The sequence below is a fragment of the Calypte anna genome, chromosome 4B, assembly GCF_003957555.1.
Source record: "Calypte anna isolate BGI_N300 chromosome 4B, bCalAnn1_v1.p, whole genome shotgun sequence".
Classification (NCBI taxonomy): Eukaryota; Metazoa; Chordata; class Aves; order Apodiformes; family Trochilidae; genus Calypte; species Calypte anna.
Window position 1 is genome coordinate 18,407,723 of NC_044249.1, and position 105,894 is coordinate 18,513,616.

At 42.4% G+C, this 105,894-nt stretch overlaps 3 protein-coding genes and 1 long non-coding RNA gene across 9 annotated transcripts; 3 read left to right on the forward strand and 1 right to left on the reverse strand.

Moving 5' to 3' along the window:
- The first annotated feature begins 392 nt into the window (after positions 1–392).
- Positions 393–29,625, forward strand: KDM3A (lysine demethylase 3A). Of its 4 annotated transcripts, none has more exons than XM_030450654.1 (26): positions 393–491; positions 1,037–1,224; positions 3,793–3,948; positions 5,975–6,085; positions 7,982–8,084; positions 8,871–8,995; positions 9,278–9,350; positions 9,432–9,520; positions 11,506–11,657; positions 12,539–13,098; positions 14,326–14,527; positions 16,739–16,953; positions 19,024–19,176; positions 19,278–19,373; positions 19,682–19,809; positions 21,401–21,587; positions 22,060–22,229; positions 22,967–23,203; positions 23,606–23,777; positions 24,621–24,711; positions 25,262–25,392; positions 26,205–26,324; positions 26,410–26,549; positions 27,991–28,167; positions 28,252–28,386; positions 28,887–29,625. In XM_030450654.1, the coding sequence occupies exons 2-26, from the start codon at positions 1,054–1,056 to the stop codon at positions 28,965–28,967; spliced, it is 3,975 nt and encodes a 1,324-aa protein (XP_030306514.1). In that variant the 5' UTR covers positions 393–491; positions 1,037–1,053; the 3' UTR covers positions 28,968–29,625. The 4 variants fall into 4 exon arrangements, with proteins under 4 accessions (XP_030306514.1, XP_030306517.1, XP_030306516.1 ...); XM_030450657.1 differs by having other exon boundaries at positions 410–445; XM_030450656.1 differs by having other exon boundaries at positions 411–467.
- Positions 29,626–32,420: 2,795 nt separating this feature from the next.
- Positions 32,421–69,528, reverse strand: LOC103535761 (charged multivesicular body protein 3). Of its 3 annotated transcripts, XM_030450417.1 has the most exons (7): positions 69,138–69,437; positions 66,767–66,906; positions 41,478–41,538; positions 37,173–37,352; positions 35,636–35,757; positions 34,422–34,536; positions 32,421–33,034 (listed from the first exon to the last, which is right to left on the reverse strand). In XM_030450417.1, exons 1-7 carry the CDS (start codon positions 69,361–69,363, stop codon positions 32,901–32,903), a joined length of 978 nt encoding a protein of 325 aa, XP_030306277.1. In that variant the 5' UTR covers positions 69,364–69,437; the 3' UTR covers positions 32,421–32,900. The 3 variants fall into 3 exon arrangements, with proteins under 3 accessions (XP_030306277.1, XP_030306276.1, XP_030306275.1); XM_030450416.1 differs by lacking the exons at positions 66,767–66,906; positions 69,138–69,437 and adding an exon at positions 46,465–46,568; XM_030450415.1 differs by lacking the exons at positions 32,421–33,034; positions 34,422–34,536; positions 35,636–35,757; positions 37,173–37,352; positions 41,478–41,538 and adding exons at positions 52,094–54,127; positions 56,196–56,311 and having other exon boundaries at positions 69,138–69,528.
- Positions 46,754–48,477, forward strand: LOC115598306. Its single transcript, XR_003987557.1, has 2 exons — positions 46,754–47,150; positions 47,815–48,477. It is a non-coding gene; the product is annotated as an uncharacterized LOC115598306 (long non-coding RNA).
- Positions 69,529–74,699: 5,171 nt separating the features above from the next.
- On the forward strand, positions 74,700–98,882 carry RMND5A (required for meiotic nuclear division 5 homolog A). The gene is made up of 9 exons (XM_030450630.1): positions 74,700–75,061; positions 79,852–79,994; positions 85,478–85,612; positions 85,784–85,884; positions 90,441–90,607; positions 91,377–91,542; positions 93,487–93,589; positions 95,590–95,744; positions 97,126–98,882. The coding sequence occupies exons 1-9, from the start codon at positions 74,920–74,922 to the stop codon at positions 97,187–97,189; spliced, it is 1,176 nt and encodes a 391-aa protein (XP_030306490.1). The 5' UTR covers positions 74,700–74,919; the 3' UTR covers positions 97,190–98,882.
- The last annotated feature ends 7,012 nt before the right edge of the window (positions 98,883–105,894 follow it).

Consider the following 105,894-nt stretch of genomic DNA (forward strand, 5'->3'; position numbering starts at 1 on the left):
CTAAAACACGTTTATTTTTCCACCTGCCCATTTCTTTGGCCCTTTTCGCGACCGCGTGCGGGCTAGCGGACTCTTTCCCTCGAGGCTCGGCGGAAGGATTCTAATTTTTTTTTTTTAACCGCTCCTCTGCTAAGCAACGGTTTCGAGGCGTGGCCGGGGATGCGGGCGCCGCCCCTCGCGGCCAATCGCAGCAGGAGGCTTGCCGCCGGTCCCGCCCCCTTGCCGCGGCTGAGCCAATAGGAGCGAGGGAAAGGCGCGGCGGGGGGCGGTCCGCGGGCAGGGGGGCGGGGTCGGGCGCGCGGGTGAGGGGGGTGTGCGCGCGGGCGCGGGGCTGGGCAGTCTCTGCCTCTCGCCGCAGCCCGGGGTGCGGGGGGGGTGGGGGGGCGGGGGCGAAGCGAGGTGTTCGCCGAGCCCCGAGTGCTTGGGCGCCGAGTTGATCCGCGGGGTACGCCGGCTGGGAACCGGCGGTAGGGTCCGGGGGTGGGAAGCAGGTGAGGGCAAAAGGGGGAAGGCTTGTTGGAGGGGGCTTGCCTAGGCGGGCGGGAGCGGGGTGTTTGTGAGGCGGAGAGGCGTCCGGAAGGAGCTTGGCCCGGTCGCCTCTTTTCTCAGCCTTCCCCTTCGGCTACCGCCACCCGCTTCGTGCTCCTCGGAGGGAGGGAACAAAGAGGCCGCGGGGGCAGGGTGGCGGCCGGCCCGGGTGGAAATCACTGGGAGCTGCACTGCAGCAGCTTCTGGTATTTCCTTCCACCAACCCCCACTGAGGCAATGATTAACAAGACCGTGGGCAAAGAAGCATCCTGTGGGCATGTCTGAGGGCTCGGCTTGAGCAGAAGCGGGGGAGGGAAGGCGGAGGACGGGGAAAGGAAGAAGGAAACAACCCTGGTCCCGCCCGCCTTGGCCCCTGTGAGGAAGGGAGGGCGAGGGGCGAGCCGGGACCGCGGCCTCCAGCTGATCGCCTCTTTCGCTTTATTTTATTTTATTTTGTTTTTCTTCCCCACTACCCCCCCCGCCCCTTCGTCGCTTTCCTCCCTGGAAGCCTCCCGATGAGTTAAAATGGTGCTGAGGTTGGAGGGGAGCTGGTCGCTGCTGGTGGGGAAGAGGTTCCTCAGCCTGTCGGAGGAAGAGGATAGGTCGTGGGACATCAATCGCATCTTGGAATGGCCCTGGAAGTCAGGCAAGATCCGAGCGGTGTCACACACGGACATATCCAAACCCGACCTGAAGGTAACCTGGAACTTTCAAAGAGACTTTCTAAAAATGAGAGTGCTTACCCTGTGACCTGGAGACTCGGTGTGGGTGTGTGTGTATACATAGACATATAAGCTCTTGTTGGGGCAGAGAGGTCTTGGACAACTTGCGTGCATAACATGCTTGGAAACACGTGCACCTCTGGGTAAAGCCCCCAGTGAGCTTGTACTAATGCCGGAAGTTATCTCCAGCTAATTATAAATACACTTTCTTCCTTCCACCGGCATTTTGGAAACTTCAAGTTTTTATTGCACCTGCTATGCCTAGGTTTTATTTCTGCGTGTTTCCTAAACGTAATGTAAGACCTGAACAGCTGTAAACGATTCTTTATTCCCCCAGAGACTGCAGTTGCTTGTGAAATCAAACTTTTATTGTTCATGGGATTCTTTTTGCTTGTTGAAGTAGGTGGTAATGAACAAGTACTTCCACTGGCTTGGAAGATGGACCAAAGACATGTATTTGCCTCTAATTGTGTGGCGGCCACTCACTCGTAATGATTATCAAGAGGATTTTTAAACACGCAATTAATTACTGCAAGCTTAACCGTGTTTTGGGTGGAAGTCAAGGGACTTTCACAGTTTGACTTCGAAGCTCTTAAGGGGCTACTTGGCAACTGTAGTCAGTAAACCTATTCAACCGTGTCTGGGCAATTAATAGAGTGTACAAAGTACTCACTAAGGACAAAACTCCATTCTAGTAGCGGTATCTTGTTACATAGTCCCCTTATTTGTTTCTACAAGGGACTTGGGTGTCAGGCTGTTCTATTACAGCAAACATCGTAGAATCATAGGATGTGTTGGGTTGGAAGGGACCTTTAAAGGTCTCTTTCAATTAAAATTGTTTCCTTGTTTGTTTTTTTCTCAAGGGGAACTATTTGACCTCTGATTAACAGAAGACTCGTTTTCTCCTTGTCAAACAAGAAGAAATTAATGTGTTTCTAACTCTTTACTGAAAGTTTAAACTTTGTTATGAAGAGTCCCGTGTTGGTAGAGGCCGAGCTTCTTGTTGTGGATCTGTGGCAGGGGTGGAGCTTTCTCCATCTTTGGCCAAGGGGGCTGTGCCCATGCCATACTTGGAGTGAGGAGGAGGACTTTGCTGCTGCAAAAGGCTCTTCTTAAGGGCCTTTTCTGGGACTTAATAAGAGAAGGAGCAGGTGCTGTTGGAAGCTTCTCTGTGAGCATTGTAATGGGTGATGGTTCTGTCAGAGGTGATTGGCTTAATGTGTTCTCCAGTGAAGAAGTTAAAGATTCAAAGGAGCCAGTCAAGGTGTAGGAGGTTTTGTACCAAAATACACACCAGCTCCTTTCCGCTCTTGCAGCTCTGTGGAAGAGTAATTTATAGGTAGACCTAAAATAAAAATGGATTGGGAAGGGGGTTGTCTCTAGAGGAGTAGAATTAATCTTTTTGTATAATACCAAGAGAAAGATACAAAATAGAAGGACTGGCAACTACTTTTTTGAAAGTATTTCCTCAGCTGTGTTTTCCTGTTTGTGCAGTGTTGATACTAGAGACAAAACAAGCCGTTCTGGTTCTGGTACTTGTGTTATTTGCTTATCTCTTTCATTGCTTCCATGAACCTCAAAATGGCTAAATTCATTTCTACACCCATTTGTTTGATGACTCCTGTCTGTGGTAATGCTGTTTTCTGTGCATGCTTTTACTTGTCTTTCCCCTTAGAGGGAAGCTAAGCACTAGGGAATGTTCCTAAGAGTCACTCAACTGAGGATTCTCTTCTGTTAGGGTAAATTAGCTAAGTGTATTTAGGCTGGATCACTAGTGGAAGAGGGAGTGATTTTTCAGAGAGCAGTGTTCCCTCCCAAGGCATTCCATTTCCTGTATTCAGGCAAAGTTTTATTTGTGGTCTTTCCCAATCCTTTGATCTTGTGCTGCCTATGAAAGAAGAGTAATAATATCCCAGAGAAGCTAGTCAAACACACCATATGTTTGCCATGGTGTGGTGACTCTTTTCCTCTTGAAAAGTTTGTGTAGATGCTTCAGAGATTCATCAATACAAGTTAAAAGCAAGCAGCAAATGACCTTCACACCATGTACTTTATATAAATTAAGTTATTCTTTGGCACTCTTATTCTTAAACAAGCTGTTTTTCCAGAAATATTCTATAAGTATTCTAGTTGAGAGTTCATGGAGAGTGCATGTGCCACTACTGTATACAATCCTCTAGAGTTCTGGGCATGTTTGTATTTCCCTGATTGTATGCACTGGTGGCAGAATTAACCCATTTAACTGCTTGAGCAGAATAGGATTTCTTGAGATAGGAAGGATGAAATTAAATAGGAATACTGGTGTTTTATACAGCAGTAAAGATGACAAACTGGTTAACCTTGAGTCTCTCTCAAAAATATTAGGTCAGCCTGGGATGCTGAAGGGATTTATTGAGTGTGTGACAGAAAGGCAGTAGTCATGTTTGCATTACAAGTACTTATAATTAATTTTTTTTGGAGGAAATTGGTGTTTATGCCTTTTCATGTTCAATGTGTGAGTTTTGTGGTTAGTCACTCCTGCACTTTTGTTTCCTTTCTGTAGATTTGTGTAGAATTTGATGATGAGCCCTGGGAAAAGAGAAGATGGATAGAAGTCTACAACCCTACAATGAAAGTATTTCTGGTGGAGCAAAAGCTGGTACTGGCAGAAAGAAAATCTCAAGGAGGTTCTGTGTCTCTTGTCCAGTGGCCTGCAATGGCAAGTACATGTGTGGTGTAACTCATTTGGGTTTTGCAATTCCATTTGCTAGGGACAGTGTTGTCGTAAGGGTGAATTTCTCAAGTACAGCTTCACTGGTGTAATCTTGCATATGATCTGAGGGGAGAGTAAAGCTCTTGGTACAGCTAGAGCAAAGCAGAGCTTCTAAGCATTTGGAGTTGGTGTGCTGGGCCTTGAGAGAGAGGAAGGTATTTTTATGACTGTGCTTCCCTCCCAAGCCACTGTTCTGTAAAATGTTAATTCCTTCTCCCTCTAGTCTCGTATTTCTTCCCTTTTTCATGAAATTGCCATTTACAGAGAAAAAAGGTAAATAATAGGTTTCTAAGGATAGCCTTTACTTTTATTTGAAATTCTTGTTTTACTCTGCCTCAAGTACTGTTAACTCTTCAGTGATTCTTGATCCAAGACAAAAATAATTTGATTGACTCTTATCTGTGACAGGCAGCAGTCACATGATTTGAGAGATCTGGATTTTGTGCATATGAAAAAACCTGAGCTATGCAGTACCAGCCAGAGAACTGAGCTTTCTGTAACTGTCAAGCATGGCTGGCTTAGCAAATGAGCAGTAGATGTGAACCTGGAACATTTCTTAATGTATTCAGCCAGTAATACTTGACTACTTTGGATATTGGTACTCATAAAAGTAGTTGTGAAATAAATGATGATGTAAACTTGCAGAACATTAGCTATACTGAAGTTATAGGCCACATTTAATAATCTTGTGTAGATATAAAGTATGCAGTATAGTTCAGCCTGCTGAATTTTAGCTGATATTTTTCTTAAGCAGAGCTCGTGCAAGCAGATGTTTAGTGGAAGATTGTCCAAATAGGATGAGAGAGGAAGTGAATCCTTAATTTTTTTGACCTGTGCATTGGTATCAGCATTTCTAGTGGTAGATTTTGCTGATGCAGTGTTCTGAAAACCTGCTGATTTAAATGTAGCTGTTGTCCTTTCCCAAGTATCTAAACAATTCTTACTGCATACTTGTCTTTGCTACATATAAAGCTTCCTTCTTGATTTGAAGTGTTGGTTCATGCAGTGCAGATACTTGAAAGCCCATTTAGTAAAAGAACAATGTAAATAAAGTGAAACATGGTACTGGAGCTTGTCTTGGCAAAGAAGACTTTTTGCCCCTTCCCACCATATGAGACAGGAAAGAAGGGATCAAAAAAGGGAAGTGTGCAATTACTTATTTACATGGTGATCAAAAATTATTTATTCAAGTATGTGGGACAGTGTCTCTCTGATGAGGAATTGCTTTGCAGAATGCTTGTAATGCCCAAACCTGGAGAGATTTGGGCTCCTTCTACTGCCCTTTGCCAGTGCTGTCCTAACTGAAGTGAAAGCTACAAAGAGAAAGAAGTCTTTGCTTCGTCAGTCCTTTGGAAACCCAAACACATACTCTCAGGATGGTTGACACTTAACTTGGAACACACTGGGAAGAGTTCAGAAGCTTTTAAAGGGAATGTTTGTCTCCTGTCTGGTATACCTGAACACAACTTCAGCATTCTACTGCAGTGCAGTACCAGCTGTGAGGCTATCCAGCTCCTCATCCACACCTAAACTAAGGCCTCAGTATATTACCAATGTTGCATGAGCTACAATTTTGAGAATTTTAATGCAAGCCATGCAGCAGACCTGCATTGACATCCTACTTATTCCCACCATCAGCCATAAGGAGGGCTTTTCATTAACCTATGCACAATTAGAATTGTTAATATTAGTAAATTCTTCATGCTGAGGTGAATGATTAGAGACTGTTAATGACAGCCACCTGAACTGAATTCCTAACTCATTCTAATAAAGGAAAGAAATTTAAAGTGTAGTCCAGTAGCTCCTTTTTTAGTCATGTACTAGAAATGTTATTAAAAACTTGATTAGTTTCAGGAGCTGGATGTAGATGTGGTATCTTAACAGAGAAACAGATGCAAAAATGATTTTTTTTAAATGCAAATGAACGATGAGATCTTGATCTGTTCTAAGAAAATGTTTATCCCTTTTCTAGACTTACAAATCCTTAGTGGACAAAGCTGGTTTGGGATCCCTGGTCTCAGTACGCTATCTCGGGGAAGAGAAATGTGTTTTTCTCTCTAAAGACCTTTTGACACCCATCCAGGTAACCTTGTATGGCATTATAAAGATAGAAGATAAATCTTTTTATCTTTAAGCCAAGTTAATGTATTCTAAATGCAAACTTTAGATGGGCAGAACCTTGGAGTAGTTGTGTATTGCCATAGCTCATAAATGTCAGTTCTGAATGTAATGTGTGTTTTGAATGAAAACCTTTTGAAGATAATCCAGGACATGATCACTTAAGAGAGCTGGATGAGGGAGTGTGCTAGGGCAGTCATCTCAGGTGACAGCAGTTGCATCATGCTGACAGGGGGGTTAATCTGGAATAATTTTCCTTGGTTCTTGTGACCATGACTGTCATTACTATGATGAGTTGCACTGGTGCCAGGAATAAATCTTTCTTTTTAATAGAAACAAGTCACTTCTAAACCTAAACAAATGTGAAGCATGCTGTAAAGGAGGTGGTTGAATTCTAGTTCCTTTAATGAGCACCAAGAGAAAAGTTTGAGTGAAAATCATGTAGAGATGGGTGCCCTCTGTGGCTGGCTGGACAGGCATTTTGGGGAATATTAAAAAAAATAGCATCAGCTACTGATAAATGATTTAACCATCTCAGAAAACTACCAGCACCTCTAACCAGCTTGAATAAAACTAGTAATAGAAGTCTGTTGATGAGACTTCTAGTAGTGCCATCATTAATTAATATACTTTGACTCGGTAACAGTAAGCAAATAGACAACTTTTTTTTACAAATTAACAAAATAATCACTTAAGGCTAAATTTGATTTGTAGATTATTGTCTTGCCTGTGGTGGATCAACAACAGAGTAAAGATTTTGTACATAGAAGTCTTATCTCAAGACTGCAATGGAGAAGATTGCTTTCCTGGCATCTTGAATATCACCTTTTTCTTGAGCCTTCTGCTTCTGACAAATAACAGAGCAGTGCTTGGGCCAAAAAGGGAAAAAAAAAAAAAAGAGAGAGAGAGAAAACAACCAACCCAACAATTAAAAAAGCCTTTTCTATGGCACTGAGCCATTATTAAAAACTTGTTCTAAACTTTATATTTGAGAATGAATTCTAAATGTTGTCAATCAGGTTGACTTGTATAACAATAGGGAGGAAAAAAACCTCAAAATACAAATGCATAATGCTGAATAATTATGAATTACTTGGGTGTAGCTGACTCAATTTTCATTCATATGAGCATTTTGTAATGGTGTCTTGAGATGGACTGGATCTTGGCATTATCATAACTAGAAACAGAAAGCTTTACATCTGCTCAGGACTGCTTATAAATTGCTGCTTCTGAGAATTTAAAATCCTAAATTAAAAAACAGATGGTTCAGTTAAACTTGGTGCTCATTAGCAATGGAGTAAAGCAAGGGCAGATTGGTTTCAGAACAATGTTGAAGTGGACCTGGGGAGCTCACTTTATATATATATATATATATATATATATATATATATATATATGTGTGTGTGTGTGTGTGTGTATGTATGTATGTTTTTCATAGTTCTAGATTTTATAGTTCTAGATTTTATAGTTCTAGATTTTATAGTTCTAGATTTTATAGTTCTAGATTTTATAGTTCTAGATTTTATAAAGCAACTATCGCCATATTGATAAAAATTCTTTGGAACTACTTTGACTGCAGAGGTAAGAACAGGAGTCAGCCTGTTAGTACCTCAGCACTTCTGTTTCTACACAATTTAAAAAAACAAAAGCCACAGCCAGCCTGCCTGGCTGGTGTTTAAGTCTGACTTTTGCTGATGGTTGTTCCAGATTAGTGGTAAGGAAATGCTGTCTGCCTCAAATACCAAATGACAAATGATGGACTTGTAAGAAATAATACTGGCTTGTGTCTTAATATTATGTCTGTTTATCAAAGCATTATACTTCTAAATTTTTTTTTTTAACTTTTCTGTTTCTCACATAGGATGTGGACAGTTCCAGGCTTCCTCTGAAGGATGATCAAATTGTTAATGAAGAAATTCAGGCTCTGGTCAAGAAGCACTTGGATGAAACACGCTTGGTACAAGGTACAGGCACAGTCTGTAGTGTATGGAAATACTCAGTGCAAAAGGAAAATCTTTGCAGTGATGGTGTAAATTACAGAGTTAGGGATAAAAGCTTTTTAAAGATACTGATTCCACTTTCCTTCACAGCACTGAATGCAAAATGTGAAGGATTACAGGAATTTAGGTTTTGAAGTATTTCCTTTTTAAGTGTGAGTAGATCATTTAAGCTCATATAGATGGTCTGGCCCTGGCACTTGTGAAAAGTGCTGATCAGATTTGGAACAATTCTCACTGAAATTATTGAGTTGCTTATTGTTTCAAGTAGCTTTACCTAGAAACTACTTTTTTCAGTCAAGTTAAAATTATTATTTTCCTTTACCAGCTTCAAATTCTTAATTACTGGGTTCATACAAGCACATTTGTAACCCTATGCTTACCTTCTATGGAAAGGTAAATATTGCAGCTTAGAGCTGTCACCTCCAATCCTGTAAAGAGGAAAATTTCACATCTAATCATTGAACCTTCATTTCCATGTCCACTGCTCTGCCCCAGAGGTCAGCCTGTCCTACTGCATGTCCTAACCTCCAGGAAACTTAATTGAACTGTTCTAAGGCAATTGGAACATAGCTTTGTCAAGCTTTTTGGATTTTAGCTATATGGAAGTTGTCTCTAGGTTTTCTGTTTTGCTTACTTGCATCTTGCATGCAGTACTATCAGCAAATTGATGTTATAACTCTGATCTTCATGCTCTTTTTCAGAAGCTCCATTTTCTTATGTGTTTTTGTGTTTTGTTTTTTTTTTTTCAAGGTGGAAAAAATATAATTGGTTCAAAAATTAGAATTTACAGCCTGGATCCATCCACTCAGTGGTTCACAGCTGTTGTTGTCAATGGTAATCCAGCTACAAGAACTCTAGAAGTCAACTGTCAGGAGGTAAGAACCAGTTGATATGGGTTTACAGAATGGGTGAGAATTTGTCTTATTCTGGTTTCTTTGCTTTCTGAGCTGTGTAGACAGTTCTGAAGCACCAGTTTGTGTGTTTTCATGCGGAGACACTGTGACAATAATATATTGGTAATTTCAGCTTGGTATTCAAGCAACCTAGAAGTTAAATGTCTAAGCTAAGCCTATACCACAACATCTAAGAAAAATACATTGGACCAGCAGCTTTCACCTCTCTACATAACTGCTTCTGTGGTTTTTTTCCTTTCCAAGATTCCAGCTTTAAAAACTCTTGATCCAGAGTTAATTCATGTTGAAATCATCTATGAGAACAATGGAAAATGTGGTAAGACCCATTCTTGTTTGTCCTTCAAACACTAAGCAGCATAATTGTGATTAATAGACTGATCTTGATCACCTCTTCCAGATAAATCTAAAAAAAATGGGGGCGTGAAAAGGAAGCCATCTGAGAATAGTGGAAGTGTTGATGCTAAACACACAAAATCCTCTCTTGAGGTAATGTTTATGTTATATATGACTTATGTAATGGTTATGTCATTTCTCAGAACAGTCTTAAAAAAGGATTAGATGGGAAAGTGAAATAAGAAATATAATCCCTGGGAGGGTGTGTTGAGTTCTTTGAAACTTGTCTAGGCATGGATAAAACATCTTGCCTGGTGATAATCTGAGGAAAAGTTACTGAGCCTTGAAGTTTGTGGGGTTTTTCTTCTTTTTTTTTTTTTTTTTTTCCCTGTCTCTTTTTTTTTTTTCTTGTCTTTTTTTTTCTTGGCTTTTTTTTTCTTGGCTTTTTTTTTCTTGGCTTTTTTTTTTCTTGGCTTTTTTTTTCTTGGCTTTTTTTTTCTTGGCTTTTTTTTTTCTTGGCTTTTTTTTTTTCTTGGCTTTTTTTTTTCTTGGCTTTTTTTTTCTTGGCTTTTTTTTTTCTTGGCTTTTTTTTTTCTTGGCTTTTTTTTTTCTTGTACTTCAAACTTTCCCTAAGTTCTTTTCCCCAGTATTTCACACCAAAACCTGCATTTCAGGCAGGTAGCCTTTTGAAGCTGTACATTGGTGTTGGGATAGGAGTTGTCTTTTGTTTTGTTGCTTCTTGGTCATTGGCTTCTGTGCAGTCAGTCCCTGTGCTGAGTGGATTATAAAGGCCTGGACTCACAGAGGTCTGGCATGGGGTAGCAAGTACAGGAATAAGATTCCTCCATGGGGAGAGGGATCTGTCTTGTATTTACTGCTGAGGAAGAGTGTGCAACAAACCAACATGAGGTAGCTGCTGCACTGCAGTCAGACTCTGTTTATGTTGTCTCTGTAGCTCCCACTTGAGTACCTTCAGCATCTTTCAGATACAGTTTGCCAATCTTTAGCTTTCTGTATATTCAGCCATTGAGCAGCCTGCTGGATACATGCAGAAATTTACTATTCCAAGTGTCCTGCAGAAGAGCTGTAGTGATCTGAATCCATAGCTTGTTTCACCACCATTTCCCTTAAAGTAGTGAAGCAATTTCCTTCTCATTTTCTGGTCTGCCTTCCTGCAGAGTACTGGATCCTTTATCACTTTTGTACAGTCTAGGAAATTTCTTGCAAGTATTTTCTCAAAATGGTTACAAGTGTACAGAATCTCTGTTTGTTTCTCTGATATTGGTGGATGTGAATACATGGTAATGATAAGCCAAAGCACTCTTTTTTTTGTTTTATTTAGTACGTGATAGCATTCTGATTTCCAATATGGAATTAAATAATCCCAGTGTTTTTTGAGAGCTTGTGTTGATGCCTGACAGCTGTGTTATACCAAAGCAGAAAGGAAATATTTTGGAGTTGATGGTAATGAATCTGTAGTGTAAATTCCAGCAGTAAGTTGAGCATGTGGGAGTGGAATGTGGATGTTAGAGCTGAGGAAGGAGTCCCACAAAAAAATCCTGCTTTTAAAGACCCTTGGTAATTTGGTAGGCCTGTTGCATTCCTAAAAGAATTGTAGGTTTGTAAGGCTCATGACTTTAATCAGCTTCTACTTAATACTTGCTAGAATCCTGGTAGAAAGGTTTTCTCACTACAGGGAAGTTCACATGTAGATTTTTGGTAGTGGTGTCAGACCAACTTCACACTTGTAATTTCATCAGTGTTTTTCTGATGAGTTCTGAAAGCTATTTCTGAATTCTGATTACTGCAGTACTTATAGTAAGATCATTGTACTGGCAGTTCTGAAGACCAGAGCTTTGTCTACCTCTGCTCCATCTTAATTCACCTTCCTTCCTCCCAAAAAGTTTGGTGTTAGTTATTGAGAAAATGACTTAACGTGTCTAGTGTTTCATGGAACATGTTTAAAGGGATACTCTAAGGTCTTTCCATCTTATGGACTGAGTGAGGAATGGTCATCAAACACAGTGGGAAGGGCAGTGTTTTTCTATTTAAGCTGAACCCTTAGTATTGCTTAGTATTGAACCCAAAGTATTGCTTTTGTTAATCTGATTTTTTTTCTGTTAAAACCTCTCTTATAGGTTTCTCCCAGTCAGGGACCTGTGCAGTCAGTACCAACAGTGTTTGGTGAAGCATTGCTAGGATGTACTCCTGCAAATAAAGACCAAAGGCATCAAGGCCTGCCCCTGCCAGCTAACTCACCACCCAACCTTGGTGCAGAAACTCCTCAGGGGTAAGGACCCAATGTATGCTTATGCAGTCTTTCTTCCCTCCAAAAAGAACTCCAGTTCTTAATAAAACAAAGTTAGAGGTCATCCTAAAGAACTGCAGTAACTAGTCTGTAATATTAGCATAGAAAAGTGTTAAACTTAATTGCCCTGGATAGATAATTTTCTTATGCCACATTTTTTATCCTGCATTTGAGGTTGTTGCCCTTCAGTGTCACAAGCCAATGTTACAGCTTCATTAAAAACTGACGGGTTTTGCATAGGTGCAGTTCCCACTTCCTGTGAAACTCATTCCTTCCCTGCCCCAAGACAAACAGGACACATTCAGGTGTCCTGTGTGCTGGCTTCCTGCAGGTCAAGTACAGGTCCTCAGTTATATTTCTGTCTAACACCAGTGTCTAAACTTTTTTACATCCAGTTTTGTCACAAAAATGAACATAATGGTAGAAATAGTGTGACAGGAAAACTCAGCTTTTGTATGTTAGCCTGAAAAGAAGTGGTATAGGTTTTGTAGGTGCTTGTAGTGCCAGGCACAAAGAATCTTCTCACAGACATACAAGTGAAATGCATTTGTTAATGCAGCTGTTGCATGAGAAAAGGAGAAAGCAACTGTTTCATTGTGAGAAGGTAGTGGAGTAGCTGCAGTACATAAATCTGTGTGTGCCACATGCATGTATAGAGTTAGCATTCTCTCCAGCTCTTTAAAAAATCATACCCAAAAACCCTCAAACCTACTTAACCTCCCACAATCTGAAGTCTTAGAGCATCAGAATTCAAAGTCCATCATTTAAAGGTTGAAGAAAGAAATGTGACCAGATTGAGCAGCTGATCCCCTGATGTGTTTGACACTTTTCTTTGTCTAATTCTTGCACGTTGTGTGTTTCAGCACATGCAGACGAAGCTTGCCAGAAACTCATCCTTCTTGTCTTAATCCTGGAATGAAACCATTGAAGGAAGATCTGACAGCCTTTCCTAAAGTAGGGTTTATATCTAAAGAACAAATACAAAATCCTAATGATCCCAGTGGTAAATGTACCTCTTTGATGACCTCAAGATCTTCCCCTTTGACTGATGAAAAAGTAACCAACCTGAAAAATAAGAATGAACCTCTTCTGAAGGCCACAACAAACTTTCCAAAAGATTGCATTTCTGTAAAGCAGTTGCAACATGGTAACTCTTCCATAGCAATACCAAGAGTCAGCACCACTCTGGAACTGCAACGGACTTTAGATTGCAGACCCTCAACCTCAGATGCTCATCTTCTCTCTTTTGCTGAGGCTGGAATTAAATCACAAAGCAATTGCAATAGCCAGAACAGACACAAACGAAAGATTGATGAACTTACAGAAATGGAATTTTTTATTAAAAGAAATCCAAATGAGATTCTGTATGACAGAAGTGAAATAGAAAGCTTTTGGACTGGAAGTGCCAAGGTCCAGGATAATAGTAAGTATTTTTAAAACTTCCTGTCTTGTGAAAGCCCTTGTAGTTTCTGTGTAACTACATACAAGTAGGACCTTTGTAATGCACACAAAATTAGTAATTTAAGTTGTGTGAGTCAATCTGGAACTTGAGTCATTTGTGGGTTCTTTTACAAGAAGAAAGCAATAGGTCTGAGGAAAATGTCCTTTCCTGATAAAGGACTAGTCATTACTTTCTAGACAGAAGTTGTTAATTGTATGCAAGAACAGCCTGACAAAATGAGTTACAAAAACAAGGTTCTGTTTGGAGTGCAAATGGCATGAGACAGAATTTTTGAGCAATTGTCCTAAATTTATTAGCATGATGAAAGTCTTTCTTAAAGCTTTGTTCAAGAGGGTCTGTGTTAATAACTGTTCTGAAAACAGAGAAAAAAAAACAAAAAACAAACCCAACCAACCAAAAAAAAAGTACTCAAAAATCACCACACCTTAAAACAGCTCACCTTGTCTCAGTGTTTTCTGTGACACAGTTCCACTTGGTGAGCTCTTCAAGTTTTCCACATGGGACAGAATGGAAAAGGCTGTGGCTGCTTAGGGAGCTGTACTTCTGATGTTGTGTTGTGCTGTGTGCCAGGCAGCATAGCTGATTATTCAGGGTTCTGGGGATCTCCCTACACACCCACCTCTCCTTTTTTTCCAATCTCCTGTTGCTTGGTCTAGGATTACAATGTGCTATTCCATAATTAACACAGATACAGAGCTAGCTGAGCAGACACTGCTGTGCCCTGCTAGGCCTCACCTGCAGTGTGGGAGGAAAAGGGCTGTTTGGCAACTATTATAGTAAGATTCTGAAATACATTGTGTTGTGAAGGGTGGAAACAGGGCTGAGGAATGACCCAGTTGTACTTCTGTCTTCATTACTTGTGAAATATGATTGCTTTATGCTCTGGTCTGCTGAGGTATTGAAAAACTTTAATCATAAGCAGATACTATTGCAAAATGTTCCTCTGTGGAGGAGCTAAAGCTGCTCAACTTGGGTCTCCAGACTGACTCAGGTGGAACTAGAGCTTAAAGTTTCTCCTGCCCTGAAAAGATGTTTCTGCCAACTGCAAATATTTTAGCATAACTTTGATTCAATGTGATGTAAATTATCCATGGAAGAGTTGATGTGGATCTTTAAGTAAAACACATTTACTTGCACCTTTATATGAGAAACTGAAGCTTGTCCAATCTGCACTGCTCTTCCCTCCAGTCATAGTTCGCAAGTCAATTTTAGCAGATGCTGCTAAAGTGAAGAAGCTGCAGCAAAGTGGAGAAGCATTTGTCCAGGATGGTTCCTGCAATAATATTGCTCCTCACTTGCACAAGTGCAGGGAATGTCGTCTGGACAGCTACAGGAAGAACAAAGAGCAGAGAGAGTCCACTGTCTTCTGTCGATTCTTTCACTTCAGAAGGTAAGAACAAGTTTTACATCACCCTTGATACTCTTTACATATGGATAACATCACTCATGTCCCAGTTGGACATCTGACTTTTTCCCCTTTTCTGAAAGGGGGGCTGTTGTGTGCACACTGTAACATGGCTCTTTGTCTTCCAGGACAGATGAAAAAGCATTTGGTCAAAGTGGTCTCATTTAGGTCTCTGGTTCAAAACTGCCAGATGACAGTGTATAGCTGTTAAGCTATAAGGCTAATATACCTAACTAATGAGAGGTTGCCTGTGGTTTTTTAGCTCTTAGAAATTTTATAACTGCTTCATTTGAGTAGAAAATATTTTGGCAGGACTCTGAGCTCTTTATTTTGCTGTTCTGGGCAGGGTGCCAGCAGGATAACATGAGTTCAGTTGGAGTGCTACAACTCAATAGCATTGGAGGTAGTAGTGAGAGGGGAGATTCCATGCACGTCTCCCAGAGTTTAGCAGCTGGACACATGAAATGTTAGCTGTGTTCCCACAGCTGTGGAAGAGTTGCTCTAAGTGGCCAAGAGCTTTCAGCTGGAGTCATGCATTAGTAGTGAGGAAAATAGTAATTTACCTTGTGTTGCTCCATTCTTTGTTCCACTTCACACTTGAGAGTTTGTGCCACTTCTTTAAGCTTGCCACAGAAACATTTAACCAGTACAACTCATTGGGCTTCAGGGAGGAGGGAAGGGTCAGCAAAGCAACTTGAAGGAAAATCTGGTGACTGCAGTGGTGGCTGCTTTTCCAAACCTGATCTGCAGCTTCAGATCCCCACCCACAGCCCCCAGAGCCCAGCTCTTGAGTGGAAGAGTCAAGGTTTGTTCATGTTTTACCTCTGTAGCTCTTAACACACCCTGAGGAACCCTTTCAAAGGCTGTTGAGCTGTCACTTGAAGCCTATACCTAAGCCCAGGGTGGATGTTGTCAAACTGCAGTGTCTGGCTTGTTTTTAACACCTCCTTTCCTGTGTTTTCAAGTTGTGTAAATTTTTTCCATGAACCTTTTGATCTCATGTCCAGATGTTGTTGCACACTTTTGATTTCCCCCCACAGCCTTTTAAACTTTGGGTTGTGTTTAAGGAGAGGAAGGAAAAGCAAAAATATTAGTTGTCACTATGGAGATGAGGAGCTTACTTTTCTCAATCTTCCTCCTGATTTTCAGAGGCATAACTTTCTTCTGAGTTTCTAAGTAGAATAAAAAGAAGCTAAGACCTGAAAAACTTCTGAGGAGGGAAAACAAAAAGCAGAAAGGTTACAAAGGATGTAGGGTAAAAAAAAAAAACACAAGCTTTTCTGCAAGACCATCCCCCAAGCCCATTTTGTGGTTGAAGGCTTAAAAAAAAAGTGCTGCTTATCTGCTATTTAACTTTGGATTAGAGATTTTACTGTTTTACTACTAGGAAATCTTGGAATAATCTGACATTAATTAAAGTACTTAAAAATGGGTGAGGCCAGAGTAACAACATACTATCCTAATTCATCTTCTCCAAGTGAAAATCCAGACATGCAGTGCAGTTCAAAGCAGTTAAGTCCTTCAGTCTAGAAGTTGGAGCTGATGGAACTGTTTCTTTTTATTGAATATGAAATCTGCAAAGTTTGAAGATGATGTTTGTCTGGGGATGCCAGATGCTAACTTGTTTTCTTGCCATACTTAACACATAGTGAGCACATGTTGTCATCAGAAATCAACTTCCCCTTTATAGCATTTAGTAAAAAGGTTCCTGAAAACATGAGTAGGACTCTTAATGGTTTTTATTTTATAAGCTACTAAAACCACAGATTTTTCTACCTGCTCTGAATCACATAAGAATAGCTTACTCAAATTTTAGACATTTTTGGCAGCTACTTCCAGATTAATTATAACTGAGGTGGATTTTATGGTGTTCTAATATCTCTTGTGAGTTTTAAATACTGAATTAAATACTTAGTGCTATCTCCTCAGTGATGCCCATACATTTTAAAATTACATTAACCTGATTTGGTTTTGTGTGAATGAAAATCTTTAGGAAGTCTACTGCAAAAAAGAATTGTTTTGAGATTGGATTTTAATTTTTTTAACATGTTTTTTAGCATAACAAGTATTTTTACCCATGTCTGTTGCAGTCATTATAGATGTTAACAGTTCCTTCCCACATTAACTCACTGAGATCAGTATAAACTAACAAAGCATAAGAGATGTGTTTTATTCCTTTCTCCCCTCTTTTCACAGGTTGCAGTTTAATAAGCATGGAATACTGCGTGAAGAAGGTTTCTTAACTCCAAATAAATATGACCCTGAGGCTATTAGCTTATGGCTGCCTTTATCAAAAAATGTTGTGGGTCTGGATCTTGACACAGCAAAGTATATTCTAGCCAACATTGGAGATCACTTCTGTCAGCTAGTGATATCTGAGAAGGAAGTTATGTCTACAATTGAACCACACAGTAAGTTTTTTTATTAAAATAACGTGTATTTTAATATCTTCATGTGAAACTTTAAGCTTCTTGTCTATATGAAAAGATATTGCATGCATTTGGAAGCAACACAAGACTTCAGTGTTTCCCTCTCAGTTAATGGTTAAGATCCAGTGTGAACCAGTGTCAGCAACTGTTTGCTCACAGGCAGAGCAAAAGGGAAAAGTAATTCTATCCTTCTTTGTCAGAAGACTTCTCAATTTATCAAATTACTTTTCCTGTTGCAGAGAAACAGTGTTAAAAAAATAAACAGAACAGCAGGCACCTGAGAGCAGTTTATTCTTAGCATGTAAATGAAATACAGCTTTCATTTTCATAGCACAGATTCTGTTCAGTTGCTGTGGTTCTGTTCTGTTGTTCTTGCATAAAGGGACCTAATCCTGATATCAATAAAGAATTTCTCCCTCTACCTGAAATTTTCCAGTAGGACCATTTCAAGGAATTTCAAGCCCTACTGGGAACAGACCCAGAGGGGCTTTGTTGAGGGGGTAACTGGCTGTAGAGCAAACTTGTCATCCTCACAGTTTTCTGTCCACATCAGAACCTTTTTGTAGCAAACATGAGCAGACAGATGGGCAAAGCTGTCATCTTGCACCATCGCTTCTCAGAGTAGAATGACTCTTAAAACTATGTTTGTTTTTTGGATTATAACTACATGACTGAGACCCAGTAGTTTAGAAGACTGTCTACCCAATCTCTTTTGCATTTGGGTAGTATTGACATTGTGTAAAGTTCATCTCAGTTTACCACTCACTCCAGGGTGAGTGAATAGAAGAAAAAAACCTGAAGTAGGCTTGAATGCCTTTAAGAGGGGAGGGAAGACTTGAGGTAATTGCAGAAAAATGTGCTGAGGGGTTTTACCCTGGATTACTGGGGAGCTGCAAACTCTGCTCTTTCTTGAACTGGAAACGTGTCCAGGCCTGGAGAGCCAAAGGATCAATAGCAAGAGGAACAAAGAATATTGAACCACTTCCAGAAGGATGAAATTTTGAGTGAAATTCATTTTTTAATAGCAGAGGATAAATCAGTTAGCATACCCACCAGAATCATCTGTTTATAAAAAAAAAAACCCAGACACATGTGAGGTGTAGATTTGGTGTAAAAGGAGCAAAAATGTCACCAATTCCTCTTTGATTATTTATTGCCCTGGCTGGTGAGAGTAAGGGAAATCAATTTCATTAAAACAAAGGATATATTTTGTACCCTGAGTGGGAAATAAGTAATTTACAGTCTAGGTACTCATTCTTCTTTGAACAATCTGGGGAAACAGTGCTCACTGAGTTGGCACATGAACCACCATGATTTGAAGTAATGATAAAACCTCTCTTGGCAAAGTTGAGCTGAAACAATACCTTTTAATAAACATTCTGTCTCTGACAAACTGACCTTTTCCTGAACGTGAACATATTTTGTTCAAATAGTACTTTGTAGGGCATCATTTATGTAGGAATATTTTTGTACTTGCACAGTATGCCTTGGGATCAGCTTCTCTGTCTTTTACCCCAGTGAGTTACCTGACTGGTAGGCAGGGCCACAAAACAAACAAGTGTAAGGGGAAAATTAATTGAGAACTTCCTTAAAGAGAGATCCTTAGAGGATTAGTAGCAAAGCACAAGTGAAATTATCACTGTTATGTAGTAAAAGATTGACCAGTGTAGAAAGAAGAGCTTGTTAGGTCTCATTGCTCCTTGGCCACCAAGTGCCAAAAGGAAATCTTCAGAAATAGGAGGCAAGATCAAGCTGCAGAGAGGAAACAAAAGAATGGGAGTGGGAACAGACAAAATCAGAAAACTGAAATATGAAATTACATGCAAAAGATGACAAAAAGCTCTTTAATCCTCTTTTGGAAAGTTGAAGGATTATCCTAAGAAAATGGTCTATTGGACAGACTCTATTCTGGACCTGTTTTTTTGAATCTGACAACAAAGGTTTGCTTTGGAGTTCCAATACAAAATCAAGTCTGAGTCTTTTATCACTACCGTGTTTTAATGTGTCTATATCTAATAAACAAGGCTGTGACTAATGTGTCATTTCCTACAGGACAGGTGGCCTGGAAGCGGGCAGTGCGTGGAGTTCGGGAGATGTGTGATGTCTGTGACACCACAATCTTCAACCTTCACTGGGTCTGCTCTAAGTGTGGCTTTGGTGTGTGTGTGGATTGTTACAGGATGAGGAAAAAAGGCTTACATGAAGGTGAGAATGCATACCTGTGGTTTGGTATATCAAGAATAGTAAAATAGGTAGCTTTCCAGAGGAGGATGAAAGATGAAAAAATGAATGGTTTTGTTTTACAGATGATGACTCAGATACTTTCTCCTGGTTTAAATGTGTGAAGGGGCAGGAACATGAACCAGAGAATCTAATGCCTACACAAATAATTCCTGGAAAAGGTATTTTAAATATTTCATTGGGCTGCAAAAATGCTGTAGATTTTTGTTGTACTGAGTCAAGGGTTTTTTTTTTAATTTTTAATAGAGTAAAAGCTTAGTATTTATTGTCAGAAGACTGGAATAGCCTGTGTAGTTGGTACTTATTTATGATCTTTGACCTTTACAAAGAAGCAGCAAAACTTCTTGTTTAATGATGAACTGTTCACATACTATAGTTTACCTGCATAGCATACATAACTTCTCAAAGTCTTGTTGAATGCTGGATATTCTGCTTACACATGAACTCACTTATGACTCTCTTCCTTCAGCTCTCTATGATGTTGGTGATATTGTTCACTCAGTAAGAACAAAATGGGGAATAAAAGCCAATTGTCCTTGTGCAAACAAGCAGTTCAAGGCACTGGCAAAGCCAACTCTAAAGGAGGATTCAAAACAGGTATTGCTATTGTCTTGCACTCTGTATTTGTTTGTCTCAGTCTACTACCAATGTTTGAAGCCAATGGTAGTTGACTTTGTAGCTATGCTAATCCTAGACACTACTGATAACCCCACCATGTAGGTTTTTGTTAAAATCTTGTATTCAGTATTTATCTTTCTGGTTCAGGTGTTTAAGTTTGGGGGAAAATTGCTTTGACACACTGCCTCAGTAAGTGACCTATCCTTGAAAAATGCTCTGTGAGGTTTCTTGGAGCAAAAATAGGATTAGATTATCCCTTGGGTCCTGGAGACATAATAGATGCAGCATCTAGAAGAATAAGTAGGGTGGAAGAGCACTGGGAATCATAAAAGAATTAAACATGAGTAAAATTGTGAGGGCTGGAGTAGTGTGGAACTGTGTAGTAATTTCTCTGGGAACCTTGGTAGAAAGTGTGCTGCTCATTACATTACACAAACCCCTACTGTATGGTTATTTGTAAATGGATGTAGCATTTATTTTGCATTTGAAAACAGCACAAATTAATGGCTTAGTTTTGCAACATCTTGCAAATAATCATCTGGATTAAGTAATTTTAATAATGCTGAATATTTATTCTAAAAATAAGATTATGAATATGTTATTTTAAGTGTAAGAAGCTTGCTGAACTTGATTTCAGTGTTGGTAATCAATAGAAGAGATGAAAAATACTGTGAAGTGTTTAAAGTGAGGAAGATGGTTACATGATTCAAAAATCAGCCTACAACTGACCTAGCTTCAGTCTTCTGTTTCTCACAATTTCCACTGTGAGCCTGGACACACAGCTGCATTGATATTTATCTAAACATCTCTATGTCAAATTAGGTACTGCAACTGGTTGTGTGAGAATAAGCTTAATATAATAAAGTTTTCAGCATTTCATATTATGTCATTCTTGGAATCCTTACCAAGCATCAGCACTCACTGGGAGATGAAATAACATAGGTACAGGTGGAAAATACTTTCTTGACTGAAAATTGAGCAAAGGAAGGAAATTCAGCCAGTCATGCAGGAATCTCAGGTCAAAGCAGTAAGTAGTTCAGGTTAGTCTGATACCTAGAATCTCCAAACAAGGAGGATTTAGTTTGAATAGTAGATGTACAGTAGTCCTGTGCTTGGGTTTTGCTGCCCAGGCTGGTGCTGTGCTCATGAGCTGATGTATTTTAGACCTGGCAGGTGAGAGGACTTTTGCTGCCCTCTTAGGATAAAAATTTAGGAGCACAACGTGTTAAGTGGAATCTACTGAACTAAATCACCCAACTTTGCCCTGGTCTGAGCATCAGCTGTCTCTGAGAGCACTGCAAAGCAGTCCCCACAAATCCATCTGGTGAACTCCACTTTCTGTGTTTCTGTTGAGGGTTGATGGATTCTGTTGGTTGCTCTTAAGGAATCCTGCAGGATCCTCATCTCTGGGCAGTGCTGAGATGCAATGCTGACCTCTTATGGAGGGCAGGTATTTACTGAAGGGTCAAACCAGCTTTTTCCAGTGAAAGAAGGAGTCTGAATTGCTTGCTTCCCTTTTCCAAGTACTCTGTGTTTGTGTCTAATCAAGTTCTCACTTTGTTTTTTTCAGAACTTGGTACCTGGAGAGAGGACCAGCCTTCAACACAACAGTTTTGTCCTGAGCCCACAAGTCACTACCCAGGACTCTCCTTTAAAATCAGCAATTGGGAGTAAACAAACTGCTTCAGTAAACACTTCTCCTTCATTAAGCTGGCTGTCAAACCTAGCAAGTGGAAACGTGAATAAAGAAAACAAAGGTATGTGCAGTGTAGAACTAGTGAAGATTAAACCCTTTTTATGGCTGTTTGTCAGAAAAATGTATTTCAGACCCAGCAGTAGCTTGTGTTGGAAGTGATACAATCTGCCTGCTGGGATGGGTGTTCAGTGCCTGTGCTGCAAAACTGGTCCCTGGTAGTGACTTGTGAGTAAAAACTGGTAGGGTTAGCACATTGTTTTTTAAAAACTGAATTAACCATCCCACTGATGCAATGAAAATTCAGTTTGAGAATAGGGTTTTAAAAATGTGTGATTTCAAAAACTTTGTAGGATTGAAGGAACTTCAATGAAAGGAGTATTTCATCTGCATGTATTGACATGAGATTACATATATATATATATGTACATATTTGTGTATAGGACCACCTTGTCTTAATAAAAATTCAGAGCATATACTTCTCATGGTTCAGAATCCTTACTTCATTTTCAGAGGTGCTCTTTTCTTCATTTCAGAGAAACTCCCCATACCTATTTCAAAGAATGAAAATAAACCTCTTCAGACACTCCCCAGTCTGGCTAAGCCTGCTGCAGCCCTGCAGACATTCAACAGTGCAATATTAACACCTGTGAGCAACAATAACTCTGGCTTCTTACGGAATCTGCTCAACTCCTCTGGAGGAAAGGTATATGAGAAACTTTGGTTTACAGGTTTGATTTGATTTTGCTTAGGTGACTGAACCTGTGAAAGAGGCATTAGTCACAGTGGGTAAATGTCTGTCTTAATTTGGGAAGAAGTCTGTCTATGCTGAAGTGATCACGTTAGTGCCTTGATTCTGGAGTAGTAGCTTAGTGGTACTATCATCAAGACTTGCTTGTTGAGGGAGTGGAAACCAAGTCATAAAGCAGATGAATTTATTTAGGCAGTGTCTGGCAGGCACGTTGATTTGCCTGCCCAGTAGACTGAAAAGAGAAGCATCAAAGAAGTTACAGGTGGAAGGAAAAACACTGCAGTGGGTGACTATCATCACCATACCTCATTTGCAGACTGGTTCACTTCAGAGGTTTCTGGGCTTTGTTTGCCCTTATGTATAGGACTTGAAAATGGGTAAAATACTGGCCTTGGGAGTTCCTTGATGAAACTGCATTTCTGTTCTTTGATATAAAGACAGTCTTGGTTCATGCTCTGTTTCATGGTTCTCTGTAAATGTTGGTGAAATATAAATCAGAACTTTCTATGCTAGAATGCTGCAGACAAAGTGGCATTGGTGCTTTAATGATGGTGTGTTTCTAGACAGCAAAGTCTGCAAGGTTTTTGGTTTTCTGCATGATTTTGAGGTCAAGTGACAGATCACTTCAAGACTGCAGGACAAGGCAATTGGAACGTGCACCAACTGTGTTGTTCTTTCTTTTTATAAATCAGACAGACAACGGACTCAAGAGTACACCCAAAATCCTTGATGACATTTTTGCTTCCCTGGTGCAAAACAGAACTGTTACAGACTTGCCTAAGAAACCTCAAGGACTGACCATCAAACCCACAATCATGGGCTTTGATACCCCTCACTACTGGTTGTGTGATAACCGCCTGCTGTGTCTTCAAGATCCCAACAATGAAAGTAACTGGAATGTCTTCAGGGAGTGCTGGAAGCAGGGACAGGTATTTAGGTTTTCCTGCTTTTCCCATTTTCATGTGCTTTGCCCTTTAACTGAAGAGCAGGGACAAACTTGGTGCACTGATAAGCAACACTAAACCTTCATCAGCTGTACTGCATGAACACTGTTGGATCCTTGGGTAGAAAGATATTTTTCTGTGGGAAATCAGTTTCTAAACACACTGCTGAGCTTAGTGCACTGTATAAAAAGCTGCCTCATATCTTGACATAAAGAATGATCATATGCATGGCATAATTCTGGCAAGGCAGGATGAGCATTTAGTTTGGGAAATAGTGTTAACAAAGTGCCTGTGTTCAGATGTTCAGTACATTTGATGCTTTATTCTGTTTGGAATTAGAATTTCTGGTCTTGAAAAATTCTTAAAAATACACATTATTTTTTATAGCCTGTAATGGTGTCAGGAGTTCATCACAAATTAAATGCAGACCTCTGGAGACCAGAGTCCTTTAGGAAGGAGTTTGGCCAGCAGGAAGTAGATCTGGTTAACTGCAGGACCAATGAAATCATCACTGGAGCAACTGTAGGAGATTTCTGGGATGGATTTGAAGATATTTCAAGTAAGTACTGTGAATTTTTTTCCAATAGGTAAAATATTCAGTGGCAATAATCTTTCCTTAGCACAAATTTGCTATCATTAAGCAGCATAAAGGATGTTTCCAGGCTTTTCCTTTATTCTGGGCAGTTTATCTGCAAGGTATTCTCAACACGTATACCTAGAGTGTTGTGGATTGTATAGAAATTGTCAGCCCTGGGGAGGTTTGGCTGCCTTAGTCTTGTGGGGAAGCATTCTGAGAGTTTGGGACCTTATCAAGCAGGTTCACCTCTCAGCTTTTTTTTCCCAGTTGAGTGAAACATAAAGGACCCTGTGTAGGGTTATGCTCACAAGGTAATTGGGTTCTGTTGGTGCAAGCTTCAGGTGCCTTTTGTTCCTAAGGAACCAAAGTTATCTGGAGTAGAAATAGGTTTGGGGGAGGTGAACTGAGCTACAGAGTTTCATCTGTTTGTGTAATGTAAACTTAGGGAAGTTGGGACTTTGGGGTGAGAGGAGTAGGAGCTGGACATCTCACACCTTTCTTTTCTTTTACTTGATCTTTTTGCTTTGTCATCAACTGCTCTCACCTCAAACACAACACAGATGCCTGAGCTAAGCTGTAGGAAGTTCTTTGGTAGGGGAGCTGCTGGTAAAGGCTGCAATCTGCTGTCTCAGCAGTAATACCCAACTGTGGTATCAGATGAGCTTGTATGTCCTTGGTTCTATGTAAATAGCTGTGAAGTTTATTTGAAAATAAACTGTGAAAAGCTGTGACTTTATTTGAAAATGAGCATTTATTTGTCTTTATTCTTTGTATTTTGAGTTGTACAACTCTTGGAAAATAAAACTTGCTAATATTTGACAACAGGTCGTCTGAGAACAGAAGAAGGAGAGCCAATGGTGTTGAAGCTAAAGGACTGGCCCCCAGGAGAAGACTTCAGAGACATGATGCCTTCTCGGTAGGAGTTTACAAAGCTCAGCATTTGTCTGGTGCACCTCTGAAATAATGTCATGTAGGAATACTGTTAAGTTTTGCCACCTGCTTCATTCACCTTTGAGAAGCAGCTGGTCACATGTGAACCATTTTGTTTCTTGGAGATGCCTGACATACCTACAAATGCTAAACAAGTCTTATGATAAATGTCTGTGCAGTTCATTGTGTTTATTGCCAAATAAAGTGCATACCTAAATTTAGTAATCATTGGAAGCTTTCTGAAAGCCTGAGAAGTTTTTCAATCTAAAGTGCATTTGAAGTTTATTTTTTGCCAGACCTGTTTTTCTGACTCTATTCTATATTAGTAGAGATTATTACACAAGGAAATAGCATTACACCAGAGCAGTTAGATTTGTTTGTCTGCTATATTCCTGTGTTGTGCTTTTTCATGTTGTCCAGTCAACCCCCTAGGGAACAAGTACAGCTTCTTGACTGGAGAAAGATTTGGTTGCAGTCTGTTTTAATCTGCTTTTTTTATCAGTTCCTAACGTTAAATTGTGCTGTGTTACTTTTAGGTTTGATGATCTGATGAAAAATATTCCACTGCCAGAATACACTCGGAGGGGTGGGAAGCTCAACCTTGCCTCTCGACTTCCCAACTATTTTGTACGACCAGATTTGGGCCCCAAGATGTACAATGCCTATGGTAAGGGATCTTTCACTCTAAAGGTCACATCCACCACACACTGAAACTAAAATTTCCTGTAGACTACATGAATCCTGGCTGTTGTAGACAATTTGATTAATCTCATTGATCTGAAAACCAAATTTTGGCTCACTTATAGGTATTACTGATGTCCAGAGCTTTATATCATGTTGTTAAATCTTTATTTGTCCAGATGGTTTCAAGACAATAATATTTATTCCCAATCTTCAATCAGCTTGTTCCAAGTGTATACATGGCCTCTCCTTCCTATAGCTGTCAATGTGTATTCATTGTTTTGCTACTTCTGGCAGTTTAATTTTTGTTATTTTTCCTTTCAGGGCTGCATCATTTAATTTTTAATCTGTTCTTGAGCAGTTCTTTCCATGGTTTGTTCATATGCTGTCAATTAAGACATTTGAAATTTTAGTGGGATCATGGCCAGTAAAGAGATTGTGGCCCCCAAATGTGGCAGCATCTGCCTTGAAGAGTGACTGGTTTTGAGAATGCTTTATTCTAAACTGGTACAGAAACTCTTGTCTTGCAGGACTTAAACAGGATTTTTATATATCATGCAGGCCTTGGTATAGATACACACCAGTGTGTCATCCTGTAAACTGATCCCTTAGGAAGACACAAGATGGGGCAGGGTCCTGAATATAAAGTATATTGCTGTAAATATCAGAATAATTTCCCCATAAAAGTAAAAATTGTCTTTTAAAAGTAAAAACTGTCTTTTTTTTTAGACAGTGTTGCTGAGAGGGCTGTAAGGCATTTTTTTACTAATGTACCTGCTACTTTTTTGTTTGTTTCAGGCTTAATAACACCAGAAGATAGAAAATATGGCACAACAAACCTCCATTTGGATGTGTCTGATGCAGCTAATGTTATGGTTTATGTGGGAATCCCCAAAGGCCAGGCTGATCAAGAAGAAGGTAAAGTCTTTGTGTTCTGGCAGGGTTATTTCTGTGCTTGGAAGGAGAGTCCTTCAGTTTAACTGCTCGTGTTTAATCCCAACAGAAGTGCTTAAAACCATCCAAGATGGGGACTCTGATGAATTGACAATTAAGCGTTTTACTGAAGGTCGAGAAAAACCTGGAGCTCTGTGGCACATTTATGCTGCTAAAGATACAGAGAAGATCAGGGAATTCCTCAAGAAGGTAAGTTACTTGCTCTGAAAACCCCCCCTTTCTCTCTGGGTAGGCTGCAAATATGTGTCCTTGGACTTTTCTTCTTCCTGTCCTTGTTATTCTGGAAACAAATGGAGCTGAGTTGTATCCAAGTGTATCCACATTTATGTGCCATAAGTCTTGTCAGAGCTGAGGAGGGGTCAAGCTTGAAGTTACCCTGGATTGTAACCACCCTGCTTTTTCCTTCACTTCTTACAGCACAAGTAACAATGTTATGTCATGAAAAAAAAAAAAAAAAAGCTGTTTTAGATTTAAGCTAAAACACAGTTTAATGTTAAACCAGATCCTTATTAAAAGGATACATGCAAGATGTTCTTAGGAAATGTCAGAAGAATATGTTCTGCATAAAATTCTTCCTTGTTTTCTTCCTTTTCCTGCTTCTTTCTTCCATACAAGATTTGAATTAAGGGAGAAGCATGAGGAATTTGGGTGATGTTTTCATAGGAGTTAAAGGTTTAGTAGAGATGTCAGATGACATCCCAAAGGGCTTTTTTTCAGTATTTTTATTCACCAGAAGTGGTTCAGAGTTCTGGGTGATGTGAATTCTGGAACTTTGGCTTTCTAAAAGTGGAAAGAGCTGTTATGGTGATGTTTAAAAGGATGAATGGGGTGATAGGAACAACTGTTGGCCTTGTTCAGCCTGAGTGCTCTCTTTGGGCAGAAGCTCTGAGAGGCTTCAGCAGATTTGGTCAGTATTAACAAATCTTATGCAGTATCATGTTTTATCAAGTATTTTTAAGCATTGGCATGTTGAGTTTTGACATCTGTCTCTCACACCTTTTCTCAGTCCCTTCTAGCAGACTTTTCTGCAGGCATGAGGCTTTTCAGCAGCTTGTCTTGAAGCAGAACCAATCTGTTCATCTCCTCCCAAATGAGACTTTGTGCTGCAGCCCTGGGTGCAAATGATTGCTACAACAAATAAAATTTATATGCAACTTTTTACAAATATTTTCTCCCCACACCTCTCAAATTTCTCTTTTGAAGTACTTGTTGTGCTGCCTTGTTTCTCCTGAAAATCTAGTGCGTATCCTCTGTTTAGGTCAGTGAGCACACTGACTAATGCTGGACTCTGGGCAGACACCTCCTGAACTACACTCTGTAGTTTTTACAGACAGACTATAGCAATATAAGTGTTGGTCCCACTCTGAACACGCTTAGCCCTTCTTTCTTCACAAATTTGGTTTGCTTGCCTTTCTTTTATCTGTCTCTTCTACCTGTGAAGCAAGTGGAACTGGGAGACAGTGTGTGTGTCCTTGTCAAACCCAAGGACTGTGGAAGAATCCAAACCTTTCCTTGTGTAACTCCTACACCCGACCATCCAGAGCAAGCATGCAGATGGAGTAGCACAGAGAAGCCAGCTTGTCCAGTGAGCCTGGTGGGTTATAATCTCTGTCATCTTGTGATTTTGTAGGTTGCAGAAGAACAAGGTCAGGAAAACCCTGTGGATCACGATCCCATCCATGATCAGAGCTGGTACTTGGACCGATCGCTGAGAAAACGTCTTCATCAGGAGTATGGAGTTCAAGGCTGGGCTATTGTACAGTTTCTAGGAGATGTTGTCTTCATTCCAGCAGGAGCTCCACACCAGGCAAGGCCCAGGGGCACGCTTGCATTCTGACCTCTTGGGCAGACATTTGAGCACCTGGCTAATGCTTTTTCTTTTTCTCTCTAGGTTCATAATTTGTACAGTTGTATTAAAGTTGCAGAAGACTTTGTATCCCCAGAGCATGTCAAACATTGCTTCTGGCTCACTCAGGAATTTAGATATCTGTCACATACACATACAAACCATGAAGATAAATTGCAGGTAAGGAACCAATGCTCAAAGTGAGCCCTGTCTCTCTTAATCCTTAAAAAAAAATAAACCAAAAACAAAACTGCAAAACCCAACAATCATCCCCCACCCAACTCTTAAGAGGTGGGTCCACACAACCCAGGTTGCTTTCATGTTCAGATCAGCTTTAGTGTATTGAGTCTTGAAGGGGAATTTCCATAGGTTTTTCAAGTTGTTTCAGCAGTTTTGAGTCTTCTGAAGCTTCTGCTGAGATTCTTTAGAAATGTTTTTCACCCAGTTGTTTTGTTTTCTCTCTAGCTGAGCTTGCAACACTTTCTTCAAGCTACAGGGTTTCAGTTTTTCCCCTGTTGGAATTTGAACCTTGTTTTCACAAGTTGATTGAAGTGTGTGCAGATGAGGGTGCTGAAGCTGAAAGGAGAGCCACATGAGGAAGCTGGGAAGTTGTGCAAATGTTTCTTGTACCTCAGAGGCTTCCAAGCTGCCCCTAACCATGCTGTCTGATTTCCTTCTAGGTGAAGAATGTCATATACCATGCTGTTAAAGATGCAGTTGGGATACTGAGAGCAAATGAGTCCAGCCTTAGCAGACCATAAAGTAGAAAGCCTTAACCACACACTATGAAACAGAAGCATTGGCAGCTGTTTTAACTACTCAGTCAGGACCTCTGTGGACTTTGAGATTATATGAATGTTACCTCATCTTCCTTTCAGCAGTACCAGAGGATTGTGGTACTATGTTCTGTGTATTCTTCCAATGTTTACAAACCTGATATGTATATGTAGTAATATGTATGGACTGTGGCATACTGTGAATGCTCAGTTGCAATAGAACTTTATATGGAGTTGCTCTCCAAACTGTACAAAATACCTCCTATAGAACTGTTGGGAACTATTCCAAATTACTCGTTTGAAAAATATTATTCAAGACATTGTAAAGCTTTGATTTTTAAAATTTATTTTGGGGTGGGAGGAAGTTCAGAGTCACCCAGTTTAATAACCAATTTACATAAAAATAAGAATGCAGTTCTGAAATTTCACATTAACATAGAACTAGCATTTAAAAGTAGCTTTAAGCTATTGTATAGTAACATAGAGATGGGGGTTAACCATCTTTAGGTAAATGTATTTAAATTTCTAAATGTTAAAAACTTTTAATCAAATGTCTTCTGTTTGAAACTGCTCTTAATTTGAACTGATGTTTGACTCTCTGGTTTTTAACACTGAATGGTCTACATAAAATTCTTCTATTTCAGATACTGTTCCTTGCTTGGCTTCTTCAATTGATTGCTTAAAATATAATTAATTTGTTCAGGGCTTTGAAATGCAAAAGAAAATTGTATATCATATACTGTTCATACAGTTCAAGTAGTCCAAGGGTATTGAATTAGTGACAGATCTGGTTTATAGCAGTTCTGGTTTGCCCAAAGCATGACCTAATGCTGCTTCTCAGCCTGTGCCAGCTCTCAGGTCTCTGTCCAGGGACCTTCTGCAGCTTCAGGCTCAGTGACACACACACTGCTCCCAAATGCTTAGACTGAAAACATCACAGAACTTAAAACAGGCAGAGAGGGGTCAAGAGTGACAAAGCAAATCTCTAAGAAGCTGAAAGGCACAGGGGAGCTGCTGGAAAGAGCCAGGCTGCGGTAGAGGGAACCTCTGAGCCAAGTCACTTTTCTGAACCTAATGTAACAAACTGACAAACTTTGTGCAAATTTCCCCTCCCTGCTGCCCCAGGCCATGTGTGTGGCCTTCCCACAGGCCCCCTGCAGTGGCTCTCTCCAGGGGAGGTCCCATTCTGTGTCACCTCTGCAGATCTTCAGGTGACCATTTACAGGGAGGTGACCACTGTGCTGTGATCCTCGAGGCAGCTGTGAGGCACTGCCAGCCCTGGGGTGTTCTCCTCCCCCAGGGAAATGTTCCTGGGCCTTGAATTCTGCTGAGCAACTTCACTGTGCTCAGTGAGAACCTCCCTCCACCTCTGACAGTGACTTCTGGGCTGTTTCTAGTCACTTCAGCTGGATTCTGGGAGGAAAAGCAACAAACCCTGCATTTGGTATTGTGTGCTTTGACTAATTAATATCCTTAAAGGCAAGGCTTCAGAGGAATGTTTGTCCCTATAGTGTCCAGTTTGAAGTAAATGAAGTCATGCACTGGAATTTTCTTATAGCCAGGTGGGGTATTTATGGGGAGCTGGGGGACACGTGTGGTACCTCCCAGCCACTGAAATGAGTCACACTGGTGTTACTGGTGTAACACCTGTGTGTGTGTGTGTGTGTGTGTGTGTGTGTGTGTGTGTGTGTGTGTGTACACATGGGAAGACCCATTGCTGAATTTGGATTTTGAGTGTTCTTGTCACTTGTTCCATCTGGTTTGATGGCAGCTGCTACCTCCCCAATCTTGCCAACTCTTCAACTTTTTTTTCTTCTCTCTCCTCTCTGTATTTTTAAGACAACAAACTGCCCCCTTGCCTCTTCTTGTTACCTGTTGGGTGGAGGGAGCAATGAAAGGCACAGTTCTCCAAGGAGTGCACAGCCCTGCAGCACTGGGGTTCCTCTGCTTGCTGTGCTGTTTGCTCCCCTTCCAGCAAGAGGGTGGCAGTGCTTGGCCCCTCCTGTCTTTTTGTGGCTGAAACTGGAAGCTGTTGGGCACCATCCTCCAGGTGTCTGTGTGCCTTGGCCATCACTCTACCCTTGCTGTTGCAACACAGCTCTTTATAGATTGTTTTCTTTTGGTGAGTCTTCCCTAAAATTAGAAACAATTCCCTTTGCCTGTGAAGCTTTGGGGGCACTGACACATCCAGGTGAGAGATGGGGTGGATGTTTCAAAATGCCTTTTATGAGCCAGTTTTTCCTTAAGAGGAAAACTCTCCTTGTGTTTTGGACTCCCTTGACCAGAAGTCACTGCCATGCAAGCAGCAGAGGGCTGCTCACCACTGGTGGTGGTGAGATAGTGAAGTCATAGGAGCTGGGGTGAAGCATGAGGATATCTGAAGTGGCCTCCTCCCTTTTGGGGCAGTGACTCACAGAATGCCAGCAGAAGAGCTCAGTGCCCATTTGCCTGTAAAACTGGATTTGCAGGTGAGCAGATGGGTAACAAAAGCCACTGTGGGTCACAGCTGTTCCCTGAAGTCTGGCTGGAACCAGCATTCATTTTAACACTTCTTGAAAACCTGAAAAAAGGTAATTCCATGGGATCAGGGGCAGTTCTGGTGCCTGCAAGAACCACCCCCTGCCTCAGGGTTGGGTGGAACTGTTTGATCACCCTGAGTCAGGGCTCACCTCAGCCACTTCCCCCCTGCCTGTTTTAAGCCTGGTTCTCTGAGCTGTCTCTCCCTCAGCTGCTGAGCTCCTTCTTCCCCCTGTGTGTAGGGGGCAGAGTGGAGAAGACATTGCTGCTGCCTTGTGTTGGCCCAGAGGGATGGGAAGGTCCCTACCTCTCCCCCAGCAGGGAATTTGCCTCCCTCTGCCTGTTCTGTGCCCCTCTCCTTTCACCCTTCAGCATTCCCCCTGCCCTCTCACCAGTGGGCTGATGGCAGCCAAACCCCTGATGGTGGCATTATCCCTGCTCTGTGCCACCAGCCTGGCTCCCAGAGCACACCCTGACACTTGCCTTTTAGGAGTATGACTTCCATGTGGCTTGGAGTGACAAACGAACAAAACAAAGGTTCTGGAGATGACCTTGTGCAGGTCTCAAAACCTTTTCTCTGGTCGCCTGCTCTCCTCAGAGCTGAGGAGACAGCGCTCCCTCTGGCAGCAGCGGGGAGGCTGCAGTGGGACTGCTTGGGAAGAGCAGAAATCCTGCCAGGAGGGGCAGGAGGGGCTGTGCCTCAGCCTGCCTGGGCTAAAGAAGGCTCAGCCTGGACAGTGCTGTGAGAGTGCAGCCACCTCTCAGCTGCTCTGACTGAAAGCTTTCCTTGAGCCCTGCTGGGAAGGCCCTAAAGAAAAACAAAACAAAACAAAACAACAGTAGTGTTATAAACCCCCAAAATGGTGGATACTGTTTATGAAAAGGTCTGAAGTGATACAAACTAAACCAGTGCACAAGAGCAACTGTTAGAGCAGCTTTAATAAAACTGTAGTGATGTAGTGATTCCAGAAAACAAAGATCTTGCCATCAAAGGTTTTTGGTAGCAGATTAAACCAAAGTGCCTGTCAGGGAAAGATGCTATTTGAGGGTAAGAATGTATTTCAGCACTTTACATCTGAATATTCATCACATGATACCACCACTGCCACTTCACCACAGCCTCTCAGGGGGCAGACAGGCTGCACAGGACACATAAGATAAGCTCTACAGACTGCACTGCCCAGGAAGAAGTATATATTACAGTAGTTTCTTGGAGAATACACTCCCCAGGAAGGAAAAAAATAATATATATATATATTACATAAAATATTCTCACATAAGAAGTTTTATATTTTGAAGTAGGACAGAATATCCCATTGCAAAAAAAAAAAAAAACAAACAAAAAAAAAACTAAACAGAAAAAAACCAGAACAAGGCAAACTGTACACGTGGGTTCCCTCCTCAGCTGCGCAGCGTGGCCAACCGCGACTGCATCGCTTCAATGTCCTCCTCCTCATCAACAGCAGCAGCTGCTCCCATGGGCTCAGGCTCTGGAAGAGCATCTGTGACTTTACTTGGTGCTTTACCCAAGGCCCCTGCAAACAACAACAAAGTTTGTCAGTCTGCATTAGGTCTTCATTTCATAATTTGCAACTTTCAGGTATATGTATTGAGAAGAATTCAACCCAATGCTTCTGGCAAAGGGCACACATGAGATCTGTTTGACTGTTGTAGAATGTTTTGACTTCTGTAGAATTGTAGAATGGTTTGGGTTGGCCATCTAGTCCAACCCTAGCAGGGACATCTTCATCAAGATCAGGCTGCTCAGAGCCCCACCCAACCTGATTTTGAATGTTTCAGAGATGGGGCAGCTACCACCTCTCTGGGCAACCTGTGCCAGTCTCTCACCACTCATAGTAAAAAATTTCTTCCCTATATCTGGCCTTTTTTTAGTTTAAAACCATCACCTCCTGTCCTACCACTACAGCTGTGCTAAGAAGCCTGTCCCCATTTTTCTTTTCCCCTTTAAGTATTGGCAGCCTGCAATAAGGTCTCCCCAGAGCTTTCTCCAGGCTGGACAACACCAGCTCTCCTCAGCCTGTCCTCACAGAGGAGAGGTGCTCAATCACCCTGACCATTTTTGGGGTCCTCCTTTGGACTCCAGCCCTGGGTATAGATAAAAATATAATTTAGTCCATCACTTCTGACAAAGGTCACATGCAAGATGTCTCAGCTCCTCCTGAGCCTCTGTGGCTGCTGTTGAGTTGCCCCAGTGTGCAACTCCCCCCATCCACCTGGCAGGAAGGGAGCTGCTCCCAGCCAGGAAACAGGATGGAAAAAAGCAAAGCAGGATGTGAGAAACCAGGGAACAAGACAGGGGCAGGGCACAAGGTGACAACAGGACAGGAGCTGGTGCTATGTGCAACAGCTGAACACAGCTGTGGGAGTTACATTGGTCACAGCACATTTCACAAGAAATTGAGGTAATGAGCATGCTAAGCATCAGCTAAGTCAGAAACTAAACCAGCAGATCATCACTTCCTGAGCTGTAAGGCAGTTGGGGGGTTGGGTTTTGGTTTGGGGGGCTTTTCTTTTGCTTTGTGGGTTCCATACACACCCCCCAACAACTCAAGTCATTTTACAGACAGGAATCACAACACAGCCTCAGCCTGAAGGCAATGCAGCTGAGTTTGTTCCCTGCCTTTGTCAGCCTGGGAAACTCCCCCTCGTTAAGAAGATCCACTCTGCAGACACACAGAGCTCTGTTACAGCCTCTGTGGGAGCACTGCAGTGACATCAGCATGTGACTGCTGCTTTACTGAACCATAATGGTCTTCTCAGCAGCCAGTGTTCCCTGAGAAACCAGTTTGTCAGAGCACCCTCCCTGTTGGCACAGGCAGAAACACCTCTGGCAGGGCACAGACAAGTCAGAACAAATGAAGGTTTAAAATACCAGGACAAGGCAAAGCCACCCAAACTCACCAGCTGTAATTTCAAAAAGGATTTTATCAATTTCCATCTCTGCTTCCTCTTCCATTTCCTCCTGATCCTCCAGGCTTTCAAAGGTGTCCTCCAGCATTTCCTCTATAATGCCAGCCTAGCAGAAAAAATAAAAAAGGTCCTTGGAAACAGCAGAGTAAGAGGACACACTTCCTGCTCTGGAGATCGGGTTGCTCCTATCCAGACATTTAAAGCTCCAGCTTTAACAGATCAAGGCTATCCTGATGCAGGTCTGCAGCTAATGCAGGGATGGATCTGTACAACTGGTGCACGGGAAAAGTGTCAGAAAGTTAAGGATTAAATGCACATGTTCTCACTTTGAAACCCTCAGGCTATTATTCCTTGTTCTCACCTGTTTAAACACCAAGGCCCCAGCTTGCTACAAGTTTGCAGTTGTGTTTCACAGGATTCAGTCACAAAGCAGAAATTCTGTAACATGCTGTAAAATCAGTGTTTGACACAACTTCCTTTTTTTCCTGTCTGTTAGAAAACATCCCCCTGCAGGGCCTGCACACAGGTATGGCCAAATTGTTCTGGTGCACAAGGGTAAAATTATTAATAAACTGATTCATCCTAAACATTCCGGAGTGCTAAGGAGGGGGCTAAAATAAATTTGGCTGTTGAAAAATAGCCAAAACAGGGAATTAGTATACTTTAAAGTAAAAGCATGTTCATAAGATGGAGACACTAAACTAGAGGTTTTAAATCCCGTATCAGCACAGCCTTCTTGCCTAAGTGGCACTTCAGATTCAGGGGCTGTGGGGGTCTCTCTTAATCACCACTTTCATCCCTGAAAGCAGGAAATTCAGTCTCCCCAGGAAGAGACAGAAGCTCAGAGCACAGGCAGTCACTGGATGCAGACATGAATCCAAGCTTCCAGGCTTAGTTTCCCCTGCCCCTTGTGACCAGGATCACCAAGCCACCAATCTTCCTCCTTCCATCCTCAGCCTGAGCAGCTTTTTTCACCTTCAAGCTTTACACCACACACACTGCAGGTATCTCTGAGTCAAGGTTTACCCCACAGACAGCAACTTGCTAGGAAGTCCCCAGCTATTAATGTGCTACTTTCTACTTTCTAATTTCTGCTTTTCCCTACTCACACAATCCCTCTGACAAAGGGGACACCTCAGTGGTTGCACAGCACGCTAACAACCACCTCTTGTTCACCCAACTCTTATTTATGTTACAGATCTTACCTTCATCATCTCTTTGGACAATTCCCTCATTGTTGCTTGGATTTCAGGGATTTTTACTAGATTTTGCATAGCTTTCATGACTTCTGTGCTCTTCTGCAATGAGCCTGCTACTCTCAGGACAGCTGTGAAGGAGAGGTGTAGAAAAACTTGAATGAACTCTACACCACTGAAAGCAGAGAAGTTATAACCTCCCTACACAGACAGAAGTTTGCTTGCATGTAGGCAATTTAATTAAAAAAAGAAACGGGCATCCCCCTTCTTAATTGTTGTCCACCTTCCTGAAGAAGCCTCAACTCCAACCCACATGTTAAAAAGAAAGCTTTTAGTACAGATAAGGGTCCTGTACAATGGCCTGGAGCAATCCAGATTGCTTGCAGAGATTTCCACCCACTTGCACTCCAGTTCATAAAGACAGAGCCCTGAGGAGCTCCTGCCTGTTCCCCTCAGCAGTCAGAAATCTCACTGAGGCAGCAGACTCACTGACACTGGGCAGCAGAAGCTAACCCTGTCAGAAGTTCCAGTGCAATAATTTCACAGCAAGCAGCAAGCTAGGAAACATACTGAAGCAGATAAGCTAGGAGTAAATATGATTAAAAGGGAATTAAAACAATATTCTTCCCAGAGACTACTCTTATAGCTGAAAAGTTCTAATATATGTTGATATACCAAGGTCAAAATGCAATAATTAAAGGTACTTCAAGGTTCTTGACTTGTGCCATCTAACTTGGCAGCTTCCTAGCCATGCAGAACTCACCTGTTTGTATAAAAAATGGTCTCTCCTTAGTGAAGCAAAATGAAGGTACAGCAAACATTTTTCATTTGAATACTTAATTTCTTTAAGAACATTACACTTGGATTGTTAACAAACTAACAGAAATCCTGTCTTCAGTGGTCATTTCCCAAGATGAAGAGTTAATACAAACCTCAGACTGAATTCTGGATTCCTTTCTATAGCTTGGGGAAGCAGATCAGAACATCCCAGTAAGGTGAAGGTGACAGTAACACCAATAATGCAGAAGCTGCTTTGGTTTTTTTTTTCCTTTTAAGGGACACTTCAAGGTGCAAGGATGCCCCCTGCTTCCCTTTCATGAATGAAGGGCATGAGGAGCCACATTTGACCTATCACAAGATTACACTTGAGGTTCACACTGAGCATCCTGATTTATCACTCCTCCACTGTTAAAATCTGCTAGCAACTGCTAGGTTGGATAATGCTGGGGTGGGGGCAATCATTGGACATCTCAGCAGCACGTGAGGCTCTACCAAGTCTTTCTTTGTCTCTCATGCTTTCTGCTCTGCTCTCATTACAGGCTAAAATGCTCCAGATGGGGACACGGAATTGCAGCAGCCTCTCACCTCTGGGCCTGATATAGAAGCAACTGCCCTGGGTCCTGCATCCCACTGGGATCAGCTGCCTTGCACAAGAGTGAGTCTGCTTACCAATTCCATGCTCTGCCTACACCTTGTTTCTGAAACTGGAAACTCAGACCTCACCTCTAATGCTAGAGGAGTCATTGTGACCAGGAGTTGTTCTTACCAAGCTGGTTCTTCATCCCCATGAGCACAGAGTTCATGTGAGCTTTGGATGCATAGAGTTTGCCCACAGCCTTTCGGGAGCGGACCAGCTCCTTGGCCAGGATCACACACACATCCTTCTGACCCTTTTTGGCAGCATCCTTTATGGATCTCTTCACCTTCTCCTCTTCTCTTTGGATATCTGAGCACAGAAAAACAGTAGTGACAAGCTGTTAAGGATGTGGAAGAGAAACCAGTTATTTGTTGGGGTGTATATTTAATGCAAAGAATAACTTCTGCTCTATGTCAGACAACTCCCACTGTTACTCAAAGACCTTTTTCGAGGCAGATTTACATGTTGGATAATTAATTCAACTAAATATTACGAGGGAAATTCTCATTACTAAACATCCAGCTCTGCAACGTCCTTCACAGTGAAGATTATTGTAAAGGACTGCCCAGGAACAGCACTGCATAAAGCTGAGCTGACTAAGATTAATTATCAAGAAGCAAAAAAGATCTGATAAGAAGAACAGAGCACTCTGAGATGCCCACTTGACTTACAATTTCAGAATAATTTCCTATTAAACTGGCTTGGTATAAATGTAGATGAGTACATACACACATATATAAATGTGCACACACAGTTTAAGACTACTGTACTGACTTGTTGTTACAAAATTACCTCTTCTGTGCTCATCACCAGAGAGCCCCACTCCACCAAGAGGGAAAACTTGTCACAAGGAGTTGGAAACTCGTAGTCTCAGATGATCTGCATGCACTGCATTTTACCAGCAAAAATACTTGTCAGACTACATTCAAAGCTTCATCTTCAAGTGAACCTGAGGGCTACCATAGGTAAAACTGTCCTCACTGTTTCTGAATCTCTAGAATGTTGTGGGGTTCTTCCTGAAAAAAAGGGTTCTGAGAAATTGTGGAGGGCTGATCTCTCAGAGGCTGGAAAATTTTAGACCTACACTATCTTTAAAAAGAAAGCATAACAACTTATCTGATGCATTTGCAAGGGTGTTTCCACAACTGTGAGTTACTTAGAACCACAAATTTGTTAACTACTGCCAAAAAAATTCTTCATCCTTACAGAGAGACTTAATTATTCCCACTGTCAGACTCAACCCACTGGGCCTCAACCAGATACCTCAGTAAGTCTGTGCTCATCCTTGAGTTTCTACTGCTCAAACTCTCAACACACGTGCTCAGGTGTTCCCATAACTTGGCAAATTCAAATTATAAGCTGGTTGGTGCCAAAGCTCTGGATAATTTATCAGCAAAAATGAGTGTGCTGGTAAATGGTTTGATAAAATGGCCTGCCCAAACTCTCCTGGTACCCAGCTTCATTCAACAGCTTTTCATAAGAGCATGCTGGAGATGGAATAATAAGGACCAAACAGTTGGATTTGAAATGTTATACACTAAATAGGGTTCCTTAAATAACATAGGTTTCTTCAGCAAATCTGATGTGACTGTTCATATGTTTGCCTTGTCAGAAAACCCTGGCTGTGTACAGCAGAAGCCAAGTACCTCAAAAATCTCACACTAAGAAATGCTGAAGCAGTGAGGGGCTGTAACAACTCTCTTCCTTTTCCAGACTCAGCAATAACTTAGTGCCTGATGAAATCTGAGTCTGCAAAAGCATTAACCTAAAGTAAATAAAGAATTTGGACAGTAAGAATTAAGAGTTGAATGAAATTACCACAAGAACAACTATTCCTAGCAAAGGTTTTGTTTGAGTCTTTTGGTTTATCCCTGACAGAAATTATATGTAGGCAAGAATCAGAAGTTGCCCTTTTTATAAAAACAAAGGCATCAAAAGGTACACTTTTTGACATAAGCCAACTTGGAGCCTTAGACACAGCTCTCATGAGGGAGTTAATGACCCCTGTGCTCAGGATGAATCATTCATTGTCATTCCATGGCCTCTTTCTCCTAAAGGACTGCAGAAATCTGTAGGATCATATTAAGAAAAACATACTTCTTGCTGCTTCCTCACTATCTGCAGAAATGTCACAAGCTTGAAGACATCTGTCTGTCAGAGGAGTGAGCTGAGCCCCAGCACCTCCTAGAAGAGGTGAAAAACAGCTGAAGTGCTGCAGCAAAAACCAGAAAGCACCAGGAGTACTCCAGCAGCCCTGAGGAATTACAACATTCACTTTCTCAGGCTGGAAACAACCACAAGCATTTGTGTTACTACACCCAAACCAGGGTAGTGGGGCCCCACACTCCAGTGAATGCTTTTTCACTTGCAAGAGGAACTGCTGAATAGGAGATTAGTGGCATAAAACATGCAAGTCATTCAGCTCCATCTTGGAAGGGCAATGCCAGCAATGCACCTCTAGTCAGCCAAAGTCACTGCACTGGATCCCCTCCACAGCACCAAGCCCTACAGAGGCACAGAGAAGTTCAAAGCACCTGCAGGGAGGACTCACAAACTCAGTTTAGCACAGAATTACTGTGTTATTCCACCTGTATTAACTTGAAAAAAAATCAGTTCTGAAGTCACAAGGATCACCTTTCGTTTCTTTGAGCCTTCCAAGCTCTCAAAAGCAACCCACACCAAATATAAATCATAACAGCAAGAGTCCAACAACAGATGGTTTGAACCAGCATGTTGCTGTATCAGGCACTGCAAGGACTGGGTGAGCAAAGCCTTGGAGTGGTCCAAGCCCACTCAGTTCATCTTGGGTGGATCCAAGTTTTGCTGTATCAAAACTCATCCAGCTCAGCCTTTTCCAGGGAAACTAAGGTTCCAGTTCAGCATCCAATGATTGCAGCTATTTCCTCTGCAAGTTTCAACTGAAACACAAAAATATGGCAAAATCCAACTGCAATGGGTAATTTTTTTGAAAAAATAGAACTTTTAAGTGGCTTGTGACTGTCATCTTTGAGCAGCAACCTGCTGGCCTGGTAGATGTCCAGCAGAACCACACAGTTTCAGAGCTAACACTTGGCAAGATGTGAAACCCTGCACAATATGGGCTTTACAAAGATATCCTGGACTTTATTTAAATGGGAATGATCAGAACAGCAGATGGTTGGTGGTTAGTCTAACCTCTTACATGCTGAACTGTATTGCTTCTAAAGTAACACTCTGAAATGCACACACAGACATGTTTAGAGTTGTTGCAATAATTAGATTTATATCCATGTTAAAACATCAGACTGCCACATAACCCAATATCTACAAAGACCATAAGAAGTATTATGGCATTAATACAGGTTAAAGAAACCCAAAATTTCAAGAAACCATCAATAGTTCCACTCCTGGGGAAGATGCAACCCCTAAACATGGTGAGCTGAAAAGATCAGCCACATCTCAGCCACTCTGTGCCTCATACAGCCACACAAAGTGCCTTGGAGAAGCCATAAAAATTCACAAGCATAATAATTCACAAGCAGAATGAACATTACTGTACATCAGCTTTCCTGGAAGAGGCATAAACCCTGCTCTCATTTTAGAGCTGAGGACAAAGACAGACTTTGTATTGCATGAGTATCTCCCTCCAACCAACTCCTATAAATCTACACGTGGGAGAAGACATGAATCCTGCCAGCTTATTCCAGAGGCATGGGGCTGGGGAGGAAAGGGGGATTGTGTTCCTTGAGTCACCCAGAACAGGCACATGCCTAAAACCAGGAGCTGACACAAAACATAACATTCTTTACCAGCACATCCTATACGCCAAACCTAAGGGCAGGGTAGAAGACCCTGAGGAAACCAGAACCTGTCCCAAACCTGTTTTCAGGTTCTGGGGAGGTGGAAAGATGAGAGAACAAGAAACTGAACTAGCAGCATTGTAATAATTAGCACAAAAGCTTTTCAGAAGTGTAATGCCCAGAATTTAAGAGCAAAACACCCACTGAGAAAAGTTGCTGGGTTTTTTTTTCCTCTTTTTTTGCAATTTACCCAAGCTGCCAACAAGCTACTCCTGTTCAGTACATGCACTTCATGCCAGCACATATCTATTGAACTTTCCACACATGGAATTACATACCACGTGGATATTATTCATTGAATCTATGTGGGTGGGGTTCTGGATATCAAGTTTAATTCATCAAATAGGATGGTAAAGCATTACTGGAAGCCTAAAATAATCAGGTTCATTGGAAAATTTAACTCAGAGAACTTCATAGTGACATCCTGTTCTAACACAGACAAGGCTGACCCCAGGATCACATCTGTCTTCCTTCATTCCAGATGCAAGAGAGTACCCTGGGCTATTAGATTTCACAGCCTTCCCCCCAGTTGAAGCAAAAAACCTTGAAGGCAGACAGGGAATGGAAAAACAAGAGATGAGACATAAGTACAAACCTCTGATCTGTCTATCAATCACTCTCATTTCTTTCCTTATCTTCAAGGACCATTCATTGACCTTAAAAAGAAAAAGTGAGGGTTACTTGAAATTCCAACTTTAAAATTGTGCTTTTATACTTTCATGTAACTTAACCATTCAGTATCAAAAGAAGAACTTCAAAATGCACAAGCTTGAAATTAGGAGTGAGGTTTAAATATTTCATTATTCAAATTTTTAAAAATTGCAGTAATACCACCAATGATTATACTCTTCTTAACATTCAGAGGGTCAAGGAGGATGTCATGTGAGGCAGAGACACTCACTGCCTGGCTGACTCTTCTGTGCAGAGGGAACTTCCTGCAGGGGATTTCAGCATAAGATAGAAACTTTGGCATGGCATAACAGCACTGAGTGTGACTCTACCTGTTCCTGTCAGAAGAAACTTCAGGAGGTCTCCAAGCCAACCTCCTACTCAAAGCATGACCAAGCTCAGAGTTCAGACAGGTTGCTTGGGGTCTCATCCATCAAGTTTTGACACTGTGTGAGGGCTTCAAAGATGCTCAGGGTGTCTGTTCCAGCACTTAAATCACTCTAGTGGTGAGGAACCTTGTTTATGTTCAATTCAAAGTTCTCCTCTGGCCACCTGTGGCTGGAATCCCTTCCCTGTCCCTGGGCACACCTGAGAAGTACCTGGCAATAGCTGGACTAAAGCCCCATTAGGCAGCAAAAGGCTTTAGATCCCTGCCCCTTCACCTTCTCTTCTCCAAGCTAAAGTGAGCCCAGTTCCCTCAGCCTCTCTTCCTGTGTCATGGGTTCCAGTCCTCCACCAACTAGGTGGCTCTCAGCCTCACTGTGCCCAGTTTCTAGATGCCCTTCTTGAACTGGAAGCCCAAACCAGGGCAGTTTTGTAGATGTGACCTGATTAATGCTGAATGCAGCAGTGTAACTGGACAGCCATTTTCCTCAACTTGATGATTACACTTCACAAACACAGCCCACTTTGCCCTCACTGCCCAAGCTGCACTGATGCTCCTTATCTGCAGGAAGCTCAGGTCCTCTCCTGCAGAGAGCCAGACCCAGGCTGCACATCCCTACATGCAGGGATGGTTGTAGGGGGGTTCAACCACAGTGACCTGCAGCCAAAACACAGTCAAATCACAGATTCCCTCCTAGGACCCATCAAGCTCTTTCTGTTCCAGCCCTCCTGGCTCCCCCAGCACATCACTTGCCCCAGCCACCCCTCTGGGGAAGTGGAGACATTAGACAGGAATTAGCTGCCAGGTATCAGGGCAAATACAGAAGCAGAGATGGGTTGTGACACACCAGAACCAAGAATCAGGTGAAAATCCCAGCACAGGAACAGAGTGTCAAATGCTGGTGGGGCTCTGGGGCTGTTACCAGCAGCAGTTCCAAAAGCTCACCCTAAGTATTGGGCTGGGATCCCCTCACACATTGGCCACTCAAGAAGTCAAGCTGGCTGGATGAATAGATTTGCATGAAAACCACCCTGATTTTTATGTGAATTTTAACTGAAATTAAAAGCTTCATCTATGTGAATAAACTTTATAACAGAAATGTAGTAAGAACACTCCTCAGTGCATGAGTCCAGCAGAGCACAACAGATTCTTTTCAATAAAACAGACTTTTACTGATCTCAAGAGAAATGCTCTCAGTCAGGATGAACAATACTGTGCTTTGACTACAGACAAGAAGCACCACTCGAGTTGTCCTAGGACACAATCCACTGAAAAAAAATCCAATGCCCAGCAGAGTTCTGTGCACATACATCAGGGGTGTGCTGTAGTGAAATGAGGCAACCAGGTGCCACTAATTGCCAGGGAGTGAGCATGAGCTTGTGTTAAGCCCACCTGTGCTTGATTAGGGTTGGCCCCCACTGCACATGAACAGGACCAGGGGGCCAACAAGCTCATGCCACTCCCTGGGAATTAGTGGCACCTGGTTGCCTCATTTCACTACAGTGTGCAAAAGTTTTGAAGGATTTTCAGAGAGTGTTTGAATCTTTAGTTGAATTCTGGTTTATTACCAGAATTGGGTCTGGTTAATATTTCCAGAGGGGAACAAAAAAAACAAACCAGCCCTTGCCAGACCAACTGCAGCCTTCCTTCTTGTTCTTCAGAACAAAGCAGAAAATTTCACATGGATTCACCCCTCACCTTGGAAAGAGGCTAAGAAGGTCTCTCTGTAGGGTGTTCCTGCACTAGATGGAGTGCAGAGGGGAGAGAGACTGTCACTGAGTTGGGGCTGGCCAACTGCCAGCTCTCACATGTAACATCTCCTAGGGATTTGCTTGTACCCTAGAACAAATCAGCATTCAGCATCTACAAGCACAACTGGCAACTGTCAAATGAACTGCAGCAGGATTCACAGATCCTGTCCCTGATGCACAATCCAGCACAAAGACAGCATTAAACCACAACTGGCTGAGCTGCCATGACCCAGGACAGCAGGAAACTCTCTACAACTCTCTCACTCTCTACAACTCCCTGAAAGGAGGTTGGAGCCAGGGGGGGTTGGTCTCTTTTCCCAGGCAACTCTCAGCAAGACAAGAGGGCAGGGTCTCAAGTTGTGCCAGGGGAGGTTTAGGTTGGAGATTAGAAAGAATTTCTCTATGGAGAGGGTGATCAGGCATTGGAATGGGCTGCCCAGGGAAGTAGTGGATTCTCCGTGTCTGGAGATATTTCAAAAGAGACTGGATGTGGCACTGAGTGCCATGGGCTGGGAACTGCAGTGGGAGTGGATCAAGGGTTGGACTCGATCTCTGAGGTCCCTTCCAACCCAGCCAATTCTATGATTCTTTGGTAGCTCATCCCTAGCATTGCCCAGGAATAAACTGCTCCCTGCAACTGTCCTCATCAAGGCAGAACTGGGCACTTCTGCATTCCCTGGTTTTCCCAGTGATCACTACCACTTTTGGGTATAAAAGGAGAAGGAATTGCCACTGACTCTGATCTAGACTGCTGAGTGCTTCCACCTCCACAAGGCACAGCAATTTGTTGAGCAGTCAAGAAGCTGTAGCCTGGATCTCACACAGGAATCAAACCACGGGACAATGCAGAGGTTGCAAAGCTGGGAACAGAAGCACTTTGGTAAATTAAGGAAGGTTAATTACCCCCAGCACAACCCCATGCTGATGAGGGAAGCTGTTCTGCTTCCAGCTGGGACACAAACAAACCCATCATCCCCACAGCACCACACCACACCAGTCAGCAGCCCAAACACTAACCTGAAATAAACCACTCCAGCTGCACTGGAGGAAAACACCTTTTCAGCTCAAACAATCAAGATGTGGCACTGAATGTACAGCAAACCCCTGGCTTTAGGCAGGCTGAAAAGCATCACCAGCCCTTTACCAGCACTGGAGACATTTGCCTTGTATGACTCAGCCAGTAAATTCCTGACAGAGACAGTAAATTCCATGGACAGAGAGCAAGCTCACTGCTGTCACACAGATCTCAACCCCTTCCCATCATCAGCTCTCTCCTGTGGTGCTCAGGTTGTGCTCTCCAGCCCCACTCAGGGACAGTGCCTTGTGTGCAGCTGCTGGCAGACATGAGGCAAGCAGTGCTGTTTCCTCACCAGCTAGAAAGGAGAAATAACACCTTCTTCCTTCTACAGCTGCACAGTCAAGATACAAGAGAAAAAAAAAAGGAATTCCTTGCTGTTTCTGGGTGTCTCAATATTGCTGTTACAGTCTGAGAAGTCATCATGCCAACCTGCTACCCAAGAGCATGCTCAGGATGGAAAAACGACCTTGGGTGTTTCTCCCTACAATTCAGGCACCTTTGGTTTCTAGCACTTTTCAGGCTTTTCTGCCAACAGGTCCAAGATGACCCCTGGTCACACTGTGTTACTGAAAAACACAACAAGCTGGTCAGTTATGGAAAGGGACACAGCAGCTAAATGACAAGAACCACATCCTGCAGGTCAGAGGGTTGTCAGCTGCTTTATCCCACCACCGGCAGCTGCAGTCTCCAAACCCCAACTCTCTGTGGTACCTTCCAACACTGCTCAGGAACAGAGGAAACTACAACCAGCCTGCACGGTGCTCTGACACAAGCAGAGAAAGAAAGGGAAGCAATACACTATCACAAATATATTCCTCATCTCATGCTATCATCCAACAAGTGACAGCTACACCCTCTTCCCCTGGGACCTGGCTGCTGCAGAGTGGCAGGGAATATCTGTGACAGTGCAACTCTTCTAAACCTTCAATTGCAGTGTCTGTCACCTTTTCCCTGTTGCTTTCTTAGTAATGTATTTGATCTTTCCCTCCACCAAACAGCAGATGTTTTTAATTAACACTTCAACAGTGACTTGGGAAAGGCAGCAATGAAACCCATCAGGATCCTGATTATTTCATTCCACTGTGACATCAGGAATCCAGAAAGCAGAAGCAGGGCTTATACAGTTAGCCTGCAGCCTCAAAAACAACCCCCTAGACCCCACGTTTCACCTATTGATATCTTGTTAAGACTGCCTTAGCAACAGGAGCTCGAAGCAGCCAACACAGCCACAGAAATTACAGAAGACAGCAAACACCAAGCTAAAAATGGAGGAGCCACCCAAGACCACACCCCCCAGGCCGTATCGCTCCTCTGACTACAACTTTTGGGGCCCTGAGAGCCCCCCACAAGTCCTTGGGCACCCCCAGGGTGCAGGAGGGCCCCGGCAGCGGGCCGAGCCCGTTAAGAAGCGAAGTCACCGAGCGCGGGTGCCACGAACCCGTCTCAGGACAGAGCACGAGGGCTCCTCAGGGGCTGCCGAGGCCCAGACACCGCAGCGATACCCCGGGACCGAGCTCAAACCCCTCTTTTCCTTGGTCCCAGGGTCCCGGCCCGGGGTCTGTCAGGCGAGGCCTCTCCCGACACCGCGGATCCTCCGCCGCCGCCATGGCAACGCCACGCACGGACACCGTTACCCCCGAGACACAAACCCCCTTCTCCGCCACCTCCCGGCCTCGGCCTCCCCCTCCCGGGGCCTCACCAGCTCCTTGGGCGGCTTCTCGGGGGTCTTCCCGAACAGACCCATGGCGGCCGCCGCCTCCCGCCGCCGGCACTTCCGGGTTCCCCTCCCCGCCCGCTGCCCGGGGCGGCTTCTACCCACTGCGCATGCGCCGACAGCCCCGCCCTGTGTTCGCGCATGCGCATTTCTGAGCACCGCTCCCCGCCGGTACTGCGCCTGTCGATGGAGTGGGCGGGGCCATGAAAGCTCCGCCCCCCGCCCCGCCCCGCACGGGGGTCCCGGGGGGGCGTGGGTAGGGGCGCAGCGGCGCTTCACGCGGCCCCGCGCCTCTCCACACGGCCCCGCAGCGCTGCACACGGCCCCACAGCGCCTCAGCCCCCCCCCCCTGAGGGCTTCGAGTCCTCACACGGCCCTGTGGGAGCCCAGAGGAGGCTGCGGGGCTGTGTGTGTGGGGAGTTAACAGGGATTTAACGAGGCCAAGTCCTGCACTTGGGCCGTAACAACCCCGTGCAACCTTGTAGTCATAGGGAAAAGCGGCTGGAAAGCTGCCCGCCAGCAAAGGAGTTGGGATATGGGTCAACAGGGAGCTTAATACGAGGCGGCAGTGTGCCCAGGTGGCCAAGAAAGCAAACAGCATCCTGGCTTCTGTCAGCAACGGTGTGGCTAGCAGGACTGGGATAATGATGGTGCCCCTGTACCTGGCACTGGTGAGTGGTGTGTTCGGTTTTGGGGCACTCACAAGGAGGATGAGGTGCTGGAGTGTGTCCAGAAGAAGGCAGCAAACCTAAGGGAGAGTCTAGAGCACAAGTTAAACAAGAAACAGCTGAGGCATCTGGGGTTATTAAGCCTGCAGAAAAGGAGGCTGAGGGGAGACCTTGCAGGTATCTGTAGAGAGGTTGTAGGCAGGTGGATATTTGGGTCTTCTCACAAATAAGAAGTGACAAGAGGAAATGGCCTCAAATTGTGGAAGGGGAGATTTACATTGGCTGTTAAAAATTCCTACTGAAAGGATTGTCAGGCACTGGTACAGACTGCCATGAGAAGTAGTGAAGTCACCATCCCTGGAAGATTTAAGACAGGCAGATGTTTTACCGAGTGACATGGCTTAGTGGTGGATGTGGCATGCTAGATTAACAGTTGAACTCCATCCTAAGGGTTTTTACCAACCAAAACTTTCCTATGATTTATGATTTGACCAAGGTGCAATATTGACTGCCAGGGCACGTTCTTGGAGTGAATTACACTGTCAGGAGTCAACAGGACATCACCACCTGCCCTCCCCATCACACGGATTGCAGGAAAGCAAAGTATTTATGAAATCTGTTTGTGCAGGAGGTGGCTCAAACGAGATTCCATCTCTTTCTTCTGCAGCCCATGGAAGACCTGCAGGAGATCCAAGGGCAAAGAGAAGTGGCTGCTGTCACGTTGCCTGCCCTGTCTTTAGCTGCCAAGGCTCTTCTGGAGATGCCTCACCAGCAAGGTCTGGCTCATCTTTACTCTCCACCATCCTCTCTGCAGCAAAGGGCTGCTGTCCTGGCCAAAATTAATGGACAGCTTGGAGCTACCCTGCTGAGTGCTGTGGGGTGAGCTCTGGCAAGTCATTCTTTCTCCTCGTGCCCCGATGCACAAGATGAGCCACAGAGGACCAGAAATAATCACAGATGCATAGAAACAGTGCAGAAGCTTAAGGAGAAGAAGGTGCCATTAGCTTAATCTAACTGTAATACCTTACAATTATACTTACCCTCGTTATTTAATTCCCAGAGAAAGATATCTTAATAAGAGTTACAAAAGCTTACAGTTCACCTTTCTCTTCTTTCCTTCCAAAAGCTAATGCAGAACAAGGACAGATGTAAATATGCTTTGGAAAGGAGAGCTCTAATTTTGGACTGGGTACCAGCAGTGGAAAAGCCAGTGTAACAAAAGAGTAATTGCTGAAAGTGAGACTGGCAGAGACCTTCAGAGATTATCTGAATCCACTCTCTTAACAGCAGAGCAAACCCCCAATTGGCCTCATTAAACCTATTGACACGAGTAACCTCAGATCAATCATTTGACATTTTTTGTTTACAGTTGTCTGCCAGCTTTCAGGCATGCAGAGAGTAAAACATTGCTCCAAGAACCCTTTGCTGCATCTCTGTTAACTCAAAGACACTTTACACATACCAGCACCACCCAGCCCAGAGAGGCAAACCAAGTGAAGGGTGAAACTGCTGCCCTTGCTGCAGGCACAGCCTTTGCTCCATTCTCCAAATTCTAACCTGTCAACACTTTGGGTAAGGGCTGTCTGAGATTCTGCACTCTGTAAAAACCAATCCTGTTTGGATGCCTCTGCTGCTACTGACACGAGCATTTCATAAAAATAAATACATCCAACTGCTTTTCCCTTTCCTGCTGGGACTGCCAATACACTACACCAGCTGCTGTAGATTTTGAAACAAATGCATTGCCAGGAACTGGATCACAACAATTTATATAACCCAAGCTAAGGGACTCGGGGGGATGGAACCTTTAGTCACAGCTACCAACCGGTCATAATTATCTGCTCATATGGATGTGCTCTCTGCACCTCTCCTGCTAATTAAACGGTAGTTTCTGTCATTCATCAAAAGAATTGGAGAGAAACCGAGGTCATTAAAGCAAGTCTTCATCTGAAACAGGTGTGCACAACTGCTTGCAAATAAGGCTGAAGCTGTGCACAGGAGCTGCCCCGGGCTCAGGCTTTGCCTCAGGTCAGCTGTCAGCAGCACAGTGCCCGCAGGACGCGGCGTTGCCGAGGTACCAGCACAGAGCTCCAGGGCACTGTGATACAGCCAGTTTGCTTCTATCCTTCAGTACATCAGCTACAGCCTTCTTCATTTGCACGACAGTTTTCCCTCCTTTTCCCTTTTTGAGGTGGCAAGACTCAGTTCAGAGCAGGTTTCAAGACATTTCCAGAGACAACCCCAGCTGCTTACAAGAAGCACATGGTCTAAGTGTCACACTGCTGCACAAACTGGACACAAATGCCTTTGCCCTCATTATGCCTCTCCACAGCTCTGCTGTGACTGTAATGACAGATAAAGGGCACATACTCACAGGCCTCAACTGGAATAAAAATAACTTTCTGTACTGCAGCATATTTGGTGATATTATGCCCCTTCTGTCCCACCCCTTGCTTCAGCACTGCAAAAGAAGGAATGAAATTACAGAGGAAAAAGTACTCACAATTAAAAACAGCTCCTCCAATAATTCGGAGAATGTTCTCTTGGGAGGACACCTGGAGACTGGAGGGATAAAACATTTGTTATTAAAAAAAGTGCCCAGTTACCCTGGGCACAGATAAACCAAGGCAACAGCTTTGTGAGCACCCAGCTCCCTGTGAAGACACAGAGAGATGGATCCTAACTGCAAGAGGAACATCTGTTTACATTTCCTATTATCACCTTCATTTAATTATCCTCCTTTCCACATGGGCAAGAAATAGGAAAGCAATAAAACAGATTACTGGTGGAGGTCATTGCTAGGCCACTCTCCATCATCTTCAGTAAGTCATGGGTAACAGGAGAGGTGCCTGAGGACTGGAGAATAGCAAATGTCACTCCAGTCTACAAAAAGGGCAAAAAGGAGGACCCGGGTAACTATAGACCGGTCAGCCTCACCTCCATCCCTGGAAAGGTGATGGAACAACTTGTTCTTGTCGCTATCTCCAGGCATATCAAGGACATGGGGGTCATCAAGAGCAGTCAGCATGGTTTTATCAAGGGTAAATCATGTTTGACTAACCTCATAGCCTTCTATGAGGAAATTACTAGGTGGATAGATGATGGAAGAGCGGTAGATGTGGTTTATCTTGATTTCAGTAAAGCATTTGACACCGTCTCTCACAGCATCCTTGTAGATAAGTTGACCAAGTGTGGGTTTGGTGATCAGGTAGTGAGGTGGATCAGGAACTGGTTGAAAGGAAGGAGTCAGAGAGTTGTAGTCAATGGGGCAGAATCTGGTTGGAGGTGTGTGACTAGTGGAGTCCCTCAGGGGTCGGTACTGGGACCAGTGTTGTTCAATATCTTCATCAACGACTTGGATGAGGGTATAGAGTGTACCCTCAGCAAGTTTGCTGATGACACTAAGCTGGGAGGAGTGGCTGACACACCGGAAGGCCGTGCGGCCATTCAGAGAGACTTAGACAGGCTAGAGAGTTGGGCAGAGAGAAACATGATGAAGTTCAACAAGGGGAAGTGTAGAGTTTTGCATTTGGGGAAGAACAACACGATGTCCCAGTATAGGTTGGGGGCTGACCTGCTGGAGAGCAGTGTAGGTGAAAGAGACCTGGGGGTCCTGGTAGACAAGAGGATGACCATGAGCCAGCAATGTGCCCTTGTGGCCAAGAAGGCCAATGGCATCCTGGGGTGCATTAGGAAGGGTGTGGTTAGTAGGTCAAGAGAGGTTCTCCTCCCCCTCTATTCTGCATTGGTGAGGCCACACCTGGAGTATTGTGTCCAGTTCTGGGCCCCTCAGTTCAAGAAGGACAGGGAAGTGCTTGAAAGAGTCCAGCGCAGAGCTACGAAGATGATTAAGGGAGTGGAACATCTCCCTTATGAGGAAAGGCTGAGGGAGCTGGGTCTCTTTAGTTTGGAGAAAAGGAGACTGAGGGGTGACCTCATCAATGTTTTCAAATATGTAAGGAGCGAGTGTCAGGGAGATGGAGTTAGGCTTTTCTCAGTGATTACCAGTGATAGGACAAGGGGTAATGGGTGTAAATTGGAGCATAGGAGGTTCAAGTTGAATATTCGAAAAAATTTTTTTACTGTAAGGGTGACAGAGCCCTGGAACAGGCTGCCCAGGGAGGTTGTGGAGTCTCCTTCACTGGAGACATTCAAAACCCGCTTGGACACGTTCCTGCGCGATGTACTCTAGGTGGCCCTGCTCTGGCAGGGGGGGTTGGACTAGATGATCTTTCGAGGTCCCTTCCAACCCCTAGGATTCTATGATTCTATGATTCTATGATTATCAAAGACACCTTTCTAGTTACCCTTTTCTATTTACATCATCATAAAATATTTTTGGTTTTTTGCCTTTCCAGCCAACATTTCCTCTCTGGATTTTCAGGCAGGTAACTTCTGAAAGGTGCAACCAAACCAACAGTTTCATATTGATAAAAACAAAACCAAAACAAAAAACCTAGACTCAGGTGGGGTGTTTTATTTTAGAAATCACATTAAAACATGAACAGTTGGAATTTGGCAATTTTTACCTTTACAAGCCCCTTTTGTCACTGCATGACAGCATTCTACTACTTCAAAGATGGCCTGAGGCTGTACAGAAGTTACCCTGAAGTTTCCCTATCTGTCTGCAGATGAGGGTGCAGGAAAGACAGCTGGCAGAAGATGATCTTTGTCTAATAAAGCAGTTTGTAGTCAGCTGGAAAACCACTGGTCAAGCAGAAGCACCTCAAGGCAGAGGACTGATGAAGCTGTTCCCAGTGAAACATCATCACCTTCCACTTGGCCAGTGGCTACCACTGGAGCAATCAATTCCTGCAGCACTAGGAGATGATTTATTAGTCACAAAAGTTGTGTTATATTTTTATTGTCTTCACAGATAAATCAGACCAGCAAGACATCTGTAACCATACACACAAAATATTTATCAAAACAATTAACATTACAAACTCCTTTTAAAATAATTTATTTCACTGATTTCTTCTTAAATGGTACTGTCTTACAACATACATTATTCAACAAAGATGTGCTGAACAGACTCTAAAATGAGAAACACTTAAATTAAGCAATTGTTTCCGATTAGAATTTCAATTTCACCCACATCCTAACTTGTAAACGTTTGCTGGAATACGCTTCTGTTGTAGGCTTGATTTTTGTGCTTACAAAAAACCAGCATCATGTTTCCAGATGTTGAAAAGAAAAAGTTCCTGTACGGTTAAGTATGCGCTCAGCTCAACAGACAAGGCAACCGAATGATTCTGTCGTTAACGTTAGCATCATGTATATTTTAGTTCACTGCACTAACATTTAAACTAAAACTTCACGTAATCTTTTAAGTGACTAACATTTAAAAGGCAAGCAGTAATATCCTGAAAGCTTACAAAGGACACACCAGCACACACAGCTAAGATGGGGCATCACTCGACGAAGGCTGCGGATGTGTGTATGGCTGCTTTTTTTTGTAGGAAGCCCACCTGCAGACGGGGCAGCAGTGTCGCCCCCCGGCCAGCCACATCACGATGCAATTCTGGTGAAACACGTGGCCGCAGGGCAAGCCCATCAGCAGACAACCGTTTGCAAAATTTTCTAGACAGACAACACATTCTGTACAGTGCAACATCTCGGAGGGCCAGGCTGACCAATCTGGCTCCATGTCACCTGCCGTGCCGTACGAGCCGTAGGATCTGGCTTTCCGTTCGCAGGGCTCCTGAGGACAATATTTATTGGCACAGGAACATGCCTCAGCACCACACTGAGGCTCTCCTTCACTGCACCTATGGAGGGTGCTTAGCTCATCGTCCTCAGAGACTTCTTTCCCACTACTGAAGACCTCTTTGTTCTCGCTGTCAGAGTCACTTTCGCTGTCTTGAAAGGTTTCCGGCATTTCCTCATCAGAGTGGACGCCGAGGCATTTAAACCTCCACACTGGTAAGTTTTTTATGTAATCAGTTGGTATCAGAGGGTGAAGCCAGAGGTCGGGGAAGGCCAATCGCTCTAAGAACAAATCTGGGTCTTCATCCCAATCTGAGTCAAAAGGGAAGTGTTGAAAAGAAGCGATAGGATGAAACAAGTAGCTGGTGTACCAGTCCCACAGGCTTGACAGCCACTCCAGATTATTAGCGTTTACTTCATCGGTGTTGTTATTGCGTCTTCTTTTCTTCTCAAAGTAATCAATTAGCAAACCATGACCAAGGTACGTGCTGAGGAAGAGGGCTGGATGTGAAGAGTAGAACATCCAATCGGCTCTTACCCAAGAAGCCAAAGTAGTTGTGTTAGAGTACCTGAAGAGTTTTAAACTGTATTCGTAAAAGCTGTCTAAGTAGGGTAGTTGCAAAAAACCTAACACGGGTAGCCAGGAAATAATTAATAATGAATTATACGTCCCTAAAGTGCTTATAAGAACCACAAAACGCTTTATAGTCGCGCCTTGTGTAATAAACAGGTCCATCCAAGCCATCAGATTGACCAAAACTAAACTTAAAACAAACAAATCGTTAACTTCTGGTTGTAATGAGCGCAAAAAGGAATCCATGGCACGTAGGGATATAAATTCACCAGTGTTATTTCCATACCTGTAGATCCCTTCGGGAGTCCTGAGTATGTATGACGGTGTCTTGTAGACACCAATTTCTGCCATGTAACTTTTGTTGTCCCAGTTCTCCACATTCACAAAAATAAATTCTACTCTTCCAGTAAACTTTACGCTTAGTGCAGAGAAGAATGCTGGAGGCTGGTCGAGGTTGGCAAACAGGTAGATTTTCACACGATATTGGTCACTTTTGTTCCATTCCTCTTTTAAATGTTCAGAGTTGTAGATGGTTTTGATCCGAGAAGCAGCGTGGGCTGTGATCCATTTGAAAATGTGCTCCACTTCGATTCTGCGCCCACTGTATTCCTTAAGCATTACTTTTCCCTTGGAGGTACTGGTTTGGGGAACAGACATAATGAGGGTGGATTTCAGCCAACCCCTCCTCCTGCAGTACCTACAAAGAAAATGGGAGGTTAGCTTACAGACATTCATACTCCTGGGGCAGCAGCCCTTGCATTTCTGTTATAAGCCCAAAAAAGAGACATGCTGAGCACGTGGGAATATTTACATATAATAGTGGGAAGTATGGGCACCCAATATTCTCTAGCAGAGTGTGTTTATTCTTACATTTGTTGTCTATCTTCAAGAAATGTTGTAGAAATATGTGTTCATAAAAGAGGGAGAGAAATAGTGTGAATTTTCATGGGTCATTATAGTAAGCAAGGCTGTACAGTCACTTGTAACTGGGCTTGAAAAATACACAAGTTGATTTTTTTACTCTACACTACAAAGCTCAAACATTAGAAGCCATTTTTCCTTCCCATTCCAGCCAAGAAGATAATCCCTACAGTGTAACTCTGTGTCACACAGCTTTCCTGAGAATGCAGATAACTTCCCCAGTGCTTCCTTCTGTCCCAGTTTTGCCAAGCAGTGGTGGGGTGAAGTTAATGAGACATTGGTCTGTTTGCAGTTACTTCAACAAAGCTGACAAGTGTCCACTTCCTACTGGGGCCATTTTGGAGGGAGGCAGACAGGAGATATGGTGAGAGATCTCACCAAGAAAATGGCAGAGGAGGAAGCAGATGTGCTGCTGGATGATTTGGGCTAGAAAAACAACTCTCTGGCAGACAGTGTTGAGGTGGGATGAACTCCAAATCCATCCCTAAAAGAAGAGGCTCCACAAGGCTGAACCCCAAGTCGTGATCAGACCCCAGTAGCTGTGAGATGAGGCTGGTGACTCAGAGGATGCCTCCACTCCTGCATCCTTTCTGTCAGCCTCACTGTGCCACCCAGCTATCTGGCCTCCTTTTAGGACATGTCTGGCAAGTTTGAACAATCCAAACGTTACACAGCCAGGAGGTGTGTGAACTGCCTCCCTTTGCACACTGAAACAGGTCCCATCAGCCTAACTCACTAGCCATCTTCTCTACACCCCTCATTGGGGTTTTGATCTGTCAACTTTAAATATTTAGACAATTGCAACTCCTTGTCTCAGAAATCTGAATTTAGCATTTTTAGAAGGAGCCATATTACTCAATTAGTTAGGTTATCCTGACTGCTGCCAGTGAGCAGCTTTCTTCTGAATTTCAGCTGTAAGCAGATGAAAACTGTGAGGGTTTATTCAACAAAAGATTTTTTGTATTATGAAAAAAAAATTTAAAACATAATATTTTATCATAACATTAAGACTACTTAGGAGCTATACAAGAGAAACACTGCCAAATATGTACGATGTTCAAACACCAGTGTTTTGATTAGACAGGATTATTTTGCATAAACACTGCATAGGCTAAGAATTTCCTCTTATGATTAACTTTGAGATATCTGTAAATATTTAGGACTTATGGTGTGTGATATGAGCATACCCATTCATGCCACTGGAATTCCAGAGCTTCCCCTCATGTGAAGCAAAGGGTTCCAACACAAAGTGTTGCAGCCTTTCTGCAGCAGCACAGAATTATTAATAACTTCTTTGGCTGTGCCCTTCCTCCTTGTTTGAATGTGCATGCAAGCAACAGTGAATCTTGCAGGGCACACTGGATGTTGCCAAAGGGTGTGTGTAAGTTTATATATAAACACAGGACCATTTGTCAGGGAACAGGATTTGTCAGTAACCCTGAGAAGCAGGCACTGTTTGCAAGGTTCATGCTACCTTGTGTTCCTCCTTTCCAGATGGCAATATAACAACTCCACACCTAATATAGTTCTCTTATATGGCTATATATATATATATATTTATATTTGTCCTAAGCAAGCACAGTTCTTGTCCCCAAATGCCTGGACTATAAGACCAGATTCTTCTATTTGTTTCCTTCCATAGTCTCATCATATATTTCCCCATGATGCTTCAGGAAGCTGCAGATCTGAATTTATGATGCTGATAAATACTATAATGGAGAATTCTGAACAGATTTTAGTAGGGATAAAAACATGAATACAGCCACCTCCTGTCACAGCTACTTTTACAACACAGCTGAACCTTAAGATACTCTCAGGAATTAGATAATCCTTTAAGAATTTACCTGGGGTCACTGGAGCAGTTAAAAGTGCCAGTACGTATGCCAAATCTTGACACTTTCTTCACCATTTTCTCCCAGTGGACTTTACCCACCAGTGGGCTTCTGTCATTCGCTATGACCTATTGCCAAAAGGAAATAATATGTTTAGTATCACAGTAAGTTTTCTTCCTGAAATAAAGAGCAAGTTTCAAAAAAGCAGAGATCTAGTCACCCTTGATCTGTTTTCTATTTCTCTTAGAGCACACAATAGGTACAGACAAATGGCAGTCACACTAAGTGTCTTTGGAGAGTGAAGCTCTCAGACAGAAATAGTTTCTGCAGAAAGACAAAAGCACATCATCATTTTAAGTACCTGTTATGATACTAAATCAGTGGTAGCTAAAAAAACCCTTGGGGAAATATCAAAATTATCACTAACCAGTTAACAGTAGGAGAGAAAAGAAGAGGGTGCAGCAGGTTCCTCTTCTTTGCAGTAAAAAAAGGACCTTTATTTTATTGCACTCCTCCATGAAAAGTTACAACATGCCAAAGAAATGTTGTCTCAGAGCAAGTACAATGAGTTGGAATGTATGTACCTGATACCAGATTATACTGCCAACTATTTCTCAGTGGTGGAAATTATTGATTAAACTCACAGATAATGCCTAAAAATCTTGACTCCTTCCAGCTTTACCAGTGACTCACTCTGCAACTTTTCGTGACTGTTCCACCAACTCCAATGTCCCATCTGCCATTTCAGGATGATAATTTACTGTGATATATCCCAAGATATAATTTGTTTTAACCTGGTATATTAAAGTAGTACTTCAGGTTACCCAGACATAAGCTTCTGAAGATGCAAATGACAAAAAATAAGCACACATCCTCTGACTTATAACCCTACAGGTAATGAAAAAAAAAAAAAGGAAAAGAAAAGAAAAGAAAAGAAAACACTGCCTGCCTGCAGCTGACAGGTAATTCTGAATGACATGACTGATCATGCATTACTCCATGAGCTGTCACAGTTTCTATTTTAGAAATGCCTCACATGCTTCTGCAGGCTTACTGGCAACCACTTAAAATATATTTTAAAATTAAGTTTTGAAACTTCCATTTGTTAGGTATTTGATTACTCTCCATTAAACTTACCCCTATCACTTTCTGAGTTAGTAACCTCAAATGTCAGCTTTCCCCTGGAAATTCAGTTGTCACCATGATTAACAGTTCTCTGTGTACAGACTGAGACCAAGTCAAAAGCATGCCTGGCTTTTGAGATTAAAAAAAATTATGTGCTTTCTGGTACACAGCACCCTCTTAGAAACTTATAAAATAAAAATTCACTAAGCAGATGACACTCCTATTCCACTGAGCCCAAAGTGTTTAAATAAAAACTGAGGCATGTAGATAAGAATCCTTCAATTTATTCTCAAAACACACACACCACATAGAAAAACTTTTTTGGTTAGCTAGATGTAACCTTCAAGCATTGAGACAATGAACTGGAGAAATCTGCCATATTATTAAGGCTCCTTTACATCATCCAATGTAACTGAAGTAACTCCTTTTGATATTGTAAACTTCTTCCTTTCACTTAATTCAACTAAAAGAGACCCTGTTCCTGAAGATGCTTTAACACCAGTATGTTCTTGAAGCTACCATGTCATGAAAAATGCATCCATCCAACACAGTAAGGAATCAGTGCATTTTATTAGTAAGCACAAAACTCTGGTAAATGGATTACTCTGATACAAATACACAGAAATTGGCTGCTTCCAAAACTGTGTGTGCATGTTGTGAGAAAATCTAGAATACTTAAGAATATGCTGATGTTATGTGCAGGAGAACTAATCCTTTGCTCCATCTGATACTGCAATGCTAACTTTCAGTGTCAAGAGGAGATCATTGCAAATATGGTTATTGGTATCTCTTGCTATCCTATAGTAGAATTAATACCAGTTTGATTCCTTTCCTATGAAAAATCTTTCCTCATGGAGAAAGTATTTTTTTCTGTAGGACAATGACAGAACAAGCAGTCTTTATTTTGTAATGAAACAGAGAGAACCCCACTATGGTTTTACACACTGAAGCTTTGGAAATTTCTTGGGCTTGTGTTTTTTATGTCATTATGGAAAAAAAAACCCCTCAAACATGTCCACTGCAGCTGCTGCTTGCAGCCAACACCCACTTAGAACATTGGGAGTTCACCACACAGAGTTTGGTTTGTATTTTGGAAAGGAATCATCATATCTGTGGGTGAAGGAGCATGAGAAAATACTGCAGGTTAAGCAATCCCAATGTAATTCAGCTCAAGTTAAAGATAACTTGCAAATACTTGGAACAGATTTTTATTTAAGGAGTGTGAATTTTTATAAACTAAGAAAATTTTTAGCTTAAAAACCTGCAACTGAGGAGACCAGGAATTTGAAATGTGGAAAAGGCCTGGAAATATTTCAAGTCCAAGGTGTTAAAGCTATCAGAATTTTCTATTTCAAGCAAGGGGAAAAAAACACGCTGTCAAGTCCTGCATTTCTTCCTTGCAAGCTTTTCCAATAAGATGTTATAAATAGTTTGAAAGTCTACAATGAATTGAAAAAGGTCAAAAGGAAGAACTAGCTAAGAAAAATATGTGAGAAATTTTTTAAAAAAAAAGCAGCAAGGGAAAATGAGCATTTTGAGTTAGACCATACAAAGAATATTACATGCTGCATCAAAAGGTTTTTCAGTAACAGGGATAAGAATAGAACAGGAGGAAAAGCAGTAGAATCACCATACAATTAAGATAGTATAGAAATGTAAGATAATTTTCATTTTAAAATTAAATAATGCTCTGACTCAGTTTTCAAGGAAGAGGAGTTGCCTGGCCAGGGACAGGTTAGCAAGTCTATGGGAAAAATTACCACCTAAAGATGGAAACAAAAATCACTTAATGCACTTAAATCAGAGTAAGCAGGTCATCTCCATCCCACAGCTGTAATACACAAATTACACAAGAACCTGAAAAGATTTCTTCTAAAACCCCTGTCAAAGTAATTTACATTTTGACAAGAGAATAACAAGTTAGTAACTATATTTAAGAGCACATGGAAAAAAATTATCCCACCAGTTTGATCTCAACAGTATGCAAATTTTAAAGGTCCAGAGACTGCTGAATTTTCCACCCTTTCCACCATGGAATTTTTATGTTTAATTCCCGAGTAAGTTGAGAGTTACAAATCCAGCTTTTCTTGGAGGACAAGAGCCCAGTTTCAAGAGAAAAGGAACATAGTATCCTTTGTATTTTGGTAGGGTATCTAGCACTGTGCCACATGGAAATTTTTCAGGAGAACTGGAGATGAGATTTTATGGTGAGTGAAAAGAAAAAAAGTTCTAAAGTGACCTAAAGAGAGTAAGAAATCAGCTAAGGCAAAAAACCATCAAAATGACAGAAAAGTGCTAACAGACTCCTTAACAGATTTACCTTAGAGCTCAGTTCAGCATATAGTCCTGTTAATGCCCTTCCTGCAGTAACTTGAGGTCTCTCAAAGCCATTTATAGATGACATAAAATTGGAAGTATGTCTATGTACAAAAGAGGATTATAACACCATGCAAGAAGAGCTGCACAAATCTTGTAATGCAGTGTCAGAAATGAAATCGAATTCCAATAATGAACTGGACACTTGGGAAACCCAGCAGTTAGAAACAGCCATGGCAGGAAAAGCTTGGGTCTGTTAGGTGATCCAAAAGGACCTTTTAGCCATTGATATTAACTGGCTGTGGAATAACCAAAGCCCAGAATATGTTACAACAAACAGAACAAACTGGTTAACTGAGCTCACATACTGGGAGTAGTGGGGTAGATACCTGGAGTCAGTGAAACTAAAAGGTGATGTCAAATGGAGTGCAATATGAACAAGTTATCCATGAATATGCTCAGGTTGGAACTCAAGTGTTTCCAAAAAGAGTCAATATGAGTATGGCACTCAGACAGCTTATGATTTAAGACAGCAAAATATTTTATACACAGCTGTTCCACAGTCTAGCAGGGAGCTGAACTCATCCCTTTCACTCATATGCTCTACCCCATTTTAAAGGTGAAGGTAATTTGTGACATCAGCTGGCACAGCTGGGAAACAAACACCACTTTTAGAGGAACACAAACCCTTCAAGGTTTTCTTACTCTCAGCTGTGTTCACAATCTGCAACATATCATATGTCAGAGTGACAAACAGACAATGAAGATAACCCAATTACCCATTAATCATCTTAATGGGCTAAGAGAATCCAATGGGATCAAAGTAACCCTGACATTTAGCAATCCCACATCACAGACAAGACCTGCTTCCTAACCTACACCTGACCAAGGCCATGACTGCAGGGTCTGAATCACTGAATGAATGTCTGGCTGCTCTTGTGGAGGAAGATGCTGGAGAGAAGGCCAGGTCCTCACTGGACATCCATCCACAAACTTCCTCTGTAGTTTCAGACACAACTTTCTTTGCATTTTATCTGTGAATTTGGGAGGACCACACAATATCCTGAAAGGTTAGGAGCTTCTCCTCCAGTTACACTGAAATGCTGCAGGTTAGTTATGCCACCAAGATCTGCAAAGTAAAAATGGAAAGATGGGGGGTTGGAAATCACCTTTATTTCTACATGTTCTGATTGAGTTTTCCTGTTTTATTTCCATAAATACCTAAAAAGGTGGCTTCAAGATACCACAGAAAACAAAGATAGATAGAACTAATCCAGGGACATATCAGACTGAAATCATCAAAATTCTGATTATTTCAATAAGTATTTGCATAGGTAGCTTTGGCAATGGAAGAGCTCTCCTGACTGAATTAGAGAGAACTCTCCCAATAGAGGCTAATCAAGAACATAATCAATAGAGTCACTTTGGTCTGTAAGTCAAGATATTAAAGAAGCAAACAGACTATAAGAATAAATATTCTGGAGACAGAAACATATAAACACTTGGAAAAGCACTACACTGTCAGCAAGACACTTCTTCTGGATTAAGCAAGAGAGGCAAGGTGTCTCAGGTAGATGCCCAGACATCATAATATCAACTTCATGACTGTCATTGATGCAGTTGCTCCTTAATTTCCCAGTTATAATTAAGGTTTTTTTAAAATATATTTTATGAAACATACATTCTTAAAATACCAGTAAAAAATAAGAAATGGAACTGGCTCAAGGAAACACTGTTGCTGTAAAAAGTTTGCTGTAGCAATGTGATAAGCAAAGACAGATTTCTGCTCTGGTACTCCAGCAGTACTCAAGCACATGACTGTAGCCTTATTTGAGCATTCTCCTATTTTCTGTTCATTTAAACCAAATATTGTTCAATCCCTCTTCAATAGTTAGGTAGAAATTTCAAAACAGGTCACTAACAAGATTGATCTCTAATGTTTTGAAGCTCCTCCACAACTAAAAACGTTCTAATAGGCAAAAAGGCATGAGAATGGAAGTCAAATACACAGATGCAAAACACTTCTTGATGTTTCAGCTCTCATTATTTTAACCAATTGCAGGACTCTCAATTCTTTTCTCTGCTTTCTCCTAAAGTTAAGGCATAAAGAGGAAAAAAACCAATCTACTGAACACGTGATTCTTAAGAATTGCAGCGTGCTGGAGGAAAGAATGAGCTTACACACATCCTCATAACAAAGATTCTGTATTAGGACTTAATAGTATTTTTTAATGGGGAATAATCCCTACAAGATACGGAGCACAAGGCTGGTTCCACTGACATGAACAAGAACTACACTCTCTAAGGAGGTGCCTCCACTCCAGCAACTTGCAGCAACCCTAGTACTTTGCAGACCACAGGATTTGCAAGGATAACTTCCCACAAACTGAACACCTTTGCCAGATTGATTTTATCAAAGAGGACATCTTAAAATCAGCCCTTAAACCTAGTTATTACTGCTTTTAACAGCCTCAGGAACCTAAAGTAACCTCAGTAACATTAAAGGTAAAAAGCATTCTGATGAAGTGCTTTGCAGGGTTGGCAGTCCTTGCGCCTTGCTTGTCTCATTAAGAGTCATTCCATTTGTGTTTGTTACATTGTGCCAGAGATGAGAACAACACTTAAAAAAAACCCTCAAAGCAAAAAGCAACAATTTTGAGATCATGGCAATACAGCAGAAGCTCTTAAGTAATACACCTGTTTTATATATAAATTTGTTGCAATGGAAAAATATTCACACTGGCAGCATTTCTAGCCTTTACAGGATAGGAGTATGTGCCACGAAAGGAAGCAAGAACTGTATCCAAATGGCAGTGCCATGGGAAGCTCAGGCAGTATTGAAGCTGGAGTTTAGCCAGGGTACCAGGTGTCAGGCACACCTGCTCATCCCAAGAGCACACAATTTTCAATACACATAAATAATCAAAACTTGGTTTTACAGCTTAGATAACTCTGAATGCTTATCAGCTCTGGGCACTGTGACATCAGGAAGAATAAAACCTGTTAAGTAAGAAACACCATTTCCTGCTGCACACACACACACATACAGGTAGCTCTCTCTCAGGAGCAGTCCTTCCTCACCCAGCCTCAGCAAGTCAGTCTCTGCACAAAGGATTACTGACAACTGAATCAGAAAAGGTGTGATTTTGCCAAAGGCAAACCTGATTTCTAACTTATTAAATGGTTGTATGCATGTGAGAACTGTCAGTATGGGTTGGTAGTTTGAGGTATCCAGACCTCTGCAGATCCAGGAACTCCCCCACAGTGCCTGCACAGGATACATGGCCAAAGGAAGCATTTCTTGCTTCCATGCACTCCCTTGAAGACTTGTAGGTACTCATAAAGATACAAAGATTCAAGAACACAGGTCTATTAATTAAGCTTCTGATGTGCTTTTCATAGGACTCTTTATAATCAACAGTTATGTTGCAAAATATTCTCCCATAGATAAAACAGTATTTGGACAATTCTCATTTAGAAATACAATTAACTATAAGTGGACTGGAGAGTGTTTTATTAGAAGTATGGAAAGAAGCAACCTTATTTCAGATAACATCAGTAACTTTCTAGATGACTGTAATTTAATTAATTGAGACATCTCACTGTTTATTATTTGCCATTTTGCCGATGCAACTGAATTTCCTCATAGTTGCTTTTTCCTAAGAACTCACAACTGGTTCAGAATCCATCTATCTGGATAAAGATGTCTTTGCTTTTCTGAGGAAATGACCATGAGAAATTAGATCAAAATAGGCAAAGACAGAAGATGACATCCATCACAGCATGCAAAAATTAACCACCTCAAAAGTACATGTAGTTTCTCAAGGGAGGTGGGGTGATCCATGCACCAATCTGAACAGCTCAGTTAAGCTGTCAGTTAAGTTAGAGCTTAAGAATAAGTCAGAGCTTCTGCAATGAATTAACATGGATATGTTGGCAATTTGAGAACTATTACATTCTAGCTGATGGTATTCTGCACTCTTGACTGGATATGAACTCTCAAGAAGGATACTGAAAGTCAAAATCATGATAAACAATAATCTCATAATAAACAAAAATCTCATGATAAACAGTCCTGAAGTGCTACAGCAAATGACAAAAATACTGATTATTTTAAAAGGATTGAGTGCTTCTACTTCCTTGTAGCAAGAGCAACTGATCGATCACCTGCCAAAATTAAAAAGGCAAATATGAAATTACTTATCCTACATGCAAGCAAAAGAAAGAACAAATCACCACCAAAATCCTGCAGGCACATCACTTGCTCTGTGACTACACCACTTGAACAAGAAGCTGAGATGCAGAAGAGACTGAAACATTTCATACCTATAACTACCCACAACACCAACTTTGTCCTTCGCAACTCTACCAGACAAGATCAAAATATTTGTCCTCCTACTTCAATGCCAAGAAGAAAGTTCCCTTTACTTTTCTCTACCCCTATGTTACACTAGAGACTTTTAAAATAAAAATATAGATTAATTTAGATCCTCCTTCAAAGATGATTCTTTATCTGCAGGTCATTTACTGTATATTTTAAAAATTACTACAATAGTGTTGGATGTGACAGGATTCTGGAGACCAACCACAGAGCACAAGCCTTAGCAGAGCCTGGAAAAACAAGTACATTACGTGTTACTCTTCTACCAAACAAGAGAAGCAGTTCTAGAAACTACCACTCAACCTTCTTGCCAGGCAAAGCAGTGTACAACAGCAGCTGGCAAGTAAGTGGAAAGGAATAAAAGGAAAGGTGATGAGATCATGAGCTAAGGAGAGAGATACATTGCTCTCTGTGACTAAGGAAGCTGCACATAGGAGTAGAGGCCCCCTGTGAAGAGCCACATTGAGAAACATACCCCTGAACCTGGATGCTTTGCATGTTGATTTTCAGAGAACAAACAAACTAAGCCACAAAACATCCTCTTCTTGTGTATGGACTTTGACTTTCTTCAAGGAAATAACCTGCTGTCACTAAATAATAAAACTCAAACATACCAAGAAACAATAATTGTTTCCTCTTCTTCCTTTGATTCTCTAGAGACAGTGATGGCTATCACAGTACCAGCTTGTGCCACCCCAGAAATTGCTCTTACATGCATTGGCAAATAAAAATAATCTTCAGAATCCCCATCCTCCCATACATCACCATAAAGTCTTCAAAACCAACAAACACTGTGCTACCTGAGCTGGAATTGTTCTTCTCCTTCTACTGCTTTCTAGCAGCCTCCATGAAACAGAGATTCTGTCAGGATCATGAAAAGAATCTGGAGATCCTTTCTGCTTCCCAGCAACTACAGAGCAAGGAAATGCTCTGACTTTGTGGTCACCAAACCCACCCATGAGACATCCTCACTTTTGTACTGTCCCCTGACAAAGCATTGATTTAAAAAAATTACAAAGCATTGATCAAAAAGTTGATTAATTAGCTATAAAGTTTCCAGGGGATGCCTAACTGTAGAGGAGAATGGGTAAGGGAGGGTAATCAATAATTTGAGCAGGGAAGTGGTGATAAAAAAAAACAGCTCTGCAGGGATGAGAAAGAAAAGAGCATGGGAAAACCTGCAAAAAACAAGAAGAATCCAGCCCAGGAGTTATGGTGGGGAAGTAAACAAATGAAAACTCAAAGTGATAAACACTCAGAAGGCAAGAATGAGAAAAAAAAAATTGACATGTCTAGTGGTTTTTATTGTGGAAAACCAGACAAATAGCATTCAGCAAGTAAATTATTCAGTAAATTCCACTAATCGTTTTTTCCACAGCTATTGTGACCAACTGAATAGCTGTGCAAATATTCCCAGAATGATGACAACATTAATCAGACTGGAGATCTCAAAACACAGCCTATCTGATCTGCTATTATGAAGCTAGCTGAAAATATACTACGATCAGAATCCTGCAAGCAGCAGAAAACAGAGAACTACCATATTTTATTCTTTTGAGCTGCACAGAGAGGAAGGAGGGTTTTTATAGCACAGTCATTCTTTTATTTGTCAGCTAACTTGGAGATGAATTAACTTCCTTTCAACTTTCTCTCTACTTGGAGAATCCCCTTCCGTGTGATTTAAACCTGAAATGTAGATTCAGTAAGTGCCAAACGTACCTTTCCCAAAATACAAAAGCCATTTGATTGTGAAGGTAATTGTTGTCTCCCTGTCTGTTTTAGGGTGAGATCTGATGTGGTGACAGTGCAGATCTACTAACAGAAAGTTATTAAGTCTTGATAATAAAATAAAGTGAGGAGGACCAGACAAACCAGGCAGGAGAGTTGTCAGCTGAACAATGACTTGTCTGGTGAAGAATTCTGATTACCTGATTGGGTTATTAGCAGGGAATTTATGCTTTAGAAAAATACCAACAGATAAGCTGATGCAGCAATGGGATTTTACATTATGCTCTAATTACTTATAGTCTCAAAAGTGATGAAAAATAGTTCCAAGAATTGTGTTAGCAAACATCTTTCTTCCTTTTCCTAAGTACCCTCTTAGTCTCATGCAGCCATGGGAAAGCACACTCTAAAATCAGTGGGCTCAGAAAGTCTGGGGCAAGGTTAACTTTTAAGCTACTGGAATACACTGTAGAAGCAGCTTGTTAGCCTGGGAAGCAGCACACTGGGATCTTGCCTTTATGAAGAGGCAATAGAGATTTTAAAAGTGCTCCAAGCCTCTCTGATAAACAGAAACTTAAACTGGTTGGGTCTGAGCATGTCAGGCAAGCAAAAGGAAGAACAACACCAGAGGCACTTCTCCTGTGCCAGCTGGGAGAATCTACACTTAAAGCACCTCCTTCACACATTACACAAGCTCTTGCAATACCAGGTCCAAGTACTTGCATAGTCTGTGTACTTAAGTGTGTGCTGCTTTGCTTATTTTCTGGTTCTGAAGTACCTGGTTATCAAACAGCAATCCACAGAATAAGTTCTGCTTGGTTGTTTGTTTTGGGGTTTTTGTCCTGCTGTCTCTACAGGAACCAGCCTTTATTGGTTTTTTGAACAGATTTATTCCTTACAGATCATAAAGATGTAGTTTAGCTTTGTCACCATCTCTCTGTAATTCAGTTTTGCCATTAGTTAACTACCCTCATAAACTCTGCATTTGAAGCACAGTTTGGATGCAATAAATAAATAAATTATGAATTTTCTATACCTGTACCAGCCAGATCCCATCTTTTGTGTCTTCTACAAGTTCATAGAAGTGCATTTCACCACTAAAGTTTGTACTGGAAACCGATTCAGAGGCCTCTTCCTCCTTGAGAGCAGAATAAAGCTCTCCTTCCATCAGGTCTCCTGAAAAAGAGACAAACAGAGAAATTCAATTGACACATGCCAAAGGTTGCTTCATAAATTCTAGCAACAGTTCAATTAACTATATTTACATGGTTGCTCAACTAAACTTTTCAGTAGGAAGCCAGATAAACTTTGAAGTTACTTCTGTTCAAGTGAGATGACTATGAACAATTTTACTGCAGTTGTCAGACCACAGAAGACATTTAACACAATACTTCTGATTATACAGATGTAGCACAGGTGCAAACGAGTGCACAAAATAACAACTGAACATCTTCTAAACTTTACTCTCTGAAAATAACAGTAGTTTTTGCTGAGAGCAATTTTAATGAATGTATCTTTGCTTTCATTCCATAGGATAGGAATTTTGCAGCACCTAACTTGTAATACTGATAATTCAGACTTCCAGAATCTCAATGATTTTGTAACACACCAAAACAAAAGCCATGTTGATTGTCCCATTGCAAGTAAAAATCTCAGGTAGAACAACATAGCTGTTGGCTTGTTTGGGAAGCTGGAGAGAGTCCCAATGAACTCCAGTCCTAGTTAAGTATGGAGCTCCCAGTAAAATCATCTGATAACATTTCCTTTATAGACTCATTTCCTTCTCATGTTTTATTTCACAATCATCACAAACTCTGTTAATGACAACCAGCATTCTAGTAACTCATCTATAAAGTGTGAAGAAATTGCCTTGATCAAAGAGGCTGTTTCCTTCAGAATATACAATACTGTTACAGCTGAAACCCTTGAGGGGGTTCCAAAAGTATTTGTAAAGTATTTGTAGAATTTAGGGGTAAAAAAAAAAAAAAATTAAAAAAAAAGAAAAATGCTGCAAAGCCTGTTGTTATGAGAAGTGTTCCCATGCCATTTGAAATACTGGGTTATTACAGTTTGTTGGGAGTTTAAGGCTTCCCTGCAGCTTTTGCAACCCAAACATTGTGACATCACCAAAGCACCAACAGCCAAGGAGAGAAAGGGATTGGAAACAAAAGTGAACTTGCCTGATGCTGTTGGAACAGCAAAGTGAATAAACATAAATAAACAATAAACGATAAAAGCAAATTAGATTTAAATGTCTGACATTAATATAAAATATTTAAAAGCAGCCAGCATTGCTAAGGTTATGGCATTCACTATATTCATCCAAATCCTTCTCGCTTTCGGTCTGGACATTTAAACCCCTCTCTGTCTCTCCTCATCACGGGGATTTCTCTCTCTCCTGGATCAACAGCACTTCAATCACCGATTTAAAAGCAGCTACTCACATTTTCCCTCTTGGCTGGCACCACAGCTATTACATCAGCCCCATCTCCCAGCCCTTGGGGCCATGTCCCTCGGGCTGCTCCAGGCCAGCATCCTTACTTTCAAGACACTTCTGCTATCCCTCACATCTCCGCTGCTCTTCACCCTTCACCATTAATCACCCCTCAGAAGTCCACCTCTTTCACCTGGTTTTCCCTGCTTTCAAAACGCTTCCCTGCCTTTTTCCAAACCATTTTCCCCCCCTATGTAGGATCTACTTCTGTTCCTCTTCTACATAACCACCGCGTCCATCAGTACCCATCCCTTCTGCCCCAGAGCTACGAAATCCCTGCTCTCCTCATTACCCAGCTCGACAGCAACACCTGTAATAAAATCAGCAAACGGGGAGGGAGAGGAAGAGACAGAACCCAGCCAGCCCCAGCGGGAAACAGTAACCCACCGCATCTACCTGGATCCTTTCCTCCCCGTTTTTCCCGGCAGATGTCACGGGCCCTCACCTGGACCACCACCACCACCTCGCCAACCCCATCCCGACCCCAAGAGCCCCCCAGCAACCCAGCGGAACTCCCCGGGAAGAGCCGTTTCCCGGTGCCCCGGCTCCCCGAGGCCTGCCCGCCCGCCTGCCTTCCCTCCACGCAGCCGATTCGGGCTCACAACGCCGCGGAGGCTTTTAACGTCACCACCCCCGAGCTTCCCCCCTGCCTTCCTCCATTTAACCGCTCCGCCGCCCGGCTCCTGGCTAGGGGAACGCAGCTGCCTCCCCACGGACACCCGGACACGGCGCTGGCCCGGCAAGCAGCGCCCGGATCTCCATCCCAAGGGCGGCGAGAGCCCGTGCGGGGGTCACCGGGGATGGTCACCCTCCCCACCCCCCTCTCCACCGCCGTGGGGGTGAACAGGGGACCGACCCCCCCTCCCCTCCCCACGCGTGGGTCGCCAGGGGGGGGGGAGCTGACTGCGCCTACCTGACTTCTCCACCAGCTCCCGCACATCTTTCTTCTCGGGCAGCCCCGAGTGCCCCAACCCCCGGCACTCCAGGATGGTCCGCAGCTTCCTGAAGCTCAGAGCCACCGGGTCCACCAGCTGCGTGGCCAGGAAGCCGCTCTCGTACCACGCCACGGCCTCGAACACCCTGGCCAGGACGAAAAGCGCCAGGAAGTAGAGCAGCAAACAGCACAGCTTCACCCACATCTTCCCGCCGGGGGCTGCCCGCCGAGGGGCCGCCGAAAGCCGAGCCGGAGGCCGGGCTGCCGCGGGGCGGGCCGGGGAGGAGAAGGGAGGAGAAAGGAGGGGAAAAGAGAGGGCGGAGGGGACTCTCGGGGCCGCGGCCCCTCCGCCTCCCTCCCACCGCTGTCCCCGCCCCGGCGGAGCCGCGGCCGTCGGCGGAGACATAACAAGTGACGTGGGGCCGGGAGGGGCGAGGGGCGGAGAGGGGATGGGGGACACCGCCCCCCCATATCCCCCCCCCCGGTGATTCAGCACCTCGGGACGGCCCCGGGTCACCGGGTTCGGGTGTTACCGGAGTCCCCGCCCTCGGCATCGACTTTGGACCCTGTGGGCTGAGCTTGCTGCAAACAAAAATAAATGTGGATACGTCGGGTGTCAGTTATGGGGGGGCGGATCCGAACGCTCGAAAGACGTTTTTCACGAGAAGAAAAATATTGACACAGCCGGAACTGAGCCGAGGGACAATTTTAAGGCAGCGTAATGGGAACGTTAATTCGGATTCACTCTGCTGCGGGCTCTGGGGTGTAGGTGTGAGCCCTACTCCAGCTCTTTGCTGCCCCTCAAGCACATCATGAAGTGACTTCCCTCTGCACGGACCGACACCGGGATTCTGCAGCTTTGCCTCCTACCAAACCGACGGAAAAAGGCACCGGGCGAGCAGCAGCAGCACCGTTTCTGACAAAGGTTTACGTGTTTGAAGTGCATCTTTGTTTAAGTGGATCCACAAATAATCATCCCGGGCTATGCGAAGTGTTAGGCTGCAAAGCTACAATTTACTCTGCCACAAAAAACATACCAAAACCAAACCAAAACAACCTCAAAAAACCCACCCCGTACTAAAATTAAGCTCTTTCTTTGAGAAGAAGGCTCTCCTCTGAAGGAAACTCAACATTTCTTTTGCATGTTATTTTGAGAATCTGTAATTTACATGAAAATTGCCAGCTCATCCAGATGAGCACAAAAATAGCACGACTCAATTTTAAAAACACTGACAGCTCCCCAGAGTGTGCACACTTAAGTAGTTCTGTACTAGTGGAATTTCAAAACCACACATTAATATTGACCTGTAGAAAGCATTTCAGTGGCTGTACTCCTCCCAGCCTTCAAAACACAGTTGATGGGGTTCTTGGTGTGCTGGTAGGATTTTAAAAGGAAAAAAAAAATAACAAAACAACCCAGGTTCAGCCCATTTTGTCAATCAGCCATCAGAACCCCTCGGAGATGAAAAATCATGGTGCTGTTCCCCTTGGCAATGGGGTCATTTTGTTGAAAGGGAAGAAGAGTGGAGGGGTTTTCAGAAGGAACTGGTAAATGTGCCTTGCACTGGGAGTCATATAAACCTTTATTCTTCAGAGTTTTTATGTGGTAATGACTAGAGGTGGGTTGCAAAACCCAGCTGTGCTGCTGCTCGATTAAACAAAAGGATTTCAGGAGCTCAGTTGGGTTTGTAAAGAACCTCAGGTGGGAGGTCCAGCTGGGACAGGAGGCACTGGAAGCATGGAGTACATGCAAGGAGCTCATGGGAGGCCAGGCTGAAATGCTGCTCCCTCATTCACCACCACTGCCCTTTCCTGAGCTCCTCCTTCACCAGGGTTCATCTCCCTAATGAGAAAGGGGCAAAACATCACCAAGATGAATCCAGTCCCTTTGGCAAAACCCAAGAGAGTGGCTTTGTCATCACGCTGGCAGAGCCCAGAGGCTTTCAGTGAAACACACACTTAATGTCACCTCTTGTGAGGGCCAGAGGCTGGCTCTTCCCGAGCCCAGAACACACAGGAGCAGCACAGCTTCTCTTCAAAAACTCCTTGAAGACTCATTTCTTTTGTTACATATACAAAAAGCTGTCTGATTTCTCAACCTTTTGTTTCAAGTGAGCAGCTCGAGGTGTGTGATGAGTGGGAGGAAGAGAGGGGATGTGGTGTTTGAAGAGGATCCTTGTATATGTACTTAGAAAACATATTGTCAGGTTTGGGTTTTTTTTTTTGTTTGTTTTGTGTGTGTGTGGGGTGGGGGGTTGTTTTTGTGTTTTTTAAATTATTATTATTTGTTTTTAATGAGCAGCACAGAGCCCTCTCCACCAGACCCCTGTGTCCCTCCCCTGTAACTCATTCAGGGATGCCCTCACATCCTCTGGGAGGAAAGCTCCTAACAACAGTACCATGCTCACAGCTCAACTATTTGCAACACCAGCTGCTGGGGAGGTTGTCACCACTCTGTTATTTCCTCATGCTCATGGGCTGACTTCAATCAATTCTGAACATTCCCCTGTGGTAACTGATGATGAGTCCCCTGCAGAGTTGAAGCTCATCGTCTGCCAGAGCTCAAAACCCTGGAGGCATTTCAAGAAAGTAAAAATGGTGTTTCAAACCAGTACTCAAAACTCTCCTCAACAACCCAAGCAGAAGCACCCAGGAAATGAGATGGGACAGGGGCAGAGTTGAGCATGAAGAGCAGAGACTGGTACAGGAACTGCTGAGATAACCAAAAGCCTCACAGAGGAAACCCAACCTGGCTCAGTTCCTTTCCCAGTCTCTCTGCTCCTCTTACATCCCTGACTCTACTGGAAATTACTGCATTTTCTAGATACAGCCACTGCCCTTTGGTTTCCAGGATATCTTGGACATGTCACCTGCAAACAATTTGTCAGGCCCTTTTAATTGTCTGGAAATTTTAATATCTTAACAGTGAATTAAAATTCATTTGGGCTGAAGACAAAGGTGACACGTGTTGACATTTTTTTAAAGCCTCTGCCTGATTAACAACATTAAATGGTCACCAGTCAGACCTGTGCTCATAGAGCAAATATTACAAATGTGAGGAGAATGAAGGATACAAATTCCACCTTTAAACAAAAACCCAAAGCAAGGAGCTGCTTTTAGACCATCCTGGCTGCTAAGATTTCTGCTATGATTTACAAGAGAATGAGACCAAACCCTGAGAACTGGGACAGCCATCTTTTCCTGTCAGACAGCCAAATCTGAAGCCTCTGCTGCCCATTGATAAATGCCAAGGATTCCCTCTCCTCCCCCATCCTCTCCAGTGAGCAGTTGCTGACTGAGCAGCCTGGGAATTTGGACAATAATCCACTTTTCAGGCTTCTGTGTGGAACACTTTAAGAGAAATACTGTCATTCTGAAGGCAGTAAAACCAAGGATGGAAAATCTTAATTCAGTCCTTTGCCATGGTAAAATATTACCACATCCTTTCTGGGGACAGTTTTAATACTGCATTATATCAAGATAAATTTCAGGAAACTAATATTTAAAATATCTGAAACACAGTTTTCCTGAGAATCAGCCAACTCTGTTAATAAAATTGTTAGGAGTTCCCTAACACAGAGTCTCTTGATGTACTTTGAAAGCAACACTGGTGCACCTCAACACATTTTTATCTGTGGTATGAAACCACAACTGCTTGTCATTACCTGGCATTAATTAAATAAATCAGCAAGCCTGCTTGAGAGTCTCACAGCAAGACCACACCAGCTCAGACACTATTTTGTTGTACACAGAGAAACCTTAAATCAGGGGTTTCCTCCTCTCTGCAAGTGGGTAAACAGAAGTAAATTTAATATAAAATGTTAATCTGCAATACAGAGGCAGTACCTGACACCTCTACTACAGCACCTGCTCTTTGGGGGAGGTGATCCCATAGTGATTCATGCAGTACTTTAGGATGGGGAGAGCCTCAGGAAGTCCAACCTCCTGCTCAACACAGCTGGGACACCAGAGCAGGTTGCTCAGGGCTTGACAGAGTCTCCAGTTTTATCTGACACTCACCCCTCCCTCTCCCATGGCCATTTTCCTTGCCCACACACAGGCAGCAGTCAGCAGCACGGAAATGCTCATCAGTCAAGGCCAACCCATCTTACTGGATTAATTAATCTGCATTAATTAGAGCTTGAAAGACAGGATTTTTTTTATTATTATTACTATAGGCATTTGCTTTAGCAGTGAAGAACTGTTTACTGCCCTCTGGAGAAGACAGGCTCTGTTTAATGACCAAATGAGGAGACCTTGCTTGAACGTGGTAAGAAACTGAAGAAGAGACCATTGTGGTAAAGAACAGGACAAATCAGTGTGCTACTGACATAAGAAATGAGAAGATATTTGTGTGTCTTTCTCTATCATCTATTATTACATAAAGAATAGAAACAAAAGCAGCAATCTGGTCTTGAATCTGACAGAATGACAGAGATTTGTAAGCACCTACCCAAGTCATGCATTGAGAACACAGATTTCTCTCTTTTCTTATCCTTTTCCAGCAGTATGAAACAAAACTGTCCTAGACTCAACCCAAACACTGGTTTTGCTGTCAACTTTGTCCGAGTTCATGAGGAGCTTTGCTGCTGAAAACACGGGGTCATACCTGGCTTGTTCTGCCGAATACTGAAGTTGGAATGAGTACAAGTTAAGCAAGGAATTTCTTTAAAGCATCCGTTTACATGACGCCTGCCAGTCAGGCAGTCTGCAAATCAACACAAAACTCAAGAGGAAGTTTACTGACCGAGTTAACGACCTAATGACAGGGTAAATGTCCAGTTTCCGGCACGCCAGGCTTCTTATTGCAGCCTTGACTCTTTAAAGCCGTTCTTCAGTGTGTACTTGTGAAACGTTTGGGACACAGCAGCAAACGAAGCGAACACCCTTTCACCCCAGGTGCTGCACTCCCGAGCTGAGCCCCCTTCGGACCTTCCCGCGGTTCTACCCCAACGCTGACACTACCCCCACCCCACCCCACCCCACCCCACCCCATCCCATCCCACCCGCCCTAGCACAGGCTTCGCCCTGCAGCCTCCCCAATACTCCGCGCCGCCAGACACCGGCCCTGAGCCAGGTGCAGCCCTGCCCTGAGCGGGAGAGGAACCCTCCAGCCCCTCCGAGGCCTCCGGCGGGTCCGCAACAGCCCAGAAAGCCGCCAGCCCCGACCAGGCCCGACCCCGACGGCCTCCACGTCTCCATGGCAACAGCGCTCCCTCCCAGGCCCCCGCTCTTAGGTGTCCACCCTCCTGCCTGAGCCGTTACACGTCACCCTCCCCGAGCTGCTCTCCCCCAACCGAGAAGGCTAAAATCCAGGCTCGCCGGGAACCTCTGAGGCCAACCCGGCTCCCCGGGTACCGGTAGGATTAACGGGAACCCCTCCCCGGGCTCCTCCCGCCGGTGGCAGAGGGCTGTCCGCCGCCCTGCCTGAGCAATAATCATTGCTCCGCCCTTCGCCGAGGTCCTCACCCAGGGTGTCCGCCGCGCTGCCTGTACCGAGCAGCACCGAGGTCCCCGGCTGCCCGCCGCGCTGCCTGCACACAACTGCCGCAGCCTGAGGGGACGGGGAAGTTGGGAGAGAGCGGCGGGCCGGGCCGGGCCGGACCGGGCTGGGCTGGGTCGTACCGGCGGGACGGTGCTGGCGGGGGGCAGCGAGGGGAGCCCGGGCAGGCAGGGAGGCCCGGGCAAAGAAGGGGGCCCGGTGGCGGAGGAAGAGGAGGAGGAGGAGGGGGAGGAGGAGCGCGGCCCGGTGCCGGTCGCTATGGACCAGTGCGTGACGGTGGAGCGGGAGCTGGAGAAGGTGCTGCAGAAGTTCTCCGGTTACGGGCAGCTCTGCGAACGCAGCCTGGAAGAGCTGATCCAATACGCGGGAGGGCTGCGGCGGGAGATCCTCCAGACCGAGAGTACGTGGAGACCCTCACCCCCCTCAGCCCCTCTCCCTCCGGGCCTTCCCCCCCTTTCCTCCATCTCCCTCCTCTGGGGTTAAAAGGCCGAAAACTTTGTAGGCAGCGGGATCCCTCCGGGAAAACCTTCCCCCTTCAGGCTCGGGGCTGAGCAGAGCTCCCGGGGGGTTCCTGCCCGGCCCGGGGAGGTCTCTGTGAGGCGGAGGTTTGGTCCCTTCGTCCCCCTCGGAGTGACCGGAGCTTCGTGTGCTCGTCTGACGGGGGAAGGTTAAAGGTGGGAGGCGGGCACCGGCCCTCCTGGGCCTCCTCTGGTGTTTGTCCCTGATCATGAGGTAGGGCCTGACCCTCTCAGCCTCTCCATCCCTTCTGCGCCTTTATTCTCATTTACAGCGAGGTTTGTGCTCCCCAAGGGGAAGAAACACCAGGGCTGCCCTCCTTAAACACCCCCCCCCCCCCCCCCCCTCTTCCTTCCTCCTCTGCTCCTTCTTTTTTATTTTTAATTCTCTGAAGTGACTAAGTTGTTGTGGCCGGGTTTGGGAGTGCTCATGGTAAGGGCAGTGCTGAGCAGGAAGTAAACAGGAGCTCCTGAGCCTGCCCTGCTTTGTACAGCCCCTGAGAGGGGGTGGGCAGAGCCCGCTGGAAATATGGGATATTTAAACCTTGCGAAATCCCTGGGAGGGAGGTGATGGCGAGGGAGGGGACGGTGAGGCAGCTGCTGCCATTTACCCAAGGCCATGCAGGAAGCGAGTGATGGCTCAGGGATTTAAAATGGGAATTTGAAGATTCCTGAGCGCCAAACTGGTGCTGTTTCACTGTCTGCCGGGTTCTGCTTTTGTTTGGTTGCGAGGAAAATGGTTTTGCTGTACAAAGAGAGGTGGAAAGCTGATTTAGAGATGTGTTTAATTCCAGGAACACCAACGGGAGGGTACTGGAGCTGCTGTGTGTACACAGTGATTCCCATAAAGAACAAACGTGGAACTCTGGTTCCCAAGCATTACTTTGGGATGAGATAACATTTTGTCTTTTTGCCATTGTTTTGAGCTGCCTTTCAACAAATGTTTTTTGTGCTGCCCCAGGCAGTTTGTGCTCTTCCATCCTCACAAACTGAGGTGCCCACCTTGCCTGGGAAGCTGAGTGGGGGGACCCTTGTGTGTGTATTGATCTTCCTAGGACTCTGGGGGGCTGTAAAGATTTCCCTGTGAGGATCCTGTTGCAGAGATTTTACACTATTCATAGTAAAATTAAAAGGTTCCTTCAGGGTCCTTGTTGGGTTTTCCACCCAGACTTGGATTAAGAGTTTTTGGGACTGTCAGGTGAAATCCCTGGATGTGTTTTCAGCACTTACCAAATAAGTGGGGATGCTCTCCCAGCAAGGTCCATCTCCCACGCTGAGTTTTCTTTTAGTAAGTACTCTAGAATAAAGCCAATATGTTGTTATTGTACAGTTATTTTATTATTGTACTCTCAGAAATCTGGAGACTCTAAAAATTTGGCATCTTTTATGAAGCTGGCTTCATAACATGGCAGAATTCTTATTTTTCTTTAACATGTTATTTTTAACTTCCTAATAAGAACAGGCACTTGCAGCTTTTATGTACTGTAGCTTGAGTAGTTCTGAAAATTGATGGAAGTGGAAGCAGCCAGACATCCTGTTGGGAAGCTCTGTAATTCAGGGGCCTGAACTGCAGAAATATGTTTGTGGATATATTTTAAAAGTAAAAAAAAACAAAACAAAAGAACTCCTCACTGCTGGGGAAGAAATTAATTGTGTAGGTCAAGATTTGAAGCATAAATGTATGAGAATCATAGAATCATAGAATTGGCTGGGTTGGAAGGGACCTCAGAGATCATCAAGTCTAACCCTTGAACCACCACTGCAGTTCCCAGCCCATGGCACTGAGTGCCACATCCAGTCTCTTTGGAAATATCTCCAGGGATGGAGAATCCACTACTTCCCTGGGCAGCCCATTCCAATGCCTGATCACCCTCTCCATAAAGAAATTCTTTCTAATGTCCAACCTAAACTTCCCCTGGCACAACTTGAGACCCTGCCCTCTTGTCTTGCTGAGAGTTGCCTGGGAAAAGAGACCAACCCCCCCCTGGCTCCAACCTCCTTTCAGGGAGTTGTAGAGAGTGATGAGGTCTCCCCTGAGCCTCCTCTTCTCCAGCCTGAACACCCCCAGCTCCCTCAGCCTCTCCTCACAGGGTCTGTGCTCGAGTCCCTTCACCAGCCTGGTTGCCCTCCAGAAGACCCTAAATAGGCAGTGGATATAAAAAGGCAATGGGTGGAGAAAAAGAAACTGTTACAAGGTGCTTCATCCTTTAATCTAGTTTTCTTCTCCCCAGTCATGCAGTCTCTGAACATTTCTTGAGCTTTTTTATATTACATCCCTGTGAAAAAGAAGACAGTTTTTTTCCCCTCACTCCTAATACACCTCCTGGAGCAGCCAAGGCAGGAGTGTGTGTACTTGGATGACAGAAATGTGTCTGGCTGACTAAATTGGGCTTTGGACTCCACTCAGTGCCCAAGGTGTGCTCACTGGTGTATTTTTTTCATATTATGAGTGTATGTACACACTACAGAGAGAAGCTGTTGGTCTGTAGTGTTCTGTGAACACTGAATTATTGGGGGTACTCTCTGCAGTCTGTTTTCTGCTTTATTAGGAGTAGCTCATAGTTTAATTAAAGCTGAAAGGGTTGTGTGAAGGGTGTGATCTTTTCTCTTAAGGCTGTGATGGCCTTTCCTGTGTAGGCATTTTCAGTGCTTTACTCTAGTTGGTTTCTGCTACAGTGTGTGTTAAGGAACAGTAATTCACTTTCTTGTTTGGGGTAAAAACAGTTACACATTTGTTTTTGCTCTGGCTTAATGGCTTTCCTTGCAAAAAAAAAAAAAAAAAAAGATGTCTATTTAGAGTATATTTTAACCTCTGTTTGTTGGGGAATGAGTATTTCCATTTGCTTGTTGCATAATCTCTGATCATTTTGTCTTGGCAACAATTGTGAGACAGTTATTTAAGACCCTTCATGTGATTTTAAATGTCTATCATAATCATTGTTTCTCACCTGCTGCTTAATTTTTATGCTTGAAATAATTTTAGGAGGCTAACTTCAGGGAATAGTCAAGTGAAATGTTCTGTTTTAACTCAAGATGTGTAGAATCAAGTGAGTGAACATTGGAGAGACTGATTTGATCCTATTATTCCTCGTTTATTCCTAGGAAAAATATAGAGCCCCGTTAGGGTGGGAGGTGATCATTAGCTTTGTGGGACTGAAGAGAAGAAAAAAGTTAAAGCTTTGGGTTTTTTTTCCTTTTTCTTAAAAGCTTTGGCTGTTGTGAAAATGCCAGCAGAGCTTCCTCAGGTGGGGCTTTTGGGGATCAGGAGCTGTTCACCTTTCTGGAGATGAGGTGGTTTCAGTGTGAGACAACAGAAAGTTGGTTTTGCTGTTGACAGCAGCAGGGCTGAGAGTTGGGATGCATAAAGGAAGGTATCTAGAATAAATGGGCTGTAAATTATTACCTGCAACCTATTGATTGCTGCTTTTGGTTCTGGATTTCCTTTGCTCTGTCAGAGGCTCAGGGGACACTCTCAAGGGTTTGTTTCTTTTGGTTCAGGGCTGTCAGCCCTGAATCTGTGGTTTCTTACTGGGAAAACCCAGAAACTGGGCTCTAATGTGCTGCTGGAGCCAGAGGTGTGTTAAAATACACAGTGAGGAAGGAACATATGGAAAATGTGGCAGCTTTCTAAGTCTTTCTGCTAAGGGGATAGTTTTCAGAATTTTCTTTTTTCACATGAGGAGTTTGGATCTGAAATATTAGGGGAGCTTCTACTCAAATTAGGCTTCTTAGGTAGCTGAAAACTGCAAAGTCTGTGTCCCTTAAGGAAAAAATAAATAGGAGAGGACTTAAGGGGTTAAGAGTGGAAAAGGAATTCTTGTACTTTGAAATGAAGCACTGGAAAAAAGGACTGGAGTAAATTACAAAGCAATGTAGGGTTCTTTTTCTGAGTAAAGCTCCTGACAAGGTGGGGCATGGAGGGTGTAAACTGTGAAGTGTGGTGGTGTGGTCAGAGGTTTGTAAAGCTTTTGTATTTGTTGTTTTACCTACAGAATTGGTCATAGAATATTGCACCTGTTGGTTGGACATCACTTTAAAGATGTCACAGTTTCCAGAAAATAAATCTCATATTAAGAAAAAGTGCATTTGATGTCTTATAATCTGGTCCTTAGTGGGCTGCCTCCTGTTCATCTAGGAGATTTGGAGACTGAGTGGCTGAAAGTTCAGAGCTGTTTCTGTAAGTCAGGAGGGAAAAGTGTGAATGCAGCTCAAATGCACAGGGAGGCTGAGATGAGCAGGGCAAGAATAAATTTGACCCTCATTAATTCAGGGTTTGCTTGAAGTTAAGGATGATCTGAGGTATCTTCAGGGAACTCTCTGAAAGACAGTGGATTCTGTAGCAGGTTCAGTAGCTTCCTGTTACACCCTGTGAAATTTTTGGGTTGAGCTGTTTCTTTGAGGTGTGTTTATTAATTTACTGTGACAGAGACACATGAGATCTTTACATTAATTTTTTAATATATTGCACTTGTTCAGTGATCTTGTGCCCTTGACTGGATTCCCAGTTCCATGGGTGTGCCACGTCCTGTGCATTTTCATTTCAACTGATCTTGCTTTGAAAGTACTCTGTAGATTGCATTTCTTAATACTATTTCTTGTCATTTTATGTTGGTGCATAGTGAGAGATTTAATGTTGTAATTTGTTTGTAACTCAAGTTTCTTTTCTTTGGTCTAGATCAAGATGGAGACTTGTCGGGAACAATTTCACTTGTTATGACTCAGTGTTGTAAAAGAATAAAAGACACAGTTCAAAAACTGGCCTCTGATCATAAAGACATTCACAGCAGTGTATCCCGAGTTGGAAAAGCCATTGATAAGGTATTTATTAAGATTTGATTGTATTATTACATATATTTTATGATGTGCACTCTGCTTCTCAAAATTTTGATTTATACTACAATTAATCTTAATTAAATCTTCCTGTCCACTGCAGAAGCATAGGCTTGGGCAAGGCAAAGAGGGGGGTGTGTGGTACTTACTTTCAACAGTTGCTCAACACAGATTCCTCTTTCTGAGGCAGCTCAAATCTATTTCCAAGCAAAGATGCCCAATGTCTGATATTTTCATAGCAGAACATGCTTATGTTGATTGGGTTTTTGAGGTGCACCATATAATCTTACCAAGGCAGGCAGTAGTAAATGAGTCTTTTCATCCAGACAAAGGTGTTTGCAGCATTGCAGGATACTCCTCATCCTTTGGGAATCCCATTTAAAGTGTGTTAGTAATGATAATCTGCTAAAGCATAATTTAACTGTAGTGCAATGAAGAGACAAAGTAGGTAATGCAGCATTATGGGGCAGAATGTCTCTGCAACTGTTGAGTTTTTTGCTTGACCATCATAAAGAGCTCAAACTTTGTATTAAGAGCTTTAATCCAAGCATCACTGTTATCCAAAGCTTAAGGATGCAGCTGTCTCTAATCCTTGCTGCTGTATCTAAACCAATTAACTAGAGTAAAATTCCATCCTTATTACTGGCTTGAAGCCTGAAATAAATCTGTGTAATCTTGTCCTAAGTTTGAAACTTTCCTATTCTACTTTAGCAAGTGGACTTGGTACAAATAATTTTTCAGTTTGGCAATAATTGTTTTATTTTGTTTAAATACTCTGAGGTAGAGCAGCCCTAGGTCCTATATAGAAGGTGTGAATAATATTCAGTGGAAATTAGAATTTCTTAGGAGCCAAAGAAAACAGCTCTTGTCAGCCTAATCAAGTTTAGATGTGAGTCTCATCAGCTGAAATTGCTGTTTCAAGTTGTCAAGTGCATGGTTTTCCCAGTGGTTGTTCTGTCCTGCTGTTTTATCTATTATTTTTCTTTAAAAAGGGATACTTTTAAATAAAAGCCTTTTGAAGATTTCAGAAGTGTGTTTTTGTAAAACAGTAGAAAGGATGCCACTAATCTGCTCTGTGCCCCTTGAGCTTTCCCTGATTGTAATGTCTAAGGGAACTACTTCAAAATGTACCTTGTGGTGGACCCTGTTCTTGGCCTGGTAGCCAGATGAATACATCTAGAGTTTAAATCTAGCTGGAATTTAATGTGCTCCTGGCCAGTGACATTTGAAGGAAATCTCCCATACATACATAATGTAATTTCTCTGTCCTGCTGGAAATATACCTGAAACCTGCCAGCAAGATCTTTGTTGGTATCTGAGTCCCATAATTTCTTGAAATTGCCCTCCCCCCATTTCTTCCCAGTAAGCTTAAACCAATAGAATTAATTTAGTTTAATTGATGTAGTGAACTCGTTCTGGGCAAAATACTGGTGCTTCCTAAATAAAATGCTTGCTGGAATTTAAAGAAGCAGAGCCCTTGCTTTGATTCATCATAAATCCTCATTTCAGCATTACTCCTTGTTTATTTTATAGACAGATTGACACCTCTAGAACACCACTTACTGTCTTCCTAGCTCTATGTGCTTAGGCACAGATAAATAAGTCATTATTTTATTGCCTGAATCAAGCTTAGGAAACATGCTAATATTGCTATCAATTTTACATGACACATCTAAATGACAGCTGTTGTGATGTGTGGAATCAACAAACTTCCTTCTTAACAAGCTTGAAAAGACTTGCTGTATTATCTGCTTGTGGCAAGTTACAGGTTACTTTATTATTATTTTTTTTAAGATCTATTTGTAAAATTTAATCCATTTTTTTTAAAATTAATGTAATTGCTTATGAACTTGGGTACAGAGTGCACTGTGAGAACAGAAGCTCCTGTTTGAGAAATTAAAATTTGAAGTTCAAATAGGAGCCTTGTTGAAGTCTGAACTTTGTATATTGCTTTTCAGTTAGCAGTTCCTGGAAAATATATCTAATAAACTAGTTAGTTCTACAGGGACTATGTGCTTGTGATCCAGGAAGAGTTTCCCTTTCTTCCAAAGAGCTTTTTCTCCTTTGAAAGGAAACGTTTGCATCCAGTTTTTTCTTTATTGGACTATCGTTTGCTCTGCTTCCAGAACTCGTGTCACTATTGTTCAGCAGGTTGTTAGCAGGTAGCTCTCTCATCAGCATCCCTCTAAATCAATCACTTTTCTGGAATGAGTTGTATTCATCTCAGAGTTCATCAGAAGCCTGTTTGGTGGGGCTAGTAAATGTCCTCCCTCTAGTAGCAATCTGAGTAGGGGTTAAATGCCTTCATTGGGGAAGGCAAGTGGGGTGAATGGTAACTCCTTCCATTTTTTCACCTGAATTTTAAGCCTGTTTTTAAAGGGCCAACATTTTATTTCAATTTTGGTTTTGGCAAAGCAAAATTTTACCAAAGTTAGTGTTTATTTCACATAAAAACTTGTAGGTAACAAACTGAAAACCTTTACAGAGCATAATTTAATTGTGTTGGTGTGAATAATATGGTGAGATAGAGCATCTTTGCAAGTTGACCTTTATCTTACGAGCTAACAAGGTGAACAGAGAAGGTAAAAAGAATGTATTTTATTTGTATTTTGAGTCAGAATTCAGAAAGGAGGAACACTCCAAGTAATCTCAACTGAGAAACTAAGGAATCCTCCTTCTCATCATGCTTCACACTGTTATTATTTACAGAATTTATTTCAACTTTTGAAATCTTACTAAACCCCACGTGCTATCAGTCAGCATGCTCTTAGCCTTTAGAAAACAAAGCTGAGAGATGTGTAGTCAGCAGCAAATTGTGGAGGCATTGCAGTTATGAAATATGTAAGCCAAAGGCAAGCAGCAATTTGTTCTGACATGTGACAGTCACTCACTGCAATATGTGCAGGCAGTTCGTGGAGCTCCTCAGGACCCAAAGGAGACAGAATCTCGTGTAATAAAGACCTTGGAAATGGTTTGTTGTTTGTTTTTTTTTAATAATAAAAAGTTGAGATAAGAACCTGGTTAAGACTGGGCTGACCAGAGAGGGAGAATAAAAATTCTGTGAGTTGAATCCACAGCACATCTAAGTTGATATAATGTGACTCATTACCATCTATGAGATTTTCAATATCCCCATTTTTGAAAAGGTTTTCAAGGCTCATAGGTTTGTGGCTTCAGAACAAAATGTGGATTGTTGTGAAATCACTGGAGTAAGTGGCTCCACCATCTCTGCCCCCCAGTAGTGAGAAGGATGCTTAGGGCATGGGTTCAGCTCTAATGGTTGGAAACTGCCCAGAGGAATACAGTTTCTATTGTATATGTTATGTATATTCTACTTATATGTTTGCTAGGACTTTTAAGTTGCATGAAGAGTAACTTAAAGTCAATTATTTTTATATTACTGGTGATCCCTGTCCTGGAATCTTAAGTAACAAAAGCAAATTTACCTGGTTTTTATACTGCCTCTGATATATTTTCAAATCAACAATGTTGGTGAACCTTAAAGGCTTTGAAGAGCTGGCACAAATAAGAACAGTATTATTTAGTCTTCAAGGTGTTTAAGATCTTTTTAATATACAGCTTAAATCCAAGCAGCATGACATGGAGCTTACAGGTTAAGACATTGAAGTGAAAATGTTAAATGTGAGGTTGAAATCGATGGCAATGATTTAATTCTCATCTTGCTCCACCATTTCTGAAAGGTGGGAGAAACAATTTGCTAGCCTAAGGTAAAGTTTTACTGCAAGTTTGCTTTCATAAGTGGTAAAAAGATGGGAGACATGGTGGTGCAAGGAAGAATTAGAAACTTTGCTGGTTTATGCTACCATGCCCCCTTTAACTCCCCTCTTGCCATTTCAGGGGTGGAGATGCTGCTGCTGTCAGGGCTGCTTCTGAAGGGCTGATGTCACCATGCTTCTGTCTTTAGGGAAGCTGATGCCACTCTGGTCCTCTCAGGGCAGGCTGCAAAGGCAGCACTTCCAGTCTCTGAGGCTGCCATCTGAGTTGTGGTTAGGTATTTGATACCTCCTAAGGAAAAAGCAGTGAGGTGTGGCTGGGCAAGAGAGACTTGAGCAAGGCAGAAGTGGCCCCTTGGTCTGAAAGTTTGAAGCTGCCTTGATGTTGTTCTCTTTTTTTTTAAAGTTCAAGAACACTTTTGAATACTTCATGTTTTGACAAAACAGTGTATGACTCTTTGGGTTCCTGCTGCAGGGATACAAAGTGCCAAACTCACATAAACCCCTGTCCCCTGCTCAGCTTGTCCAGCTTTGCACTGGCAGAGCAGCAGCAGGTTGGGTATTGGCTAAGCTGCCATCCCAGCAGTGTGCTGGCTGGTGGGGAACTGGTAATACATGTTTGACACATAGCTCATACCCACTCTTGTGCTGTTTGCTCTGCCAGAAGTGTGCATTTCTGCTAGGTGTGTGTTCCCAGATTGTGCAGGGCTGCTGATTGTCACAGAGCTGTAGCTGAAACACTGCAATTTTCACCCAACATCTGATTTATGAAGTTCCTTCTTGGAAGAGAGCCATAGTTAGGAGGCTGTCAGGTCAGGCAGCAAGCAGTGTGCTGATTTCTAAACTATTTCTTTTGCAAGAGGTTTGTTTTAGGCAATGGGTGAGGATTTTTATTCAAACTAACCAGCCTTACCCCAATCATAAAGCATGTTAGCAATTAAAATCCTGTTTTATATAATGAATTAGAAATAGTATTGCTCTCCTACTGCCAAGAGGCACAGTGCCAAGCAGTACCAAGTGTTACTGAAGAGTCACCAGGACAATATTTTCACTTGTTCCTGGAATATGTCCACAGGCCACTGGCCTAAAAATACACAGCAGCAGGATCATCAGGGTTAAATCAGTAAAAGATATTTTAGATCTTCAAAGCTTATCCTGTTGGTAGGATGTTGAGGTCTCCAGGGATTTGAATTTCATTGTCATTTGGGGGTTGGGAAGAAGTGACATTTTCCTTTTTCAGCATTGTCTATCCCTCCAGCTGACATCACAACTACAGCAACAATCCTTGAGTTAAAGCTTTTACTGCTAATTTGGTGCTCTGTAGTGACAGTGATGCATTGATAACTCTATTTTCATTCCTGTGTAGGTGATTTTGTTTTCTGTTCTCTGTGTTTTCAGTTTTCACATATGGCAGGAGCCTTTTCTGCAGATAATTCCTTCAAAAGCACATCGTGATCTGGAAACCCCTTTGTTAGTTAATTAGATTTCTGATTTGATAGTGCAGTTCCTTAGAGTGAATCAAACTCAAACTTGAAACAAGCAAGCCAAAGGACTTTTCTCTTCTTGATAATGAAACATCTGACAGATACCTCCTGTTCAAAGTGAAATTTAGTTGAAGGCCAACTGAGTAATAGGCAGAAAGCATGAGGGTGGAGAGATAGATGTCCTGCATAATTAAACAGAAATTACATGGGGTTATTTGTTCCAACCTATTAACTGTTAATTTGTATGTTTCAGAATTTTGACTCTGACATCAGCAGTGTGGGGATAGATGGGTGCTGGCAGGCTGACAGCCAGAGAATCCTCAACGAGGTGATGGTGGAGCACTTCTTCCGACAGGGGATGTTGGATGTAGCTGAGGAACTTTGTCAGGTAATGATCAGTGTGAATGCTGAATGCTCTCCAGCATGGAAAATTATGCTTTGGGTTACCAGCCTTGATTGAATGTTAATGTTTCAGGTGAATATTTAAACTGTCAGCAAAACAGCAGCTTAATCCCATGTTTTCTTATGCTTCAACTAAAAACTCCCTTTGTGTTTTCAGGAATCTGGTCTATCAATAGATCAAAGTCAAAAAGAACCATTTGTGGAATTGAATCGAATATTGGAAGCATTAAAAGTTAGAGTTCTGAGACCTGCTTTAGAGTGAGTCTGCTCATGTTTTTTTCCTCCCTTTTTTTCTGACTGCTTTTAATAAATCCTTAGTTTTTCTCTTTAAATATTGTCTTTAGTGTGTTTTGATGTGTCCCCATTTGTCCTTTGGGAGTTCTAGCTAGTGAGTGAACCCCTGCCTTCTCCTTTTGTCCCCTTTGTGCCCCTCCCCATGGAGAGGACTTAACTGAGTCTTTTAGGTTAAGAATTAAGTGGAATCACCTGTGATACTGATTTAAGGTTTTGGGGAGAAACATCACTTATACAGTTGTCTGGCAAAATAGTATTTAGCCCTATAGCAAATCATTAGTGAACCCTGCTTTAAAGGGTTCATTTACAAAGGATATCTTGGGTATCACCAAGTCTTTGTGGCTTCACTGAGCCCTTGAGCAGAACATGACTTGGGATCAAAGTTCTCACTTTTCAAGGCACTTTCTCCTTCCAGATAAGGGACCACAGGGTGGGATGAGGTAGTGAAAGGGTAGGTGTGTGCTTTGGAGCTGGCTGCTGCTGCTGCCAGGTAGGTACTGATCAGTGCTGGATGAGAAGTGTGTCAGCATCCCTGCAGTACATGAGCTGGGAGCCTGAGCTGACAGCCAGATCTGCTTGAGATTCCTTCTGAACAGAATGATTCTGTTCATACAAATCTGTGGGTAATTTTTCAAATGAAAACCAAGTCTGGGAATATCTGAAGTCTGTCAGTCAACCTTACACCAGGATGTTGTCTTCACCTCAGTAGACTTTACAACCTTTAGACATGTAATCTAAAAGTAAGAGTGAAGAGGGAAATGCAGTGAAATGGCTCATGGGCACCTGTTGCTATAGTGCATTGTGGCAGTGCTGTAGCAGTTAAGAACAGCTTTTATTTTAATAACTAGAAACTCTGTTTGTTTGTTTGTTCTGGCTGTGAGAGCTTTGGTAAGCTTAGTGTGGTTTCAAAGTAAGTAAAAAAAAAAAAAGCTTTGGAGTGACCTTTAGAAAGCAGAAAAATGAAACACAGCAAATTCAAAGTCTGTTTAATTCCACAGCATATTTCACAGATTTAAAATGCCTTTTTTTGCAAGAGTTAAATAGCCTTTTCATACCAACAAACAATTTCTCTTCCTTTAACATGGTACAACATGGGTATGTGAATCCAGAGGTCACTGGCACCTGAAATACATGCAGGGACACTCTGATACTCGTATCATGGTGTTCATGTAGCAGCTCATGGGTTATGCTCCTGGGCCATGCAGAGTTTCACCTAAATAGTTGATCTTTGAATATAGTTACACAGGTGGAAGAGCTCAAGTGTTTTATTGCTATTGAATGCTGATGGAAGGCAGCACTGAAATGCTTGGTGTTTAGCTGACAGCACATCCTGTGTCAGTTTTCACTGTCTTATTTCCTGTAGTTCACACACTTAACCCAGCACTGGAAAGGGTGCTGTCTGCAGAACAGTAACTTGCTGTTCTAGCCATCCACTTGAAGCCACTAAATTCATTTTAGCTGCAGTCAGCTAAGCCTTCTGCCTTACTTATCATATCTTGTAGTTGCTGCAATGTTCTAAATGTTTTTCAGAGCAAGGAGAAGGCATGGTCCTTCTTCAAAGGAGCTCTTATTCCCAAGGCAGCTGAATGGCCAGAGAACAGGGTGTATTGTCAGCACAGTTTGTGTGCTGCTCTCCCTCCCCCACGCTGTCTTATTTCTGTTTGTAATGTTTATTCTGTTTAAGCTCTTCAGTGCAAAAGCTCTCTGATTCTCTTTGCCTGCTGCTGGACACAGAGGGTCCTTATGGTAATGCTTCTGTGAAAATCACAGTTGTTAGCAAGGACAATCAAAATGTGACAAAAGTATACAGTTTAGGAGGTAACTGATGTCTTAAATGCCTGGTTATTCTGCAGATGCTTGTGAAGATGTCTCTTGTATTATTTCTTAGCAGATGCGGGTGTTCAGGAGGCAGGATAGACGCTGGGGGGTGGCCTCTGTGTGAGAGGAGCTTGGAAGGGCAGCATTATTCTCTTTGGGCAAAAAGCTAATAAAATGGCTAAAACTATCATCAGTAATTACAGCTTCAGGTGCATAAAATCAACCCCAAACTGGCCCCTTCTAGGGTTAGGCTGTTGACAGTGATGTTGAAGCAGAAAGCAGGTGTTAGACAAGGATGATTATTCCCTGGATCACCAACCAGGAAGGGAAGTATAGCAGGGTTTTTACCATGCAAAATTGCAGGAGGTTGGAATGGAAGCACTAACCAGTCTCTCTGGCTCAGCCAGTGCTCTGGAGTTGGTGCTTGGTCTAACTCAGCGTTGGAAACAAAGCAAACGGGTGGCTCCTGGTCATTAGCAGGGAAAGGGAGGTGTCAGATTAATCAGTTTTCCAAAAGACTTTCAAATCCCTTCTGGGGTGATAGAGAGAAGGTAGTATTTGTATCTGATTTATAAAACAAAAAACAACCCAAAGATCCTGACTGACTATTTTTTTTTAAGATGTTGTTACTAATACAAATCCCAACATTGAAAATATAAGACTTCAGAATTAAATTTAGTACAAATGACCATATTTCTTCTTTTGTGACTTCACAGATACCCTGCACCCAAGGTAATTACAGACAAGTAATGTCTGTACCTCTGCACGATCCCAGTTATTTCCAGTGGTGTTTCTCATTGTAATTTGGTGATGGGAAATCCATAGTTTATTTCTGTGTGGATTCTGGTGTAAAGGTCTGATGGAAATGACTCAAAGCTTCTGGCTGTAATTCTCCAGGGAAGAGCTACTGTCTTATGGCTGTAAAGCAGCAAGGCAGACAGGTCCTGGTATTTGCTGGGACCTTTGGGATATGGTTTAAACTTAATTTAATCTTTGCTAGTCCTTGTGAAATTCAATTTAACTAAATCCCATGTGGGAGCCAGAGGAGAGCTCTGTGTACCTGTGTATACTGTAAACTTGAGAAAAAAAAATAGAAATCAGATGGAGTTGAGTCTCAGAAGTGAAAACACTCTGAAAGCATAGTTTAGGGGAGGAAGTAGGAAGACAGGTGGTGTGATTACTAGTGACACTGGATGGTTGTAGAGAATATGTGGGTTGAATGTTTTAAACCTCACTTGTTTTTTTTTGTCTTTCCATTAGAAATAGGAACAGCATGTCCTAGACCAAACACCTCAGGTCTGGCTTCTGTGGCTGCTTTCTTCTGATACAAATCTGTGCTGCCACTCAAAGAGCTAAAAATGGAAGGGCAGTCTAAAAGCTAATTTGGAAAAATAGACTCAATCCCAGCAAGATGAAGTATGGTGTCATGTGGCTGTGAATATTGGCAGGGAGAGGATGGAGGCTCTTTTGATGCCTGTCTTTTGATGCAGTACAGATAAATATCTCATTAATGGGACTGTGAACTCACTAGTGTTACTCTTTATTGAGTACTGTTTTGTTTTTTTTTTTTTCCCCATATTGGTCTATGGCTGTTAACTTCAGGCTCTTGTTATCTTAGTTGTGAGTGAGCTTTATGGCTACTATATCTGGTTTAAATCATGGACTCTACTTACAGAAAAACCCAAACAACACATAGTCACTGTCAAGGGGGACTTCAGTGTTGACATTCTTCTGAGGCTGCTCATCTGAAACTGCCTGAAATCAGTAGAACATTATTTTTTAGTGCAAAGACTACATTTTTCACTATTTCTTACTTAAAGGTTACTGATGTCATTATAAAACCTTGCCAGTAAGGTCAGGCTCCTGATGCTTTCACCACAATGAACTGAAAGTAGATACTTGCTCATTAAAGCTACATCTTAATGCAGGAGGGTAACTTCTATTGAATGCTTAATTTTCTTATTTTAGCTTTGGTTGAAAGAACAGAAGCCTTGCATACCCCTTCTTTTTAAGGAAGAAAGACTCCACCTCACTTCCTTGCTGAAAAGTGAAAAGCTCTTTGTTTAGTGGGGCCCCAACAGTGAAAATAGTATAACTAATTAACACTAATGAGAAACAGATGTACTGAAGAACATTGAAACTTGAAGTTCTTAAAAGAAAGATTGGATTGATTTAGGCCTGATTAAATTAAATTAAGTCTGTGGGGGGGAACCCAAACTGAAAAAAGACCCCAAAAAAACCAGAAAGGGATGGGTAAAATAGAAATAATAAAATAACACTTGATGAAATGCTTTGAAAATTCCTCTTCATTTTTCTTGATGTGTGTTTAAGAATTCTGCCATGTTACTTGGGAGCCAAATGTTAGTGTTGTCATGATGAATGAGACCCAGAAAGGGAGAAGTATTTTTATTGGCCAAGTTGAAAATCACACAGAAAGCAAAGTTTAAGCAGGGTGAAGTATAATATTTAAACTGATTTCCCTTCTCCCTACCCCCTTTGTAAGATCTTGACAATGTCTTATCTTTGAGGCCCAAGTAGATTCTTGTTGTTTTCTGTGCTTCATATAAACTCATGGAAGTTCAGGGAACAGTCATATTCTCCTCAAAACAGGTTTTTGATAATTGTAATCATTGCATACAATTCAGACTGACATTTAATTACTCTTAGGATCATGTCACATGGCACCTTCTCCTTTCTTCTAGGTGGGCAGTATCCAACAGAGAAATGCTGATGGCACAGAATAGTTCCTTGGAATTCAAACTACACAGATTATATTTCATCAGTTTATTGATGGGTGGAACAGCAAATCAAAGAGAAGCACTTCAGTATGCAAAAAACTTCCAGCCATTTGCCCTAAATCATCAGAAAGGTAAGTTTTAGATCACATCAAGAGGATTTAAAGCACTTGGATGTGGCTCCTCATAGTAAAATATAAATCATGTTCCAAACCTCTTTTATGAGGTTATTTTCATTTTGTTTGAGGCTCCTTATTTTTATGTTTATTATGTATAACCTGAGTCTTTGGGTGTTGAATTAACTCATTTTTTATTTTAAAGTAGGCACAAAATTACATCTTAATGTGTCTGCATATTTGCTTAAATTTAAGGTTTTTGAGTCTAAATAATACTCAGATTACATCTAGAATAGCCCTCTGCCAGGGTGAGGTGTTAAAAACTCACAGAAACATTCTTGCAATAGTCATCTGCTATTTTCTGCTGCGTGGGGTAATACAAAGAAATTAAACTTTTGAAAAATGGGTGGAATGGGAGATAAGTGAATCATCTTAAACTAATTTGAGTAAAGCCTAATTTTTTTAGGGTACTGTGTGTGTCAGAAAGCTTAAAAAAAATTAAAAATCTGTTTGAAAAAAAAAAAAAAAAAAAGAATTAAAAATCTGTTTGAAGCAAATTACTAGTCAGCATGCAGTTGCTTGCAGAGGGGCAGAAACCCCCCAGACTCTCTCCAGTGGCCTGCAGCTCTTCTAGCTGGAGATGTGTTCCCTGGTGGCTATAATTGTATTTTGGAGAGGTGAGGATGTGTATTATTGATGTGTTTTATCTACTCGGTTGCCATGTAAAAGCTTAAACTGTAGACATCATCTTTTAAAAACTAAAATACCTGTTTCTGGTCCCTTGCAGATATTCAGGTTTTGATGGGCAGCCTGGTGTATCTGCGGCAAGGGATAGAGAACTCCCCCTATGTTCATCTCCTAGATGCAAACCAGTGGGCAGACATCTGTGACATCTTTACAAGAGATGCTTGTGCTCTCCTGGGGCTTTCAGTTGAATCACCTCTCAGTGTTAGGTATGCTGGGTTTCATTTGCTTTGAAGACCAGGCACGTGGTGCTTTGGTTTCTGTTCCTTGTTGAGGATAAAAGAAATGGCTTTTGAGAAGTGGTCTCATGTGGCTGGTACTAAAGAAAGAGTATGGCTGCAATTTGCTCTAACAAGGTTTGCAAAGATAGGAAAGCAGAGGTTCCTGTGTGCTGTGCTTTACCCTGGAACTTTGCAGCTTGGGAAGAAGGATTTGTGGTTGGATTTTGGCTTCTGTAGATAAGACATCAGTGCAAAGGAGGAGGATGGTGATCAGCCAGTTATTCCCACTGCAAATATGTGAAAGCTGTCCCTTCTCTTTAACTGTAGAAAATACAGTTCTGTCAGCATTTGATCATCTTGGGTTTTTTAATCCACACATTACCCATCTTTTCTTAGAAGAATTGCTGGAAGTTATGTTGTGATTTTAGCTTCTAGAATTTCCAAATCAGTAGCTGGACCTGGTTTACAAAGAATAAAGAGGCACTTTCAAGCTCAGTAGCTAATCTGACAAAATGTAGATCTGTAGGAGGCTGTTGGAAATGTGAAGAAAAATCAACCTTATCTCCTAACGTCTCTGAAGATAAAATAGATTAGCTGATACTTGGCCTTTGGATGTCAATTCCCTTGATATAGTGGCCTGATGTTCTCATTTTTATTTCAGACATTAAGCAGAACATAAATTGGATGCCTCTTTCAGGGATAAATTTAGTACTTAGCAGAAGCTTCACTAAGCTTCACTACCTCTTTTTTTGGTTGCTTGTTTTGGGGTTTTTTTGACTGTTTGTTACCATTATTAGGCTTCCGTGTTTAGTGGAGAGCTCTTAAAATTGTCAAGCCTTCTGCTTCTCCTGTTTGCACCTCTGTCACAAAATACAACACAAACAACAAAAGGAGCACTTTCTGATTTACTGCCTTCTGCCTTTTTACAGTCCTAGACTAACAGAATAGTTTGGGTTGGAAGAGGCCTTGAAGAGAATGTAGTTTCATGTGCCATGGGGAAGGACACCTCCCACTGTTGTTTATTTTTGGTTGTGGTTTTTTTTTTCTTTTGGTTTGTCTGTTTGTGTTCTAGCTCAGACAAGAGGTCCATAGGTTTCACTCCCCTCCCAAGTAAACTAGCCAGTATGTTCCTGCAGAAACAAAAACACATGAGAGTGGCAGAGAGGACACCAAGGTTGTGTCTTCTGTAGATGATAAAGTTTGTATAAATAGTGAAATAGCCTGTCAAGGAAACAGGCAGCTCAAATCCTATTTCATTTGCTTCTGATTTCCAAATTTATTGTACTGCCATTAGACTTAAATTATCAGAGCATCTGTTAATTTGTGGAAACTCAGTGTCATACTTTCTTTTGTAACACAGTGAAATATTTCAAAATAATGTGGTAAGTTCTGGTAATGGGTAACTCTCAGAGCAGACTGAGCTGCTGGGGCACTGCCATTGTTCAGTTGTGTACAGACTGTGGTTTCTTTCCTTCACTTGCCTTCCTGTGTTTTTTCAAGATTTTTTGGTTTAAGGTGAAGGTGGAAAGATGTCTCTTTCAATTTAAATTACACTTAATTAAAAGCTGATGGATTGTGTGTACATGTGGGGTAGGTGGAAACTCTTAGGCTTCCACTTAGGAGAGCAACTGCCTGTGAAGACATGATGTCTTCCTCCTCTACAGCTCAAAATCCAAATAGGTGGCATGGAAGATCAATTCATTATAAGATTCAGAGCAAGGGATGAACTGTTGATTTTAGCCCAGAACGTAGTACATGAGGCAGGGTAATAACCTGCTCCAGAACTCCACCTTCTTACACTTGAAGGGAGCTTAAAAGCACAGACAAGAACTGAATGCAGTAGGACACCACCTGTGTGCCAATTAAAGTAGAAATACAAAAAGTGCTGGTTTCCTAATGAGCACCTTAAGTTAACATTTCCTTTCTCTACAGTTTTTCAGCAGGTTGTGTAGCATTACCAGCTCTAATTAATATCAAGGCTGTTATTGAACAGAGGCAGTGCACAGGGGTTTGGAACCAGAAGGATGAACTTCCGGTGAGTTGAGTTTGAACTATCCCAGGGCAGATCTCTAATGATAAATGCTGTTTGCAAACTTCTTTTATACTGAGTGACACATGGCTACCACCTCTAGCAGCTCCTGCACTTGGATCTTCCTGCTGGGCAGAGCCCGTGGGATCTTGTCTCCTGCTGATGGCCATGGATTTCTGTTTGTTGGTTCAACCAGTAGCAAAGCTGAGCATGAATTGCATGCAGACACACACACACACACCCCATGGATATGTCTGTCTACACAGGATGCATGTTCACAGACCCTTTACAGACCCTCAAATACTGGCATGGCCCTTCTGGTCCCTTTTTTATATGCCTTTCTGGTCGTTCCTCCCCAGTCCCCTTCCCCTGCAGGTTCCTCCTGTGGGCTTCTGACTCCCTCCCTTCTGAGACCCTCAGGTTCTCATTATTTGTTGCAAAGTCCAGGTTTGGGTTCAGTTTCCTAATGACCTGTTGTGGTGTGACTGACAGGGTTGTTTCTTGTTATTGCCTGTTAAGTTTGTCTTTCAGGTTTGTATTTCTGTGGTTGTTGCTCTCCTGTTTACTTTTTCTGCCCTTTCTCATTGAAAAGGTCTTTGATCAAATGACCTTAACAAAACAGCTCTCACCTCCCACTTAGTTTTCCACTGAATGGATGAGGTGTTTCAGTGCAACTGGAAAGGAATCCCACTGAGGGAGGAACTTTTCTTAGCTATGGTTAAGCTCTGTCCATGAGTTGCTTGGCAGTAACTTTATCAGGCAGATAGGAGATGAAAGAATTAGTGCTGCATCTGGGGAGGTGGGAATTGAATTAGGATCCAGTGCAACTCATTTGTACCAGTTGAAATGAAGTTCACTCATTATAAAACCCCAGTTTCCCTTTATAGCTCTTACCAGGTGTGTGCAGCTCTCCAGTGGCCTGCTCCTGATTTGGAATGAAAACCTATTTTGTGCAAACTGAGCATCAACTGAGTTAGCACCTTTGATTGCAGCTATAAGAGATTCATTTCTAGTGTAAGTGTATGTGTTGAGCTCCCAGCTAAAACCAGAGTGTAACATCCAAGTGTGACAGATTGATATCCAGCTGTCCAGTCAGGAATTATTGGCTAGGGAGTATTTAGGAAGAGATTGCTGTCAGGTGTGCATCAATTAACAGTGTTTATATGTCCCCTTGCATATTGTAAACTTAAAGTTCTCCAGTGTGTACTGCTAAGGTGGGTTGGGGATGAGAGCCTTATTTTCATCATGCAAAGGCAGATTAAGTAGCATGAAAAGGTTATATTATTAGATTTTGTTGAAGGTTAAACCTGTCAGAACTGAGAACTGGTCAGAGCCAGGAGCTTCAGGTACACAAGCTGTGTTTTTTGCAGTTCTCAATAGATTCCTGAAGCCAGGGAACTGTTCTTTTGTATGAAATGTCTCTTTGGGAAACCATTTGCTGTTCAGGTGGCAAGAGTTGTGCTGTGCCCATGTCTTCTGTGCAAATGATCCTGATACATTTCATTGTTGGCATCCATGTGTGGAGAATCTTTTTAGAAGCTGTATGAAGTTATTGTAATCAAATATTGGTTGGTTTTGGTGTTTGGTTTTGTGTGTGTGTGTGTTTTTAATTTGTTTTGTGTTGGTGGGTTTTTTTGTTTGTTTTTCCCTTTTTCCATTAGCTCTATCATCCCAGCCACTTTGGAAATAACTGGCTAGGAAATGCAGAAAGTCTTGGGTCACCAGCTCAGTTTTCTTGCCAGAGCATAGATTAGCACTGAAATATGCACTTGGCCCTTGGCAGAATATTCTGCTTTATTCAGGAGGGGTAGGAGCAACATCAATCATCATTTTAAGATCACAAATAAGGATTTTTGGCTAGGAAATTGTCAGTCATCCACACAAAAGATTGTGCTGTCTTCACAGCTAAATGATGAAATCTGTTAAGTGAGAGCCATGACCTAAGGGGATAACTGTCTGGAAATGTAATTTCCCAGTATAAATTGTTATATTCATTTCTTTTACAGATTGAAGTGGACCTTGGTAAAAAGTGCTGGTATCATTCAATATTTGCCTGTCCCATTCTTCGTCAGCAAACAACAGATAATAATCCACCTATGAAATTAGTCTGTGGTCACATTATATCAAGAGATGCTTTGAATAAAATGTTTAATGGCAGCAAGTAAGTACCTTTCTTTTATTTCAAGCAACAGATAGATGAGGACAAAACTTAAGGACTACAATACTTTGTTTTGGGAAAACTGAGTCCATAAATGCATAGCTGATGGAAGCTTGTTAATCTTGGAGAATGACTTAGAAACCAGATAAGCCAGGTTGATGTGCTGGAAAAAAAAGCATAATAAACCTTCTGATGTTGTAGGAATTTGAATTACATGGAGGAATGCAATGAGCAGGGTAATTTTCTGAGTTGCAAATGCTGTTGTGTTGTCTTAAATGAAAAAAAAAAAAAGGCTTTTACAGACACACAGTTTTTTGTTGGGGGCAAGATTAATAATGCATGAAAAATGAAAAATAAAAAAATAAAATTAAACCTCTGGGAAAAAATGGTTTAGTGATTGAGCAGGGAGTTGAAATATCATTGTGGAAATACTCCTCCTTAGGTATCAGTGGGGTGCCTACAGGCTTTTGGGGAGGAGTAAAGGGGAGGGAGAGAGCTGTGCATATTTCCTTGGGGAAAAACCAGTGGTGATTTGGATTGAATAAATGCAGCTTCCCTGGAGGCTGTCAGCTTCATTTAGAGCTGTCAGTGGTTCTGTAAAACCCAGTGGGGAAATAAGCAATGCTTTGGATGAAAATGTTGAATGATGTTTGCACTCTTTGCCCTGTGAGAAGAGCCCCAAGGTGTTCCTTCATGGGTGACTCTTACCATTTTAAGCCAATTAATTTGATGCCATCTTGTCCCTGATTACTCATTCCTGCTGCTTTCATTGGGCAGCTTTACTGACAGCTCAGCTCTGACAATTACAACTCAGGTTCATGGTGAAAGGCTCAAACTTGGAGATGGGATAAAAATGGATCAATTCTAGAAGAAATACTGTGAGCAGGTGGAATTGTATTAGTGGGCACCTCATCAGAGAGACCAGGCTGACCTCTGACTGTCTGCAGCCTGCTGGAGCTGAGCTTAAGTGGGCTGTGAAATAGCATTTGGGGATCAGAGAGTAAAAGTGTTGAGGAAGTCAAAGTGCAAGCTACCAACCTGTTCAAAATCACTAAAATACAATAAGCTAATACAGAAGTTGAAATGATAGATTCATCACAAAGTGTGATTTCATGGTAATGAAGAATTTCATTTGGGGTATTTAATAACTCAGGGGGGTGTGGGTGAGAGGTGAGGAAGCATATAAGAAAAAGAAAAAGCATAGTAATGTCTTTCTGAGCTAAAGGTGACTTTTAATGGAGCCAAGTAAAGCATTATGACCTGAGAGTACATTTGTTTCATGCTACAGGAGGGAAAAAAAGAGGAAGGGCTGTCACTGCAAACTCCTTTGTAATGGATGAGAATGCAAATTACTGCCATTCTAATGCCTTTTCTTTGTCCCCAGATTAAAATGCCCTTATTGTCCCATGGAACAGAGCCCTGGAGATGCCAAACAGATATTTTTCTGAAGAAAAGTTTCATTATGCAGTTTGTAAGTGACACTCTGGATTTCAGGTGCATTTCAGGAGAATTAAAAACACACTTGTTCCCTTTTATGCAGCAGACTGAGGACTCCTGTGTTTGTATAAGCTAATGCTACAGAAACTTTGCCAACATTTAGTATATACATACCAAGTGGAATGCTACAGAAATATTATTACCATAGGGCTTTACTATACTCTTGGTCTCCATACCTGATCAAGTAACTACACCAGCAGTTGTCATTCAATGCAGGTTTTTGTACTTAATTATATGGTGACTTTTTACTTTTTAAAAGCAGAAATTGATCACCCCCATTTGTTTAATATTCTTCCTGCTATTATTCTATCATTGTATTGATAACTGTCACCTTAGAGAATGTTTGTGGAAAAAGGTTTTATTTCCTGTAATGTGTACATAATTAAAGGTAAATACTTCAGAAAAAAAAAGTTTGAAAAATTGAATAGTGGTTATAAAACTAATTTGTATTTTTTTCGCTGAAAAAGCTGTGATATATTCTGAGTTTTTCTTTCAAACATTTTTTCAACTTTTACATAGAATTCAAAGTAAATGTGCATATATATAAAGTATATAAAATATATAGCCCTGAGGGGCTACCTGTTAAAATCCATTGCTAATTTATAAGGGTGATGTGTGGCTATATTACTACTGGAGCAGAGAGGGGATGGGAAACCCTGTTCCTTTGGTTTCACCATCAAGAAATGTTTGTGTAAGAGAACATTCAATAAATTCTGAAGTGGAAATGCTTTTAGTCAATGACATTTGCTCTCTGGCCTTTGTAGTCATGTTCTTTGAACTTTGTATTCAGGATTAGGCTATAAATGTCATGTTGCTGTATGGTTTAATAGTCATTATAGTGTGCTATTTATAAACAGTTATCAAAACCAAATAAATTGTAGAAGTATTCATTGTTAAATGGGGGAAAAGCATGTTCTGATGCAATCTACTGATCATGACTCTGCACTTGGCAGGACTGGGCCCTACATCATATATTAGGAGATAGCAAGTTTTCTGTAGCTTGAGAACACTTTGCTTCTAGCCTTGTTTTTGTAGTAGAATATTACTGCCATTGCCACTTTTTTCTGCTCAATTTGTCATATTGTTGACTAGGTAAATTTGTACTCATAAGAGAAACGTAGATCATGGCAGTTAAAACTTTTCTAGTGTGCATATATTTGTATTTATTGCACTGTCCTATAGTAGGGCAAGCAGCCATAAGGCATGCGAAGCTACATGTAAAATTATATTTCTGTATTGTGTAATAAAAACAAAACAAAAACCCCCCAAAAACCAAACCCAACAAACCCCAAGCTTATATGGTTGAATACTGACACACTGGTTGAATGCACTAGCACAATGCACTACAGAGAAGAGCATCTTTGAGAAATCAACACCTTTTGAATTTGTTTGGCACCTGATTGAGAGACTGAGTTGGACTCTTATCGGATCAGTGACAATGGACATCCCAAAAGAGACACTGAGAGGAGCAAGTCAAGGCACACAGATTTTAAACCTTAAATGTGTTGGAGACGTATGAAAAAAAAAATACAGGTGTGTGATTTTTCTGCAAAACTGAAATTGTATTCACACTGAGCTCAAAACAGCCGCGTTATCAAGTGGTAAAATCAACAATAAACGGGTGAGGATATTATTTTCCATGTAGGTTTCCTAGTCTTGCTGAAATTGCTTTTAAATCTTTTCTCTGGAGTGGAATTTCTTAATGCTTCTGATTTACATGAAGTGGTGTATGAAGGGCTTAAAAAACCCCAATAATAACAACCCCACCCCCCAAAACCCACCCTGAACTATAAGTGCTGCACCTCTGTTAGGCTGCTGGGATTTTGGCATTGGTGTAAGACCAGTTAGTGTTGATTGTGCCACTAATGCAGTTGCTTAAGAGTGTAAAAATAGCAGAGTTTTTAAATGAAAATAGAGTACAAATTCAGCTTATGTATTAGAGTGTTTTAATACAAAGCACTCCTGCCTTCCCTTTTCAATAACTCATACTATAGATCTATAGCTAATTGAAACCCCCAGTTTTCACCAGATAATTGCAGTTCCTTTCCCAGCTGTTTACTTTAAAATAATTGCTTGCAGTTTTGAAGTTCCACCGGTAGATGATGCTAGCAGTGTAATATAAAAATCTCATGTACTTCCAATAATGGGACAGGATGCTGGGTGTGTGTGACCCATGGCTGCCTTGGTACAGTGATCCAGTTTGCTTGGAGCTGTTGCAGATTCTCTCCTACCACTGCTTGATACTTTTCTGGTTACTAGAGAAAGTGCTTGCACAGGGAAAAGTGAATGACACTCTGAGGTTTTAATATTTGGGAGTCTGGATTGCCAGGAAGCTGAACATGAGCCAGCAGTGTGCCCAGGTAGCCAAGAAGGCCAATGGCATCCTGGCCTGGATCAGGAACAGCGTGGCCAGCAGGTCCAGGGAAGTGATTCTGCCCCTGTACTCAGTGCTGGTGAGGCCACAGCTTGAGTCCTGTGTCCAGTTCTGGGCCCCTCAGCTCAGGAAGGAGATTGAGGTCCTGGAGCAGGTCCAAAGGAGGCAACTGGGCTGGCGAAGGGACTCGAGCACAGACCCTATGAGGAGAGGCTGAGGGAGCTGGGGGTGTTCAGGCTGGAGAAGAGGAGGCTCAGGGGAGACCTCATCACTCTCTACAACTCCCTGAAAGGAGGTTGGAGCCAGGGGGGGGTTGGGCTCTTTTGCCAGACGACTTTCAACAAGACAGGGTCTCAAGTTGTGCCAGGGGAGGTTTAAGTTGGACATTAGAAAGAATTTCTTTACCAAGAGGGTGATCAGACATTGGAATGGGCTGCCCAGGGAAGTAGTGGATTTTCCATCCCTGGAGATATTTAAAAAGAGACTGGATGTGGCACTCAGTGCCATGGGCTGGGAACTGCAGCGGGAGTGGATCAAGGGTTGGACTTGATGATCTCTGAGGTCCCTTCCAACCCAGCCAATTCTATGATTTAAAATATTCTTAGTGCTTGATAGGCACACATTTTCTCCAAGAGAGTTTAGGAATATCCATAGTAAAAAGGTATTTTATTTTAAAGCTCCAGTGTTACCTGAGGTCTGGCTCTACTACATTTCTGGACAATTTTGTGAAGCCCTCAGCCAGTCCCTTTGTGCAGCAGAAGGGGCTGCACACTGAGAGCAAAGAGACAGCAGAGTTATTTCTGTCTCAAGATCACTGTGTCACTTCTGCATCCTCTGCCCCCTCCATGGCAAAACATGTCAGGACAGCAGCTCTGCAGCACCAGGACCAGCCAGCAATGGAGATGGCCTTAGACCAAGAATTTTGGACCATGGTTATATAAAAGGTTTAGTTTATAGAAGCTCTGAAAGTCATGAATGGTTATAAATATAATTTCCATAGCAGTGGCTTGTTAGTAGTTGTATTTCTGTGTCTTTGAATAGACACATAACTCTATTAATAGAATTTTGATTTTACTAAATGTCTTAAATAGGAAATGGACTGTGATATGTTCTTGTGGGGTCTCTGACTTGTGGTAGAAAACATAATCAAACCTTAAAATCAGATCAGTAGGGAATGAAAGTAGTGTGTAGCCCTTTTGATCTCCAAAGGCATGGATCAGTTGTGTAGTATTATGACTGTCATTAACACAAAGCTCCTGTCTTCACCTCTTGTTAGTATTCTTGATAATTGGCTGCTGTGAAGTATATTTAATTAAGGAAAGGCTTTCGACCATTCTTCCCTGCTAAAAATCAGTGTTTCTCTACTGGAATACTGTATTGATTTTAGTCTTCTGTCTGTAAGTCAGGCTCATTAATGTGTGCAGGAGCTGCAGTGGAAGCTTTATGTTCCAAGTAATGAGTTAGAGCATCTGATCCCTGTTAACTTAGACCTGTCTCCATCCTGTTGCTTTTATTTTTAATTCATAACGTTTTACAGGATGTCTGCTGCTCAAATTTAAGCTTGAAGTTGTTTATGACTACTCAGAGCCAACTCTCCAGGTTTAACTCAGTAAGTTTGGGTTAGATTTTTCTTGCAAGGTTTGTTTGCCTACTGCAAGATACTGTTTGCTGCTCAGTGCTTATCACTGCTGAGGTTGATTTGTCTCTGGGGGAAAAAAAAAATCGTGCTCCTTAATCTCCCAAGTTTTGCACTTTTCCTTGTGTGAATAGAGGAGTCTGCAGTGTAGGGAAGAGAAAAATAACAGCAATGATCTGTAGTGAGTAAAGCCATAATGTAGTGCTACATTGCTAGTCTTAATTTAATTTGAGCCCTATATAATAAAGGAAGAGTGGTTTAGAAAAAATGTGCATATGTGAGAGAAAAGTGACTTAATACTCCTTTTTGAGTTTATGTTTGTATTGAATTGTCAGTCCTAGAGGGAAATATAGAAACTGGAGTTGTTTACAGCCTCCTGTGGGCTCTTACTGAGTCCTCCTGGGCCAATATGCAGGAGCTGATGTTTGCAGATTGTGGTGGTTTTTACAGGACAGGTGTACCTGTGGATTCAGCTGCAAAAGCCCTATTCCCAGCTCCTATTTCACTTTAGAACTAAGAATTTTCCCATATCTTCTAGAGGATTAGTTTGAATGTACACAACATGTTTGTTTCCAGTGCAGGCTGGAAAAAAAACCTCAGTGCTGGACTGGAGTGAGGAAATCTTACCTGAACTGAGCCTTTGACATGGATATTCCTTTTCCTTCTGAATTTCCTTCTGCTTTGTGTTTATTTGCAGACTTGGTGACATTGCTATTGGTTTCTTCTTTCTCAGTAAGTGTCAAGTTACGGGGTGGGTTTTCCTTTACTGTGGCTAAAGAAACAAAGGGACAGGGGAGATGCAAATAGTGTCTCACTTTGAATCTTAAGTGTCACCCAGGAGACGTTTGTGTGCAGGGGGAGGAACTAAGTACACAAAGTTCTTTTTTTCCTCTCAGAACTGGGAGTAAATTCTAGTATTTTCCAGGGTTTCCTAAATTACAAAAGAGGTTTCTAAGAAAGGGGAGCACAAGCAGAAATTATAATTCTCCCAAAAATCCAATGTATCAAATTTATTCAGCACAGCTGAGGATGGGAGCTCAGTGATGGATAGGTCATGCTGATGCTGCATGTCAAATAGATTTGATTTCAGGTGAATCAGAAGGAAGAAATCTAGTTTCAGGAAGGTCACTTTTCACTGTCTTTGTACTGTTCTTTCTTACTGTTCTTCCCTTGCCTTATTCTGACTTTCTGCCTTAATTTTGCAGGAACAGCAGCAGAGATCATAGAATTACAGAATCATAGAATTGGCTGGGTTGGAAGGGGCCTCAGAGATCATCAAGTCCAACCCTTGAACTACTGTTGCGGTTGCTAGACCATGGCACTGAGTGCCACATCCAGGCTCTTTTGAAATATCTCCAGACACGGAGAATCCACTACTTCCCTGGGCAGCCCATTCCAATGCTTGATCACTCTCTCCGAAAAGAAATTCTTTCTAATATCTAACCTAATGTGGTTTCTGTGGGGTGGCTTCCAAGCACTTGCACAACGTGAGTGTGAGGAGTCTGGGCTGAGTTTAGGTGCCTTTGCTGTGACAGGTCATTTGTCAGGTACAGGTTTGGACAGACAAGGTGACTTTAAGTCCAGTTGCTGCCTTTTCTGGGGTCATCCTGGTTGTGTTGTTTATCTGCACCTTCATTAAACTCATCTAAATCCTTTATCCCTCAGGGAGTATTTCAGAGTGAAGCACTGCATGAGGGAGAAGCAGGTGTCTAACCAGGGCAACGAATTCTGGATACTTGTGAAGGTATCTGGTGACTTGCAGCTTCTTAGGGCTTTCAGTGACCATCTTGTGTCTGTTTTTCTTTATTAGTTGAAGTTGCTCTTAAACTGCAAAGCAGCTCTTAACTCTTCCCACCATTAAGTGTTTACTTCTCTGTTTGTCTTTAGCCCACCAGCTTCTGAGCTCCTCCACCTTTAGTTCTGAATCACTCTGCTATTCAGTAACCCTCAGCCTCTGAACAAATAAACATATTCCTTCTGCTTCTTTATGAAAATCATTCCACATCTCAGACTCGTTTGTTTCATAGTTAACCCATAAGAGCTCCCAGCCTTTGCCTCTGCACCCACTGCCACTCTCTCTGTGGAGTTTAGAACCTCCTCATCAGGCTGTTAGCAAAAAGCTGTCAGATCTGTAGGGCTTGTCCTACAGCAGCTTCCTGCATGGAGAAACAGCCACCCTTGAGCTGCTTCTCCAGACTCCAGCTCAGACAGTCCTTCTCTTTCCATCAGTGCAAGCAGCAGCTGAGGCTTCTTGCTCAGACTTTGCTACTCAACCACAAACTCAGCCAGTTTGCTTTGAGCTGGTTTGGTTTGCTGGAGGCATCTCCGTGCCTTCTGGCTTGATGCTGTTTGTCACTGACCTCTGCAGCAGGGCTGGAGTTGCTCTCAGCTCCTTCCCTTCCCTCTGCTGCACTGATATTTGCATTTGGTATTTGGTTATTAAGCTTTCTGTGCAAAAGAAAAAGATGTGGGTTGCTTTCTGCCTTCTCTCGGTAGCTTATCAGGAGGGTACAAAAGGAAATGGTTGTCTTGTGAAGAAGCTAAAGGTCTCCTGAAGCTCATTTTAAAGACTGTTGTTCCTCAGCCCTTGATGTAAATGCAGAACTTAGTGGGGTCCTCTCAAGGTACAGGTTTAGATTCAGGGGACATCAACTGGGAGAGGAATCCATCGAGGGACTGCCTGGAAGGAAGAGTTGCTGGAGGAAGCTCAGCCTGGGTGTGGAGAGCTGTGCTGTGTCCCTGCCTCTGCTGGAGGGTTCCTTGGTAAAGTCAGTCTGGTGGTTTGAAACAATCTTCCCTGGGGTGTGTCTGCTCACGAGGTGTTCTCATTTTGGGGGTATTCAACATGGAATGTGGGTCAGTGATTAAAGAAGAGCGAGTGCTGCTTCTGGTGTGTGCCCCACGCTGCTGCTTCTGCTTCCCTCAGCTTTTGGGCCTTCTGCAGAGGAGATTTTGCTGGTTGTGTAGCAAATTCTGAGTCACAGCACTTGTATGCATTTGATGTATTTCTAAAACATATTTAAATTGCAGTGGTTCACAAATAGGAAATCTGGATATGCTTTAAAAATGAATGTAAAGGTTTATGCTCATTGTATCTGTTACAGTGGTACAGTGGGATATTTCTACTGATGCTTTATATGCACTGTGCAGCTAAGCTTAATACATAGTTTGGGTGATACATCCCTTTGCTCCTCTGCAGATCTAGGAAACAAAATCAAAGGCCACCAAGATCTGTGTTTTAACAGAATGAAGATAAAGAATTGAAGACGACACCTGGCTGAGAGTGAGTAAGAAAGGGAAAGCTGCTAACAGAGTTCAGTGGACAGTCATGTGTTTTTCAATTAAAAAAAAAAAAAAATATCAAATTTTCAATCTATTATACCCAGTAAAAAGCTGTGCCCTCATAGGTTACAGCTGTGGTGGTGTTGTCCAGAAATTGGCAGGCAGGAGCACTTGGAATGTCAGCTAACTGGGGTTTTTTTTTCATGAAGCAAACCTTCTAAAGAGGGAATGTGTTATGTAGGCAGGAATATTGCAATGAAAGTCTTTTCTTTGGAGTGCTGAAAGGTCTGGGAGCTTGCTAGATCCATGAATTCATGCATGAAGGCTCTGGTGATCTTCAAAGATCTGGGTTTGGCATTCCTGGTGCACGTTGGGTCTTAAGGATTGTGCCCAGCAAGGAGCAGAACTGCAGTGTGCAGATTATACAGTCAGCAGGGACTGTGTATCTATACATTCAGTGTATCTCCAGAGGCAGGAGACATCCCAAAGCCTCCTGAGTTTGGCACTGCTAGAAGAGATCACTGACGTGCTGCTGTGCTTCTGAATTAGAGGTCAAACCCCAGTGGATTTTGTGCTGTATTTAGGAAGGTAACACAACTCTCACTGGTGTAATATTTTTTTTTTCCTAGATGCTGATTTGCTGTGCAGCTTAAGACTACTTAAAAAAACCCAAAAAACTGCTAGTAACCAAAACAAAACCCCCAGACACATCCTGGTCCAGATCTTCCCTACATTCATCTGTGGTGTCAGGAGGGCTTCAGCTGCATCTGTCTCTGCAGGACCAGGGGAGCATTGCTATTAGTAATGCCAGCACTTAGTAATGCCCAAATATCTGTATTTTATGGTGCTTATGGTATTATTTCGCTCTGTTTATCCTGCATTAGGTTTCATGAGGTTTCTGTAGTGAAGGGTTATTTAAATGATTTTTGGTTGTAAATACCCATATCCTATTTTCCACTGCAGGACTGACCTCTGGAGGTGTTCCTGGCAATAGCAACAGCAGTGAATATTTAACCTGTGGATCATGAAATAGTCATTTCCTTTGAAAGACCAACATAGCTTGCAGGGAGTTAAAATACAGAAAAAGGCTTTTGCTACTTTTTCTCTTCAATGTTTAACACTCTGCATTTAATTTTGGTGTGTGTCACATGCCACATTCAACTTCTGTGCTCAGAGAAAATGCATTTGCAGGGAAATGCTTCCCATGCATAATAAGTGGGGAAGCAACAACAGATACAGGCAGTCAGATCACTCCACTCTTACAAAATAATTTAAAAGCAGGGGAAGGTCTCTGTGCAAGTCTGGAGACAACCTAAGCCTTTAGAAGAGTATTTAGGCTGAGGGGGTGGTGCCTGGCAGCCTGG

Bases quoted from the DNA above. Each gene is read 5' to 3' on its own strand.
- KDM3A (XM_030450654.1), top strand. From the start codon at position 1,054: ATGGTGCTGAGGTTGGAGGGGAGCTGGTCGCTGCTGGTGGGGAAGAGG. The intron at 8,996-9,277 runs GTAAGAACCAGT...TTCCTTTCCAAG, and splicing joins TAGAAGTCAACTGTCAGGAG to ATTCCAGCTTTAAAAACTCT. The intron at 25,393-26,204 runs GTAAGGGATCTT...TGTTTGTTTCAG, and splicing joins CAAGATGTACAATGCCTATG to GCTTAATAACACCAGAAGAT.
- LOC103535761 (XM_030450415.1), bottom strand. From the start codon at position 69,363: ATGTGGGTGAAGCTGTGCTGTTTGCTGCTCTACTTCCTGGCGCTTTTC. The intron at 66,907-69,137 runs GTAGGCGCAGTC...TCTCTTTTTCAG, and splicing joins GGAGCTGGTGGAGAAGTCAG to GAGACCTGATGGAAGGAGAG. The intron at 54,128-56,195 runs GTAAATTCTTAA...TTTTCTTTGTAG, and splicing joins AACTGCTCCAGTGACCCCAG to GTACTGCAGGAGGAGGGGTT.
- RMND5A (XM_030450630.1), top strand. From the start codon at position 74,920: ATGGACCAGTGCGTGACGGTGGAGCGGGAGCTGGAGAAGGTGCTGCAG. The intron at 85,885-90,440 runs GTGAGTCTGCTC...CCTTTCTTCTAG, and splicing joins GTTCTGAGACCTGCTTTAGA to GTGGGCAGTATCCAACAGAG. The intron at 93,590-95,589 runs GTGAGTTGAGTT...TTTCTTTTACAG, and splicing joins ACCAGAAGGATGAACTTCCG to ATTGAAGTGGACCTTGGTAA.